At 43.7% G+C, this 144,179-nt stretch overlaps 3 protein-coding genes across 11 annotated transcripts in view; all 3 read left to right on the top strand.

The window, feature by feature from the left end:
• The window catches only part of SUOX (sulfite oxidase), a 28,874-nt gene extending 9,487 nt beyond the window's left edge, over window positions 1-19,387 (top strand). The window contains exons 2-4 of the mRNA XM_044287219.1: window positions 10,521-10,585; window positions 14,328-14,502; window positions 15,557-19,387. Of these exons, the coding sequence (XP_044143154.1) occupies window positions 10,527-10,585; window positions 14,328-14,502; window positions 15,557-17,020 (1,698 nt within the window). The 5' untranslated portion in view covers window positions 10,521-10,526 and the 3' untranslated portion in view covers window positions 17,021-19,387. The remainder of the gene's footprint in view (window positions 1-10,520; window positions 10,586-14,327; window positions 14,503-15,556) is intronic.
• Window positions 19,388-69,061: 49,674 nt separating this feature from the next.
• IKZF4 (IKAROS family zinc finger 4) lies at window positions 69,062-106,979 on the top strand. 9 transcript variants are annotated; one of them, XM_044288466.1, is made up of 9 exons: window positions 69,062-70,484; window positions 74,847-74,969; window positions 82,111-82,165; window positions 94,495-94,596; window positions 97,795-98,055; window positions 98,475-98,642; window positions 99,730-99,864; window positions 102,737-102,868; window positions 105,244-106,979. In XM_044288466.1, the coding sequence occupies exons 1-9, from the start codon at window positions 70,452-70,454 to the stop codon at window positions 105,945-105,947; spliced, it is 1,713 nt and encodes a 570-aa protein (XP_044144401.1). In that variant the 5' UTR covers window positions 69,062-70,451; the 3' UTR covers window positions 105,948-106,979. The 9 variants fall into 9 exon arrangements, with proteins under 9 accessions (XP_044144401.1, XP_044144400.1, XP_044144399.1 ...); XM_044288465.1 differs by having other exon boundaries at window positions 99,715-99,864; XM_044288464.1 differs by having other exon boundaries at window positions 98,439-98,642.
• A 21,194-nt stretch (window positions 106,980-128,173) lies between these two features.
• Window positions 128,174-133,276, top strand: RPS26 (ribosomal protein S26). Its single transcript, XM_044285727.1, has 4 exons — window positions 128,174-128,284; window positions 128,933-129,110; window positions 129,919-130,049; window positions 133,195-133,276. The coding sequence occupies exons 1-4, from the start codon at window positions 128,282-128,284 to the stop codon at window positions 133,228-133,230; spliced, it is 348 nt and encodes a 115-aa protein (XP_044141662.1). The 5' UTR covers window positions 128,174-128,281; the 3' UTR covers window positions 133,231-133,276.
• Window positions 133,277-144,179: the final 10,903 nt, after the last annotated feature.

Here is a 144,179-nt window from a genome sequence, read left to right as displayed (position 1 = left end):
ATTCTGCGTTTTTCACGTAACGCAGGCCCCATAGAAATGAATGCGATTTTCACGCACGGTTGCTAGGAGACAATCAGGATGGAGACCCGATAATTATTATTTTCCCTTATAACATGGTTATAGGGGAAAATAATAGCATTCTAAATACAGAATGCATAGTACAATAGCGCTGGAGGGGTTAAAAAAATAAAATAAAAATTTAACTCCCCTTAGTTCACTTGCTCGCGTAGCCCGGCATCTCCTTCTGTCTTCATCTTAGCTTTGTGTAGCAACAAGGACCTTTGGTGACATCACAGTCATCACATGATCAGTCACATGATCTTTTACCATGGTGATGGATCATGTGATGACTGTGACGTCACCAAAGGTCCTTGTTGCTACACAAAGCTAAGATAAAGACAGAAGGAGAATGCCGGCTACGCGAGCAAGTGGACTAAGGTGAGTTAAATTATTTTTTTTAACCCCTCCAGCGCTATTTTACTATGCATTCTGTATTCAGAATGTATTATTTTCCCTTATAACCATGTTATAAGGGAACATAATACAATCTACAGAATACCGATCCCAAGCTTGAACTTCTGTGAAGAAGTTCAGGTTTGGGTACCAAACATGTGCGATTTTTCTCACGCAAGTGCAAAACGCATGACAATGTTTTGCACTCGCGCAGAAAAATCGCGGGTGTTCCCGCAACGCACCCGCACATGTTTCAGCAACGGCCGTGTGAAAGAGGCCTTAGGTGTTCCACAAGAATTAAAGGAAAATGGAGATGAAATTTCAGAACTTCATTTTTTGGGGGGGGCAGATTTTCCAATTTAATAAAAAAAATTTCCCAGTAACAAAGCAAGGGTTAACAGCCAAACAAAACTCAATATTTATTACCCTGATTCTGTAGATTACAGAAACACCCCATTTGTGATTGTAAACTGCTGTACGGGCACACGACAGGGCGCAGAAGTAAAGGAATGCCATATGGTTTTTTTGGAGGGCCATGTCACATTTGAAGACCCCCAGATAAGGTGGCAGTTTTGTTGGTACTATTTTGGGGTACATGTCATTTTTCGTTGCTCTATATTAAACTTTTTGTGAGGCAAGGTAACAAAAAATAGCTGTTTTGGTACCATTTTTTATTTTTGTTATTTACAATGTTCATCTGACAGGTTAGATCATGTGATATTTTTATAGAGCAGATTGTTACGGATGCAACAATACCAAATGACCTACTTTTTTTTTTTTTGGGGGGGTTGGTTGTTTCAGTTTTAGATAATAAAGCAGTTTTGAAAAAAATAATTTTTTTGTGTCTCCATATTCTGAAAGCCATAGTTTTTTATTTTTATTTTTTTGGGTGACTGTCTTATGTAGGGACTCATTTTTTTGCGGGATGAGATGACTGTTTTATTGGTACAATCTTGAAGTGTGTGTGATTTTTATTTATTATTATTATTTTTTTTTTTTTTTTATTTTTTTTTTTATCGCTTAGTATTACACTTTTTGTGATGCAAGGTGACAAGGCTTTTTTGACACTCTCTCGTTTTTTTTTTTTTTTTTCATTACGGCGTTCACCTGAGGGGTTAGGTCATTTTTATACAGCAAGTGATTACGGATGCGGCGATACCTAATATGTATACTTTTATTTATTAAAGTTTTGCACAATAACAGCATTTTTGAAACAAAGAAAATCGTGTTTTAGCGACTCCATATTATGAGAGCCATATATATATATTTTTTTTTTGGGGGGGCTATTGTCTTAGGTAGGGTCTCATTTTTTGCGGGATGAGATGACTGTTTTATTGTTTTTGATTTTGGGTGCGTAAGACTTTGATCACTTGGTATTACACTTTTTGTGATGTAAGGTGACAAAAAATGGCTTTTTTTACAGTTTTTATTAAAGCATTTTACGGTGTTCACCTGAGGGGTTAAATCATGTGATATTTTTATATAGAGGAGGTCGTTACGGACGTGGCAATACCTAATATGTAAAATTTTTTTTTTGTTTTTTTTTAGCACAGTTTTTATTTTACTTTTTTGACAGTGTTCACCTGTTGGGTTAGGTCATGTGATATTTTTAATAGGTCTTCTTATCTTTTTTTAGTTTATTTTATTTTTTTATACCGCCGCACGTGAAAGAAGCATTAACCTGCCGGCATCAGTGCACACACCGATGCCGGCGGATGCAGCCGGGCCCGTGCTGTGGATCTGGCGGGTGCAGCTCCTGCACTCGCCCGATCCCATCACGTACATGCACGTGAGGATGCGGCAAGGAGCTGCATTTGCTCACGTACATGTACGTGATATAGCGGGACAGGGTTCATGATTTTGTGATTTATACTAAAACGAGCACACTGATTCCAAATATGAACTTGGAATTTGCCTGCCACGTCTAGATTTTAACCACTTAAGACCCTGGGATTTTCCAATTTTGCATCTTTGTTTTTCACGCCTCGCCTTCCCATGACTTTTGTATTTTTCCATTCACATAGACTTATGAGGGCTTATTTTTTGCGGGACAAGTTGTACTTTCTAATGGCACCATTTACGTCTATATTGCTTCCTTTGCTGGCTGGATTCATTATTTCCATCACGTTATACACTGCTCATATCCTTGGTTACAGACCACCCTGCAATCCATCAGTGGTGGTCGTGCTTGCACAATATAGGAAAAAACACAAGCCTATGTGAGCTCCCATGGTCCTGGCTAACAGAGCGGCTGACGCTTTTTCCTATAGTGTGCAAGCACGGTCACTGCTGATGGATTGCAGGGTGGTCTGTAACCATGGAGACGAGCAGTGTATAATGTGATGGAAAAATGAATCCAGCCAAGAAAGGAAGCAAAATGGATAGTAACAGTACATTAGTAAGTGCCTTGTATTAACTTCCTCTACATAATAAATGCCACTTATTGAAGTGAGACAACCCCTTTAAGATGGATAAACACAAATGTGTTAACGATCCAGACAATTTCTGTTACATACAGTCGCAAGAAAAAGTACGTGAACCCTTTGGAATGATATGGATTTCTGCACAAATTGGTCATAAAATGTGATCTGATCTTTATCTAAGTCACAACAATAGACAATCACAGTCTGCTTAAACTAATAACACACAAAGAATTAAATGTTACCATGTTTTTATGGAACACACCATGTAAACATTCACAGTGCAGGTGGAAAAAGTATGTGAACCCTTGGATTTAATAACTGGTTGAACCTCCTTTGGCAGCAATAACTTCAACCAAACGTTTCCTGTAGTTGGAGATCAGACGTGCACAATGGTCAGGAGTAATTCTTGACCATTCCTCTTTACAGAACTGTTTCAGTTCAGCAATATTCTTGGGAACAGACGAGCTGCAAACTATGCTGAATTAGTAGACAACATGCTTACAGCACATGAACAACTTGGCTGCCGAACGTCATTGAAAGTGCATTTCTTACATTCCCATCTTTACTTTTTTCCCACCCAATTTGGGACACGTAAGTGACGAACATGGAGAGCGGTTCCATAAAGATATTTCTACACTGGAGAAAAGGTATCAAGGCCGCTGGAATCCCAACATGATGGGGGACTACTGCCTCGTTTTTGCAATGGGAAAATATGACCATTCGCAAAAGCAGATGCCTGAAGCACTTTTAACAGTACTGGGCCTTGCTCAAGTAAGACTTTTAAACTGAAAAACTAGACTTTTTGAAATTTTGTAATTCCATTACATTTTCATACACTGTTTACTACGCAAACTTAGATGTAGATCAGGTAATTGTTGGAGTAAAACTCGTTCTGTTCAAAATTATTCAATGTTTTTCAAGTGCTTAAATGGATTCTGTCATCAGAAATTAGTCCTATAAGCTAAACATATGGCGATGTCCCTTGTAAAACACTGAATCCTAAAGTGAGTTTATCTAATGCCCCTGTGGCTCTATATTCATAAAAAAGAGGTTTATATCACCTGTCAATCACTTCAAAATGTGTCCAAGGGGACGTCTCATGGTGAAAGGTGCCCGGCTGCAGCCATCTCGTTTAGGTGCCCAGTGCTGCCTTCTGTAGTGAAATTGCCGCCCTCCCTTTCATTCGATCCGCCTACCTCACGTTATCACTGCCTCTCTAACCACAGCTCGCTTCATCCAGATCCCGCGCGGTATAACCTGATGCGCCCGTGCGGACTACTGGCAGCGGCCTCATTTAGCGAAGTGCGTGTGCGCCGGCCGGCGCTCTTCGCTCGAACCTCCACTGACTGCCCTATTATACAGCCCATCCCAGCCATCCAACCTCCTACAGCCGGGTTCAAAGCTAGTACCTAGTGGGCACGCGCGGGATCTGGATGAAGCGAGCGGTGGTTAGAGAGGCAGTGATGACGTGAGGTAGGCGGATCGAATGAAAGGGAGGGCGGCGATTTCACTACAGAAGGCGGCGCTGGGCACCTAAACGAGATGGCTGCAGCCGGGCACCTTTCACCATGAGACGTCCCCTTGGACACATTTTGAAGTGATTGACAGGTGATATAAACCTCTTTTTTATGAATATAGAGCCACAGGGGCATTTGATAAACTCACTTTAGGATTCAGTGTTTTACAAGGGACATCGCCATATGTTTAGCTTATAGGACTAATTTCTGATGACAGAATCCCTTTAATTCATTTAGGCATACTTATACATAGCAAAATTATGTGACGATTTAGTATAGGACAAATGGTTTTTGCCCAGTAACAGATGAAAAATTTTATTTTTATTTTTTTGCATTTATAGGATGTTTTCGGTAGTTATCAGCTAACTTTTACGTCTACTGATAAATTGTATTGGTCATTTTGGAATGATCGTCACTCTGGATCTACGTCTCGGCTCTGCGGATATTCCCATTTACGTTGCTTGGATAGGAACAGGAATACAGCTAGGACTGTAGCAGTTACGTTACCTTGTGGCCGCTGTTGTATTGGTCCTAATTGCGTCAGATTTTATTTGAATCTGTTAATTTTTGATGATATCTTATACGACTTAACTTTTTCCCATTTACAACCAGTTTACAGCAGTGTGGCATGCCAAGTTTTTCCCTGGCTTGTGCACACCCCAGGCTCCTGAGCTGGAAATGTTATCATAGGGCGTGCCCACATGGGGCCTGTATTATTAGAAAATAAACAGATAAGAAAAGAATATATCAGTATCTGGTTTAATTATTAAAACTACTAGTGGATACATCCCTTTTTAAAGTGTAGGATCCTCTTACAGATTTTTGCCAATGGCTACTATAAACCCAAGTTGGCTGTAAGCTGTTTTTATTAAAGGGGTTGTCCAAGTTGCCTCAAAATTTCCTCCATGCCAGTAAACACAAAATAGATAAAAAGATCATATACTCACCTGTTCCTCTGGTCCTCCTCCTGGTGTTTCGTATACAAAGACTGCAGCAGTGACTTGGAGGTATATGACTTGTGACTGCTGCAGCCAATCATCATTCTCAGCAGTCTTGTGGCGTATATACTAGTGAGAACTGTGATTGGCTGCAGTGGTCATGTGCTGTAAACCTGCATGTCAGTATTGCAGCCTTTGTATACAAACACCAGGCGGACCGACACAGAGAATGATGGGAGATAGAGGTATTTAGTGGTTTAGGGGAATATTTTTAGGCAAATTGGAGACAAACCCTTTAAGTTCAAATTTTCCCCTCACCTCCATGACTGCACCTTACTTTGAGATTATCCTCCTCCTACCAGGCAGGGACAGGAAGCTTCAAAAAGGGCCCACCTCCTTGCCATCCTCAGTGTCTTCCTGTCCCTGCCAGGCAGAGGAGAAGGAGTCGTCCGTGTGTCTCAGTTCGGGGGCCATAAAGATGACTTCTGAAGTTTTGTTACTTCCGGTGATGGGCTTTAAGTTCTGGATCTCCTGCAGTCCTCAAGCCATCTACTCCTGGAGACATGGAACCGGAGGAGTGTGCGGAGCAACCTGTTATCATGACAGTGAGTGTTCAGAACGACAGAGGTTGTGAGTACTGGACTGCAGAGTTTTTTTTTTTTTCTTTAATGTGCCTTTTCTCCAAATCCTTTGGTTGATAAATATTCTTTGTCAGGGTTACAGGATTTCCTTTCTCAATGTCCCTCCCACAACCTTTGTGATGACTCCAGTCCAAAGCTCAGGGTCTCTTCAACTTTCTCTGGAGCAGGGGATTCTAGACTCAGTCCAGATGGAAGTTTTGGTACCAGTACCGATAAACCAAATCGGTCTGGGTTACTACTCAATGGTATTCATGGTATCCAAACACAGCGGGAAAATGCGTTTTAATCATAAATAATTGTATTTTTATTTTTAAAGTCAATAAAATACGAAAAGTTCAAAATGGAGTCTATCAAATCCACAGTCAATGTTTTGCAGGAAGGTGTCTTTTTAGCATCACTAGACCTAAATAATGCATATTTCCATGTACCCATTCATCAGAATTCCCAACAATAGCTAAGAATAGTGGTGTGGAGTCAAGGTCAGTTAAAACTCTTCCAATTTCAACCTCTTCCCTTCGGTATAACAACAGCGCCCAGATTCTTTAGAAAAATTGTGTTGGAGATGATAACGCCTCATGGAAAGAGAACGTCCTAGTAATAACATATTTGGACGATCTTTTAATAGTCGATTCAAAAAAGACCTCAATCTATTAAAAACCAGAGACAGATTGAGGGACCTGGGGTGGATCATAAATTAGGAGAAATCTCAGATTCTTCCCACACAAAAGATTGTATTCCTGGGCAAATTTATAGATTCGGTCAATCGGATGTGTTTTCTGCCAGAGGACAAGATGCAAAAGATTCAATCCGATACTATGGCCCTCCTCGGATCCCTAACAGCGTGTATCCCAGCAGTAAATTGGAACCAACTACACTCCCATCCCCTTCAGAGACCCATGTTACAATATTGGGATCGAACTCAAGAATCATTAGACAAGCTGATTCTAATCCCAGAGGATATCTTATCATCCCTAAAATGGTGGGAAATAAGACACCAATTTACAGACAGGAGTTCCTTGGGTTGTGAGGAATCCGTTAATTCTCACTACCGATGCCAGTCTCTGGGGTTGGGGGGCTCATCTACTGAGTATGTCAGCCCAAGGGGAATGGTCTCAGACCCAGAGGACAGTCATCAAATTACCAGGAGCTACAAGCAGTTTGGGAAGCTGTGTCTTATTTCTTGGTGGAGTGGAAAAGAATGTTTTCTCTCTGTCAGCAGTTTTTCTAAAAGGGACACAAAATACCAGGGCGGATTTTCTAAGTTGCAACAAATTGGATCCAGGAAAGGGGGGGGGGGGTGTCTAAAAAAGTAGATATTCAACTCTCTTGTCCAGAGATGGGGTCCTCCACTAATAGATTTACTTGCAAACAAAAACAATGCAAAGTTTCCAATTTACTTCTCTCAGGATCCAAGGGACAAATGGTGCAGGAACAGATGCTCTTGCGATCCGGTGGAATTTTCATTTAGCTTATTGCTTCCCATCACTGCCTCTAATTCCGAAAGTCCTAAGAAAAATAAGAGAGGACAGAGCGAATGTAATTCTGATAGTACCAAACTGGCCAAGGAGGTCTTGGTATCCGCTTCTGTCAAAAATGACTAAGGAAAAACCCTAGGTTCTACCGTGGTCCCAGGACCTTCTAACGCAAGGCCTGGTTTTCCATCCCAAAGCAGAAAGTTTACACCTGTCAGCCTGGATCCTGAGAGGTTAATTTTAAAATCTAAGGGCCTATCTGACTCTGCAGTCAATGCCATGTTAGCCAGCAAGAAAAGAGTGACTAGTAGGATATACCAGAAAATCTGGAAAAAATACAGTATTTTTCGCCAATAAGACGCACATAGGTTTTGTGAGGAGGAAAATAAGAAAAAAAATATTTTGAACAAAAGTTATGACTTTTGGTGGGTTTTGAACTAATGGTGGTCTGTGGATGACACTGTTATGGGGGGCATCTGGAGATGGGGATCTGTGGATAACCATGCTATGGGGGGATCTGTGAATGACACTATATAGCATCTTATGCTATATGTGTCATCCACAGACACCCCGTCCCCCCAATAAGTGTCCCCCCAATACACCGGGCCCCGCTGCTAACAGCAGTATTCATATCTAAACAGTAATCCTCAACCTCAAGTAACTTTAAAGCAGCGCTATCCTGTTTACTACCTTACAATCAAGCTCCAGTAACAGGCAGAGCAGGCGGCGGCGTAACATCACTGCGAATTGACCATCACTGCCTGCTAATACATTGCTGCGCTGTGCAGCATCACAGCAGCCGGCGATGTAAAAATTGCAGCATTCGCCCCATAAGACGCATTGCCATTCCCCCCCACTTTTTTTTTTGGGGGGGGGGGGGGTGGGTTGCGTCTTATGGGGCAAAAAATACAGTACATTTCTTGGTGCTCTGAGAATCCTTCAGTTAGTGGGCAACATTCCCTCAATTTTAGATTTAAAGGGGTTGTCCAGGTTCAGAGCTGAACCCGGGCATCCCTCCATTTTCACCCCGGCAGCCCCCCTGACATGAGCATCGGAGCAGTTCATGCTCCGATGCTCTCCTTTGCCCTGCGCTAAATCGCACAGGGCAAAGGCATTTTTAGGAGTTCCGGTGACGTACCGGGGCTCTCCATGGGGCTGACAGGAACCCTGGTGACGTCACCGGCACTGAAGGGCTTAATTTAGCTCTGCCCTAGCCATTAAAATGTGCCCTAGCCAGTGTGTTATTGAAAACAAAAGAGCCCGTGCCCTGTGCGGTTTAGCGCAGGGCACGGGAGCACATCGGAGCATGAGATGCTCCGATGCTAGGCTCAAGGGGGCTGCCGGGGTGAAAATAAGGGTATGTCCGGGTTCAGCTCTGAACCCGGACAACCCCTTTAACAAAGGGTTATAACCCAGCACCCTCGGAGTGCAGATTTCTGCCTTGAGCCTTTGGACTAAAGGTTGTCCTCTAACCCATAGATCATACGATTCATGAAAGGCGCTGACAGACTTGGACCTAGAATAAGACTGCTAGTTGCTCCTTGGGACTTGAACTTGGTTCTTTCAGGGCTTACTAATCCCCCATTTGAACCTTTTTGGAGGTAGCGAACATTAAACACTTGACACTCAAGACGGTATTTCTTGTTGCAATTTCTTCAGCTCGCAGGGTTAACGTGCGATACAAGCTTTTTCTGTTGGAGAACCCTTCTTAACTGTTAGAGATGACAGAATTATCTTGAGGTTTGATAACTCTTTCTTACTCAAAGTGGTCTCTGATTTTCACAGGATGGAGGAAGTTAACCTTCCCTCATTTTGTGAAAACCCCAAGTCTGAAGCTGAAAAAGCTTTCCACAGTTTGGACCTCAAAGGATGTGTCTTGAAATATTTATCGAATACTAAGTCTTGGAGAAAATTCAATAACCTCTTCTTCTTTCAGGGGGAGAAAAGGTTTAAAGGCTTCTAAAGCGAGCATTGCGCGTTGGCTAAAGTCGGCCATTTGTGAAGCCTAAAGAGTAATGGGGAAGGACCCTCCCTCTAATCTGAAAGCCCATTGTACCAGGGCAGTATCGACATCCTGGGCACAAAAGGCATCCGCCTCGTTAGATCAAATATGTAAAGCTGCAACCTGATCCAATCCCCATACTTTATTCACCCTGTAGTGTTTGACAATTGATGCTAGGAGGGACCTCTCAAACGGGAGAAGGGGTGGGGCAACCGCTTGAAGAACTTAAGTTATTTATCTGTTAGTTCTCAAAGCAAGATGCCGTCATGGAGGTAAGGGGAAAAACTGAATTAGTGTTACCGGTAAATCCTTTTTCATGAAGCCTCCATAACGGCACCGCTTATATTCCCCCCCCCAAAAAAAAAAAAAAAAGAAACCTAATTATGAAATACAATAAGGCTCTGTGTGTGTGTATTAGGCCTGCACAATAAATCGCCATATCGCAATCGCCAATTGGCCGACCTAAAAATGCTGCAATTGTATTGCCATATGTTTGGGGGGAAATGGCAGTGCGTCTTATAAATCGATGGTTGACTTTTTACGTGGCTGACACTGATGTATCGCCGGCCGCTTACAGTTCGGGGAGGGAGGAGGGGCTGGAGGCAAGTCATTATTTTAATGAACAAATGTTCTTCTATTTATCTGTTCTGTGCAGTGCTATTAAGAAAATGGCAAGTTTTGTATTTTGTACTTTTGCAGTAATGCAAATGTTATTTAATTTAGTAAAATATGTTTTATTTTGAAAAACACTGTGCGTTTCAGTTCTTGAGTTAAGCATAACTACATTCCTGCAATATCAGTAATTTGTGTGTGCTTTTGCCTTTGAAAATCCAAGCAAATAGACCTCTAGCACAATTCCCTTAAAATATCGCATCGCATATCGTTATGCACAAAATTCCCATATCGTGCAGCCCTAATGCCTATCTACTAATCCACTACAGAACTAGAAAGTGCTTGAAATGGTCTTCTATCTGTCGGAGTATATTGGGGTATATGGCATCTGGTTGTAAGGTTTGTTTGTTTGTTTGTTTTTCCCTCTGGAACTTACATTTCTCTTCTGTTTTTGATTTACAGTAAAATATGACACTGCTCCATAGGGTTTCATCAGTGGCACTATGCAGCCTGACCAGACCACAGAGGTAAGTTATCTATCAATTTGAAATGGTACAATTTTGGGGTACATATGAGTTGGTGGTAGGTTTCCTGTTTTTTGAGTTTTACAATATATTTTTTGAGTTTTACAATATATTGCACAGTGGCGGTAATAAAATTGCTTAAGGGGGAAAATTCTATTTAAAGGGAACCTGTCACTGGGATTTTGTGTATAGAGCTGAGGACATGGGTTGCTAGATGGCCGCTAGCACATCTGCAATATTCATTCCCTATAGCTCTGTGTGCTTTTATTGTGTCAAAAAAACTATTTGATACATATGCAAATTAACCTGAGATTAGTCCTGTCCCTGACTCATTTTAGGGACAGGACTCCTCTCAGGTTAATTTGCATATGTATCAAATCGTTTATTTTTTTTTTTTTTACACGATAAAAGCACATAGGGCTATGGGGACTGGGTATTGCGGATGTGCTAGCGGCCATTTAGCAGTCCATATTTTTAACTGTTCCCTTTAAAAATAAAAAGTTGCTCATCTGATAAAGAGGCTTTCTGCGATGCTGACCTGCTATAAGTTTTCAGTTTCTGTATTTTCACAGTAATGTATTGGGATACAAATGTGTGCCAGTATATTGTTGCTTGAGCAGGAAACTAGCATAGTCACAGGACTGGCAGCCCCAGATATCACAATACCTGGGCTGACAGAGCAAACAGAGGCCACTGTAAAGGTGCTACAGTCGGTACTGAGCATGGCGTTTAAGGTGTTAAATGGTCAGGATCTTAGTTTTCTCCAATTCTAGCTGGTACAGGAGGTGTACGGTGGACAGTCACAGCCGTACCATGATGCAACTGTACAACGCGACGCTTTAACGCAATGCAGACAATAATGTAAAATGCATTAAATGCTTAAACTAAGACATGCATAAAGCGAATATTTGATTTGCTGGTCGCTGGCATTTTTAGCACTAATTGCTCCACGCTGTTGTTGGATTTGTCTCTGCTCTTGACATTGCTGTTGTTTTGTTTAATAAGTAACACTAGAAATGTAGACTTTAGCTGACTTGTATGTTGGACTTGTGCTCCTTTAGTGCCGTGACCCTCTCGGGTCAGTGTTGCCCAATAACATACCTCCCAACTTTTTGGACGTTCAAAGAGGGACACTTATGGTTCATTGCGTGAAAGATCAAATTTTCCTACATATATATACACTTCAATAGTTTTTCTCTTATGAAATGCCGCAAAAATTATCTGAATATAGAAATTTCTAAAATCCAGATTGCTTCAAGCAATGAAATAATATACAAGGCAGGCTATAATATACAGAGAGGAACCAGACAAACACGTTTCTGCATCAATATTGTGAGTGCAATAATGAAAATCTATCCTTCAGATCAAAAAGAGGGACAGATGGACTTGGGTCAAAAAGAGGGACACTTGGGAGCTCTGCAATAAGCAGTGTTGTGCCTCATATGTACCAAATCTGCACGTAAAGAAAATGTAATAAAAATGTGCTAGTAAAGACATTTACAAATTGTATACATTACAACATTTTTACTAGCCTGAAATGTGTTAACGACGATTCACTTTAATCTTTCAAAACAACATTGACAAAAACAAAGTTACGGTTCCTTTTTGTGGAATCGCCCATTAACCAAAGAAAAAAGTTCAGACCATATCCTCTTCATTATGAACATGTCCTAAGATCCTCCCTGCAGGGACGTTCTCTTATCTATTTTTTTACAGTATTACTAGTGAATTACTTTTATTGTCTTTATCTTATCTTGTACAGCCTGCAGCTGATATGCACTTCAGTGTGTGACCAGGGCTGTATTCAGAGTTCAGGCACTGAGGATGAATACTCCCTTATTAAGACACCTTTAGGGTCCATTCACACGTCCGCAATGTGTGTTCCGCATTTTGCTGACCGCACATTGCCGGCACTAATAGAAGATGCCTATTCTTGTCCGCAATTGCGGACAAGAATAGGACATGTTCTATTTTTGGGAAGAAAGGAATTGCGGACCTGGAAGTGTGGGTCTGCAATTCCGTGTCCGGGCAGCACGTTTCCGGCATTTATTGGAAAACATATAAACAGGCAAGAGGTGTGCAAGATACAAAATAACACCAGATAAACAAAATCTGCTTGCCCAAGCACTGACCAAAGCCTCATTTACACGTCGGTGATTTCCATCAGTAAGGCCTCATGCACACGACCGTGCCGTTTTTTGCGGTCCACAAACCGCGGATCCGCAAAAAAACAGAAGCCGCCCATGTGCCTTCCGCAATTTGCGGAACAGACGGCCAATTGTAGAAATGCCTATTCTTGTCCGCAAAACGGACAAGAATAGGACATGCTATATTTTTTTTTTTTGCGGGGCCACGGAACGGTGCAACAGATGCGAACAGCACACGGAGTGCTGTTCGCCTCTTTTGCGGCCCCATTGAAGTGAATGGGTCCGCACCCGAGCTGCAAGAAATGCGGTTTGGATGCGGACCACGAAAACTGTTGTGTGCATGAGGCCTAATTGTGAGCCAAAACCAGGATTGGAGCCTCCACAGACATGAGGTATAAGGGAAAGATCTGCACCTGTTCAGTGTTTAGATCCGCACCTGGTTTTGGCTCACAGTGACTGATGGAAATCACTGACCAAACACTGACGTGTGGATGAGGCATAAACCATATACATTCCCTCTCTGTCTTACAAACGATAGTAGCAACCTGTACCTGTGAGCAGCCTCCATGCTCTGTCCAGCGAGAGAGCACCCATTGTAGCCATGGTTTTTATACCAGACTCCTATTCTAATGGGGCCTTTGCAAAGAAACCTAGGAATTGGAGATGGTGTGGACTCTGGAGATTTCATTCTACCCAGAACATTGGGTGCTCCAACTCTTTGGCGCCACCCATCTTGTGGCCGTCTCTCTAGACAAGTGACCAGAAGTGCCTAATTTGAAATATGGCCCTTTTTGTGACTGCAATATAGGAGACATGTTAGGTTGACCAAATGCAGTTTATGGAATTAGTTTTGCACTTTTTAATCTTCACAGGATAGGTCATTCAAAGTGCAGTGATCTGAGCTTCCCCTTTATGGGAAAAACACTCCAACTGATAGCCAAAGAGGAAGGAGGATTGGTTGTTCCCACGTCTCCTGCTCTTACACGGTCTTCCTTTCCTCTATATGTTTGGCTTGCAGGAAGCTTCAGTCACAGGCCTAGAACAGGCTGCTCACATGAAACCTCCTATTGTGTACAGAACATAGACTGGCATGTGGTACTCAGTCTGCACTAAGTACTTGCACAAGATCTCTACTGTCTTGTCCATACAAAGCCGCTGACTTTACTGTGCAGTGGTGTTGAGTGCGGAATAGTCTCAAGTCTCCTTCCCACTGTCTCCTTTCTCCTTGGCTCCTTTTCACTGTCCAGCCTGCTTCCTGTAATGTGACTAGATTACAAAAATACACAGAGACTGCACTAAAGTGAATGTCCACACGGGACAGAAATTGACCAGAAAAAAAACCTGTGCGAGCTACCTGTGTGTTTTGTTGTGCTGTGAAATCCATGATGGACACTCACTATGTACTGCGGACATGTATCTGCTCGGCTTGTGTCCCGTTTGGACGTGTCCTAAGGGTTCCTGAACATGGCGGTATTACTGGTCTGTGCGGTACTCTTATATAATATGGTGCCCATAGACTATTTGTAAGGGGAAAACAAAGAGTTTGTGTACACACTATCTCTGTATATGTATTCTATCTTCTATATATTGTCTTCTAGGTTGCAGAAACAGATGTTCATGTTGGTACGAATGTGTACATCTAAGAATGAATCAAGGCGGAAACGGAGCACAGGCACTGGGTCCGGAGAAAATGGCTGGAAATGGGGTGCTGCCACAGCGGGAACATTGTTCGGAATGGGCTCCTTCCTGATTTTTGATTCTCAGAGGCGAAAAGTAAGGTCTTACTGGCATGATTTATAAAAGTATGACCATATGTACTCAGTTCTATACAGGGGTGTGGGCAAGAAATTCTTCCATCGCAGGAGACCAAATGCCTGGTGCACAGCTAAGGGCTCTTTCACACCTGCGTTCTTTTCTTCCGGCATAGAGTTCCGTCGTCGGGGCTCTATGCCGGAAGAATCCTGATCAGGATTATCCCACTGCATTCTGAATGGAGAGAAATCCATTCAGGATGCATCAGGATGTCTTCAGTTCAGGACCGGAACGTTTTTTGGCCGGAGAAAATATCGCAGAATGCTGCGCTTTTTGCTCCGGCCAAAAATCCTGAACACTTGCCGCAAGGCTGGATCCGGAATTAATGCCCATTGAAAGGCATTGATCCGGATCCGGCCTTAAGCTAAACGTCGTTTCGGCGCATTGCCGAAACATTTAGCATTTAGCTTTTTCTGAATGGTTACCATGGCTGCCGGGACGCTAAAGTCCTGGCAGCCATGGTAAAGTGTAGTGGGGAGCGGGGGAGCAGTATACTTACCGTCCGTGTGGCTCCCGGGGCGCTTCCGAGTGACGTCAGGGCGCCCCACGCGCATGGATGACGTGATGCATAGCACGTCATCCATGCGCATGGGGCGCTCTGACGTCATTCTGGAGCGCCCCGGGAGCCGCACGGACTGTAAGTATACTGCTCCCCCGCTCCCCACTACTACTATGGCAACCAGGACTTTAATAGCGTCCTGGGTGCCGTAGTAACACTGAACGCATTTTGAAGACGGATCCGTCTTCAAATGCTTTCAGTTCATTTGCGTTTTTCCGGATCCGGCGTGTAATTCCGGCAAATGGAGTACACGACGGATCCGGACAACGCAAGTGTGAAAGAGCCCTAACACATGTACACCAGACACTTATAGATACTGACCCTGCTCACCAAGTAGGTCATTATGATTCTTGTTTTATGTACACCTCTTTGTAGACATGTCTTGTGTGTATGTAATATCTACAGTATTACTTGTACAAAGCCTTAAATGGTAAAATAATGTTCTCTTTCTTTAAGGTTGCTCAAGCAGAGTCTAAAGAAGAACATGTCCCTTCGAATTCTCTCCCTCAGTATACAAGAGAGGACATCAAGAAGCACAAAAATCCTACTGACAGGATATGGGTTACATATGCAGGAGAAGTATTCGATATCACAGATTTTGTGGATCTGCATCCTGGAGGAAAAAGGATCTTGCTGGCTGCAGGGGAAGCGTTAGAGCCTTTCTGGGCCCTCTATGGTGTTCACAAGAGTGAGCATGTGATGGAAATGTTGCAAGAGTACAAGGTTGGAGTGCTCAGCCCTGAAGACAAGGAGGAGCCATGTGATGTGTCTGATCCTTACTCTGGTGATCCTTCTCGACATCCTATTCTAAAGGTCAATAGTCAAAAGCCTTTTAATGCTGAGCCACCTCCTGAATTGCTAACAGACAGCTTCATCACTCCAAATGAGCTGTTCTTCAAGAGGAACCATTTGCCAGTGCCAAATATTAAACCTGATGAGTTCCAGCTTGTTGTAGAGAGACCCCCTGGAGCAAAGCAGGGTAAACCATTAAAACTGTCCCTAAAAGACCTCAAGACGAAGTTTTCACCACATGAAGTTACTGCCACTTTGCAATGTGCAGGAAATAGGCGCTCTGAGATGAATGCTATAAAGCAAGTTAAGGGTCTAGACTGGGGTACAGCAGCCATTAGTACAGCTCGTTGGGCAGGAGTACGACTAAGGGATGTTTTACTAGATGCTGGCTATACAGAGGACACGCCCAATTTGCTACATGTCCAGTTTGAAGGCTTGGATCAAGACATAACTGGAACAAAGTATGGAGCATCAATCTCTTTTAAGCGTGCAATGAGCAAGGACCATGAAGTCCTACTTGCGTATGAAATGAATGGTGAGGAATTGCCTAAAGACCATGGCTTTCCTCTGCGGGTTATTGTGCCAGGTGTGGTAGGTGCCCGGAATGTGAAGTGGTTGGGACGAATCATTGTAAGTGCAGAGGAAAGTTCTAGTCACTGGCAACAGAATGATTACAAGGGCTTCAATCCAAATGTAGATTGGGATACTGTAGACTTTTCTTCTTCTCCAGCCATACAAGACCTACCTGTACAATCTGCCATTACAGAACCGCGGCCTGGGGAAAAGATCACCCCAAATCATGATGGAAACGTGACCATCAAAGGATATGCATGGAGTGGAGGCGGGAGAGAAATTGTTCGAGTGGATGTGTCTCTGGATGGGGGAAAAACCTGGAAAGTGGCTGAACTTACTGGAGAGGAGAAAGAGGGTCTGGCCTGGGCATGGAAAGTCTGGATACTGGAGGCAGCTATTCCTGTAGAATGCAACGAAATGACTATCATCTGTAAAGCCGTAGATGACAATTACAATGTGCAGCCTGATTCTGTGGCCCCAATATGGAACTTGCGTGGGGTATTGAATAATGCTTGGCACCGTATAAGCATCACAGTAGACAGAGATGAACACTGATGTGAAAAGAGGCAGTTCTCTTATGGATAGAGAAATGGGATGTTACAATAAGTGGTACATAAAGGTGTGAGATACAGTATATTGTAGCTCTTAATGATGCTTCCTAGTCACGGAGTTGTTTTGCTGACCCCTTTTTTATGCTTCTACGAACTTGAGCTTATATTTCATATTGAGTGTGACTCGGCCAGAGGTCAGTCAGATTGTAATTGTAGGATCCTCTCTCACGTAGAGTTGGTGCTATGTGGTTCCTAATAAAAAGAAGTCCTGTCTGCACTTAAAGAGCATATAATAAATATATGTGCATGTGTTTTGTATCATATACATTAACTACATGGGGGTAGTTATAAAGTGCCTCTTTCCACAGGGAAGTAAAATAATTCAGGGAAAGTTTCATGTTTGAATGAGAGCTCTACAGATAGAGAAAATGATGTTGCTCTGTCCATGGTCATCTTCAAAGATCCGGCTAATTCTACGGTTGCTGTACAGTCATCCGCAATGCCACATGCATGCTAGGCTCTGCCCAGCCCTTCTTACTGGGAGGCCTTCCAATACATATGAGTCAGTCACCTGGTCCCACTGAAATTGGCTGACAAAGGGGTTGGTTTATTTTTTATTTTTATTTTATTTTTTTCCCCCCTACCCTCTTCTCAACACTTACCAGGTCTGCTGGTCATTGGATGAGATGGATATTTCCTGAGTGTCAAGACAGAACCCGTGAAGCAGGGACCTAGTAAGCTTGTAAACAGCGGCATAGGACTGGTGATGTAATTTTATTTTTAAAAAATATTCTTGTTTTACCCCACCGGACAACACCTTTAACTCCTTGATGACATGCACAGTACATGTATGGCTGATGTAATCTCCGAGTGGCTGCCCTTGTTGTGGGGCTAATTTGTGCAGTCAGCAATAACGCCAGTTGCAGACATTTAGACCCACAGATTCCTCGGTAAATTGTGACCCTAGTATCTGAGACGGCCTGAACGTTTTCTCCATGCGGAAATAGGGGAAGCTGTTTGTTGGTGAATGTACGCCTGAAATGGAAGTACTAAATTTCCCATATACTGCTGTATTAAATCACATTAATGTATGGAAGAAGCAGTCTAATGACTGCACGTTCAGGTCCCCTAGGGGAGCTTAAAAAAGGTTAGAAAACAAAAAAAAGAGTTGTAAAATATACATAAGTTCAAAGCATTTCCTTTTCCCATAATAAAAATAACAAAATAAATAAACAAAAATAAAGCTCATATGCACCACTGTGTCTTCAAAATGCCAGAACTATTAAAATATAAACGTATTTATCCCACTCGGTGCACACCCTATTGGAAAAAATCAAAATGGCAAATTCACAGTTTTTTCGAATAAAAAGTGATCAAAAAGTCATACACACTCCATAGTATCACAAAAAACTACAGAGGAGTTCTCACACAGCTCTGGAAATGGAAATGTGGGGGAAAAAAGTGGGTTAGAATACAAGAAAAAAATAAAAATAAAGTTTTTGATAAAAAAAAAAAAATTCAGTATTAAAACACAAGTAAATGTGGCATTGTTGTAATGTTACTGACTCGGAAATGAAGGGAACAGGTCTGTTTTTTACTGCATAGGGAACCCAGTAAAAATTAAACTGTTAAAACTATGGGCTTCCGATCCATGCCTCTGCACAGAAAAAGATAGGACATGTCCTATCTTTTACTGTAACTTGCAGATCGCGGACCCATTCAAGTCAATGGGTCCGCACCGTAGCATGGAGTTCACGCGGCGGAGCCTGTGTATTGCGGACCGCTATTTGCTGTCTTCAACATGGGCACGGCGGCCATGCATTTGAATGAGCCCTAAGAATAACACTAGTGGCTATAGCAAAATTAGGCGAGTCTACCAGTGTAGCTGCTTTTGAATGTATGAAGCACTGGGTCTGCCTTGTTTGGAGTATTCCAGCTCATTCATGTGTCTGTGGACCAATGAGTAGTACGCAGTCCCTTCCCCCACCCAAAGTGATTCTGGTAACCAAGGCAGTGGGAAAAGACTTCGGGACTGAAAGCTGAAGAAATGCAGGGAGGTTGGCATTCATTGAATGTGGGTAGTTGTAGCCTCTGATGTGCAACGCACAATCCTTGGCTGAGAAGCTTCCAGTAGAAGTCTACTTGTCTAACTGAAGAAGTGACAAAGGAGCTAAGTAGTAACTGGGAATCCTTCATATGTTAACCAAAATGTGCTGTGATTATACTGATGTGTTTGGTAATATTCATAACGGGTAGACATGGATGATTTGTATCGAATATATACATATGGAATACTCCTAGATGCTTTATACATTGTGCTTTATTATGCTTAATAATGTACTATTTTAATAAAATCGAATGCTAAATTATAGTCCATGTTTTCCTCTGTAATATATTATGAACATGTGCCCATCAAAATTACATGGAGGTGTTGGGTAAAGCTGCAAAGAAAAAAGGGGGTCAGTCAGCACATCCCAAAGCAAAGGGGCACGTTGCTATGGCTGAGAACAAGACTGTTAAACAAAACATGCAATGCAACAGTTCACTGCAAACCAAATAAAGTACAAAATTGCGTCACAATTGCAAATGCTATACTAATAAGTTAAAGATGCTTGGCAAATCATTTTGTACAAAATTATTTGAGCCCGTCTGCCGGACGTCAAGGCGATCTCTAGTTAGACGGGTTCCTAACACAAAATTCTGTTATGTGCCATGACGGCTACCATATAATTCAGCAAGTGTAGGTTCCACATGCATGCTGGGCCCGCTTTAATTTCTGTCATTTTTTGGTGCCAAAATTGCCTCCATTATATCCTAGGAAAGCAGGTACCAGCATGCATGCCGAGCCCACTCCACACCACTCCTGGCGCCAAATGGCCACCAAGGACTGCAATGAGAGTCCACAACCTCTCTCTCCTAGTGGCAGATGGCTTCAGTGAGTGAGGGGGAGCAGGCCAAGCTATATACTAACACTACGGTAATTAAAATCAGCCTATGGGGCAGACGAGCTGGTCAGGAGTGCACGGCTGGGGAGGCAGCCACACCTCCAGTACAAACTGCAAAGAAAAAAGGGGGTCAGTCAGCACATCCCAAAGTGCAGGAGCACGTTGCTATGGCTGAGAACAAGACTGTTAAACAAAACATTGCAACAGCTCTCTGCAAACCAAATAAAGTACAAAATTGCGTCACAATTGCAAATGCTATACTAATATGTTGGGTAAAGCTAGGCGGGTAACTTTCGTACTACATTATTTATGTTACAAATTAAGTTTTTGCCCTATTTAATACTGTTAAATATTAAAGACAGCTATTTTGGTACGCAAGTTTATAGAAAACATGTCTATTGGGAAGGTTTTTGAGTAGTGGTCAGTGTCTGCCTCAAAGTACACCACATTCTTACATATTTACAGCCTGAAAGCCTCCAGAAAAAGTGTACATAATATACTTGAATGATAACGGCTCTTATTCGAAGGGCTCCTTTACATGGGCAATGATTGGAGGTTATTTACAATACTGATTGAAATACACCTCCCGTTGAGCCGCCATCCTCTACTTCTGCCAGTGGGCAAGGGCGCGGCTGGCAGCCCCATCTCGTCATGGCAACCTTCCAACATCATATTTGCTCACTGTCCATAGAGTATTGGACACTTTTTGAAGATCTTCTTCAAAGAATGTGTACTAGATAATGGCTTGCAAAGCATTTAGAACATCTGCATCTGCAGACCAAGGGGGTCATTTACGAAGCTGAAATATGCCTAAATTAGACTTATTTCAGGCACAGATGGTGGCGCATTTAGTTGCGCCGCTATCTGCGACTTCACCCCGCTCATGCTAGGTCTAACGTTCGGGACAGGCCAGGAGGCCCGTCTCATTCATCATTTTCTAAGCCGGTTTTAGGCGAAGAAAATGGTCTAAATGTAAGACAGCTCGGAAGTTATGGAGAGGCGTTCGCGCTTCTTCATAACTCTGGCAGATCCACCGCCAGAGCAGGGGCTTTATTAAGACTGGCATCTAAAACGGCAGTCTTAATACAGTAGAGGAAATAATTATTTGACCCCTCACTGATTTTGTAAGTTTGTCCAATGACAAAGAAATGAAAAGTCTCAGAACAGTATCATTTCAATGGTAGGTTTATTGTAACAGTGGCAGATAGCACATCAAAAGGAAAATCGAAAAAATAACTTTAAATAAAAGATAGCAACTGATTTGCATTTCATTGAGTGAAATAAGTATTTGAACCCCTACCAACCATTAAGAGTTCTGGCTCCCACAGAGTGGTTAGACACTTCTACTCAATTAGTCACCCTCATTAAGGACACCTGTCTTAACTAGTCACCTGTATAAAAGACACCTGTCCACAGAATCAATCAATCAAGCAGACTCCAAACTCTCCAACATGGGAAAGACCAAAGAGCTGTCCAAGGATGTCAGAGACAAAATTGTAGACCTGCACAAGGCTGGAATGGGCTACAAAACCATTAGCAAGAAGCTGGGAGAGAAGGTGACAACTGTTGGTGCGATTGTTCGAAAATGGAAGGAGCACAAAATGACCATCAATCGACCTCGCTCTGGGGCTCCACGCAAGATCTCACCTCGTGGGGTGTCAATGGTTCTGAGAAAGGTGAAAAAGCATCCTAGAACTACACGGGAGGAGTTAGTTAATGACCTCAAATTAGCAGGGACCACAGTCACCAAGAAAACCATTGGAAACACATTACACCGCAATGGATTAAAATCCTGCAGGGCTCGCAAGGTCCCCCTGCTCAGGAAGGCACATGTGCAGGCCCGTCTGAAGTTTGCCAATGAACACCTGAATGATTCAGAGAGTGACTGGGAGAAGGTGCTGTGGTCTGATGAGACCAAAATAGAGCTCTTTGGCATTAACTCAACTCGCTGTGTTTGGAGGAAGAAAAATGCTGCCTATGACCCCCAAAACACCGTCCCCACCGTCAAGCATGGGGGTGGAAACATTTTGCTTTGGGGGTGTTTTTCTGCTAAGGGCACAGGACAACTTATTCGCATAAACGGGAAAATGGACGGAGCCATGTATCGTGAAATCCTGAGCGACAACCTCCTTCCCTCTGCCAGGAAACTGAAAATGGGTCGTGGATGGGTGTTCCAGCACGACAATGACCCAAAACATACAGCAAAGGCAACAAAGGAGTGGCTCAAGAAGAAGCACATTAAGGTCATGGAGTGGCCTAGTCAGTCTCCGGACCTTAATCCAATCGAAAACCTATGGAGGGAGCTCAAGCTCAGAGTTGCACAGAGACAGCCTCGAAACCTTAGGGATTTAGAGATGATCTGCAAAGAGGAGTGGACCAACATTCCTCCTAAAATGTGCGCAAACTTGATCATCAATTACAAGAAACGTTTGACCTCTGTGCTTGCAAACAAGGGTTTTTCCACCAAGTATTAAGTCTTTTTTTGTTAGAGGGTTCAAATACTTATTTCACTCAATGAAATGCAAATCAGTTGCTATCTTTTATTTAAAGTTATTTTTTCGATTTTCCTTTTGATGTGCTATCTGCCACTGTTACAATAAACCTACCATTGAAATGATAATGTTCTGAGACTTTTCATTTCTTTGTCATTGGACAAACTTACAAAATCAGTGAGGGGTCAAATAATTATTTCCTCCACTGTAAATGTGCCCCCACGTCTTTTTATTGTGAATTATTATCTAGCCCTCTAAATGATGCGGCAGGCTGGGTAGCTGTTCTCTTTTTCACATTTCTCAGTATCTGAAATGCCAGGAAAACTGCAACAGAGATCAGAGCATACCCCTCCGTACAATGCACAATATGCCTACTTCCAGTCTGAAGAACAATCCCCTGTAACACACGCAGACAGAAGGGTTTGCTGAGGCAGTCTTACCTTGAAATCTGCACAGGGACAATCCACAAGTGGCAGTCCCCAATTACCAGGGCAGATGTCGGAGATGCCACCCGTGTAGACAGGTTTGTTATAGCAGTTCCCCTTCGTAGATTACTACAGCTCGCCTTTCTCTGGTGTTCAGAATTTGTTAAAATAATCACTGCTGTGAAAGAGTAGGGACCCAAACAGTTATGTTTTGGGTCCAAGATCAATATTTTCTCTGGTCAAGTAACTCGTGACCCGTATTTTTATGAAAACATTATTCAAAACATAGCCAATCATCATTTTGTGCGTCACATTACAGCAGATTTTTTCCAATCACTATTACAGAGTCAATTTTATATGCTCATAATTTAGCTACGTATAAATGTTACTGATGCGAATGGACAAAATAAATAAAAAATAGGCCTTTGTGTGCTATATATTTTGCTCATGCCCCCACCGCTGGATAACAACATGAACTGGTATTTTCTAGCCAGAGCTATCCTTTTTTAGGAAAAAATGTATCCATGAATAGTTCAGAATACTATCACAACAACTTTTCATTGGAATTCTTTTTATTGTCCATTTGCTTCCTAAATGCAATATTAAGCATCCCTTTAAAAAGTCTTAATCAAAATGTTGCTGTTGCAGTCAGGGCCGGTGCTACCATAGAGTCAAGGGGGGCAATTGCTCCCGGGCCCCCGACTCCTTAGGGGCCCCCAGCACCGGTCACAACTACTACTGTATATATATAATTCTATTGTGTGCCATGTGGGGGGGGGGGGGCCCCCTTATTGTTTTCCACCCTAGGGCCCCATTTCACCTAGAACCGGCCCTGGTTGCAGTGTCTGTGTAATTCCTTTGCATAGCAGGCTGTCCTGCTTGTTCTGACATACAGGCGAAACTCCCAAAATTAGAATATGGTGCAAAAGTCTTTTTTTTTCAGTAATGCAAATTAAAGGGAATTGCATTAATGCAGCTTAAAATTTGAATTGACAAGGTTCAATATTCTAGGCTCAAAGTGTCACACTCTAGTCGGCTAATTAATCCATATCCCCTGAGCAAAGGGTACCTCAAAATTGAGATTTTGGGGTTTCATAAACTGTAAGCCATAATCAGCCAAATTACAACAAATAAAGGCTTGAGATATCTCTCTTTGTAGGTAATGAGTCTATATTAGTTTCACCTTTTAAGTTGCATTACTGAAATAAATGAACTTATGCACGATGCACTGCTCTTGGCTCTGTCCACTCTCTTCTTTCCCTTTCTGTGTTGGCAGTAGTAGCACGGAGAGGCAGGAGAATGTGCAGGGCAGATTGGGGAGGTGGGAAAACATTCAAATCTTCAGGGAAGACTGATAACACAGGCTGTAATGCATCACAGTGTAAACAGAAGGGAAAGTGCACATATTGCAGGGGAAAGTACACATCCTGTCTAATACTGTAGGAAAAAAAAAAAAGCGCATTAGGTAGATTTATTAGCACAACTGAATTTGAGCATATTCCACAGCATTAACCCCTCAGTTTCTGCCACAGTTTTTCAATTTAAATGATGTGGACCTGATCACTGTTCTTGGCATAGTCGTGGTATTAAACCGCAGTCGAAGTGCAATGTAATACTATACTGTAAACAAAAGGAGGCAGATTAAGGGTGGCTGCCACTCACATTTTGGCATGGAATCCGTGCCAAATTCTGCCTACAAAAGTTTGTGTGGACAGGGCCTTACTGCTGCTCTACTTCTATGCATTCAAATTATAAGGAAATGACACACTCCCTGAGCTGCAAGCTTGAAATAAATCTAGCAGAGCAATTGGAGCAATGAGTGGGCAGATCTCCGGATCCATGTTAGGTACAGGGCTGGTTCTAATTTTGTAAAAATTGATTGACTGGAATAGAAAAGAGGCACTCTTGCAATAAACATAAGGAATAAAAAAAAGAAAAAGTCAATAAAAAGAAGATGCAGTGCACACTGGGGAAAGCCCCTGTATGTTAGGCATAAAGCGAGATTGCATTTCCCCTATAAATCACTGAAGATAAAAGATGGGAAGGGTGATAATAGTTGAAAGGAATCACATTACACTTTTGGAGGGTTTTGTTAAATACTCGGAAGACAGCCAGGGAGAACAGATTTGCAAGAAGACAGCCCTAGTTTTATTTTTCCCATCCTGCTAGTTCCTCCATTCTACAAATCTGTTGCACTCTCTCAATCCACATATTCAAGGTGGGAGGATCCAGGCTCCTCCACTTAAACGGAATCAAAAGTTTAGCTGCCGTAAGGAGATGGGTGGTCAGATCCTTGGCCCCTGGGGCAAAACATCCCTTCGGTAGCCAAAGGAAGATATGCTTAGGATTGGGGCGTTCTATACCACCTTGTTAAAAGTTTATAGTAATGTTCCTTTATGCGAACTCAGCAGAAAAAAACCTAATGAACTGGATAATACATGGTCAATATCCTCTCTAGTAAGAGACATATCCAGTTCCCTCTTCAAAGTCAAAAGGTATGTAGTTTTAGCCTCCGAATGATCCAAAAGAAGACCCTGATGCAGTTTTAAAATAAGTTTCTTGGGTAAAGAAGGCAGAGAGAGGAAATTCTCCACAGAGCTCAGGTTCTTGCGTTTTTCATTTGCTAAGTGTTTTAGAGAGATTCTATTTCTGATATGAGGAAAGAAGTCCCAAGTCCAGCAATCCTAAGAAAGTCTGGGTAAGAAATGGTATTAAGGACGAAGGCCTACAGAAATTTAATTTTAAGGTAAGCAATGGTAGAGGAACCCAAAAGGTTTATTCTCCAAAATAGAAAGTGCTATGCTAAGCTGCGTTAAAGAGGTAACTGAGTCAGAGGAGTTATGTCGATTAATGAGGTCATAATAAGTCTAGGTAAGGTGGAAGGAAGCAACTGGTGCCATAGTAAAGATATGTTCTCTTCGCCAAAAAGATATTTCTCCAAGGCTGTAGTGATATAAACTTCCCCAGGCCTGGTAGAAGGTAAAAATATCTGGTAGACCAAAACTGCCCTGCCTCCTCCGATGAATAAGCAGCTTATTCAATACAGGATTTGGAATGATTCCATAGGAATTTAGAAAAAATACCTGTAAGATCTAGATTATATGGGTGAGGGATGTCTAGAGGTAAGACCTGGCTAGTGTATAACATTTTTGGAAGAATATAGGTCGATAGTAAATCCTTCCTCCCCACCCAGGAAATATAAGGTATTTTAATAGTGGCTATGTGAGATTTTATACGGTTTTGAGAGCATTCACACAACCGTAAGTGTTTTGAGGTCTGCAAATTGCGGATCCGCAAAACACGGATACTGGTCGTGTGCGTTCCGCATTTTGTGGACTGCACATGGCCAGCGATATATAGAGTGCCTATTCTTGTCTGCAATTGCAGACAAGAATAGGACATGCGCTATCTTTTTTGCGGGGCCACGGAACGGAACAACGGATGCGGACAGCACAGCAGCCCCGTTGAAATTAATAGGTCCGCTGCGGATCCATTTATACGGTCCTGTGAATGCTCCCTTAACAATAGGAAAAAATTAAGAGAAAAGAGTAGGCTAGGATCTGTAGACAGTTGAATCCCCAGATACTTCAAGGAGGTAGAAGGCCATTTAAAGGTAGAATTAGCTTGAAGGCCTCTCTGGCGAGTTGGAGGGACATTGATATTGAGAGCTTCGGACTTATCATAATTAAAAATTGAAGATATGGCCATGGGAGCAAAAAATCCGCATAACACAAGGAATAGGCTCCTCTGAATTCAGAAGCTGTAGAAGCAGTGGCTGACCCCCCCCCCCCCCCCCCCCCCCCCCCACACACACACACACACTTCTTTACATGGAAGTGAGACCCCTAGTGGCAATGAGTCTTTTTTTTTCTGGTGGATCCAGGCATATTTCTTAAATAAAGTATTTTAGAAATGTGCTATTTACACCATTCTCCCTAAAATGAAATTGTTTGAAAGTACAGCGACTCTTCTTTTATACAGTATTGTTAATTAGACTACCTGCAATAATTACTTTGTAACCTGTTTACTTTGTTCTAAAATCCATTTATAATTTCTCACTAGAGCCTGAAGAAGGTCCATATTATAGGGTGGAATATCACCAGTGGAGTACATAGAGAAGTAAGGGCCCCATAGCAAGGATCAAACCAGACCCCCCACACAAGACAGAAGGGTTTCTGCCTAAACCCTTTTCAATGACCCTTGGGCTATTTTTTCCACTGCCTCATTTGCTAAGTTGTTCCTTTTAGAGGGAGGAGTCCTGACCAAGTTTTTACCTCCAGTAGAAGAGGAGATAATCCCAACTAAGACTGGGTCCCCTCCTGCCCTGGGCCCCATAGTAGTCGCATGGTCTGCCGCTATGGTAGTTATGCCCCTGAATATCACGTATAGATCTACTTCTGTGGATTGTCATGGAACAAACTCGTAGCACAACTTATTTGCATTAATGAGCATCACGTTTATTTACATTACTGTATAATTCTAAGCTTTAGACAGTTTGCCTGTTTACGCCATCTACAGGATTAGTAAATCTGCCACATTTGTATTTATATATACGAGTGTGATTCACTTAAATTTCAACATATTTAGTGATGGTGTGACATGACTAAATATTTGTGGGTAAAGAAAAGAGTTCCTTTCGGAAATATTAGTATTTCTCTTTGCAAAGACTTAATAAGCGGACTTCAGGTCAGGGGGAACCAAGAGAAGACCATAGCAGACCCTGATAAACTAATATCATATTCCAGAAATCCACTCCCAACCTTGGGCTGCAAATAATTTACAGTTGTTTAACAGACTGTCAGAAGATATAATTATTTTAGTACAGTACATGGGTCAAATTCCCAGTCCCAAATATTGCATAAATGTAGATTATTAACTAAAGTACAGTATCTAGTAGTAAAAGCTTATGGAATAGGCTGAACAGCCAGTAAAATATAATTACCGGTCCTAGATCATCTATTCTCACAGCAGATGGCAGAGAGAAAAGGGGAAATGCATAAACTTGGCTAGAACACACACAAGTTGACAGTTTTGATATTGGCAGGATAACTAATAGCCAGTATAAAAAGTAATAACTGTTACATTTTTAACAAAGTGTTAGTTACATTAAAGTTAACCCTTCTCCCTGGAAAAAATGTCTTGGTTGTGTTCCTCATTGCTGAATATTACATTTATTTTAACCAATTAACTCTGGGATTATTTCATTTTTCAGTTATCTCCCTTGGCATGTATGACCTAATAGAAAGGATGCTTTAGATTTGAAAAAAGGTACAAAGGAGAGCAACTAAACTGATGAGGGGCATGGAGGGTCTTAGTTATGAAGAAAGATTAAAAGAATTACATTCCTTTAGTCTTGAGAAGAGACGTCTAGGGAGGGGGGGGGGGGGGCGGCATGATTAACCTATACAAATATATAAATGGGTTATACAAAAAAAAAGGTGAAAAACTGTTCCATGTAAAATGCCCTCAAAAGACAAGGGGGCACTGCCTCCGACTGGAGAAGAAAATGTTCAGTCTCCAGAAGCGTCAAAGCTTCTTTACTGTAAGAACTGTGAATCTGTGGAATAGACACCTCCGGACGTGGTCACAGCAGGAACAATGGACAGTTTTTGCCCTTCTGCCCAGGCCATTTTTTGCAAATCTGACGTGTCACTTTATGTGGTAATAGCTTTGGAACAGTTTTATTTATCCAAACCATTGTGAGATTGTTTTCTAGTGACACATTGTACTTCATGATAGTCATAAATTTGAGTCAGTATATTGCACCTTTTATTTATGAAAAAAAAATCCAAAATTTACCCAAAATTAAAAAAATTAGCAATTTTCTAAATTTCTATTTCTTTGCTTTTAAAACAGAAGGGGGCGTGGCTTGCTGCCGAGCATGGAGGACGTCTTCCTGGGGAGCTCCTGACTCCCGGAATCCATCAAGCGCCATCAGTCTAGGTACGGGCGCCTTCCCTACACCCCAAGCCTCTCACCTGACTCGGTGCACGCATCACCCGCTATCGGTGTGGACTTTTCTGGACCCCAACAGACCTCCGGCACAGGAGATGGGGCTGAGGCCTAAGACCTAGAAATCCCCGGCCTTGATCTCTGGAAGTCGCGGGCGCCACGAGCGGACGCTCACAATCGGAGCACCTCACAAGTAAGCAGCAACCCCATCACACCATACAGACTGGCGTATAGTCAGCACCACTCATCGGATCTCCCAGACTAGCTGCTACTGGTCAGGATGCCCTGGCGTGGATTCTCCATCCTGGAGGCCCCATCTCCAATCCCAGGACTTAAGTGTGCAGTATACCCCATCCATACCTGGTGTTCTCCCGAATAGTCTGATATTTAAATGACGAGCGACCCAGTGTCGCCACTTATAGGAAGATTATGTTTCTGTGAGCCACACACCACCCGCCGGATTAATCCCGCTTTAGCGCCGACCTAAAGGCTCCACTAGAAATGTATATCTATGCTAGGGTCCCCAAAAATTACCGCACCAAGAGCAAGACAAAAGTTGCCAGTACGCCTAATCCGTCACAGACGCTTCCGGAACTATTCAGACTCTCTTCACAATCCATCATAGCAAACCCGGTAGTGTCTCCTGCCAGGCCTGCCTCGTCCACTGATAGTGGACCACCAATTGTCCATGCGACCCAAGGCCAGGGGGACCTCTACAGGAATATTGCCTCACTGTTCCGCTCCCAACTCTCGCAGGCGGTAGCTGAGTTTTCTCACCAAGTTCAAGACATTGTAAACAGAGTGTTGGCTCTTGAAACCTGTGCTGATGAGATATCTGCTGCCCTAGGAGCAGACAGGGAAGATATAAACTCCCAAGCTGCCCAGTTGGCTGCACTTGAGCTCAAGATTGAGGACTTAGAAAACAGGTCACGGAGGGGAAACCTGAGAATTCGGGGTCTGCCAGAATCATTTTCTGATTTACCATCAACCCTGCTCTCTTTATTCAAGGCCTTGCTCCCTCAGGCAGCAGTGGATCAGTTGCGAATGGACCGGGTCCACAGGGCCCTAGGTAAACCCCGCACTCCAGACCTACCTAGGGATGTGGTCCTCAAGTTTCATTACCCGGAGGTGGATCCCGCTAGATAAACAGCCACCACCTTCTGCGCCGCCTAGGCCTCAATGCCCAGCCAGGGTTTGGACCAAAGTTCCAGCTAACACATCATCATCCCCGAGCTCCCCAGCTTCCTGAGAACAGCCTTCTGAAGTTCATCATTCTTTAGAGAAGCAGAACGGATTATATCTAAAGATGAACAACGCAAGTTTGCTCTTTTGTCTATTACCTCTTGGGCTCTAGCCTCTCTTTCGTTGTTTATATATGCCGCTAAACTTTCTTCCCACAGGGATTCGGCGGGTTGGACTATCATGTTGCCCTTGTATTTGAGACCCTTTGGAGGAGTGCGATTGGCTATGTTAAGCCATTGCCTCTATCCATTTGGTTTACCTTTTTGTGCCAACCTTAAACGGCACGACTGTTTTACCCAGTTTCTTAATGTTTTTGTTCTCTATGTTTTTCTTTTACTGTAGGATTGTACTTATGGGGATCAATCTGCTCTCTCTTTTAAATAATTGCAGGTCATGGCCTGGTTAGGAGGTGCGGGTGGGCTCCTTCCAGTGGAGTAATCGGGCGTTTCCTCATACATTAGCTTTATTACCTTCCATTTTGTTATGTGTAAAATCATAACCCACAATGTGAGGGGTTTCAATTCCCCACAAAAAAAAATGCTTTTCTTAATTATAAGAGGCATGCGCCCGACGTTCTCTGCCTGCAGGAGTCGCACTTTACTGCTTCCTCACACCCAAAATATTTCCTCTACATACTGCTCTAAAAGTATAGGAGTAATTACTTAAAAACTGATTTTCATTCTCTGTAACACAATCTATCATAGACCCCGAGGGTCGTTATGTGATCTTGGTAAGCGCCTATTGGGACGAAACATTGCGTATAGCTAATGTATATCCCCCGATGGAAGACCCCATAGCCTTCATCTATTAAGAGGATTATCAAACCCCTCACTTATCATAAACTTTTATGGTGCAGGGACTCCAGACATAATATATACACTCGCATTGATATGATTCTTGCCTCTGCGAACGTTCTGCCCTATTTACTTTACTGCTCCCTATACGTGGAGACTCAACTAATCATTTTTAACCCGCCTGGCCATTCATGACCAGCTCCACATTGATCTGCAGAACTTTTTTGCTGATAATACCAATCCGGAGACTAACCCTATGTTAGTATGGCTTACCCACAAAGCTTTTATTAGGGGCAAGTTGGTGGGAGTAGCGTCCCGGCTAAAAAAGGAGAGGGACTCCACGCAACTTGCACTAGAAGCTAAGCCAGGTATATTAATTAGAGCTCATCAACAACGCACCCTCCCTGTATCTGCTTAAAGATGTGAAAGACACTAAGCTACAACTGAATATGCTATTGTCTAACAACACAGAGAAAGCTCTCCGCTGGACTGCCTCCTATTATAATAAATATGCTAATAAACCTGATAGGATGGTAGCCTGTCAACTGAAGGCCAGGCAGAAGATTAACCAGGTTTACCAGATCGGCACCCGAAATGGCTGTACTACTTCCAATCCCGATACTATTTACGATACCTTCCAGTCGTACTATCAGCACTTGTATTCCAGACCTCAATCGGGTCCTGGAGCCGCGGAGAATGAGTTCCTGACAGAAACCCCTCTCCCTAGGATTTCTAATGAGGCATTGACTAACCTATGTGGTGCCATCACCCCGGAAGAGGTGGAGTACACCATCAAAACATTAAAAATAGGAAAGGCCCCAGGACCAGATGGGTTCTCAGCACTTTATTAAGAAAAATTTGCCTCCCTGTTGGTTCCACGTATTACTCAGTATTGTAATTATTTATTACACGGGGCCACACCCCCTCCAGAGTTCCTCTCTGCCAGAATCACTGTCATTCCTAAATCGAACAAAGACCCTTTACTGCCCTCTAATTACAGGCCTATCTCCCTACTCAATTTAAACAATAAAATCTTCACTTCTATCCTAGCTCGTCATCTTAATAGGTTGCTACCTGACATCATACACAAGGACCAGGTGGGATTTATACTGGGTAGGGAAGCCCTGGACAATATTCAAAAAATATTGAATATAATACAAGAGGCTAACAAGACTCATACGCCTCTAGCTATTTTAGCCCTTGATATCGAAAAAGCTTTTGATACCCTAGATTGGGGTTATCTCTCCAAAGTTATGACTACTATGGGTATTGGGGGCTCATTTCTGCGGGCCATTGTATTATACCCCTGAGACATATCTAAAACTTCCGGCATCCCATTTTTCACCCATTAAGATTCAGAGGGGAACACGTCAGGGGTGTCCGTTGTCAATGGCGTTATTTGCTTTCGCCATGGAACCCCTAACTATCTGCATCAGATCGCATCCTGATATAACAGGACTCCCTATAGGTGGCCACGAACATAAACTAAGCCTTTTTGCCGATGACCTTATTCTTACCATTTACCAATCCTGTAATTTCCTTCCCATCATTGTTGAAGGTGTTGGGCTCTTTTTCTGCAGCCTCGGGACTCTCCATCAACCATTCTAAATCTGAACTTCTCCCTTGTAATTTAACACCCCAGATCTGGTCCCTTTTATTACAAAACTTCCCATTCCAAATTAAACCTAACTTTATCCCCTACCTAGCAATATCCCTAACAGGATTGACAAGGTCTACAAAACCAATTATCCCCCTCTCTACCGTAAAATTAGAGAGGACCTTAGAGGCTGGCGTTCCCTTCCAGTTTCTTGGGTGGGTAGAAACCATATCATCGGGATGGTGGTCCTACCCGGACCTTTGTACTTGTTTAGAAACCTCCCTGTGCCGGTGCCCACTTCAGATTTAAAACAACTGCAAACTGATATTCAAAAATTTCTATGGGCGGATAAACGCCCACATATAGCTATGCGCACGATGTGTCGCCATAAATCCCAGGGAGGCCTTTCTGTTCCTTATCTTCACAAATATTATAAAGCTCCTAGGCTACCACAATTGTTTCTGACACATACTAACCCTAGGGAGCAACCGTTGTGGATTGTGTTGGAGCAAACCCTATTTGCCCCATATTCGTGGAAGGCTTTGATTTGGTCAACCCATCTATTACTGTCTAATGTCCGGCACACCTCTTTACTATCCCACTACTTGTTATTGCTCTGGAGGTCAGTCAGGTTTAAGTCTTCCTTACAGTCCTCTATATCACCATTGGTGCATGTTTTGGGAAATTCCGCATTTCTGCCTGGCCTTCAAGATCATGCATTTGTTTGGTGGAAATCCAATAAATTATGCACCCTACACAGATTCTTAGTAAGAGGTAAGCTTATATCTTTGGCTGACTTCAGGGAGAGGTTTACCCATCCAATGAGCGAACTATACAATGCCAACCAGATTTTGTCATTCTTATCTTCTATTCAAACACCTACTGGCACCTTTTGACTATACTCCCTTTGAACGCTCTATAGCCTACTCGTTACTAGGGTTGTTGCGGGTATCGAAATTTTGATACCCAATCGATACTTTTGTCCCGGTATCTCTGAACATGAGCGCGCTGTTATCGGCGCGCTCATGTTCTCTCAGCAGCACGGGGAGAAGGAAGCTGTCCTCCCTCCCCCCTGTGCTGCTGCCGCTGCCACCAATGAGAAGAGAGGGGCGGAGTAGGGGCGGGCGCACTGCGCCACCAATGAGAAGAGAGGGGCGGAGGAGGGGCGGGCGCGCTGCGCCACCAATGAGAAGAGAGGGGCGGGCGCACTGAGCCACCAATGATAGGACTGATACCATTTCCCACACAGAGCGGCACCCAGCGATGTCCCAGCACTCACCATTAGTCCTGGGCGCCGCTCCGTTCGCCCGCAGTGCCCCATTACTGTCTCCTCTCCTGCTCCACATGCTGCAGATTACTATTGGAGCGATGGGAGGAGACATCAGCTTCACTAGTGGGCGTTCCTTCTCCCTGCGCTGCGATTGGACAGCGCTACAGCCAGGAAGAAGGAACGCCCACTAGTGAAGCTGATGTCTCCTCCCATCGCTCCGATAGTAATCAGCAGCATGTGGAGCAGGAGAGGAGACAGTAATGGGTCACTACAGGCGAATGGAGCGGCGCCCAGGACTAATCGTGAGTGCTGGGACATCGCTGGGCGCCGCTCTGTGTGGACTGATAGTGAAAGTCTGGAGTCCCATATAGTAGTCAGTCTTTAACACAATACAGGAGGCGGGTGCTGGCAGCAGAATCGCATTGCCGGCACCCTGCCCCTGACAGGGAGATGCGATCAGAGGCATTTAACCCCTCAGGTGCGGCACCTAAGGGGTTAACTGCCGCTGATCTGCCAGTACCCGCCTCCTGTATAAAGGGGTAATTTATCATTGGAGGTGCAGTGTGCCCCCCCCCCGCCCCCTCAACCCATTAAAATCATTGGTGGCACAGTGCGCCGGCCCCTCTCAACCCCCCAGTATTAAAATCATTGGTGGCAGTGGCCACAGGGACCTCTCCCCTCCCCCTCATTGGTGGGGGACCTCTCCCCTCCCCCTCATTGGTGGTGCAGTGGCAGCTTCTGATCGGAGCCCCAGCTGTGTAATCCTGGGGCTCTGATCGGTTACCATGGCAGCCAGGACGCTACAGAAGCCCTGGTTGCCATGGTAACATCCCTGATGCTGTGTGCACAAAGCACAGGGCAGCAGGGACAGTGTGAAGTCCTATTCACCCTGATAGAGCTATATCAGGCTGAATAGGACAAGGGATGAAAGATCCCAGGTTCTAGCCCCTAAGGGGGAAATAGTTATTAAATAAAAAGTGTAAAAAAAAAGGGAAAAAAACCCCCACCAAAATATGAAGTATAAATCACTCCCTTTTCCCAATTTCACATATCAAATATATAAATAATAAACATATTACATATCGCCACGTCTGAAAAGTCCAAACTATTAAAATATAAAAAAAAAATCTAGGTGGTGAATGCCGAAACCTAGATTTTTTTTGTGCGTGGTATCGAATGGTATCAAGTATCGCAATACTTTTTCATGGTATCGAAACCGAATCAAAAATTTGGTATCGCAACAACTCTATTCAAGGTCTACTGTCCAGGATATATGGATTACTTAATTGTGTAGCCGAGGGTTCCAAGTTACCTTACTTGAAGGCTTCGGAGGAGGACTTGGGGGTGGAATACCCAACTTCTCAATGGTTCCATCGCTCCCAGACACTCACTAAAGGCTCTTGGCAAACCACCTTAGCTGAAACATCTATAAAAAATACTTCATAGGACCTACATGGTTCCAGCTAGATTACACCTCATATACCCTGATGTTTCCTCCAGATGCTTCCGCGATTGCAATACTGAGGGTACTATGTTACACATATGGTGGACTTGCCCACTAGTTAAAAACGTATGGGGAAGAATCTGCTCTCTTGCGTCGGCTGTGTTGGGTTGCCAATATCCTAGGGGACAAACCATCCTGGTTGACATTCGCCAAATTTAAGCTGACCCAATTTATTATTTTAGCTGCCAGAATTCATATAGCTTGTAAATGGCGCCTGGCCTCACTTAGTTTTCAGGGAGTACTAGATAGAATCAATGAAATACTTTTATTTGAACGATTAACCGCCATACGTACCGACACTTATGTGGCTTTTGAGAAGCTCTGGGAGCCCTGGATGTCCTCCCCTCATTCTACTGATCTCCGCTACTGTATTACTTTATAGCGCACCCTCAATGTCATAATGTTATTTTATTAACTGATGATTTACAATCCCCACTGTACTCCAATGTTTATTTCTTTGTTTCATTCTTGAAATGTTACTAGATTTTCCCCTTTACTTACTTATGTTTTTAATCATGATTTTTTTTTCTTACCTTGTTTTTGTTACCCTTTATAATGCAAAATGTATTATGATTCTTTTTGCTTAGTCATTTACTTTCTGATGCTAAAACCCAAATAAATGACTTTTGAAATTAAAACAGAAACTGATGCCTTATAATATACTATTTTATGTTGGCATCATTTAGTAAATTTCCAAAACCCACTTTTTAAGGCCAGTTCAGGTCTGAAGTCACTTTGTGGGGCTTACATAGTAGAACACCGCCCCCCCCCCCCCCCACACACACACACACAAATAACCCTATTGTAGAAACTACACCCCTTAAGTTACTCAAAACTGATTTTACAAACCTTTTGGTGTTCCACAAGAATTAAAGGAAAATGTGAGATGAAATGTAAAAATTTCACTTTTTTGGCAGATTTTTTCTTTAAATTTTTTTTTTCTTTAACACATCGAGGGTTAACAGTCAAATAAAACTCAATAATTATTACCCTGATTCTGCGGTTTACAGAAACGCCCCACATGTAGTCGTAAACTGATGTAAGGGCACACGGCAGGGCGCAGAAGAAAAAGAGCGCCATATGGTTTTTAGAAGGCAGATTTTGCTGGACTGGTTTTTAGATACCATGTCCCATTTGAAGCCCCCTGATGCCCCCTTACAGTAGAAGCTCCCAAAAAGTGACCCCATTTTGGAAACTACGGGATAAGGTGCCAGTTTTGTTGCTACTATTTTGGGGTACATATGATTTTTTTTATTGTTCTATATTACATTTTTTGTGAGGCAAGGTAACCCAAAAATGTCTGTTTTGGCAACGTTTTTATTTTTTACAACATTCATTTGACAGGTTAGATCATGTGCTATTTTTATAGAGCAGGTTGTTACGGACGCAATGATTTCAAATATGTCTACTTTACTTTGTTTCAGTTTTACATAATAAAGCATTTTTGAAAAATACATTGTTTTTATGTCTCCATTTTCTGAACGCCCTATTTTTATTTTTTTTCTGCCGATCATCTTATGCAGGGGCTTGTATTTTTTTTGCAGGAAGTGTTGACGTTTTTATTGGTACCACTTTTGGGTACATATCATTTTTTGATCATTCATTATTACCCTTTATGGGGCAAGGTGACCAAAAAATTGGTAATTTTGGTACAGTTTTTATTTATTATTACAGAGTTCACCTGAGGGGTTAGATCATGTGACATTTTTATAGAGCAGATTGTTATGGATGTGGCAATACCTAATATGTATACTTTTTCTTATTTATTTATTTAGGTTTTATACAATAATAGCATTTTTGAAACAAAAAAAATAGTCTCAATAGTCTGAGAGCCATAGCTTTTTTGACCGATTGTCTTAGGTAGGGGCTCATTTTTTGCAGGATGAGGTGACTGTTTGATTGATACTACAGGGTGGGCCATTTATATGGATACACCTTAATAAAATAGGAATGGTTGGTGATATTAACTTCCTGTTTGTGGCACATTAGTGTATGTGAGGGGGAAAACTTTTCAAGATGGGTGGTGACCATGGCGGCCATTTTGAAGTCGGCCATTTTGAATCCAACTTTTGTTTTTTCAATAGGAAGAGGGTCATGTGACACATCAAACTTATTGGGAATTTCACAAGAAAAACAATGGTCTGCTTGGTTTTAACGTAACTTTATTCTTTCATGAGTTATTTACAAGTTTCTGACCACTTATAAAATGTGTTCAATGTGCTGCCCATTGTGTTGGATTGTCAATGCAACCCTCTTCTCCCACTCTTCACACACTGATAGCAACACCGCAGGACAAATGCTAGCACAGGCTTCCAGTATCCGTAGTTTCAGGTGCTGCACATCTCGTATCTTCACAATGCTGTAAAGATACGAGAAGAAAAAGACAGTTTTATTGGTACATTACATTTTTTTTTTTAATGGTGTGTTTATCAGACGGGTAGATCATGTAATATATTTATAGAGCCGGTCGTTACGGGCGCAAATGTTTTTTTTTTTTTTTAAATTATAAAATCTGGGGAAAGGGGCATTTTTTAAATCTTTTTTTTTTTACTCCAAACTTTTTTTTTTTAACTTTATTTCTGTCCCACTCTGGGACTTCAACTTTTGAGAGTCTGATCCCCTCTGCAATGCCTTGTCACCCATTTGGTTCCTGCCACAGCAGCACAGGGATCCAATGGCCTCCCTCAACCGCAGCAAACCCCTTCTATGTCGCGGTCATAGAAGGGGTTAATCCACCAGCATCAATAGAAGGGGTTAATCCACCGGCATCAGATTTTACAGCGATGCCAGCGGATACAGCAGGAGCCCAGCTATCTTTGACTGCCAGGCCCCTGCAGTGATTGGGTGCACACCACTCAGGTGCCCGCCCGATCACTATGACGTACTATGACGTCAAGATGCAGGAAGTCACTGACTTCCATGATGTAATAGTACGTCATATGTCAGGAAGGGGTTAAAAAGGGTTTAGATGAATTCTTAAAAGTAAATGACATTAATACTTATAAAAATGTGTAAAAATCTGAGTCTCACTTCCTTCTGTGATTCACGTCCCCACTCATCCCTTTGGTTGAACTTGATGGACTTATGTCTTTTTTCAGCCATATTAGCTTTATAAAGATTTATACTTACATACTTCCCAACACTCCGGTTCTGTGGCCTGCTCAGCTGTGTTCCGGTCCATAAATTGTTTACTTCTGGCTGGGTATGGACATGTCCACTGCTGAAACCCTTTATTTTTTTAAGCTTTTTTTTTATAAAGTAATAGCCTTTATTAGGTATAAACTGGAATACCCTTTAAGGGTCCATGCAGATAGAAACATTTGTTGTGTATCTACTGGACTTCCGCAGAAGCGAAATCTGTATGTAGGTCAAGTTATATGCGGATTTCATTGTGTAAATGTTTCGTAGCCGGTGGATGACATTTAAAAAAAATCTCATACTTAATTAACCCTTGAGGACCTCCGCCTTAGGCCTCCTGCACACGATGGTTTTTTTTTCCGTTTACGGGCCGTTTTTTTGCGTTCCGTATACGGTTCGTATATGGAACTATTCATTTCAATGGTTCCGCAAAAAAACTGAATTTACTCCGTATGCATTCCGTTTCTGTTTTTCCGTTCCTTTGAAAGATAGAACATGTCCTATTATTGCCCGCAAATCACGTTCCGTGGCTCCATTCAAGTCAATGGGTCCGCAAAAAAACGGAACACATACGGAAATGCATCCGTATGTCTTCCGTATCCGTTCTGTTTTTTGTGGAACCATCTATTGAAAATGTTATGCCCAGCCCAATTTTTTCTATGTAATTACTGTATACTGTATATGGCATATGGAAAAACGGAACGGAAACTGAGACACAACGGAAACAAAAAAAAAACCAGAACAATGGATCCGTGAAAAACGGACCGCAAAACACTGAAAAAGCCATATGGTCGTGTGCAGGAGGCCTTACGTGTACGGCGGAAGTCCGGTCTTTAAACATGGCGCCTGCTTGCACGTGCCACGGGCGCCATAGCCGCCGCTCTACCGATCCGGTAACAGTGTGGGGAACCTGTTATGCTGTACTAATAGACGGAAGCTTCAAGCAGACTTCAGAGTCTATTAGCTGAATATACCAATACAGGCCACTAGGTAGCAGCATTGTATTGTGATATTGAAAATTAAGTGTTCAATGATGGCTATAAAGGCATCAATGGACAATGTAATAATTGTCAGTTATAGTCATCCAGGGGGACTTGAAAAAGTAAAAAAATAAAATACAAATATAAAAAAATCACCCCCCTTTCCTTAAAATAAAAATACTTAACCAATAAAAATAAAAAATCTCATGGGCATCGCCACGTGTGTAAATGCCCATAAAGAATAATATTAATGGCGCAACGGAAACAAAATAAAAACAGACAATTTGCCATTTTTTGTCACTTCAACTCCCCAATAATTTTTTTATAAAAAGTGATCAAAAAGTCGCACACACTTCAAATTGGTATCACTGAAAAGTACAGATTGCCCTGCAAAAAATATGCACTGACACAGCCCCATACACATAACTACAAAAAAGTTATAGGGGGTCAGAATATGGTGGTGATAATTGTTATTTTATTTTTCTCTCAAAGGTTTTAAAGGAAATCTGTCACCAGGATCATCGCTATTGAAGTAAAGCCATGGCCTAATAGCACTTAGTACCTTATTCCCAGATGTGCCTTTGTTTCAACAATAGATGTTTTCTATCTTCTGAAAATCCAGTTTATTTGGTATGCAAATGAGGCAGTAAGGTGCCAAGAGCGGCGTCATTCTTGCAGGGCGGAGCCCAGGCACGCCTCCTTCCACAATGTGTCCACCCACCCCTCCTACATCACATTCAAGCCATAACTCTGCCCCCCTTTTCCTTGCTCCCAGCATGATGGCGGGCTTGGGCACTAGCAGGAGGCGTGCCTGGGCTCCTTCCTGCAAGAATGATTAGTGATAAGTGGCAGGGGCAATATTTGAATTAGCAATATTTCGCGAATATTCGTCATTAATTCGAGAATTTGTGATTATTTTCTTGATTGTGCAAATCAGCAATGTAATTATCAGATTACTGATTGGTGCACTAAGTTGTCACGGTGGGGTAAACCCCCACTGTACGATGTAAAAGAATAGCTGCTAGGCTAAGACACCAGGATCAGGTCACCTCCTATTGCATCCCTATACCTCGCCCTAACTCCTCACTGTATGAGCGGACCTGGATGGTAGGACGGCTCATACCCTGGATCCCTGAGGCCCTGAGAATCCCTCACAAAGGAGCTAAGGAGAGGCGCCCTGTTCTTCCAGGACACGGAAGAACAGGAGTCTCAAAAGGCCTAGAAGCAGGGAAAGGAAAAGACCATATGCAGCAAAAGGATCGGCAGGTAAGAACACCGGAAAACACACCTGCTGCTGCCACCACGACTGGAACCCATGCATATGTACAGGAGTCCTAACACCAAACAGGATGCCGTACCAGCAACTCACACAGGTATCCAGCACACCAGACTCCTCCAGGACCCCCATGCCGCAAGGTGCATGGCAGCCCCAAGCAGCGCTGCATACAGGCTTGTGGTTCACCCCTCCGGGAAACCAACCCCCTTCCAGAGGACACAACAAACAGGGGCAATGTTAAGCAACCATGCTGGAAGAAATCACCAAACATACCAGAAATGGAACAGCAAGCTAGACATAACAACACACCAATTCATAACCCCACACCAAACATACAACACATGTAAGGGAGGGAAGACATTGCTGGTGACCTCGATGTCCCACTAGGAGGCCCTCACTCTGGGAGATGAAATATGAAGAGCAAGAGCTAGTGTTAAGCAAACTTGTGTTTTAAGTTCAGCGTCTAAAGTTTGGGTTATCGAAGAATCCCGCTATGGATTCTAAATTCCGTTATGGTCAGTCATAGCAAAATCCATAACTGGATTCTTTGATAACCCGAACTCTAGATGCCATGTTTGTCATGAGGAAGGACCCACATATCTAAGAGTTCTGAAACGCGTAGATTTACACTTGTATACAGATTTTATAACGCTGGAATAAAGTTACAATACTTCACCTGAACTGAGCTGGATATTTCTTCACTATTTTCTGGACTTCAACGCATCCAGGTGCGGCATCCGTGCACAGCAGGTGAGAGCTGCCTTACAATTTTACTATTTCGAACTTAAAACACAAGTTGGCTCAACACTACCAGGAGCATAACTCCAGCACACACCATTGCTGGAGTACCACTGACTCCTGCCCTCTAGCCACAGGTAAGTTGAAGCACCTAGTGACCACACCCAACAAGGTGGTTAACCCCTCCAACACCGGACAGAGGAGGAAACAACTTAAAAGGGAAGTGCACACACCAGCATAAAAAGCTACACATTGCCGCAGGCAACAACATGCAAGGCAACCATGTCACGGCACACACCACAAAGGCAGTGTTTTTTACTGACACTGGACGTCTGCGATTCCTACAGCTAGAGTGCTAGCTGTCACACTTAGAAGAAGGTGAAGCAAGACCACTAGACTCACCATAGGAGAAGCTTGGGTCATTTTTTGCAATACTCTATATAAAACTCACAGAAGTACGAAAATGGAGAAAAGGAGACTTGAAATTCCTTTTCGTACCCTGACCGGAGTGTATTCCACTTTTCTTTCTTTTTTTTTTATACTGTATGGCAGCTTGGAAACCATTAGGTTTACCTCACAAGCAGTGTCTGGGTAAATGAGGCCCATCCAAATTTATAGAAAAGTGGGGCAACACAAGTCATCTGGTGGGGTCAGCCATGCCATCTGCAGTGCAGGCCACAGGTATTGTCCATCCTAAGGCCTGAGATGCCTGCATCCCTGTGTCATCTGTATGGGCTTCATACCTAATGTACTGTTTCCTATGAGGTCGAACAGTGGGGCAATGGTCTCCTGTGCCTGCTGTAGTATTTCACTGTATAACTGTCTTGGTAATGGTGATACAGTAGAATTGAAGGGTTTTCTGTCATACTCAGCCAGGTACTTAAGTACCTGATGCTACCATTGTTAATAATATATCTGTAAAGAATAAATCAAGGCAACTGGACGTACTGTAGATTTCTTTAAAACGTTTCACTCGTTCTTCCAACGAGCTTTCTCAATTCTGAGTGATTGTACAAAAATTCCTGGAATAAATATGTAACTGATTAAATATTTATTCCCAGAATTTTTGTACAATCACTCAGAATTGAGAAAGCTCATTAGAAGAAGGAGTGAAACGTTTTAAAGAAATCTACAGTACGTCCAGTTGCCTTGATTTATTCTTTACAGATATATATACCATGACCTGGATAAATGAGAACCTTCACAGACACATTGTTAATAATACTGAGAGTGTCAGATCATTATATACTGTGCAGCTTCAGGAGGTGAGGATGGTGTTAGATCGCATTATACCATGTACATTACAAACTGAGACAAGAAACTGCTGGCCGAGTAGTGCAGATCATATTGTTTGTGGTGTTTTGGCTAAGGCTACTTTCACACTTGCGGCAGGACGGATCCGACAGGCTGTTCACCCTGTCGGATCCGTCCTTCCGCTGTTTCGCCGTGCCGCAGGACCGCCGCTCCGTCCCCATTGACTATAATGGAGACGGGAGTGGTGCTCCGGCGCAGCACGGCGAAAGGCCGCCGGACTTAAAGTCCTGCATGTCTGACTTTTTAGTCCGGCGGCCTCTGACCGCGAACTGCCGTACTGCGCCGGAGCGCCGCCCGTCCCCATTATAGTCAATGGGGACGGAGCGGCGGCACGGCGAAACAGCGGAAGGACGGATCCGACAGGGTGAACAGCCTGTCGGATCCATCCTGCCGCAAGTGTGAAAGTACCTTAAGAGGCATAGAAGCATTTGGAGCTGCATAGACATTCAACCCAAAAGCTGGTTTAAAGTCATAGGTCAAGCCGCACATGGAACTGGATGTATGAGATTTCTAGGGATTTAGTGACTTGCTGGCATATTGACTTGCACCCGGGCATCAGTGTGTTTTGCTTGCTGATGTGAGGGGCATTGATGCACTGCAGTGTGTGATAAACAGTCAAGATGACAAATTAGTAATGCATCGCATTGACCTTGGATGTTAGATGTTGCTGAATCTGAGCCCTGTTGCTCCTGAGAAATGTCTAAACCAGGGATCAGCAACCTCCAGTCCTCCAGCTGTTCTGAAACTACAACTCTCAGAATCCTCCTTATACTTCTAAGGGGTTTACAAGAACAGCCGGGTAATTGTAGTTTCACAGCAGATGGAGTGCTGAAGGTTGCCAATCGATGGTCTACACTGTCGGAATCATTTGTAGCAATCAGGGATTCACTGTTTTGGCTTAGCACATAGTATGTCTTAGGACTCATGCACACAAACGTATATGTTAAGTCCTTCATTTCAATGGAGCCGCAAAAGATGCGGACTGCACACTGTGTGCTGTCCACATCCGTATGTCCATTCCAAGGCCCCACATAAAACACAGAACATGTCCTATTCTTGTCCGTTTTGTGCCCTTATAACACCTGGAGGACTCAGAAATGCAAGATTACATTTCCTGTAATCAAGGGGGAACCTAGCCTTTCTGCTGCGAAAACTGAAATGTGCCCCCCCCCCATGCCAATTTCTTAACCTAACCCCTTTGCCACAATGAAAGCACTCATTCCCCATGGCCCTTCCGCTGCCCCCCTCTTGCCCTTACCTGTTGCTGCCTGAGGCAATCGCCTCACCTGGCCTCATTGGTGGTGCACCCCTGACTGTAATTGTGTAAAACTGCGAGAGGCTGCTTTGGACTTCGTTTCATACACAAAGCTGTCTCATTCAGAATTAAGTCAGTATAACAGGCGATGTTTCTCTATAAAAAACAAAATAGGCGCACCATAGGGTAATAAAGTCAGATGAAATGTACATGAATCACTCCAAAAGGAGGCTCACCTTGTCATGTTGTGCCTATAATAGGCACAAAGCTACTGTGGGCTTGAAGAAGGGTATTGCAAACCCCAGAGATGGGTGGTCATGCAGCCAGGGATACGAGCACTTCCACGTAGGGATGCCTGGAGTCCCCAAGAAGGCAAATGGATCCAAAGGAAAAAAAAGAGATAATCCGACGGCGCAAAGAACCAGCCTTTGATGTTGAACCAGCCTTTCGGTTTATTATTTTAGCATATAGTACAACGCGTTTCGGGGGACAAGAACCCCTTCATCAGGTACAGACTGCTGAATTCATTCAGAATTAAGATGTTGAAAGCTTTGCAATTCTTCTAGAGAATCTTGAGTATTATGTTTCTTCGGAATACTAACATTCCTAGCTTTTCATTGAATAAAGTTTATGTGCTGCACAAAGTTGTGTTAAAGCTCTCTCTATGAGTGACATGTCAAAAGCAGGCCGAGAAACGGTGGAGATTTGACTCAATAGTTTTTGCCATGAGGTGGAGATTTCAGAAGAAAGTTTATCTTTCATACATTCAAAGTTTTCTCTGATCTTCCAAGTAGGACTAGCAGCGTATATATATCTCCTTAGAATGCAGATTGAGAGCGATATTAGGGGTGAGCGAATCAATTTGTACAAATCAATTTGCAAGTTTGTTAAATCAATTCGTAGCCACATCATCGTGCATGCGCTGATACTCACAGTAAAGGCACAAGCACGAGATTACTAAGGGCGCGTGAAAAGTGCGGCTGTATTAATATGCCAGTAGAGGGAGCTGTGAGGATATTCCTTAAAGGGAACCTGTCATGTGGATATTTGATTATAATCTAACTAATTATATACAGTCATTAACTACTAAAAAGTACCTTAGATGTATTCACTTACTGGTGTGACAGATGGTTACCTCATGATATACACACAAAGATGCCGCATGCCACATGCTAATGAGCTGATTTGAGTCCAGCGTGATGTCATTGAGTCCAGCGTATATTTAATTCAGAGCTATAGCCACTCCCCTGCCCAACTGCTGCTGATTCATATGGAAACAAACTGTCATTCAGCAGCAGGTGGGCGGGGAGAGTCAGGAGCTCATGAATATTTAGGACTCATCATTATCAGCTGGAGCTTTTCAATACAAGATGTTGGCAGATTGACTGGGTCAATTAAAGAAAGTGACCCAGCATTTTGCTAAGAGAATCAGTCACTTATTTATGTTGCCCTTAGTTAGAACACCATAAAACTGGTAACAGGTTCCCTTTAAAGGGGTAGTCTCACTTCAGCAAATGGCTTTTATCATGTAGAGAAAGTTAATACAAGGCACTTACTAATGTATTGCTATTATCCATATTGCTTACTTTGCTGGCTTGATTCATTTTCCCATCACATTATACACTGCACGTTTCCAGGGGGTCACAACCACCCTGCAATCCAGCAGCGGTGGCCGTGTTTGCACAATATAGGAAAAAGCGCCACCAGAGAGGTTGGCGCTTTTTCCTGTAGTGTGCAAGCATGGCTAAGTGGGATTTCTTGCCTTATAAATGGGGTTGGGACCATCAGTTGCGTTGTGGAGAAGTCAGGTGGATACACAGCTGATAGTCCTTCTGAATAGACTGTTAGAATTTGTATTATGGCAAGAAAAAAGCAGCTAAGTAAAGAAAAACGAGTGGCCATCATTACTTTAAGAAATGAAGGTCAGTCAGTCCGAAAAATTGGGAAGACTTTGAAAGTGTCCCCAAGTGCAGTCACAAAAAACATCAAGCGCTACAAAGAAACTGGCTCACATGCGGACCGCCCCAGGAAAGGAAGACCAAGAGTCACCTCTGCTGCAGAGGATAAGTCCATCCGAGTCACCAGCCTCAGAAAGCAAAAGAGACTTGTTTGGGCTAAAGAACACAAGGAATGGACATTAGACCAGTGGAAATCTGTGCTTTGGTCTGATGAGTCCAATTTTGAGATCTTTGGTTCCAACCACTGTGTCTTTGTGCGACGCAGAAAAGGTGAACAAATGGACTCTACATGCCTGGTTCCCACCGTGAAGCATGGAGGAGGAGGTGTTATGGTGTGGGAGTGCTTTGCTGGTGACACTGTTGGGGATCTATTCAAAATTGAAGGCATACTGAACCAGCATGGCTACCACAGCATCTTGCAGCGGCATGCTATTCCATCCGGTTTGCGTTTAGTTGGACCATCATTTATTTTTCAACATGACAATGACCCCAAACACACCTCCAGGCTGTGTAAGGGCTATTTGACCATGAAGGAGAGTGATGGGGTGCTGCGCCAGATGACCTGGCCTCCACAGTCACCGGACCTGAACCCAATTGAGATGGTTTGGGGTGAGCTGGACTGCAGAGTGAAGGCAAAAGGGCCAACAAGTGCTAAGCATCTCTGGGAACTCCTTCAAGACTGTTGAAAGACCATTTCAGGTGACTACCTCTTGAAGCTCATCAAGAGAATGCCAAGAGTGTGCAAAGCAGTAATCAAAGCAAAAGGTGGCTACTTTGAAGAACCTAGAACAGGGGTAGGCAACCTCTGGCTCCCAGCTGTTGTGAAACTACAATTCCCAGCATGCTCCATTCATTTCTATGAGAGTTCTTAGAAGAGCAGAGCAAGTATGCATACTGGGAGTTGTAGTTTCACAACAGCTGGGAGCCGGAGGTTGCCTACCCCTGACCTAGAATATGATATATTTTCAGTTGTTTCACACTTTTTTGTTATGTATATAATTCCACATGTGTTAATTCATAGTTTTGATGCCTTCAGTGTGAATCTACAATTTTCATAGTCATGAAAATAAAGTAATCTCTTTGAATGAGAAGGTGTGTCCAAACCTTTGGTCTGTACTGTGTATATATGTGTAATTGTGCATATTGGAGCTAACTTACCTGTATTTAGTGGTAGAGGGGGTTGTTTTTTATACTGTATGCGCTGTTAGGAGCGCTGATCACGTGATCGGAGCATCACGTGACGTGGGTGGCGGACGTATGCATTCGTCACGTGACCCTGGAAATCGCTTTATGCGTTCCAAGGGCGATGTGGCTGCTATTAAAAGGGGAAATACTGAGATTAGATAAATAGAGATGTTGTTTGGAAGATAAAGTGTTGATGGATGATAGTGGTCTAGTGGAATGCTTATAATGAATCATGTGGAGACAGGAATATGTGGATGTGAGACGAGATGGAAGGAGTAAAAAAAAAAAAAATTACATCCAAGACAGGAATATACCATAGGTAATATCTATGAGAAAGATTATAGGAAGTTAACAAACAATATATAAATACAAAATATGGTACACAAATGTTCGCACCTGAATGTTAGTACAGAATACATTACAGTACATGAATGTTAACATCTGGTTATTAAGAGGGGGAGAGGGAAGTATAGGGGAAGGGAACATATCTCACCCTCACTAGATGTGACTAGAATTTCAGCGGGTCTATAAAAGAAATAAAAGTTACATTAAAGTCCCTGCGGGTTAGACATGAAAACAATTCATACATTTATAAAGAAATTACATTCACTGTTCAGGCCATTTGGTGACAATGTCCCCAGTTTGTGAATCCAATAGGCCTCTCTCTGTTTTAGAAGTAGTGTCTGTTCCAATATTTGGAAACGTAATAGCGACACTTGGTGTTTCATCTGGGCAAAATGGTGTGGAATTGGTAGCATGGTATGTCTTAGTCTGATGGTGGATTTATGTTTACTAACACGGTCTCGGATATGTTGTGTGGTCTCTCCAACATATGTGAGGCCGCATGGGCACTTCAATAGATAAACCACTAAACTTGAGTCACAAGAAAAAAATCCTTTAATGGAAGAAGATTGTCCCGTTCGCGGTTGGGTTACGTATTCACCTTTAATAACTCTTGAGCATTGCGCACAGCTCAGATAGAGGAATATCCCCTGTCTCTGGCTCAGTAGGAACAGTTGCTTAGTTAGTTTGGTAAAGCTTCCCACATCGGCTTTGACTAGTTTGTCTCTAATATTGTGTGGTCTTTTGTAACATGTCAATGGAGGTTGGTGGAATTCTTCTATGTTTGGATAAGCCTTCGCAAGTAGTGGCCAATTTTTTCTTAGGGTTTGATGGATTTTAGACACTAGGGGGTGGTAGGTGGTGACACAGGCTATTCTATTTTTGTTGTTAGGTCGCGGTGTGGTAGTTTTTCCTAGGTTAGTCAATGCGGTCTAGGAGTTATTGTGGATAACCTCTTGTCAGAAGTTTTTGTGTCATGTCGTTTAGTCTTTCCTTCTTGGCATCGTTGTTAGACACAATACGTTTTTTCTCGCGTATATTGTGATAGGGGTAGGGATTTCTTTGTGGCTTTAGGATGGCAACTGTTAAAATGGAGAAGGCTATTGTGATCGGTAGGTTTGTTAAAGAAGTTTACGATAATATTTCCCATTGGGTCAATTTTAATCATGGTGTCCAAGAAGCTTATTTTTTCTTGGCTAGTGTGGATAGTAAAACCGAGTTCAGTATGTATCTGGACAAATTCGTGGATAGAGGACTCTGGGCCCCTCCATATGCAAAAAATGTTGTAAATGAAGCGGAGCCAAATAATGGCGTATTGGCAAAACAAAGGATGTGTATACACATGATCTTCTTCAAATGCTGTCATGTAAAAATTAGCATATGGAGGGGACACATTAGACCCCATAGTGGTCCCCCTCTTCTGGCCATAGTATGTGTCCCCAAACAGAATTTTTTTGTCAGTATGATGTTCAGTAACTCAAGGCAGAATTTTTGTCGTGTGTCCTGCAAGTTAGAGTGAGTATGCAGTAATCTTGCTGTTGCCTGTAACCCTTTCTCATATTCGATCGATGTATACAAACTATTTACATCGAATGTCATTAATATGCAGCTAGGTGCCTTATCAAGTCCTTGCAATTTCGAGAGAAAATCCTTAGTATCTGACAAAAATGATTTAGATAACTTAGTTAAGGGTGTGAGGATCTTTTCCATGTAAATTGCAAGGGGGGGAAAAAACTGATTCTGTAGATGCTAGTATTGGACGTCCATTATTGAGTCTCTTGTGTACTTTGGGTAACATGTAAAAGATCGGTGTGATGGGGTCCTGTTTGGTGAGGAATGTGGCCATTTTGGAATCAATGACACCTTGGTGTATATAGGTCATTAATGTCTGAGATATTTGTCCCCTGTATGTTTTTTAGTGAGGTTGCTGGGTCTTTGTTCCTCTGTAATGAATCTAGGGCCATCCTTTCTTCCACAGATAAATTGTTGGTTTGTTTGAATTGGCCTTGTGTTTTCTATCAAAATATTTTGTATTGTATCCTGGGAGAGAGAAATATAAGTCTCAATTGGATGTTTGTTCCATGGAGGCATAAAGGAGTTTTTATTTTATTCCTGAGCCGTAGATGTTCTATCGATAATGTACCTGGAGAATCAGTTGTGGTTTGTCGGTTTTGACCCACTTCACTGAAATGTGCTTTAAGTCTTAAATTTCGGTAGAATTTCTGTCGTTCTTGTTGTAATAAAAATGTGTTCAGATTAGGTGTAGGGCAAAATGACAGGCCCTTCTGTAATAGGCTAGTCTGTGCTGAAGACAGGTTAAATGAGGAGATATTAACTACTACATTGTCCTTCTTACATGGGATCGTGTCTGGATTTGATCTCCTTTTTTATTTCTTTTTATTAAACAATAATATTTCCATACAAAATAAAACATCAAAACTATAATTTCCATTTCCTTAAACTCCCACCTCTTTGCGATGCGTCTTCCATTCCCCCGGACAAAAAGACGGGACGGAGATAGTGAGAAGGTTGAGGCAGGGAAAATTAATCCCATACTCCCCATACCTTTAAACCATTTATCCTCAGAGTTTTTCTTTATGTAAGATGTTTTCATACCTTTTAGTCTTATTAAGGAGATTTAATGATGTATTCATACTTGGAGCATTAAAAGAGAACTAAGCCTGTGCAAACAAAAGCCTTGCCAAAAATATTATTTTAACCAGAAGAATCCGTTTGTACTTATGGCACCCTACCTTAGAAAGATCACTCAGCATCCAAGACTCTACCGTGAATCGGATCACTACTTTTAAATTGTGGGCAGTATAATTATATATTGCCCCCCTCCCCTGGATTCGATCTCATTGATTGCTTTCTGCCACCCCTCCTGGTGCGCCGTGTCGGCCTCTTCTCCTCGGGTAACCTAACAAAACGTTGTGGACGTCTGTAGCCAGTTGATCTGTCGCTGTCAGAGGTGGAAGATCCAGGACCAGAGTAGTAGGGGTATTTAGCTCTATGACTTAAATGGCCCAGATGTGCAATACTAACCACATCCAATGGATAGGTCTTGTGCCTTTTCTGGAAAAAGCAAAAAAAATAATTATAATCCTTTAAGATCTCTTTAAGGTATATCCACACAAGATTAGCAGTGCAAAAATCCACATCAATTGTGGATTCTGCTACATATTTCACTCTGTGTATTGCAGGGTGAAATCTGTGAGAGAAATCCACAGCATAGATGACGGATCCATTTATGCTGCAGATTTTTATTTATTTTTTGCAACGTGTGGATATGATTTCTTAAACTCTCATCCTTTTTGCTGGTGCTGCACCCCTTATGCCACGTGTGAACATACCCTAACACTTTCCCCTGAACAAACAAAGGATGTTGAATAATTTTATAGCATGATAGGCATTATACCTGCAAATTTCTTTTTATCTTCTGGGATGTATACCATATAAAGACAAGTTCATTCTTGGACAGCCATAATTTTTGCAGATGACACTAAACTGTGTAAAGTAATTGACACGGAAGAGGACAGTATACTGCTACAGAGGGATCTGGATAGATTGGAGGCTTGGGCAGAGAAGTGGCAGATGAGATTTAACACTGACAAATGTAAAGTTATGCACATGGGAAGGAATAATGCAAGTCACCCGTACATACTAAATGGTAAAACACTCAGTAACCCTGACATGGAAAAGTACCTAGGAATTTTAATAAACATCAAACTAAGCTGCAAAAACCAGTGTCAGACAGCTGCTGCCGAGGCCAATAGGATAATGGGTTGCACAAAAGGGGCATAGATGCCCGTGATAAGAACATAGTCCTACCACTTTACAAATTGTTAGTCAGACCACACAGAGTACTGTGTACAGTTCTGGGCTTCTGTGAACAAGGCAGACATAGCAGAGCTGGAGAGGGTTCAGAGGAGGGCAACTAAAGTAATAACTGGAATGGGACAACTACAGTACCCTGAAAGATTATCAAAATTAGGGTTATTCACTTTAGAAAAAAGTTGATTGAGGGGAGATCTAATTAATATGTATAAATATATCAGGGGTCAGTACAGAGATCTATCCCATCATCTATTTATCCTGAGGACTGTGACGAGGGGACATCCTCTGCGTCTGGAGGAAAGAAGGTTTGTACACAAACATAGAAAAGGATTCTTTACAGTAAGAGCAGTGAGACTATGGAACTCTCTGCCTGAGGAGGTGGTGATGGTGAGTACAATAAAAGAATTCAAGAGGGGCCTGGATGTATTTCTGGAGTGTAATAATATTACAGGCTATAGCTACTAGAGAGGGGTCGTTGATCCAGGGAGTTAGTCTGATTGCCTGATTGGAGTCGGCAAGGAATTTTTTATTCCCCTAAAGTGGGGAAAATTGGCTTCTACCTCACAGTTTTTTTTTTTGCCTTCCTCTGCATCAACTTGCAGGATAACAGGCCGAACTGGATGGACAAATGTATTTTTTCGGCCTTATGTACTATGTTACTTCAAGCCTGACTAGAGAAGCGCGCCGGCAGGGGATTAAAGAACGTTTTTACAGCTTTTGCTTCAACTACCTACAGGAAGAAAATGATCGTTACAAACACGCTCCTGGCTACTCTCAGGTACTGCTGCTGGCTTGCGATGTTTGTTGGAGGTGACAGGTTCCCCTTAATTAAAACATACTACATATGCTCAAAATGATAGTTTTAATCAATACACATTCATTTTGAAAATAACATCATGGTTATCTTAATTCATAATATTTACAATTAACTGCACATGAGTAAACATCAAAAAGATAGCGGCTGAGTGAAAGATTAATAAGGATGAAAGAGAACTAATATGAAGGTCCTTTATAAATAACCGATATAGAATAGTGGTCAGTATGATCACTATTCATATGGAAGAAGAAGACTGTCATGCCCTGCTCAGGTTATGTGCAGAGGTCTGCCAGGTTAGCAGCACGTGTGTAGCCTTTTGTTTTTATTTTGGAGTTGAGCTGTAGCCGCATCCCTTCAGGTGCACTGGGTGGGGTCGTTGGTATGAGTTTAAATTACGCCCACTCCAAGTGTCCTGTGCGGGTTATAGCTTCTGTCTTGCTGGAAGGAAGGAAGGATTTGCTGTTCCTGCTCACTAAGAAGACAAGTTGGTTTTGTTTTTCTTGTGATTGTCTGTCTAGGCTGTTAGAGAGACGCCTGTCCACTCCAGGTCCTGAGGGAGCAGGCTGCCTCTTTCCCCCTTTCACCATCTTAGGGATTTTAGGGTATCTTCAGCCTAGGCACGGGGACACGTTCATTCCCATCTTCAGGGTCTGAACATGGGCATAGAAGTCTAGGGAGAGCTGGTAGGGATTTGTCAGGAGGTGACCTTTATACCCAGCCTTATGCTTAGACACTTGTTTGGTTGTATTCTGTGTATCTTGTATCCTGTCTGGCACCCTCAGGATGTCATTCCACATGCGCACTGCAGATCGGAGGAGAAAGTGAGAGACCCGGGGTGAGTATGGTGACGCGCAGCTAGCTGGCGCGCAGGTTGACAGGAGGGACCAGTGGTGGAGCGTGTTTGTGAGACACAGGAGTACGATGGGAGTAAGAACCAGCATGGTATGCTGGAATATCATGACATCATACACCTAGCTTTTAAAAGCTGGTCCTCGCCCCCAACACACCTGCACTATCCCCTGAAGACGCTGGTTTTCCAGCGAAACATGTCGGGAAGCAGGGTGTCTGTGTGTATTTTTAAGTTCAGTAGTGAGCAGGAAATAGAATCAGAAGCAGAAAGGATTTAGAATGTGAACGGAACAAAATGTAGCCAGCCAAAGCGCTTTAAGGCTCAACAGCTACAGTGCTTCAAAAGATTAAGCGCTGCTGTGAAAGACAATAACAGCAGTAACATATCAATTCAATCAGCTATAAGCCTTATGCACACGACCGTTGTTGTGGTCTGCATCCATCAGTATTTGCGGCTTGGATGCGGACGCATTAACTTTAATGGGGCTGCAAAAGATGCGGACAGCACTCTGTGTGCTGTCCGCATCCGTTGCTCTGTTTCGTGGTCCGCAAAAAAAATATAACCTGTCCTATTCTTGTCTGTTTTGCGGACAAGAATAGGCAGTTATATTAATGGCTGTCTGCGCCGTTCCACAAATTGCGGAAAGCACACAGACGCCGTCCATGTTTTGTGGATCCGCAATTTGCTGACCGCAAAACACACAACAGTCGTGTGCATAAAGCCATAAACTGATCTATTTTCCTGCTCAAAAAATGAGATAAAAAAAAAAAGGTCACAGCATATTAGAAGTAGTAGGTTTGTAAAGGCAGTTTTTAAAGGAGAGTTAATAAAAGTTGTGAAAGTTGTGTTTTAATTAGCAGCACATGAAAACGATGAAATATGGTCAAAAGACCAATTGTTTAATAGGGACTGCGGAAGCGTACGTCTTACATGTGCTGAGAGGGCCTATTGTTTCTTGCAATTGTAAAAAGTTATGTGAAGGCATAGGCCTCTAAATAACGTTGGCGCTTCCTCCAGCAGGCCGTGCGACAGACTTAAATGTGATGTAGAAAATGGCCCGCCCTCTTTTCTCGATCCTTCGCAAAGTCATAGATTTTGCCGCAAAATGGTGTGTGACAAAATCTGTGACTGATTTATGCCATAAGAGTTCATAAATGAGCAAGTGGCGTATATCAGTTCATAAATGAGCCCCTAAAACTTAAAGGGGTTGTCCGAGTTATGAAAAAAAAATAATATAGCACTGAAAATCTGATATATAACTGAGCTAAACAAGTTTTATGCAAAAAAAGAAATTATATATTTTTTTTTTCCTCATTTCCCTGGTTATTTTCTGGCCCTTTGTTTACATGCAATAAAAACAATCTCTGCCCCTCTCCCACTCTGCTAAGGGAGTGAATACAAGAGCTACCCTGAGTGACATGTCTGCCTGCTGGGAGACTCTGCAGCATGTTGTATGTGTAGGACTACAAGTCCCAGCTGTATAATGACACTGCTAAGGGAGTGGATACAAAAGCTGCCCTGAGTGACATGTCTGCCTGCTGGGAGACTCCCAAGCATGTTGTATGCGTAGGACTACAAGTCCCAGCTGTATAATGACACTGCTAAGGGAGTGAATACAAGTGCTGCCCTGAGTGACATGTCTGCCTGCTGGGAGACTCACCAGCATGTTGTATGTGTAGGACTACAAGTCCCAGCTGTATAATGACACTGCTAAGGGAGTGAATACAAGAGCTGGCCTGAGTGACATGTCTGCCTGCTGGGAGACTCTGCAGCATGTTGTATGTGTAGGACTACAAGTCCCAGCTGTATAATGACACTGCTAAGGGAGTAAATACAAGTGCTGCCCTGAGTGACATGTCTGCCTGCTGGGAGACTCACCAGCATGTTGTATGTGTAGGACTACAAGTCCCAGCTGTATAATGATACTGCTAAGGGAGTGAATACAAGAGCTGCCCTGAGTGACATGTCTGCCTGCTGGGAGACTCTGCAGCATGTTGTATGTGTAGGACTACAAGTCCCAGCTGTATAATGACACTGCTAAGGGAGTGGATACACGAGCTGCCCTGAGTGACATGTCTGCCTGCTGGGAGACTCACCAGCATGTTGTATGTGTAAGACTACAAGTCCCAGCTGTATAATGATACTGCTAAGGGAGTGAATACAAGAGCTGCCCTGAGTGACATGTCTGCCTGCTGGGAGACTCTGCAGCATGTTGTATGTGTAGGACTATAAGTCCCAGCTGTATAATGATACTGCTAAGGGAGTGGATACAAGAGCTGCCCTGAGTGACATGTCTGCCTGCTGGGAGACTCTGCAGCATGTTGTATGTGTAAGACTACAAGTCCCAGCTGTATAATGATACTGCTAAGGGAGTGAATACAAGAGCTGCCCTGAGTGCTGGGAGACTCTGCAGCATGTTGTAAGTGTAGAACTACATGTCCCAGCTGTATAATGACACTGCTAATACACACAGGATCTTCCCCCTACCTTCTTGTGCAATGCTCTCTCTAGTATGTATTATCTCCTCACTGCCTGCAGAGCTGTGGAGCTGAAGGGGTTAAGAATCCTAGCAGAGAGTAGACGGCAGTGAAGGGGGGCGTGGCCAGCACAGTGACTCTTTACAGGCTTGTAAATGACCTTTATCAGAGATGGGAGAGAAACTGACATCACAGGTCATGTGACCCTCAGTGAAATCTGAGAAACCAGCCACCGGAGATAAAGTGAGTGAATTGGAAAGCTGTTACATTTGCTTAGTTAGGAACATAGAAAAAAAAATAATAACTCGGATAACCCCTTTAACCGCTCCAGGACTGCATAATGCACGGATGCGTCCTGGAGGCGGTCGATTCATTCTTCCTGGACGCATCCGTGCAGGGAACTGTGAGAATATTCATTAACTACTACAGACTTCGCATGAAGAAATCCGAGGTCCGATTTATGGGCACAGGAATCTTCCCCAATTTTCTCCTGGGGACAAAGGCTTTCCTCCAAATATCACAGAGTTTAAGTATCCTCATACAACTTGGTGCCCCATTTCATTGGTCGTTTTTGAGGTTGTGAGACTGCTGAATCTGGTCTAAGTTGTATCTACCTTTATCTTTTCATATGTCTTTATTCTTTTCATGTTTTCCTCCTCAAGCCAGTTGTATTTAACCCCTTAGTTCTGTATTTTACTTACTGTCTGAACAGATCTATGCCTTTAGCACAGATCTGTTCAGCACCATGGACAGCAGGACGCCTGAGAAGGCGTCCTGTTGCCATGGGAACCTTCCCCCGTCTGCTCAGTTGTGGCCACAACTGCGCAGACGGGGAAGGGTAAGGAGGGGGGCTCCCTCCCTCTGTCACCGCATCCTGTCCGGGGGCTGCAAAGGCACAGTAGCCCCCTGATGGGAGAGGGAGGGAGCCCCCTCTTACTGTTAACCTTTTCCATACCGCGGTCCGTACGGACTGCGGTATGGAAAGGGTTAAACGGCTGACATCGCATCACAGATGTCAGCCGTTTATACCAGGGTGGCAGCAATGTGCTGACACCCTGGTATACCCACTGGCCACCAACGATTATTCAAAGGGAGGCGGGCGGGGGATCGCGATCCCGCCTGCCACCGACATGAAATCATTCAGGGGTGGGGGGGAGGGGGAAAACATATATTTTAGGCATAAAAAGTTTCTGATCCCTGCGGTCAGGGACCGTGGGGATCAGAAACTGCAAAAAGCGCAGCAAACCGCAAGTCTGAATTGACCTGCGGTTTGTTGCGATCACCGACATGGGGGGTCACGGGACCCCCCCGCGCATTTAGCCGAGGTGCCTGCTCAATGATTTGAGCAGGCACCTTGTTCCGATCACCGCCGGCCGGGAGGCAGTGATCGGAACAACACATGACGTACCGGTACGTCATGTGTCCTAAAGAGGTTAAAGGATAACTGTCATATTATATATTTATTTGCTAAAGTGTAGGGCAAGTGATAGGTAACAATTTTGCAATAGACTTTAGCCAAAACGTTTATTTTTGGCAGAAAACTGCGGCTGAAATGGCCCTTAGCAGCATTCTTCAAAAGAGCGTTGCTAAGGGCCATCCGTATCCGATTAGAAAAGACGGGCTGTGCAGCCAGACGCTGTGCTTCTGATTCGTGCTTCCCTGGGAGACAGAAGGCTGGGCACAGGAGTCTTAGAGTTAAAATCAGGTGATTTTCCTATTTCATGACGTAAAGTCATGGTTTTATTAAAGACACGGAGGCGAGTATTGCTATTCTCCTTCTTTACTCTGACCAATAGCAGCAAAGAAAAAAGAAAATATTGAAACATGTGATCAGCCCCTCCCCATAGTCCCCCTATAACAGGCCACACCGCCTGCAAAACCTCCTCTTTCTTTGTAAGTCCAAACCCAAAAAGTCCAACCGAACCGCCAACCAGGAACCGGAACAGCCTGGGAACAAAAGCGCCATCCATCCGGAAGCGAACTGGAACAACAGGAACAACGCTGAAGAATCTCCTGAAGCTGTCCACATCACACAATCGGCTGGAACCAAACTGCCGACCCTCCGAACCAGGACGTAGACCAAAGGATACCACTGAATAGGCCGATCTCAACCTGAAAAAAGGCGAAAAACAGAGCCATGATAGAAGCAAATTGGTGCATTGTATTCACAAACATTGGTTGCGACAAACCTACTCAGGAAAAAACTCAGAGTGAAAGCAATATGCAAATGACACACAATCAAAATCATTCCTATTTTAAAACCCACATAGGGAGGGAAAAACATAGGGTGGGCAATACTCGCCTCCGTGTCTTTAATAAAATCATGACTTTACGTCATGAAATAGGAAAATCACCTGATTTTATTACAAGACCCGGAGGCTCGTATTGCAAGTTCAAAGTTAAGATAAATTCTCAATAATTGACGAGAAAACGTGAGGACCTGGACGGAAGTAAAATTCCCTGAACGTGGAGACTCTGGACCAGTCCGCCAGTTTCAAAATGTCCTCCAGTCTGGCGCCGGAAACCGCCAAAGAGGTAGCAGATGCCCCCCTAGCGGAATGCGCCGAAAATATAGAAGTATCTACGCCCGCAAGTCCCATGATCCACTTCATCCACCTAGCCAGCGTGGGAGTGGTCACTGGGGCAAAGGGACGAATAGTCGAAAGGAAAAGCTGCAGGAACTCACGTGACCGATGAAGAGAAGTGCGAGCCTCATACTCCTTGAGGCACGCCACTGGGCAAAGTGAAGGTGCAGCCGGGAAAGCAGGATAAGCGACCGAACGTATGTGGGTCTTAGTCCTCCTAGAGATGTGTACGGGGTGTACGAGCGTGCATCATAGTCCAAAGCCCGGACGTCTGAAACCCGCTTGCAGGAAATCAGACAAAAGAGAGTGACGAGCTTCGCCGACAGTTGCCGAAGGGAAAGGTCCGCATTCTGAGGCCAAGAAGATAAAAAGGAAAGGACACAAGACACATCCCAAGTGGCAGAAAATCTAGGCCTAGGAGGACGAGACATCCGAGAACCGCGCAGGAGACGACATACTAAAGGATGTTGTCCCGCAGGGGTACCATCAAACCCTTGATGAGAGGCAGAAATAGCCGATCTGAACAGGCTGATTGTGCGATAAGCCTTGCCCTGGTCAAACAAAGAAGATAGGAAATCTAAGATCACCGTCACATGTGCCGATACGGGATCCAAGTCCCTAGCCACGCACCAGCGAGCCCAAGATCCCCAGGCTGATCTGTAAGATCTTCTGGTGCCTGGGGCCCATGCATTTTCCAAAAGGACTCTAGCTGTTCCCGAAACTCCTGGGACCTCCCAGGGTCCCCTGAAATCCGACATGCCAGCAGGCGCAGGGATCAGTCTAGGAGAAGAGTATGTAGTTGGTGATTCGGTCCTCGGAGGAGAGTCTAAGATGTCGGGAGCAGGTACGGGATCTCTATCATCATCTCCAGAAGGTGGGGAAACCATGACTGGGAGTTCCAAAATGGGACCAGCAGCACCAGATCCGCCGAATAACGTCGCACTTGAATCAGGGTCCTGGGGATCAGCTGGAATGGAGGAAACGCGTAAAGCAGATCTCTGGACCAATCCTGCAGAAACGCGTCCACCGCTTCGGCTTCCGGGTCCGGGCGCCAGCTGTAAAAACGTTGTAGTTGCGAGTTGAGACGGGAAGCAAACAGGTCGATGCAGCAAGGACCCCAAACTGACATTAAGGAACGGAACACCGTTGGATCTGCCAGTCGCTGGAATCGGAAAGATACCGAGAACTCCAATCCGCATGAATGTTCTGGACGCCAGGGAGATATTCCGCCAAAACAATCAACTCCTTGTCTAGACAGTAGTCCCAGAAATCCTTTGCCAAACGAGACAAGATGGTGGAGCGGGTTCCGCCCATGCCGTTGATGTACCTCACCGCTGACACATTGTCCATGCGTAGTTGGATGCAGGATCTGGCCGTGTCTCTCGTGAAGCTCTTGATCGCAAATGATCCAGCCAACAGTTCCAGTACATTGATATGGAATACTGCCTCGGCCTCTGACCAACCGCCTCCAGTCGTGATCCCCTCGCAGTGAGCTCCCCAGCCCGACAGGCTGGCATCCGAATCCACCACGAAATCCGGACGATGGCCGAAGATCGCCTTGCCGTTCCAAGCTTGCAGATTGTGGATCCACCAGGATAGTTCCTCCTTGGTCTCCTCGTCCAGCGAGATCCAATCCGCATAGGAAGCTCCCGCCCGTAGGTGGGAGATCTTCAGGCGCTGCAGAGCCCGGTAGTGGAGCGGGGCTGGGAAAACCGCCTGGATAGATGAGGCCAGCAGACCTATGATCCTGGCTAGTTGGCGTAAAGGGATCTGGGAAGACGACCTGGCTTTGCACAACTCCTTCCGTATGGACCGAACCTTGGCCGGAGGTAGGCTGAGCGTCCCTGCCGTGGAATCCACCAGAAACCCCAAGAACTCCATCTCGTGAGACGGGGTGAGGCAAGATTTATCCTGATTGAGGAGGAAACCCAGATCCGACAGAAGATCCATGGTCCAGCGAAGATGATTCAGCAATACTGACCGATTCTGGGCCATGACCAGAATGTCGTCCAGATATACGATGAGACGAACTCAACGACTGCATAGCCACGCCATAGCCGGGCGCATCAGCTTGGTGAAACACCAGGGAGCTGAAGATAGACCGAATGGGAGGCACGTGAACCGCTAAATCCTGTCCTGCCAAGAGAAACAGAGAAGGTTCCTGGACGCGTCCTCTACTGGGACAGTAAGATAAGCGTCCTTCAAGTCCAGCTTGACCATCCAATCGCCCATCTGTAGGAGGTCCCGAAGGAGATGGATGCCCTCCATTTTGAAATGGCGGTATCTGACAAACGCGTTGAGGGCGCGTAAATTGATAACAGGCCGAAGTTGGCCCCCCTTTTTTGCCACTAGAAAAATATTGCTGATTATCAGGCCAGGGGACATTGGAGCCGGTTCTATGGCTCCTTTGCGGACAAGATCCGACAGTTCTGAGTCGACCAGTATGCGGTTTTCCGCTGAGAGTATTGCCGGGTGTGGAGGTGGGATGGATAGTGGGGAGGACATCAGCTCGATATGGAAACCCCTGACCGTGGACAGGACCCATTGGTCTGAGGTGATACGGGACCAAGCTGGAGAAAAAAGACGTAGTCTGCCCCCTACACAAACCTTTAAAGAATTGAAACGAGTTGGTAGACTCACCGTAGGGACATCTAGAAGAAGGATTTCCTCTATATCCTCTTGGACGCCAGGAGCTTCCTCGTGAAGGGAAGAACGATGACTGTTCTCGTCTGTGCTCCTGGAAGGAAGACCTCTGGGAGAAGGAGCCTCGGCCCGAACCACGGGACTGAAACTGGGCATGGCCGGACAGGCGGCCCCTGAAGCTGCCGGCCCTAGTAGAGACCCTACCGTGAAAAACTCTCTTCATAGAGGTTTGGGCCTTGTCTAGAGCCGTGAAAGCCCCCACAAACCTCCCTAGGTCCTTAATGAAAGGTTCTCCAAAAGAAAAGGCCCTGGGCCTCCTTTCCAGCCTCCGTAAGAGCTAGGTTTGACAATTTTGGCTCAATTTTGAAGAGGATGGCCTTTCGCCTCTCTATAGCTAAGGACGTATTCACGTTCCCTGCTATGCAAATGGCCCTTTGTACCCATTCGCGTAACTCTAGCGGATCAACCTGTTAGTTTAGCTAGCGGATCAATAGTTTAGCTAGCGGGCCAAATATGTCCAGGAGTTTATCCTGGCAGGACCTTAGCGCCGACTCCAGACCCCTACGCGGGTTCCAACCGGATTTGGCGAGGAACTGCGTCATTTTGGGATCGACCGCCGGAGTCTCGCATACCCTGTTAGGGATGACGGGTCTGGGGCATTCCGCCCTAAGCTTATTGCGAGCCTCTTTGGAAAGAGGACATCGCACTCTAGCCTCCAAATATTTTGGAAACGTGCTCCAACGGTAACCACTCAGCCGAGCGGGGGTGGTGGAGCGAGTCTGGGTCGAACAAAGGTTCCCCAATGGGGTCTGTCAAAGATGCAGGCATACCTTCTGCAGCAGACATTAGGGAGCTACACCCGGGTAGGGGGTTATCATCCATGACCCCTGATGGGTCCTCCTCTGCCTCCTCAAAGGCGTCATCAATAGCCTCCTCCTCGGATCCGATTTCAGAGTCGGAATCCAATTCCTGTAGTGCTCTAGCACTTTTCCAGTTGCGCGTGCGTTCTGCCCGACGCGTACAGGCTCTCTTGCGCAGACCAGGCGCGCCAACATTGGTGGAAACATCATCACCCTTATTTCTCTTTCTGGAGGCAGATGGCCCTGGCCCGGTGGGTGAGGACACCATGACGGGCTGCGGGGTTTGGGAGGTAGCGGGATGGGCAGCAAGGGCCTGGGCAATCGTCTGGGAAATGACCGAAGTCATAGACCCCATGGCAGCAGCAATGGCGTTAGACAGTGACGCCTGAAAATCAATGGATTGATCACAAGGGGCCAGAGCATGACCATCCTCCCCCGAAGGGGTTAATTGAACTAGAGGAACATCCTCTTCTGCAGGGCCCTGGCCACTATGCACATTCTTTGGCATGTTGACCTGCTGGTAAGATATGGCTGAAAACTGCTGACTAATATATAGAATATATAACACTGAACCAGCTCTAAGTTAATATGCTGGCGCTGTGGGAGTGAGGGGTAATGTGCTGGCAATGGGGATTTGCCCCAGGCCAGACAGAGGGAAGAAAACCTAAAAGAACCTAGGAAAGAAACAAGCCGAGGGACGGACCGAGGCGCAGGCAGCTCCGATCTGAGAAGACGCCAAGCGGAAGCCCCAAAGATAGCCCCAAAGGGGAAAACAAGTACAGATAAAAAACTGAAAACCCCAAAACAGAAACAATATCTATATGTGGGTCACAATGACAGAAGCAATAAATCACACTACTTATCTGCGGTCAGCAGCAGAGAAAGAGGAGGTTTTGCAGGCGGTGTGGCCTGTTATAGGGGGACTATGGGGAGGGGCTGATCACATGTTTCAATATTTTCTTTTTCTTTGCTGCTATTGGTCAGAGTAAAGAAGGAGAATAGCAATACGAGCCTCCGGGTCTTGTAATAAAATTCTGGATTTTCCTAAGTCATGACGTAAAGTCATGATTTTATGAAAGACACGGAGGCGAGTATTTGCTTAACTCTTTCTTTACTGGAAATTTAGCAGCAAAGACAATTGAAGAAAAAACCATCAGCGTAACTATGGTAACAGCTCCACCCCTTCAGCCTCTATATAAGGAGCATCACTGGCTGAATCCTTCCTCTTTCTTTGCAGTAATCAACGGGCGAACTGGACCTGGAACGGACAACAGCGGCCTGAACCTTAGCCGTGGAACAACCAAACGGAACCTCTGGAAGGTGAGTATCTGAAGATAATCGACCAAGGGACATCAACCTGTAGGGAAGAGAGACAACAGATCATGGTAGTACAATACCCCACAGGCTCGTTTTAACGACCAATCCCACCAAGACAAACAGATAAAAATATCATACATATGAGAAACAAGAACACCACAGACCATACGGGAGGGCGAAGAAATGCAAAGGGTGGGAAATACTCGCCTCCGTGTCTTTCATAAAATCATGACTTTACGTCATGACTTAGGAAAATCCTGAATTTTATATCAAGACACGGAGGCTCATATTTGCAAGTTTAAAGCTGAGCAATGACTGAGGTAAAAACGTGAGGATCAGGTCTGAAATAAAATTCCCGAAAGGTAGAGACTCGGGACCAATCTGCCAACTTCATGACATCCTCCAAACGGGCCCCGGCTACCGATAATGAAGTAGCCGCCGCCCCACGCACCGAATGCGCGGTGAATATGGAAGTGTCAACACCGGAGAGAGAAAGGATCCACTTAACCCAGCGGGACAGCGTAACACTGGTTACCGGAGAAAAAGGACGACGGAAAGAAATGAATAATTGAGGAGAATCCCCAGAACGAAAGGACAGGGTGCGAGACTCGTACTCCTTCAAGCAAGCCACCGGACACAGTTGCAGAGAAGAAGGAAAAGACGGATAAGTAACTGACTTAATCCCAGTCTTCGTGCGACGAGAGATGTTGGAACATAACCCCTTGCGGTGTAAAATAACGCGCGTCAATGTCCAAAGCCCGGACGTCCGAGACGCGTTTACAAGACACCAAACAAAGAAGGGTCACCAACTTGGCCGAGAGTTGTCGAAGCGACAACAAGGAATTGAGAGGCCAACCTTCCAGGAATTGGAGGACCGTCGCGACGTCCCAAGTGGTAGAGAAACGAGGTCTAGGAGGACGCGACAAACGAGACCCACGTAACAATCTACAAACCAAAGGATGCTGGCCAGCGGGGCAACCGTCGAAACCGGAATGTCTAGAAGAAATAGCAGATCGGTACACGTTCAAGGTACGATAAGCTTTACCCGCCTCAAACAGTGAAGTAAGGAACTGAAGAATAGCCGCTACAGGGGCCTGCAAGGAATCCAAGTCCCGTGAACCGCACCAACGAACCCAGACGTCCCAAGCAGCCTGATAGGCTCGTCTAGTGCCTGGAGCCCAAGCTGACTCCAACAACTGCCTGGTTGCTGCCGAAAAATCCGAGGGATCCCAGGGACCCCTGAAACTCGGCATGCTAGAAGCTGCAGAGATCCGTCTAGTAGAAGCGGGTGTCGGCGGCCATAAGGGTCGAGCAAAAGCCGCGGGAAAGACGGTAGAAGCCGAGGTTCCTCCGTGAGAAGATTCAGCAACTGAGGAAACCAAGATTGTGTTTGCCAGAAGGGTACTAGTAGTACTAACTGTGCCTGCTGGCGACGAACCTGAGCGAGAACCCGAGGAATGAGGGCGAATGGAGGAAAGGCATAGTGTAGAGAGTCGCCCCAGTCCTGGAGGAACGCATCCACTGCCTCTGCTTGTGGGTCCGGACGCCAACTGAAGAACCTGGGCAGTTGCGCGTTCAGGCGTGAAGCGAACAGATCGATGCAACACGGGCCCCAAAGAGATAGAATATCTCGGAAGACCCTCGGATCCAATCTCCAGTCGCTGGAGTCTGAAATGTAACGAGAACTCCAGTCGGCCAACGTGTTGTGGAGGCCCGGAATGTACTCCGCTACTACCGAGATTCCCTTGGAAAGACAAAACTCCCAAAAGTCTTTGGCCAGACAAGACAAGACCCTGGACCGAGTCCCCCCTAGGCAGTTCACGTACCGGACAGCAGAGATATTGTCCATACGTAGGCGAATACACGCCCGAACCGAACCCTGTGCAAAGCTGCGGATCGCGAAGGACCCCGCTAAAAGCTCGAGGGCATTGATGTGTAGATGAGACTCCTCTGGGGACCATGCCCCACCCGTGGATATGCCCTGACAGTGCGCTCCCCATCCCATCAGACTGGCATCGGACTCGATAACCAGATCCGGATGAGGGCCGAATATAGCCCGGCCGTTCCACACCGATAAATTGTGAATCCACCAAACCAATTCGTCCCTGGTCTCCGAATCCAAGACCAGAGTGTCGGAGTAAGAAGCTCCTGCTCTGAGGTGAGCAATTTTCAGTCTCTGCAGAGCACGATAATGGAGGGGAGCTGGGAATATCGCCTGAATAGAAGAGGTGAGAAGACCGATCAGGCGAGCAAGGTGACGGAGAGACAACTGAGGAAGCAAGAGTGCATGACGAATCTCCTTGCGGATTGCCTTGACCTTGGCAACGGGGAGACTGAGTGACTGATCTAAAGAGTTTATGGCAAAACCCAGAAACTCTACGGTGGTGTCTGGAACAAGACAGGACTTCTCCAAATTCAGAACAAATCCTAACCCCTGAAGAAGGGATTTGGCCATCTCCAAGTGAACTAACAGCAGGGAAGGACTCTGGGCCATAATCAGGATGTCGTCTAAATAAATGATTAGACGCACCCCTCTCGCTCTGAGCCAAGCTACCACCGGTTTCATGAGCTTTGTAAAGCACCACGGTGCGGAGGATAGGCCAAATGGGAGGCACGTGAACCGCCATGTCTGGCCTTTCCATAGGAACTGAAGGAGACTTCGAGATGAAGGAGCTACCGGAACCGTAAGGTACGCATCCTTCAGATCTAACTTGACGAACCAGTCTCTTGGAAGTAGCATATCTCTTAGAAGATGAATGCCCTCCATTTTGAAATGTCTGTAGCGAACGAAGACATTCAGATGTTTGAGATTTATGACTGGTCGGTATTGGCCACCTTTCTTCTGTACCAGGAAGATACTGCTCAGTACTCCTGTATGCGGATCGGGAGATAATTCTATGGCCCCTTTGAATAGGAGGGATGAAAGCTCTGAATTTAAGAGCGTCTGGTCGGAGACCGGACCCCATAGAAGGGTGGGCATGCCCTTTGGGATGGATACCAGTTCGATGGTAAAGCCCCGGACCGTAGAAAGGACCCATTGGTCTGAGGTGATCTTTGACCACACATGGGAAAAGAGACGGAGTCTTCCCCCAACCTGCTGGGGAATCAAAGACGACACACGAAGGCGACTTACCATATGGGCGTCTTGATCCTGGAGCGCCTCGGAAACCTCTGGAACGGGAAGGACCTCCGCGGGACGGGAAGAAGGTTGGCTGGTACCTTGAGTCCTGAAGCGACTGGCGGTAATTGAAGGAGCCACGGCCCGTACCTCTGGGCTGAAAACTGGATCGGCCGGACAGTCGGCCCCTAAGAGTGCCGGCCCTGGAGGAAAAACGCGTCTGGAAAACGCGGCGCATGGAGGTTTGCGCCTTATCAAGAGCCGTAAAGGCGCCAACGTACCTCCCCAACTCTTTTATGAATGGGTCACCAAAGAGGAGGCCTTGAGCCTCTTTACCAGATTCTGACAGGGATAAATTGGCTAACTTGGGCTCAATTTTCATAAGTATGGCTTTCCTCCTTTCAATGGCAATCGATGTGTTAACATTGCCCGCCATACAAATAGCCCTTTGGGCCCAACCGCTAAGATCCTCCGGGTCAACCTGCGTGCCCGCTGCTTTCGCTGATTCAGCGAGATCAAAGATTTTGGCTAGTGGCCCGGTCATATCGAGCAGCTTATCTTGACAAGCTTTCAAAGCTGAATCCAACCCCTTGCGCGGGTTGAATCCGGTTTTAGCTAGAAACTGAACCACCTTAGGGTCCACACTAGGGGTCTCACATATCCTGTTGGAAATCAGGGGTCGAGGGCATTCCGCCCGAAGCTTGCTGCGAGCTTCTTTGGAGAGGGGCGTACGGATCCTCGCTTCCAGATACTGAGCCACGTGAGTGGCGGGAAGCCATTCAGAGGATCTTGGGTGGTGTAAATGATCTGGATTAAACAGGGGGTCACCCATTGGATCTAGGATAGCGTCCTTTTCGGACTCCTGAGGGTCTAAATCAGTCCCCGCCAGTTTAGACGGGTCACTCTCAATAGCAGGATCAACTGCCACGTCAATTAAATCGTCCTCCCCAGCATTATGGGGGTAATCATCATAAGCCTCCTCAACAGACTCTGCGTCTGAATCAGAAACCGGCTCCGGACGGGACCGGGCGGTTTTCCATGATCGCGCCCTTTCTGCCGGGCGCGGATTAGCTCTCTTACGCGACTCGACCGCGCATTCATTAGATGGGCCAGAGCCCACATTCACATGTGTTCTGGAGGCAGGAGGGGGCATGTCAGAATTAGATTGAGCTCTGAGGGCCTGGGAAATAGTTTGCGACAAGGATGCAGAAACAGAGCCCATAGCAGCAGTAATTGCGTCAGCAATGGACTGCTGTAAGTTAGCAGCTTGCAAATCCTGAACAGGGGCATCATTAACCCTATGAGGAGGGGATGGAGACACATGATCAGAGCGTCTCACCTGAGAGCTGGCTGGGGACACAGGGACATTAGACATAGCGATAGTTGTATCTGTAGGAGTAAGTCACCCCAACAGAAGAAGATAATGGTGCCGAGAGCGGTAGTAAAGACTGCGCAGTCGGATCCGAAGAACGCACTGAGGGACGGAGTGAAGCGAGGAGAGCGCAGGGACAAGGCTCCTCCCCTTCACCCAAAGCCTCCAATAAGGTAACGAGGAGGAGAAAGATGGCGCCCGAGAATCTCACCCAGTAGCGCGAGATCTCGGCGCCTGAAGCAGAAATCCAAGATGGCGCCCGAGAATCTCGTCTGGCGCGATCCGAGCCGCAGAAGCCCGGGAAAAACGGAGCGGGAAGACAGGTAACAAGGAAGGAGGGGTTGGGGGGGGAGAGGGGAAAACAAAGCAAAATGGCCGAAAGGCCACACAGGGAGACCAACGATACTGGGCACCAGAAGCGAGGGTAACTAAAATGCGCCGACAGGCGCGATAGGGAGCAGAAAAAATTAGAATAAGATCAGCGATTAACCCCCGCAAGCGGGAGCGAATAAGAGAAAGAAAGGAAAGGGAAAAATCCCTCAGAAAACCAAGAAAAAACCCCAAAGTAAGGAACAGAGATGGAAAATTGCCACAATTAAAGAAAAATCAATAGAGTTCCCCTCAGAAATGATAAACGGTATAAAACTGAGCAGATACACAGCATGTAAAATATCAACTACTTATCTGAGCTGGAGCAGCAAAGAAAGAGGAAGGATTCAGCCAGTGATGCTCCTTATATAGAGGCTGAAGGGGTGGAGCTGTTACCATAGTTACGCTGATGGTTTTTTTTCTTCAATTGTCTTTGCTGCTAAATTTCCAGTAAAGAAAGAGTTAAGCAAATATGAGCCTCCGTGTCTTGATATAAAATTACATTTATATTCCCCCTTTCTATGCAATCTAATGCTCCGTTACATTCACTGACCTGCGATCCCGGTGATAATAATTCATGTAGCAGCCGGCTGACTGCGCACAGTGCTTCTACTTCAGGCGGCTGCTACATGAATTATCACCGGGATCGCAGGTCAGTGAATGTAACGGAGCATTAGATTGCAGAGAAAGGGGGAATATAAATGTAATTTTAACTCTAAGACTCCTGTGCCCAGCCTTCTGTCTCCCAGGGAAGCACGAATCAGAAGCACAGCGTCTGGCTGCACAGCCCGTCTTTTCTAATCGGAGACGGATGGCCCTTAGCAACGCTCTTTTGAAGAGTGCTGCTAAGGGCCATTTCAGCCGCAGTTTTCTACCAAAAATAAACGTTTTGGCTAAATAAAGTCTATTGCAAAATTGTTACCTATCACTTGCCCTACACTTTAGCAAAAAAAAATAAAAAATATGAGTTATCCTTTAAAGGGGTTCTGCACTTTGTTTTAACTGATGATCTATCCTCAGGATAGATCATCAGCATCTGATCGGTGGGGGTCCGACACCCGGGACCCCCGCCGATCAGCTGTTTGAGAAGGCAGCGGCGCGGCCTTCTCACTGTTTACCGCTGGCTGAGTGACGTCACGACTAGTATAAACTAGTGTGGGCGAGGCTAAACTCCATTCAAGTGAACAGAGCTTAGCCCCGCCCACACTAGTTGTGACATCACTGGGCAGGCGGTAAACAGTGAGAAGGCCGTGGCGCTACTTGAGTGTTGCTGCCTTCTCAAACAGCTGATCGGCAGGGGTCGCGGGTGTCGGACCCCCGCCGATCAGATGCTGATGATCTATTCAGAGGATAGATCATCAGTTAAAACAAAGTGCAGAACCCCTTTAACTGCTACTCCAGCGCTGAGAAGAGATCCAGCAGAGAACATTCATGCACCTGCCCTTCTAATAGAATTTCTGCACTAGTCCAGAACCAAAGAAGAGAGGACGTAAGGGGGGTACTGTCATGTTTACAGTCCATGTTCTCCTGGTGGGCACGGCCACCACATCCCCAATCCTTTCCAGTGCTCCTCTGTCCCAACAGGACAACTAATCTAACATGGACCCTGGTAAGGGCTTACCTGTGCCTCGCCGGACTTGTGAAAAAAGATGGCAGCCCGCATATGTATGCGGGCAAACAATGCAAACTGGCCATTACTAATCAGATGATTCAGATGATTGCATGTAAAGTCCCCCCTTGATAAAAAAAATACAGTGGAAAAAAGTAAAAACAAAATGTAAAAATATTAAAATTCTAATCATCCCTTTCTCTATAATAAAAAAAATAATCGTTATAGGCATCACTATGTCCCAAAATATATTGTATATAACCCATGCAGTGAAAAAATCAACATGGCTGATTGCCATTTTTTTTTGCCACTTTGCCTACCCCCCCCCCCCCCCCCAAAAAAAAAGAGATTGATTAAAAGTTACACACTCCACAACGGTATTAATAAAAACCACAGATCACCTCACACAGCTCTCAACATAAATATAAAAAGGTTATGGGGTTTGACATACAGATAGGGGGCTTAGATTGTGAGCCCCATTGGGGACAGCCTGATGCAAATGTCTGTAAAGCGCTGCGGAATATGTCAGCGCTATAGAAGTGCGTCAAATGAATGGAGGTGACGGGTCAGTTTTACTGCACAGGGGACGCCGTATAAACAAAACCCCAAAAACTATAGTGGAATCGTATTTTTTTCCCAATTACATCCTGTTTGGAATTTTTCCCCAGTTTCCCAATACATCCTATGCAATATGAGATGGTGCCGTTAGGAAGTACTATTTGTACTATAAAACAAGCCCTCATATGGCGGTGAACAAAACATTTAAAAAAGTTATGGCGGCACGGAGTGAAAAATGAAAACGCCAGAAGTGCTTGTAAAGCCATAATATTCGGCCACTTGCCATGTGCACATGTGACCAGCTGTGCCTGCACGCCGCCCTAGCACCAGAGCACATCTGGCAGCGCTTCTCCTTCCTCAGGATCCGGTGCTGTTTTGGGCAGAATAAATACGGAGCAGTCTGTAGTTCGATGTGTTCTGCGCTCATCTGCTCCTGACTGATTTTGTTCGTGGATTGCTCTGCGTTCCTCCGTCTTCCCTGTCGCCTGGCAGCTGCCCCGGAAGTTGTCGCCGGGGCCGGTTCAGCTCCGGTAAAGTCGCCGCCGGACACCGCGGGCCCCGCAGCGGGCGGGACTAAGACTCCACGGGTGAGCGTTAGTAGAGCAGCCGGGCGTGAATGAAGCTCCTGGACGAGGGGGAGCCCAGAAAGGTGAGTGCAGCATACCGGGCAGACTAGACATTGCTAGCTGTATCGATTAACCCGTTCGCTGCACGACACGCTGTCTGACCGCTCGGGCCCGGCCCTCTGTAGGAGCAGAGTTTGGGATCGGTCGGTGCAGTGCGGTTTCCTGGAAGTGGCTGTGACTGATGCTGCAGTGATGTGTCTGTGGCAGCAACCGGTGGCACGGTGCCCGGCTGGAGGAGTCGTCCTCTGGATGGCGCTGTCCGCCTTTCTCCGGGGCCTGTCCTCACATGACTCCGTACACACAGGGCAGCAGAGCCTGGTGCTGGTCGGGCACTGAGCCCCCACTGTCTGTTCTCTGTAGGCTCTGTTCACACTTCCACTAGTTCTGCAGCTTTCTGGTGAGAATATTCTATCCTTTTGCCCCAAGCTATCCCTGTCTGTGAAAAGAAAAGCGTCCGTGTTTCATCTGTAAAGGTTCCGTGTTTGGTCCGTTTTTACCCTCCGAGTGTCGTCCGTTATCCACAGACGTTGCTCAAAATACCACCGGTTAGTAATGAGGATTAGAGCAAAAATAACAGTTTTGGCTGTTTCCAACCATGAGAAAAGGAGCGGATTCTGGAGATGTTCTTGAGGTGCAGGTGACATGAACGTGCCAGTGATTGGATATAGGATAGAAAGGGTCTAGAAAGATCTGAGTAAGGGCTCATGCACACTACAGTATTCTGCGTTCAGTATGCGGTACATATACTGAACCATTCATTTCAATGGTTCAGCCAAAAAAAACTGAAGTGTCTCCGTGTGCATTCCGCTTCAGTATTTCCATACTGTGAAAAGATAGAACATGTCCTATTCTTGTCCGCAAATCATGGTACTTGGCTCCATTCAAGTCAATGGGTCCGCAAAAAAAAAACTGAACACATTCAGAAATGCATCTGTATGTCTTGCGTATTTGTTCAGTTTTTGCTGAACCATCTATTGAAAATGTTATGCCCAGCCCAATTTTTTTCTATGTAATTACTGTATATGGCATACGGAAAAACGGAAAGGAAACGGAACAACGGATCTGTAAAAAACGGACCGCAAAACACTGAAAAAGCCATACTGTCGTGTGCATGAGCCCTCAAACATAACCCGAAGCCTGCCAGCGTGCTGCCTAGGAGTTATGTTAGTACCACAGACTTACGTTACAATATCGGGTTTAGTTAGATCAGTTTCAGAAGAGGACATGATGTGAGAGACAGTGATGACACAAGATGAGGTATATAGTAGTCTGTCGTCTGCATAGAGATGGTACTGAAAGCCAGATCTGCTGATAGTGTGCCTGATAGGGGCTGTGTAGAAAGAAAAGAAGAGACGACCTAGGACTGAACCTGAGGAACCCCAACAGCAAGAACAGAAAATGAAAAAAAAATATGGGTCTTGGAAGGTGAAGAAGGAAAAACGAAAAACAAATTAAAACAGGCTGTGTCCTGAAAGAATTAAAGGGGCTCCGCTATTTTAGGAAGTGAAGTTTAAGCCAATGGAGAGAGTCACGCATGCACAGTCACTGTGAAGATAGGAGCGTGGTCCCAGAAGTGGGACTTGCACCTATTGGACATTTATGGCATATCCTGTGAGTATGTCATAAATGTCTCAAATGGGAGTACCTCTTTAAAGGGGTTGTCTCATCATAGACAATGGGGGGCATATCACATAAGTGGGGATCACATTTTTTTTATTTTGCCGAAAATGACTAAAAAGCGATCATAAAAAAAATTGCCTCTGAAGGTGTACATAGCCTTGAAGATTGAGGCCCTACATTAATAGCTTCATATGACACTTGGAGAGACAGATCTAAATCGCTATTCATATGAGAGCGTTCCAGATGTGTTCCACCCCTGGAAATAAAGGTTTAAATGGTTGTTTTAAGATATTCTTCTGGTGGTCAGATGTTTGGTGACTCTCCGTGGCACAGTGTTCGGTTCTTCGGCATCTCTACACCCTCTGATACCACTGAGCCTCCTTGCAGTTCTGCAGATCCCTACAAAGCTCACAGCAGAGGTCGCAATAACGTCTGTACAAGTGTCATAGACGCCTGAACAGGCAATTTTACTCTTTGAAAAAAGTCCCATGTGTATCTCTACACAGGAGCGCTGTATTTGTGAAGCCTGTCTAGTCTGTTCAATCCGTGCTGCCCGTTCCATTAATCCTAAAGTGGGCATCAGGAACTTAACAGGCTGCGCTGATGTAGAGCTTCATACCACAGTGGAAGCCTGGTACTGAAAGAGGCTAGGCTTCCACTGTAAAGTTATGGCAATAAGGCTATGTGGACACGACCGTTGTGTGTTTTGCAGTCCGCAAATTTCGCATACGCAAAACAAGGATGGCGTCCGTGTGCGTTCCGCAATTTGCGGAACGGCACGGACAGTCATTGATATAACTGCCTATTCTTGTCCGCAAAACGCGGACAAGAATCGGACAGGTCATATATCTTTTGCGGACCACGTAACGGAGCAACGGATGCGGACAGCACACGGAGTGCTGTCTGCATCTATTGTGGCACCATTTAAGTGAATGGGTCATCATCCGAGCCGCAGTGTGCATGAGGCCTAACTCTGATGCTGCCTCTTATCTCCCTAGGTCCTGCAGTCAATAACGACTGTGACATCTAGGCAGTTAGAGGCACAAGGCTTTCTCTGCCACCAATGGCCATGGCAGCAGGGCCTAATGAAGCCCCCCAGGACTCACTGTATGTCTTTTAGACTGTGCAGCAGACACAGCCTAATGGACTGCCTGGTACAGGGATAGGCTATAATGCATTGGTGCAAGGTATAGCAATAGTGTATACAGGGAGTGCAGAATTTGTATTGTATTTTTGAGGATTCATTTTATTATTGAACAACAACCATGTTCTCAATGAACCCAAAAAACTCATTAATATCAAAGCTGAATATTTTTGGAAGTAGTTTTTAGTTTGTTTTTAGTTTTAGCTATTTTAGGGGGATATCTGTGTGTGCAGGGTGACTATTACTGTGCATAATTATTAGGCAACTTAACAAAAAACAAATATATACCCATTTCAATATTTATTTTTACCAGTGAAACCAATATAACATCTCAACATTCACAAATATACATTTCTGACATTCAAAAACAAAACAAAAACAAATCAGTGACCAATATAGCCACCTTTCTTTGCAAGGACACTCAAAAGCCTGCCATCCACGGATTCTGTCAGTGTTTTGATCTGTTCACCACCAACATTGCGTGCAGCAGCAACCACAGCCTCCCAGACACTGTTCAGAGAGGTGGACTGTTTTCCCTCCTTGTAAATCTCACATTTGATGATGGACCACAGGTTCTCAATGGGGTTCAGATCAGGTGAACAAGGAGGCCATGTCATTAGATTTTCTTCTTTTATACCCTTTCTTGCCAGCCACGCTGTGGAGTACTTGGACGTGTGTGATGGAGCATTGTCCTGCATGAAAATCATGTTTTTCTTGAAGGATGCAGACTTCTTCCTGTACCACTGCTTGAAGAAGGTGTCTTCCAGAAACTGGCAGTAGGACTGGGAGTTGAGCTTGACTCCATCCTCAACCCGAAAAGGCCCCACAAGCTCATCTTTGATGATACCAGCCCAAACCAGTACTCCACCTCCACCTTGCTGGCGTCTGAGTCGGACTGGAACTCTCTGCCCTTTACCAATTCAGCCACGGGCCCATCCATCTGGCCCATCAAGACTCACTCTCATTTCATCAGTCCATAAAACCTTAGAAAAATCAGTCTTGAGATTTTTCTTGGCCCAGTCTTGACGTTTCAGCTTGTGTGTCTTGTTCAGTGGTGGTCGTCTTTCAGCCTTTCTTACCTTGGCCATGTCTCTGAGTATTGCACACCTTGTGCTTTTGGGCACTTCAGTGATGTTGCAGCTCTGAAATATGGCCAAACTGGTGGCAAGTGGCATCTTAGCAGCTGCACGCTTGACTTTTCTCAGTTCATGGGCAGTTATTTTGCGCCTTGGTTTTTCCACACGCTTCTTGCGACCCTGTTGACTATTTTGAATGAAACGCTTGATTGTTCGATGATCACGCTTCAGAAGCTTTGCAATTTTAAGAGTGCTGCATCCCTCTGCAAGATATCTCACTATTTTTGCCTTTTCTGAGCCTGTCAAGTCCTTCTTTTGACCCATTTTGCCAAAGGAAAGGAAGTTGCCTAATAATTATGCACACCTGATATAGGGTGCTGATGTCATTAGACCACACCCCTTCTCATTACAGAGATGCACATCACCTAATATGCTTAATTGGTAGTAGGCTTTCGAGCCTATACAGCTTGGAGTAAGACAACATGCATAAAGAGGATGATGTGGTCAAAATACTCATTTGCCTAATAATTCTGCACTCCTTGTAGTGTGCAAGCACAGCCACCACTGCTGGATTACAGGGTGGTAGTAACCCCTGGAAAGAAGCTGTGAATAATGTGATGAAAAAAGGGATCCAGCCAGCAGACAATATGGACAATCACACTACATTAGTAAGTGCCTTGTATTTACTTTCTCTACATGATAAATGCCACTTGCTGAAGTGAGACAACCCCTTTAATCTCTGCTAATAGAGCACATAGAGCTGTCATCAGCTGACAGCCCATTTGTGCTCCCTTTCCTGCAGCAGTGACCTGTGACAACCTCTGCTGGGAGAAACCTGCTGCTGTCAGTGATGGCACTGTATAGAGGAAGCTGCATGCCATCTATTTAGTAGCTGTGGTGCAGGGTATTGCAGCTTCATCCCATTCAAATATCTCTGATTCTGGATAATAGGCAGTTCTGCAGTCAAGAAGTTATGGCTTAAGGTCATTTTCTGCGGACTGATGATCTTTCGGATTCTCAGGGATGAGTGTCTAGAGAAACACTTGTTCCCAATCTGCCTGTGTCAAGGGTGCCAGCAGTAACCTGGGCAGACTCGTTCATCAGGTGATCATGTCCGTGTGCTGGCAGGAAGATTCTTTGTTCCTTTTCAGCAGATCATTCTGTCTAAATAACAATCTGCTGTGCAGGAACAAGGATTTTCTATGGGCCCATACAGCGTAGGTCAGGGATGTCAAACTCGTGGCCCTCCAGCTGTTGCAAAACTACAACTCCCATCATGCCTGGGCATACTACAGCTATCAGGGAATGATGGGAGTTGTAGTTTTGCAACAGCTGGAGGGCCATGAGTTTGACATCCATGGCGTAGGTGATCTCGGTGTCTGCTTCTTTCCCAATAATCACCACACAACAAAAAAAACTTTTCGTCTGCTACTGGGCAAAAACCATTTGTCCTATACTAAGTCGAGCGTGTGGCTTACAAATCTAAAGTCAGAATTGTTGTAACACATCACATAATTTTGCTATGCATAAGGCCCCTTGCAGACGAGCGTGTCCGGATAAGGTCCGGGTGTAATGTGTTTTGCACGTGCGTGATAAAAAAAACTGAATGTGGTACCCAGACCTGAACTTTTTCACAGAAGTTCAGGTTTGGGTTCAAGGTTGTGTAGATGTAATTATTTTCCCTTTATAACATGGATATAGGGCAAAAAAATAGCATTCTGAATACATAATGCATAGTACAATAGGGCTGGAGGGGTTGAAAAAAAATATATATATATTTAACTCACCTCAATCCACTTGTTCGCGCAGCTGGCATCTCTTCTGTCTTCTTCTTTGAGGAATAGGACCTTTGATGACATCACTGCGCTCATCACATGATCTTTTACCATGGTGATGGATCATGTGACCAAGGTCCTTTTCCTGTGCACAGCAAAGAAGACAGAAGAGAAGCCGGGCTGCGCGATCAAGTGGATTAAGGTGAGTTCTAATTATTATTATTTGTTTTTTTTAACCCCTCCAGCCCTATTGTACTAAGCATTCTGTATTAAGAATGCTGATATTTTCCCTTATAACCATGTTATAAGGGAAAATAATAATGATCGGGTCCCCATCCCGATCATCTCCTAGCAACCGTGTGTAAAAATCGCACCGGAAAACTCGCTCGTGTGAAAGGGGCCTAAGTATGCCTAAATTAAGTCAGAATTGTTGTAACGCGTCAGAATAATTTTGCTATGTGTAAGGCCTCACGCACACGACAGTATTTTTTCACTGTCCGCAAAACGGGGTTCCGTTGGTCCGTGATCCGTGACCGGTTTTTCGTCCGTGGGTCTTCCTTGATTTTTGGAGGATCCACGGACATGAAAAAAAAAGTCGTTTTGGTGTCCGCCAAACGGATCCGTCCTGAATTACAATGCAAGTCAATGGGGACGGATCCGTTTGACGTTGACACAATATGGTGCAATTGCAAACGGATCCGTCCCCATTGACTTTCAATGTAAAGTCTGGAGTCCCTTTTATACCATCGGATCGGAGTTTTCTCCAATCCGATGGTATATTTTAACTTGAAGCGTCCCCATCACCATGGTAACGCCTCTGTTAGAATATACTGTTGGCTATGGGTTACATCGTGAAAACTCATATCCGACAGTATATTCTAACACAGAGGCGTTCCCATGGTGATGGGGACGCTTCTAGTTAGAATATACTACAAACTGTGTACATGACTGCTGCCTGGCAGCACCCGATCTCTTACAGGGGGCTGTGATCAGCACAATTAACCCCTTAGGTGCCGCACCTGAAGGGGTTAATTGTGCGTATCATAGCCCCCTGAAAGAGATCAGGGCAGACCCCCCCCCCCCCCCCCTCCCCAGTTTGAATATCATTGGTGGCCAGTGTGCGGCCTCCCCCGGCCCCCCTCCCTCCCTCTATTGCATTAATAACATTGGTGGCAGTGATTTTGTGTATAGAGCTGAGGACATGGGCTGCTAGATATGCAAATTAACCTGAGATGAGTCCTGTATCTGACTCATCTCAGGGACAGGACTCATCTCAGGTTAATTTGCATATGTATCAAATATGTTTTTTTACACAATAAAAGCACACAGAGCTATGGGGACTGGGTATTGCGGATGTGCTAGAGGCAATCTAGCAGCCCATGTCCTCAGCTCTATACCCAAAATCCCGGTGACAGGTTCCCTTTAAGCACTTGGAAAACATAATTTTTAACAGAAGGAGTTTTACTCCAACAATTACCTCATCTACATCTAAGTTTGCGTAGTAAACAGTGTATGAAAATGTAATGGAATTACAAAATTTCTAAAAGTCTCGTTTTTCAGTTTAAAAGTCTTATATGAGCAAGGCCCGGTACTGTTAGAGGTGCTTCAGGCATCTGCTTTTGCGTTTGTGAACGGTCATATTTTCCCACTGCAAAAAACAGCAGTAGAGTCCCCCCCCCCCCCCCTACTTCCCCCATCATGTTGGGATTCCAGTGGCCTTGATACCTGTTCTCCGGTGTAGAAATATCTTTATGGAACCGCTCTCCATGTTCGTCACTTACATGTCCCAAATTGGGTAGGAAAAAGTCAAGATGGGAATGTAAGGCTACTTCCACACCTGCGTTTAGGTCCGGATCCGTCTGGTATCTGCACAGACGGATCCGCCCCTATAATGCAAACACTTAGATCCTTTCAGAACAGATCCGTTTGCATTACCATGAACAAAAAAAAAATATATATATATTTTTTTTTTTCATGATAATGCAAACGGATCCGTTTTGACTTTACATTGAAATTCGGAGGACATAGGCGGTGCTGGGCTCCTTCACGGGGGGGCGTGGCTGGGCACCAGGAAGTTTCGTACAGCCCCTTGGGCTCCTTACAAGGCTCATTTACATATCTCTAAAATCCCTTTTTAAAGAAAATAAAGCACACAGCCCTATAGGACAGGTATATTGCGGACATGCTAGCGGCGATCTAGCCGTGCATGTCCGCATCTCTATAGCCCAAAACTTGGTGACAGAATCCCTTTAAAAACTATAACAGATCACTTTATCAAAATCTGTCCAACTTGCCTTATATACTTACTGCTGACATCAGCCTGAGTGCGTCCGGACAGGTCTGGACATGTCCATTGGAATATCTCCAATATAATGCATTAATATTATAACTGAATAGGCTTTGCATGTATAACTTAACCCTATAAGGACTTCTGCCGTATGTACGGCGGAAGTCCGGTCCCCAAACATGGTGCCCACTAGCACGTGCAGCGGGCGCCATAGCCGCCGGGTTTCTGCCATTTTAAATAGCAGAGATCCGCGGCACATGTATGCGATCAGCCATAAGGCTGCTCACATACATTTTCCCTTTCAGATGCCATGGTCAAATGTGACCACGGCATCTGCGCAGTCCGGAAGCAGAAGTCGCGCACTTCCGCTCCGGTAACAGTGTTCCCGGCTGAGATCAGGGAACATGTTACATTGATTTAATAGGCTGAAGCCTCAAGCAGGCTTGATGCCTATTTCAGGAATATACCAATACAGGCCACTAGGTGGCAGCATTGCATTGGTATAGTGCAAATTAAGTGTTAAATGGTGTCTTAATAGAAATCAATGAACAGAATAGGCAATCTAATGATTGCCAGTTATTGTCACCCAAGGTGACTTAAAAAAAAAAAGTTTAAAAAAGTTTTTGCAAATATAAAAAAAAATAAACATCACGAGCATCACTGCATGCAAAATTGCCCATACTTTTAAAATATAACAATATAAATGGCGTAACTGGGGGGAAAAAAAATAAAAAACGACCTATTTCCCATTTCCCTTTTTTTTGTCACTTCAACTACCCAATAATATATATATATTTTTTTTTTTTTTATAAAAAGTGATCAAAAAGTCGCACAAACTTCAAATTGGTATCACTGAAAAGAACAGATCATCCCGCAAAAAATCAGCCCTCACACAGCCCTGTACACATGACTACAAAAAAGTTAGAATATGGTTATAAAAACGCAAGAACAATTATACAAGTGTGGTATCATAACCGTACTGACCTGATGAATGAAGATAACAGGTACATTTTACCGTATAGTGTACAGTGTAAAAAATAAAAACCTTTATCAGAATTGTGTTTTTTGTTTTTTTTTCAATTCTACCCCATTTGATATTTTTTCGCTTCCTACTACATGGTATGCAACCATAAATGGTGCCATTAGAAAGTACAAATTGCCCCGCAAAAAAAAAGCCCTTATAAGGCTATGTGAATGGAAAAATAAAAAAGTTAGAACTATGGGAAGGTGGGGAGTGAAAAACGAAAACGCAAAAATGGAAAATCCCAGGGTCCCTAAGGGGTTAAAATCTAGACGTGTCAGGCAAATTCTGAGTCTGTATTTGGAATCGGCGCGCTCATTTTAGTATAAATCACATGTTTTTCTCTCAGTAGCAAAATCCTTGTTTTGCGGTGATCTGCCAGATCATCTCCACGTGTAAAAGGAACTTTATTCTGTCAAAGGCAAATCACAGAGAATGCTGCAATGGTGACCAAGACCTTGACCATGGCTCCATATACAATTGATTAAATATACAAGTAACTTCAAGAAAACCAAATTAGTTTGAAAGTGCGTGAACACTGGAAGATGTACTGACAAACACCATAGTGGACCATAGGCCTTGGACCCCACGGCATCTGCACCCTTCCTTCTTTACCTTTCGTCCCCCCCCGTCCCCCCCCCCCCCTCATTCTCGTGTTAGGACCAGCATTGATCTGATTTGCTATGCCCTTATAATACAGTGCCCATGATATTGTATGATTTAGTTCCGACACACTTCTTTCAATCAATAAAAGAACTAAAAAATTATTTGCTGTAAAAACTGAAGGGAAATGTGGATAAATGGAGTCCCCAGATTTCAATATGACAATGTGTTTCGGAGCTGCAACACTCATTTTTCAAGTCTAAAAAAATGATCAAATTAAATTCCACAAAATAAAAAGTTATGATAATATAATCAAACCCATAAGGGATAATTAATAATATTAGGTAGTCCTCAAGTTGATAATATAATAAAAAAAAATCTATAAATTGATAATTAATGACATTGATCGTGAGTAAAGGTAATAAATGATTATGGTATCGGCACTGCTGCCTCTTTATGGGTTCATGCGCCTGTCGTGTGATTCATAGGCGGTGCTCAACATTATAGACCAAGTTCACATGTAGTATGTAGAAGAAATAAACTTGCGGCACTCAACAAGTTCCTTTTGCACTTTGTTTATTCAGATTTAAAACATGGTTGCTGGTGTGGGCACTCGCTCAGCTACAGGCGACGGCCGTTTCTCGCTGACCGCCCTCCCAGGGCATAGAGTATGTATTTTACATTACTCGTGGGATAAACGCCACGTACATTAACATAATGTTAATCTGCCATATTATTACTTGGAGCTAGTGTTGAGCAAGGTGTGCTCCCGATCATAGATCCGAAGTCGTCTCAGTCAAAACTTTGAATGCTGTACGGGGATCCGTCTCTGTACAGTATTCAAATGTATGGGCTCTGGCGAGGTGAAATTCGTTATCACTGAAGTCAAATAACGGTGAAGTCCTTCAGGCTTTCATTTTTAAACTTGAACACCATTTTAATACTCGAATCCGAAGTTTTGCCCGAAGCGACTGCAGATTTATGATCCAAAGCTTGCTTCGCTCAACCCTACCTGGGGCCTTTGGTTTTAACACATCTTGGCCACGGCTCGGCCATGTGGTGACCTTTTCCTGAGACCCACCCTTATGACAAGATTTTGTATGGAATTAAGACAGATGAGCATCTGGTGATGCAATAGGCCCAGACAGGAATATCCTACCAGTCTGATCTGTTACCAGCCTGGTTGAGCCATCTGGGTGAATTGTGGGTAGAGTTCAGCTTTGATTTTTGCTATATGACCCTGGCATGTCCGGTGTCATTTCATTCCTGTAACCTGGCAGTAAGTTTATATTGAAGCAAAGTCTGATCTGGTAATGTAACAGTTGTTAAGAGTTCATGGCTCAGTAATAATGACAAGTACGGGTGTGAGAAGTATGTGTGCCCTGGCAGCACACTCAGCCGTCTACACCACTCTGCCAAGCGGCTTACAGATGTGCAATTTACAGTCATGTTGATAAGCTGAAACTAGTTTTTAAATTACCTTCTTGGCACTAAATTAAAGGGTACTTATTTCCCACCGTGTCTTACACCAAAAGTAACAGTGGAAAACACTTGAACCTGACCACCCACTTTCACAACAGCGTATTCCACCATCACTTTTAAACTTTTGGCATGAGACGTGGTCGGCGACATTATTTTAAGTTTCCTTTAACCAAATGGAAATTTAAATCGTCCCTTCATTTTATTGTTACTGGAATCAGCATGTGGAATATAGTGTAATACCATAAGAGGTAATGCAAGTGATTTGTTAAATGGCTTTTCTACTTAAAAGGGCTGTCTGACCACTGGCAATCTGCAGTCACATGCCCCATGAGGACATGTCACTGCTGAGGCCTGTGAGTGGCTGCAGTGGGGGGTAGGTTATTTTTATTTTTTGGGGGGCTCTCCTTAAATGTTTATTTATTTTTTGCTTCTGATCTTGCTATCAGTCTTGGCTACAGTGACACACTACAGGCTTCTGTAAAGTGCATGTTGGCAGTTATGATACAATGTGGCAGTGATCTGGTGTTCTCACGTTATCACTAGTGAGCACCTCCCAGTAAGGGGGGGTCATTCAGCTCAAAGCGCCATATGTGGATTCAGGCTGTACAAACGAGCTAAAATGTCTCCTTTCCTTGTTTTAGAGATACCAGTCAAAAATGGAAATTGAAGACTATAATGGGCGATCCTATATGTCAGGTATGTATACGGAGGTCAGTAGGTTCAATCTGCATATCAATGCAGAGTGTACAGTCACTTAAATTAAAAGTGGCTGTCTGACATAATTTAAGAGAATTTGTAATCAGAAAATGACCTGTTGTGTTTAATATAAAAAAGTGACCTTTTGGTGATTTTATGTTATTATTTTTTATTTTATTTTTTTCCATGCAACTATCCCTAAATAAAAAACAAAATGAAAATCCTGCAATTCTTACACTGGCCACTAGGCCTACAATATATTAACTGGGAACTAATGGCAGAATCCTAACTCAAAACCTGCCAACACAACATAACATAATGGAAAATAGAAGAGGCGGCACTCGCCAGTGCTGATAAAAAAAAATCCTTTATTCATCCAACTCGGTATTCGGGCAGGAGCATATGGTGTCAGGGTATACGGAAAGGTTTGCGGCGACCGCCGTTTCGCGCTAATTTGCCGCGATCCTTTCTGTATACCCTGACACAGTATCCTCCTGCCTGAATACTGAGTTGGATGAATAAAGGATCTTTTTTATCAGCACTGGTGAGTGCCGCCTCTTCTATTTTTTCATTTTGAATTGTCACCATCTCTGAAGCTTGGGGCTGTTCACCACCGTATGTGTCCTAAAGGGACAGGTGTTTGAGGACCTGGTGCACTTATCTTGGACACTCGGCAATGCCGCTTCCATTTACTTTTTTTTACTATTATCAAACAACATAACATTGTGTTTGGTATTTGCTCTGGTTTCGTTAGATATCATAATTGCCGACCATGAAAAATACAATAGAAAAACAATGCATTACTCTCTCAGGCTTCAGCCATGACTTCTTCCCCAACCCCTCCTCACTTCGATACAAGTAGCCAGAAAGTGTAGGAGGAGGGGGCTGGGTTTAGTCTGGATACTTCTTGTCTACACCATGAGAGTGGCCATTTTGTTGTAAGGAATCTCCTAGTTTGTAATAGTGCTAAATAGATTTGGTTATAACCATGTGGAACTGTAATAGACTACAGAATACTAAATCTATCAAGATAAATCCCACTCGCCATTCCTAAATGGTGCCACCGCTAGGCAGATTTACCTTTCAGGGTCCTGGGAAAGCTAGATTGCAATCATGTGGAGCTGTAATAGACTGCCGAATAATAAATCTACCAGGTTAAGGCTACTTTCACACTTGCGTTCGGAGCGGATCCGCCTGGTATCTGTACAGACGGATCCACTCCTATAATGCAAATGATGGTATCCGTTCAGACGGAACCGTCTGCATTATATTTCAGAAAAAAGTCTAAGTACAATTTGTATTCAGACGGATCCATCCAGACTTTACATTGAAAGTCAATGGGGAGGTGGATCCGTTTGAAAATTGCACTATATTGTGTATAGCAGCGTTCGGGTGTCCGCCTGCTGAGTGGAGCGGAGGACAGACGGTGCCAGACTGATGCATTCTGAGCGGATCTGCATCCACTCAGAATGCATTAGGGCTGGACGGATCCGTTCGGGGCCGCTTGTGAGAGCCTTCAAACGGAACTCGCAAGCAGAGCCCCGAACGCTAGTGTGAAAGTAGCCTAAGTCCCCCTCCCCACTCAAATATGTACAAATATAACCCAGACAACAGTTTGTAACGACAGTCAGTGAGAGAAAATGCCTGTTCTGATGTAAACTTTTTACCATCTGTAAGAAATGTATCAGATCTTCCTCTCTAAGATAGTCATTATTACTGTAAGGCTTCGTTCACATTCATGAAAGGATGGTTTTGGCACATAACTGAGCCGAATGGAACCTAAGAACCCCATAGACTATAATAGGGTCAGTTAGGTTTCCACTCAGAGTCCTGCATGCCCTACTTTTGTCTCTGCTCCAAAATCTTCTTCTGAGCAGAAATCTAACGGACCCCATTATAGTCTATGGGGTCCTTAGGTTCCGTTCGGCTTGGTTATGAACGGAAAGGCTGAACGGTGATGTGAACGAAGCCTAAGGCTGTAATAGGGTATCAGAGGACATTATAGGGAGAGGGGTATAAGCGGCGAGAACTACAACTCACAGCATGTTCAGACTGTTATGGGGCATCAGTGGACATTACATGGAGTGGGATATAAGAGGAAAGAACTACAAATCCCAGCATTTCTAGGATGTTATTATGGACTTTTTGTATTTCAAACGTACAAATGGAAACACTATAAGCTCTCTGACACACAGCACAGGAGCTCCTCACGCATTGTGACATCACTCAGGTCCTTAGACTAGGTCCTTCACCTCTTCTCTGCACTACTGAGCTCTGTCTCAGTGGGTAAATGGAGGGAAATGAAATTGGCTGAAGTAGAATGAGCAAGTTGCGAAATGCATGGGAGGCAGATGATAGATCTCAGGAGAGTGGAAGACAAGGTGTCTGTGAGGACCAAGCACAGGGGCTCCTATAGCAGTGCAAGCAGATCTGCCAGAATTTGTGTGGCTGGTTATGCCCCGCCCCTTTCCTGAACTTCCTATTCAGTGTGTGATGCCAGGCTCCTTCATTTAGTGGCTCTGTAGGCAAATGTAGAGCAAAGTGGTGGAAAGAAAAAGCTTTGTCTTTTGAGCTATCCTCTAAACTTCTTAAAATAAAAAAAAAGGGATTAAATGTATTTGTGTGTTTTTTTTTTTATTTATTTTTTTTTTATTTCAGGGTTTAGTTCATCTTTAACCACTTCTTCAGCCCCCCTAGCTTAAACACCCTTAATGACCAGACCACTTTTTACAATTCTGCACTACACTACTTTCACCGTTTTTTTGCTCTGTCATGCAACTTACCACCCAAATGAATTTTACCTCCTTTTCTTCTCACTAATAGAGCTTTCATTTGGTGGTATTTCATTGCTGCTGACATTTTCACTTTTTTTTGTTATTAATCGAAATTTACAGAAATTTTTGCAAAAAAAAAAAAATGACATCTATATATAAATTTTTCTCTAAATTTATTGTTCTACATGTCTTTGATAAAAAAAAATGTTTGGGCAAAAAAAAAATGGTTTGGGTAAAAGTTATAGCATTTACACACTATTGTACAAAAATGTGAATTTCCGCTTTTTGAAGCAGCTCTGACTTTCTGAGCACCTGTCATGATTCCTGAGGTTCTGCAATGCCCAAACAGTAGAAAAACCACACAAATGACCCCATTTCGGAAAGTAGACACCCTAAGGTATTCGCTGATGGGCATAGTGAGTTCATAGAACTTTTTATTTTTTGTCACAAATTAGCGGAAAATTATTATTATTATTATAATAATAATAATAATAATTTTTTTTTTTCCTTACAAAGTCTCATATTCCACTAACTTGCGACAAAAAATTAAAAATTCTAGGAACTCGCCATGCCCCTCATGGAATACCTTTGGGGTGTCTTCTTTCCAAAATGGGGTCACTTGTGGCGTAGTTATACTGCCCTGGCAATTTAGGGGCATATATGTGTGAGAAGTACTTTGCAATCAAAATCTGTAAAAAATGACCGGTGAAATCCGAAAGGTGCACTTTGGAATGTGGGTCCCTTTGCCCACCTAGGCTGCAAAAAAGTGTCACACATCTGGTATCGCCGTACTCAGGAGAAGTTGGGGAATGTGTTTTGGGGTGTCATTTTACATATACCCATGCTGGGTGAGATAAATATCTCGGTCAAATGCCAACTTTGTATAAAAAGAAAATGGGAAAAGTTGTCTTTTGCCGAGATATTTATCTCACCCAGCATGGGTATATGTAAAATGACACCCCAAAACACATTCCCCAACTTCTCCTGAGTACGGCGATACCACGTGTGTGACACTTTTTTGCAGCCTAGGTGGGCAAAGGGGCCCACATTCTCCCCCCCCCCCCCCCCAAAAAAAAAAAAATCTTTTTCTGCTAACGTGACAAAACATTCTAGGAACTCGCCATGCCCCTCACGGAGTACCTTGGGGTGTCGTCTTTCCAAAATGGGGTCACTTGTGGAGTAGTTATACTGCCCTGGCATTTTAGGGGCCCTAATGCGTGAGAAGTCTGGAATATAAATGTCTAAAAAATTTTACGCATTTGGATTCCGTGAGGGGTATAGTGAGTTCATGTGAGATTTAATTTTTGACACAAGTTAGTGGAATATGAGACTTTGTAAGGAAAAAAAAAAATTATAATAATTTCCGCTAACTTGTGCCAAAAAATGTCTGAATGGAGCCTTACAGGGGGGTGATCAAGGAGTCTATATGGGGTGATCACCACCCCGTCAGTGATCACCCCCCTGTAAGGATCCACGGACGGACGTCTGAATGGAGCCTTACAGGGGGGTGATCACCCCATATAGACTCCCTGATCACCCCCCCTGTCATTGATCACCCCCCTGTAAGGCTCCGTTCAGACGTCCGTATGTGTTTTGCGGATCCGATCCATGGATCTGCAAAACACATACGGACCTCTGAATGGAGCCTTACAGGGGGTGATCATCCCATATAGACTCCCTGATCACCCCCCTGTAAGGCTCCATTCAGACGTCCGTATGTGTTTTGCAGATCCGATCCATGGATGCGTGGATCCGTAAAAAACACATACGGACGTCTGAATGGAGCCTTAAAGGGGGGTGATCAATGACAGGGGGTGATCAAGGGTTAATAAGTGACCGGGGGGGGGGGGTGTAGTGTAGTGTGGTGCTTGGTGATACTTATTACAGAGCTGCCTGTGTCCTCTGGTGGTCGATCCGAGCAAAAGGGACCACCAGAGGACCAGGTAGCAGGTATATTAGACGCTGTTATCAAAACGCCGGCGCGTCCACTCTGAATAACAGGGCCGCCGCCTGGACGCAATCCTGCGTACAGCGGTCCTGGGGTGGTTAAGGCCCCTTTCACACGGGCGAGTTTTCCGCGCGGGTGCAATGCGTGAGGTGAGCGGTGATTTTCACACATCACTTGTGCTCTATTTTGTGCGTTTTTCATGCAACGCAGGCCCCATAAAAGTGAATGGGACTGCGTGAAAATCGCAAGCAAGTGCGGATGCGGTGCAATTTTCACGCACGGTTACTAGGAGACTATCGGGATGGAGACCCAATCATTATTATTTTCCCTTATAACATGGTTATAAGGGAAAATAATAGCATTCTTAATACAGAATGCATAGTACATAGTAATTATTTTTACTCACCTTAATCCACTTGTTCGTGCAGTCCGGCTTCAGTTCTGTCTTCTTTCTTCAGGAACTGGGTAAAGGACCTCTGGTGACGTCACTGTGCTCATCACATGGTCCATCACATGATCCATTGCCATAGTAAAAGATCATGTGATGGACCATGTGATGAGCGCAGTGACGTTACCACAGGTCCTTTACCCAGGTCCTGAAGACCTCTCGTTTTGTGCAGATCTGTCTTGTATCTGCACAGACGGATCCACGCGAATAATGCAAACGCTTGTATCCGTTAATAATAGATCCGTTTGCATTATTCATTCTAAAAAAAAAAAAAGGATCCGTCTTGACTTACATTGAAAGTCAACAGGAGATGGATCAGTTTTCAATTGCACCATATTGTGTCAGTGAAAAACTGTTCCGTCCCCATTGACTTACATTGTAAGTATAGACGGATCTATTAGTCTCTGCATAGTCAGGTGGACACCAAAATGCTGCAAGCCGCGTTTTAGTGACCGTCTAAAAAAAAATAATAAAATGAGACGAAACGCAGCCAAATTGATCCTTATCCATTCAGTATGCATAGGGGCTAAACTGATCTGTTTTGGGCCGCTTGTGAGAGCCCTGAAACGGATCTCACAAGTGGACCCAGAAACGCCAGCGTGAAAGTAGCCTAAGTTGTGATTTCACCTATTGTGTATGATGGATCGTGTGTTATCTGTACAGAGGTATTACTTGTCATTGTAATTCTGTTTGGGGTTATAATGATAATAACTTCTGAAAAGTTACCTGTACAGTATAGAAAATCATGCGATATTATTAGACCTAGTAGCCAGGGTCAAAATTATAGAATTTTTTTAAATATAGATAGTGACAAAAAAAATTACACTTAACACAAAAAGGTGACTTAAACGATAGGTAATTTTCTTGTAAAAATCTTTTTATTGAGTTTCTTTCATTTTAAAAGCATCACAATTACAACATGAAAAAAGGAAAACATTTTCCCAACATTAAGTATATAATGTGCAAAAAGAAGTTATTCATACATTTTCAGCATTATTGATGAGTCGTGTATATATATAGCATGGGTTCTAGCTAAAAATGTATGCTTTATTAACATTGTGTAACCCTAATAACTATGCTGAAAGTAGCAACATCATTGTTTAGCTATATGATATCAAATATTATAACATTAATTCAATCTGTGGTTTGGCTTTATTAGAAGTGATTTTTTTTTTTTATTAACATAGTGTATTAGATGACAACGTTTCACAGTATAGTAGTAGTTCTCAGATTGTCTATATCAAATAATCAATTGTATTGATAATCTTACTCTTAGTCATGTATGAAACATATATTTTTAATATTGCCACTATAGTTAATACTGTAAAGTTGGTAAATTGTGATTGTAATAGAATAACAGAAAAAAATAGTAGTAACAGTAAAATAACCCATAACAGTGCAGGTTGTAAGAGCAATAGTAAGGGGGCACACTCAAGAGGGAAACACAATGGTAAATATTAATATACTACTTTAATACTGTCATCCATGGACTAAGGCCTCATGCACACGCCGTGTTCCGCGGCTGGGTTTCCACGGTCCGCTCTCGGCCGCGGAACACGGCCGTGTGCATGAGGCCTAATACAGCTAATGATTATTTTACTAGGTTCCTTTCACATTTCAGTTTTCATTTTTATGCTAATATAAAATGAAGGTGCACACAGACATTTAGATCTCTGCAAGTCATGTTCTGATTAATGGGTTGCAGAAAGTCTGTATCAAATGTGCTGTGTGTTATAGGGGCTTTCTTAGAGTACAGTATTGATCACATATCCTCAGGATAGGTCATCCATATCTGATCGGTGGGGGTCCAACTCCAGGCACCCCAGACGATACGCTGTTTGAAGGGGCTATGGCACTCCAGTGAGACTTTCAGCTAACACCTGGATTTTTATTTTATTTTTTACCACAAAAGCAATACCAAAATATACAGGTGAACAAAAAAAAAGCCCCAAAAACCAAGAAAGTGCACAATACCACTAAAACCTGTGTGAACCCACCCTAAAGGGAGTATGTCAGCAATATAGTCGATGCAAAACTGCTGACAAATACCATGGGCACCGGGCCCGCAGGCTGCAACGCTTCAGGCTCAGTGTATGAGCTGCTTCAGTACTGCAGTGATAAAACATCTAGCTGTCATTGCTTTTTATCTGTCAGTCCTTTTGCATAATAATAATCTTTACTTAGATAGATATATCGCCATCCTATTCCGCAGCAGGGCTCATGTGCAAATAAAATTATACATTACATGGCACAATCAGGTCAACAATTAAAAATGAGGATTGAGGGCCATGCTTACCGGCACTTACAATCTGTGACGATATAGGGGGAGAGACAAACGTGTGCTTGTTTTGTACAGTGTTCCGGCCAGCTTAACAAAAATAGGGGAGTAGATCTAAAGCTGCATCAGCCTGTCGCCAGCCAATGTCTGAGTGCATGGGGTGCAGTGTATTTAGTTGTCAAACTTGCTTGCAGAGTGCCTTTAAGGGCTCTTTCACACTTGCGTTGTCCGGATCCGGCGTGTACTCCACTTGCCGGAATTACACGCCGCATCCGGAAAAACGCAAGTGAACTGAAAGCATTTGAAGACTGATCCGTTTTCAAAATGCGTTCAGTGTTACTATGGCAACCAGGACGCTATTAAAGTCCTGGTTGCCATAGTAGTAGTGGGGAGCGGTATACTAACTTACAGTCCGTGCGGCTCCCGGGGCGCTCCAGAATGACGTCAGAGTGCCCCATGCGCGTAGGGCGCCCTGACATCACTCTGGAGCGCCCCGGGAGCCGCACGGACGGTAAGTATGCTGCTCCCCTGCTCCCCACTACACTTTACCATGGCTGCCAGGACTTCAGCGTCCCGGCAGCCATGGTAACCATTCAGAAAAAGCTAAACATCGGATACGGCAATGCGCCGAAACGACATTTAGCTTAAGGCCGGATCCGGATCAATGCCTTTCAGTGGGCATTAATTCCGGATCCGGCCTTGCGGCAAGTGTTCAGGATTTTTGGCCGGAGCAAAAAGCGCAGCATGCTGCGGTATTTTCTCCGGCCAAAAAACCGTTCCGGTCCGGAACTGAAGACATCCTGATGCATCCTGAACGGATTTCTCTCCATTCAGAATGCATTAGGATAAAACTAATCAGGATTCTTCCGGCATAGAGCCCCGACGACGGAACTCTATGCCGGAAGACAAGAACGCAAGTGTGAAAGAGCCCTAACACGCACTTATACAAATTAACATGTGGTTATTATTTTATGTTTTATTTTAAAGTCCGCTACAGAAGAAATGCTGAGAATTTATAGAAGGGCATATTGGTAGAGTACAACACCCGAAGAGTATGTTCACATGGAGGATTTTGAGAGACAATAATTTTTATTTAATTTTGAGTTTCAAACCGGTAAACTCGGGTACATAATAGCAATGGTAGTACATGGGTATTACATAATATAGGTATTACATAAGAATTATGTAGGTGTGTGTATATATAAATCAACAGTAAATCTTGCTCCTTAACTGAAGTCATCTATAGTTATTAGGCCATAAGAATACGCATTGTACAGTCCATGTACTGAAGTTTTTATGTGACAGCGCAGTTTGGGAATGAAGATGAGTAAATGGAGGATTTGGGGCGGTGGTTTCAGCGCAGAGTCGGTGTCGAAAACTGGGCTGAATCTGCACTGAAACCGCATCCGTGAGGACCCCTTGCAAAGCTGCAGCGGGAGCTTGTTTTTGGTTTGGCTCCATTTAATGTAGCAAAACCTAGAGTGGGGGACACATGAATACCCACGGCAGAACCCACAGCAGTTTCTGCCTCGGATACATGGTCGAATTTGTCACGGACAAAATCCTCCATCTGAACATACCCTTAGGATGGAACAGTTCATCAGGATAACTTTACAAATTGTGAACACTAAATGAACATTACTTCAGAAGGAAGCGTCACCATGGGAACAATCCCAGGAGAGGAAATGCAACATCCACACACCTTTCATTTTGGCAATGTTCTTGCTTTGTTCCTCTTCTGAGATTTGCTCCAATTTTTGGTTAAGAAAATCTGTAATGTGAGCGTTAACTGTAAAAATGTCTACAAAGCAATAATAATATTACATTTATCTAGTGATTCGGTCCCAATCATTTGAAAGCACTTGAAGTCTCTTAATTTTTTTTAATTTTCTTTCATTTAGATCTTTTGTTTTTTATTTCTTTATAGAAAAACTGATGGTTTTAATGTATGAACTCCCGTGGTTTATGGATTTGATATAGCGTTTAATAAAAGGGGCTTTATGTAAAGAATTCATGAAGCGGCCCACACATCAAGAATTTATAGACTATGCCACAAATGCCCAAGATGGCAATACCCCTTCAGTCACAGTACAAACTAGAAGAAATACAACTCTGTAATATTCTTTGTGCTTTACTTCTTTGTCTTTTTCATGGTCTTGTTTTTCTGTCAGTGAATGAAAACACTTGCTTTCATTCAGAGGCAGTAAATAGTAGATAACTAGCCCCTCTCTGTTGATACTATTATATTTAGGAAAAACTATGTTCTGGATACAAAATATATACCGGTAAGTGCCTGTTCACATCTACGTAACAAAAATGCAGGGTAAGATAGGACCTCATTCGGTGCTATATTGTCTGATAAAATGACAGCAGCAAACCAACTGATCCCAATATAGTTAATGGGTGCCATTAAGGTCCATCATGTGACAGATCAGTTTTCATTTTAGGCTTGCATTCAGTTTGTTTGTTCCTGTGATGAGATGGAATAAAGGAATATCTGATGTAAATGTGAACAAAGCCTAAGCAGAAGCTGCACAGACCTCTCTGGTAATTTGTTACAATTAGGCTACATGCACACGACTGTGTTTTGCGGTCCGCAAATTGGAGATCCGCCCCGAAAAAGAAAAAAACATCCGTATGCCATCCCTGTGTTTTATTTTTATTTTTTTGCAGATCAACAAACTGGCAAGAATAGGACATGTTCTATTTTTTTTTTTTGCGGGGCTATGGAATGGACATGCTGATGAGGACAGCACACGGTGTGCTGTCTGCATCTTTTCCGGACCCATTGAAATGAATGGGTCCGCATCCTATCCGCATAAAAAAAAAAAAACTGGCGTCTCCTCCTGTACTGATGCTGAGGGTTAACATACTGGGGGCGAAAACTACAGTGAGGCGTACCAGCAATATTAAAAAAAACAACAACCAGGGTGTCAGCAGCAGCAAGGAAAGGTGTTTAATTAAACTAGAAAATTCCCATGAAAGGTCTTCTTTAAACAGTAAAAAGGAATGTAATTATCTAATAGATTTTTTTATTTATTTTTTTGGGCACAAGTTAGAGGAAATTGATTTTTTATTTTTATTTTTTCTTACAAAGTCTCACATTCCACTAACTTGTGACAAAAAATAAAATCTTACATGAACTCGCCATACCCCTCACGGAATACCTTGGGGTGTCTTCTTTCTAAAATGGGGTCACTTGTGGGGTATTTATACTGCCCTGGCATTTTAGGGGTCCTAATGCGTGAGAAGTAGTTTGGAATCCAAATGCGTAAAAATGCCCTGTGAAATCCTAAAAGTACTCATTGGAACTTGGGCCCCTTTGCGCACCTAGGCTGCAAAAAAGTGTCACACATGTGGTATCGCCATACTCAGGAGAAGTAGGGAAAGAAAAAAAATAAATAATTTTGATACAAAGTTGTCAATTTACAGAGATATTTCTCTCACCCAGCATGGGTATATGTAAAAATACACCCCAAAACACATTGCCCTACTTCTTCTGAGTACGGCGATACCACATGTGACACTTTTTTGCAGCCTAGGTGCGCAAAGGGGCCGAAAGTCCAACGAGTACCTTTAGGCTTTACAGGGTTGCTCACAATTTAGCCCCGCCCAAAATGCCAGAACAGTAAACACACCCCACAAATGACCCCATTTCAGAAAGTAGACACCCCAAGGTATTCACTGAGGGGCATAGTGAGTCCGTAGGAGATTTTTTTTTTTTTTGCCAGAAGTTAACAGAAATGGAAACATTATTATTATTATTATTATTTTTTTTTTCCTCAGAAAGTGTCATTTTCCGCTAACTTGTGAAAAAAAATTAAATCGTACATGAACTCACCATGCCCCTCCGCGAATACTTTGGAGTGTCTTCTTTCTAAAATGGGGTAATTTGGGGGGGTATTTATGCATTCTAGCACCTCAAGAAACATGACGGGTGCTCAGAAAGACAGAGCTGCTACACTTTTTTTTTTTTTTTTTTTTTAGAAAATTGCGGTCTATTTTGATATCAGAAAAACGAAAAATGTCTAATTTTTTTAAGGTTTTAAAAATACATGAATTGTATAGTGTTTTTGTATAGAAATTTTTAGAATTCATAGACTGCTTTTTGTATGTATAAGGGGGATCTAATAAAAGTCGCAAATAAATTAGTGAGCCATCTCTCCCAATATCCCCATACACATACATGTTCTGTTCAGCCAAAAGTGTATGTGTATTCAATCGGTTGGTTTGACTGGAGAAAACCGCTATCGGACACCGCTGGCGGCTGCGTATCTCCCAGTAGAACAGAAGGATCAGACAAATATACTCACTTTGCCCAATGCTTCCCTCCACTGACGATACACTAATGCGCGTGGGGGTCTTTAGATAGAGCAGCATAAAACTGCTGACAGATGCCCTTTATTATTCGTACAGGACAAGGATTCTAAGACAATAATACAATATACAAATGTTATTGTAGTCACAGTACAAAGAAGCGCTATTGAAGCAATTGAGCACTGTACCTCACTGCCACATAATACCGCAAGCTCCTACCATCTTCTCTGCCCAGAAAAGGGTGAATGAAAAGGTTAAGATGTGTATGCCCATATATTATATTAAGATACAAAGCCAATTAGAACTGCAATATCCTAAGGGTATGTTCACATACAGCATATCTCCGACTGTCCCATTCATCTCAATAAGGCCTGCAGAACTCCATGCACTTACTCCAGATGCCCCCGTTCAGACAATGTCCGCTTTGTGCAGATGCCCCTTATTGGTCATTATGTTGAAGACTGACAGTGTGGTGCCCAGGGTTTGTTTAAGGAGACTGGTGCTCTGCCAGGCCGCACTCCTCCCATTACCTGTCTGAATACACTGTTTTCCTTGGCACTGCAGCTGGCGACTCCTCTCTGGACAAGGATTTCTCCGAAGCCTTGATTGGACCTACTGTAAGCACGCCAAACAGCAGACACTCATCCCCAAGACGTTCGCTTAGTGGTAAGTGTACTGTAGTTATTTGATCTTTTAGCTATGAAACAAGTGTTGACACAAGAATATCCTCTATGAGTAACTGCCTGAATACTTCCCAGCCCTGGAAACTGGAGTATACTGGGAGATGAATGCGCGTTCTCCAGGTAACAGCTGACATGATCTAACCCCATAAACTGGATTTCAGATGAGCTATTTTATATTGATTATCATCAGCACCTTTTTTAGAGATTATTTCCTTATCGGATGATTTATCAAATGAAAAATGCTGAATATGTGGACGGTTTTCCTACTCCAACCGGATCCAAGCCTCCTGCATTTCTCCAGATGCTCTTGTTTGCAGTCACTCTAGAGCAGGGATCCGCAACATTTGGCACTCCAGCTGTGGTGAGACTACGACTCCCATCATGTACACTTGCATGGCTGTTCACAGAACTCCCATAGAAGTGAATGGAACATGCTGGGAGTTGTAGTTCTGCGCGTGCTGGAGATTTCTGACCCCTGATCTAGAGTTTGACACTTTAATGTACTGGATGAAAACCGTCACTGTGTGCAGCTGTACTCTATATACAGACAAACGGTGACCGTTGTGGAGCACGTAATTATTATTTTTTTTTTTATATTTTCAGGACCGCATACTATTATCAAAGGTTTGGCACTTTGCGTTTCAGGGGTGCCATGGGAAATTTAAGGCTATAGACTACACTTAAATTCCCTGTGGCTGCTCCAGCTATGTCATCTCCAAAATGGGATACAACCTTCAACTATTCGTATACATTTGCCTACCTTTGAAGACAGAGAATGTGATTTTTCTCTTACAGACAATGTGTTTCTGCATAGTGTGATTACATTGCTATTTTTTTAATTATTTTTTTAAAGGGAATGGGTCATCAGAAAATGATCTATTGTTTAAATTATGGGGCACATTTTTTTTTTTAAGGGGTTATCCAGGCCTGTAAATACCCTCTTATATGCCCAGGCCCATCACACTGATTTTACTTACCTGGCTCCCTGCGCTGCTCCTGGTCCCCGCACGGCCGCCACTGCCTCTCTCCATGCACGGAAGAAAACATCCAGGCGGTGACGGGGACAAGCCTCCCTAGCATCACCTGCTATGCTAGAGAGGCTCGTCCCCATCGCCGCCTGCCATTAGCTGCCATTGTAAGTTGAAACAATTGTTACTAAAGTCCATAACTATGGAAAACTGGTAATTGGCTTCAAAGACCAAAAATATCATCCCAGGATAAGAAAAAGTGAAGGACTAATAAAGCAAGTTTTTACATATAACAGTCCGGAATAGATGCTGGAAGCTGCAAATAATTTTCTATGGTGATGGTAGGAGATACTTCAGGGTACTTCATAGATGTACTAGAAAATAAAGTGGAGTCGCAGCTCACCTGGTGTCCAAAGGAGCATCTCATCCCGGAACAGATGGGGGATAGTACAGAACATGTAGTAACACAGGGACGCTACTACACAACCAGTAAAGGTGGTTAACCAGAGAATTGACAATGTAGATTGGTTGGGTCTGGGTCTGAGACATTGTATATCGAGTCCAGTTTCAACTTACGATGGCCCAGGAAAGACCATTGTATGTTTAAAATATCATATCCTGAGGCCATTGTATCTTTGGGGCTCACTGGTGGGTGATATCACAGTTTATCTACTCCCTCCTGACCTCTACACAGGTCACTGAGCATGCCTAGAAGACAATGAGGTCCCATTGTGCCCATTATGGTCTGCTGATGTGGTGTTCATTATGTGGTTGGCAGGTTGAGTTGGACTGTAGATCAGGGATTCCCAACCTCACTCCTGTGGAAAAACCCCTAAAAAAAACTGTTTCACATCCGTGAGGTCCTATTCTCATCCTTACCACAAGGGAGCTTGCTGAATTGAAGGGTAAAACCAGGCTATAACTGTAGATCTTGGCCCATTAGTTGTTGACTGTTTTTCCATCTCAGCTCTTGTCTTCTGGGAATCTCTGAAGAATTCCATGAAACCCTTGCTGGCAACCACCGCTGTATATGTATTGTACTTCTCTATATGTGTGTTCACTTATTATTGTACTGTTAAAGCCTCATGCACACAACTGTGTTTGTTTGTTTTTTTGTTTTTTTATCCATCTGCATTTTTTGTGGATAGCACATAGCATTCATTTTTATGGGGCCATGCACACATGCATATTTTTTGCAGATCTGTTTGGTCGTTCTATTTTGGTCTATACTGCAGACAAGAATAGCCCTTTCTATTAATGGGTCAAAAAATGATGGAATTCACATGGAAGCTGTCTGTATTTTGTGGATCTGTTTTTGCAGAGCAAAATACACGTGCATGGAGCCTAAAGCCTAATTCACACATTAGTGTTTTGGTCAGTGATTTCCAAAAGTTATTGGGAGTCAAAACGATGATTGGAGCCTCCACAGACATAAGGTACAAGGGAAAGATCTGCGCCTGTTCTGTGTCTAGAGCCGCACCTGGTTTTGGCTAAAAATCACTGATGGAAATCACTGACGTATGAATGAGGGTGTTTTACAGTTTTCTAAAAAATATAGCTTAAAGAGGTGTTCTAACCATGTAAATGTATGATATTTCCATGGGGGGTCTCATTTCAGGCATTTTTGACAAAATGCAAAGGGTTATATCCACTGTGAAAATTCTAAAACACCATCCACAGCAAAGTCAGAGCGCTGCAGATTTTCGCAGGCACTGAACGCTACTTTTTTGACTGGATGAGAACTGGAGTTTAGAAACCCAGTTCACTTGCATTGTACTGTACCAAACTGCGAATCTGCACACGTAAGTTAAGATGGAAAAACTACATCTATATCTTCGTCTAGTTTCACACCTGCGCTAAAGCTATCCAGCAGGCTGTTCTAGCAGGGGAACATCCTGCCAGAGTTCATTGTATCCAGCCTTGCCGGATACTGGCGTGCACCACCAGACCCCACTGATTTAGAATGGGCTCCAGGCGGGTTTCAGACGGACAAAAACCAGTGCATTCACCAGTTTTTGTCCGGACAAAAACTGTTTGGATCCCGTTCTAGTCAGTGGGGCCTGGTGGTGCACGGCAGTTTTTGGCTAGGCTGGATATGGTGAACTCTGGTAGGCTGTTCTTTGCTGGAACACCCTACCAGATAGCTTTAGCACAGCTTTGGAACTAGCCTTAGAGAAAATCTAAAAATATAATTTCTGGTTTTGCTTTTGTAGCAAACTCTATAAAGGTAGAAATGTACAGTGATGATGAGTCTGGGCGTCATCTCAACCATGAAGACCGGCTAAGCGAGAAAGAAGATGGGGCCATGCCTGACGACTCGCTGGTCGAGCCTCTTGGGTACTGTGATGGCCCTGGACAAGATCCCCATTCTCCAGGAGGCATCCGCCTACCCAATGGCAAGCTGAAGTGTGACATTTGTGGGATGGTCTGCATTGGTCCTAATGTGCTGATGGTGCATAAACGAAGCCACACGGGTGAGCCCGATTTAGATGGAATTACTGTAGCTGCCAGATGGTTGTCAGCTTTTTCCTGTATGTATTTGATGATAATATTTTATTGGAATCGCAAATCAGGCTTGTGTTGACACTAGATACATGACCATGAGAGAACTTATAGAATAATACATTATGCCAGTTTTTGCATTGGCTAGCATACCATAAAAAGCAGATTGTTAGGGTAAAACTTGCCATGGCGTCACACAGCATTGACCTAAATTCACCAAGTGATAGAATATCAGTGTGCGCCATGCGCCAGGCACCTCTTTGCAGCTTTCTAGAGAAGTAGAAGTAGGCAGGGACTGATGGGCCTTAGCTCCATGTGTCGATGAGATACTAACCAGCTTGCTGTTGTGTTGCAGCACTCAGCGGGGACTTTATGTTTGATGCTGTTTCAGGTGAGCGGCCATTTCACTGTAACCAGTGTGGTGCCTCCTTTACCCAGAAGGGGAACCTCTTACGTCACATCAAACTGCACTCGGGTGAGAAGCCTTTCAAGTGCCCCTTCTGTAACTACGCTTGCCGTCGGCGGGATGCATTAACAGGTCACCTGCGCACGCACGCTGGTGAGTGTGCCTGAAGTACTGTGTACACAATCCTATTCTTCTCGACACTCCGCTATCGCACTCGTTCTAGTATCCAGTGGTAGTCGCAGTGCATGCTGATAGATGCAGATATGTTGCTTACTGTTACTGCACATCACTTTTTAGGTTCAAGAATAATTTTGGTTTACATGGCCGATGTCAAATAGGTCAAGTCTCATTTTTTCCTCTAGAGGGAATTATACAAAAAAAGCATGATTTTGTCTAATTTATTATATTTAATATTTATGGCTTCCAGACATTAGCTTTCTTTTGCCCTATAAGTGATTGCACTATATCATGTTGATTATGACAGCACTGTGCTACCTCTGCATACTAAGAACGGTCGGCTTCTTATATTTGTGTATTCTTGATGCATGTCAATGGGAATCTTTCATTATCTGTCACATCATCATGTTAATATCTTAATATTTGTCACTATATGGCCTCATGCACACGACCGTTGGGCGGCCGTGGCCATATTGCGGCCTGCAAACAGCAGGTCTGCAATCCATGGCCGCCGGCCATGAGGCCTATGGAATATGAAAATACAGCACCACACGAGAGGCTCCCCTATAACCAGTGGCTAAGTGGACCTTCCACCAGATATGTACACTCCTGATTGATTCTCAAGATTGTACACGATTCTCCTACAACTGAGAAATGTTTCTCTTCATATTGCCACTTATCCCCTTTCCACAGGACCGGCTTTGAGTGAGTTTGATCGCTAGGGGTCTGACTGCTGGGACCCTAAGCAATCACGAGAATGGAAGTCCACAAGTTCTGCTGAACTTCCTCATGAGAATGGAGCATGCAAGCACTGTGGTCCATGGGGCAGTCCAGTGGCACTTGCAGACCCTCTTTCTCATGATTGCTAGGGGTCCCAATGGTCAGACTCCCAGCGATCAAACGTTTATAACCTGTCCTGTCGATGGGGGATGTGTTATTAGTGGAACAACCCCCACCCCTTCTAATTTACTCTGTCCCCTTTCTACATAAAGTTTGTAGGGCACATATCTCTGTTTTATGGGCAGGCTCTATTTTTCATTTTTTCCAGTCTCCTCCCCCACAGTCGGCAAGCCCTACAAGTGCAACTACTGCGGCCGCAGCTACAAGCAGCAGAACACACTGGAGGAGCACAAGGAGCGCTGCCACAACTACTTGCAGAGCCTCAGCAATGAAGGCCAGCACCTCTCTGCACAATCAGGTGAGTGAGTCCTTCTCTGTAACTGGACAGGTCCGACCTTTCTTTTTCTTTTAATTATTATATTTTAATGGCATAATACTGCTGTAAAGTGGATACAAAGCCGTCCATGTCTACACTGGCAACATTTTCTGTGCAGTCAATTTAGGCTACATTCACACGACTGTGAAAAAGGGCAGTGTAATGGCCGTAAAAAAACGATTTGATACATATGCAAATTAACCTGAGATGAGTCCTGTCCCTGACTCATCTCACATACAGGACTCATCTCAGGTTAATTTACATATGTATCAAATCGGTTTTTTTACACAATAAAAGCACACAGAGCTATGGGGACTGGATATTGCAGATGTGCTAGCGGCCATCTAGCAACCCATGTCCTCAGCTCTATACACAAAATCCCGGTGACAGGTTCCCTTTAAAGGATTATTCCATTCTCAGTCATTCATTGCTGAAATCGGAATACCCAATTGTATGGCGCCTAGAGGTGGCCAGAGTTATGGAAGCAGTTGACTGGGCTATCCTACTACTCCCTATCTAGGACTCCTGTAGATGTGAATAGGATTTGGAATCTGTCATTGGGTTTATGCTGGCGTATCTGGGGTCAGAATAAAGTAGTGAAAGTTGCACTGATTCCAGCACTGGGTCACTTGTTATAAAATCAGCATTTATAAGCTGCAAGCCGAGCTCTGGAGTCTCGTCGGTGATGTGCAGGGACTCTGGAGTCCTCAGTATTCAGCAGCTCTAGTGCCTCCCTATGCAAAGAGTCATAAAGTTGGCTGCTGAATGCACCAGTGAATATCGCAGACATTGAGACCTGTTCATGTTCTAATCCTACTAGCACAGAGTTTAATTTTGAGAGGGGAATAACAAATTGCAATGCTGGGGATGGTATCAAGTCATGTGTATCCCTGGCTTTAAAGGGGTTGGCCACATCCTGGCTACTGTAAGATGACTTGTTACACCTGATAAGTCACATGACCCTTCATCAGCCGCCATTTTATGGACAGGACCTTTGTGTGGACAGCATAAAATACTTTGCCAACAAGGGGGGCATACTTTATGAAATATAAAAAATGGTGCAGAATATCAACAAAGGCTGTGTTAGTAAGTGCCGTATAATCATCTTACACACACATTGAGCCAGTAGCCAGAAAGTGGCCAACCCTTTAAAGAGTTGCTGTCACCACTCCTACATGCCTGGTTTAATCGATCCATGCATTTCCCCATGTAATAACAATTCTGGAGCTTCTATTCTAAAGGCATGGCACAACATAGAGCCATAAGAAGTTATGAATGAATTGCTATTAGCCTTCAGTGAGTGAGTGTACAGAGGGGAGGTAACCAATTAGGGGGGGGGGTCCCTTCACAGACTCGCTCTATCCAATCGGTGCAGGGACACCCCCAACTGGTTACCACCCCCTGTACCCTTACTGCAGACTGCTAGCAATTCATTCATAACTCTGAGTTGAAATTATACAGGAATGGTACAACATAAAATCATAAGAACAGAGGCTCCAGAATTGTTATTACATGGGGAATGCATGAAGCTATTAAAACAGGCATGTCAGCAGTGGTGAGAGGTCCTCTTTAAGCCAGGATTTCCTTCAAACCTTCTGTAGCGTAACCTTCGCAGTCCATAGGAATATTTCTGGTGACAGTGTAAAACAGTATAGTCCACAGAAGGATGGCCCACTGTGGTGGTGATGAGGTGCCAATCAGCTGTATAAACGTGCACATTGTGAGCTATGTCTCCTCATACAGCTGATCGGCATATGGGTTGGACTCGCACCAACCTGATATCGATAACCTATCCTAAGGATAGTACATCAATCAGGAGTCGCACTCACCAGATCTTGCGGTCAACTGGAATGCAACAGCCCACCTGGAGCCCTAGATCCACACAGGCTCCTGAGTATACAGTCCAATGAGCAATAACAGAGGCAGCATATCCGGTGAAAAAAATCCCTTTATTGGGAACTGCTTACATGTAAAAACGTGGTTACAAGAAAATTGCTACTTTTCGGCTATGACATAGCATATCCGGTGTTGACAAAGGCTGCCTCCGCTATTGCTCATTGGACACTATCCTGAGGATGGGTCATTGATATTAAAAGCCTGGACAACCTTTTCAATCACTACACGCTGATGTTTTGTTGCAATCAGGTAATTGGTTTATTACGTATCCTCTGCAAGGACAGGAGAACAAGCGGATCAATAACCTAATAACGTGACGAGGTTGACGTTTTGAAGCACTGTGTCATTGTTCAGTCTATTATAGAAAATGATATCGAATAACCCCACATAAATCACTGTAGAGGTCAGATGATCCTGGTGCTTGGTCTGAGGGAACCATATATAGTTGTTCTTGGGATGCTGAGTGTATGGAATTTCAGGGCCCCATGCAGGAAAACTGTAGGCCCTTCATACATTCTTAACCTTCTTTTTTTTTAAATTTTATTTTTTTATATAACTTTGCAGAATTTTTACTTTTACTATAAATTAAAAATGCTGGAAAATAAGTTACTTTTGCTACCATAACTTTTTATTGGGAACTGAACCCCAGGCCCTTCGTATGGTAGGCATTATATTTACCACTAGACTACAGCTTATAAAGACAGCATTTTTTGTGCTTCAAAGGCTACCAAATAGTACCAATTCCAAATGCAATTGCATTATAGAAGAAAATTACCAGTGGTGTTCCCTGATAGTCGGTCTGCAGTACTTTTGTGAAGTGCTATGACTGATACAATATTGCTTGCGTGTCCCAAGGTTTATGGAAGTCATTGCCTGTACAGAGGCAATTGATACTTACTGTATAGCTTACTAGATAGCACCAACAATTGGCCCATTCTCTTTTCTCCTTTCCCTTCAGGTGAGGAGATACGAGACCTGGATCTGGGACCAGATGCCCTGATGCACCATTCCTCTGACCTGCCGTCTTTTATGGATCGGCTGGCGAGCAACCTCACAAAGCGCAAACGCTGCACACCTCAAAAATTCCCGGGTAAGAGCACATGTAAATGTGTGCAAGAGAGGACGTTGCTGACTGTGTCTGACTCAGTATTGCCATCTAGTGGCGGGTCTTTTAGATGCAGTTTTCCTCTATTTTTCTGCTGTATGCTTTTAGAAGCAGAATATTATTTTGGCTTAATGTAGATAAAATTATTAGTATGTTTTTAGTAAATTACAGTGCATCGTACACAGTGACTTTGTTCTAGCTCATAAAGGGAGGTCCTGAGCGAGGGAACCCTTTGACATTTGTGTGCTTTAATCAAGCATACGGTGAGGTTTTGTCTCATGAAGGCAATAAAATCTAAAATTAGGTAAAGTAGGAATTTATTCTATACTGTTCACATGCATCACCCAGTGACCAATGTGAAAATGTAAATTCCTGCTTAAAGTGTCACTGAGTTTTTGTCAAACTTTTGATGCATCATAGACATATCAAAAGTTTAGATCGGAGGGGGTTTGAGTGCTGAGACCCCCTCTGATTGTTAGAACGAGGCGAAAGAAATGCTCACTTCAGGAGAGGAAGCGAGATGGACTCAATAGAAAGTCTGTCTGCCTGTCTCGATTCCATCCTGCAGTGAGGAGAGAGAGTGCACTCTCCTTGTTTCAGCGGTCTGTTGGGGGTCTCTGCACTCAGATCCCCACCAATCAAAACTTTTGATATGTCTCTGACATATCAAAAGTTATAGGAAAATTTTAGCACCAAGAACTGCCAACTGGACACTTTCTACAATGTGATACCCGTGATATCCCTGACTAACTTTAGCTTTACAGAACTCGCACTGCTATGTTACTGCCTGGTTCAGATCTGGATGTTGGCTCGGCTGATCCATCATTTTATTTTTTCACTTGAACACAGGTGTGCTTCAATTGTTGTCCAGATCATCTCCTTAAAGGGTTTGTCTCATGAAGTCAACCCCTGTCCATATGCCCTGTTAGGGCATTTGGACTTAATAGAGGGAGGGTCTTCCACTCAGGACTTTCACCCTGCCCCTCTATGGGCCGGAGTTGAGAGACATTCTATAAGCAGCTCCGGCTCTAGTAGACTTAAGTCGTTTTGGTAGTACATGGACAACAATTCATCTGAATGGCGGCTATGTTATCCAACATTTCCCCTTCAGTGACCTCTGAGGGAGAAATGCCTGGCTCGGCGGTGTCACTAGAGTAGAATATGTATACAGGGTGGGCCATTTATTTGGATACACCTTAATAAAATGGGAATGGTTGGTGATATTAACTTCCTGTTTGTGGCACATTAGTATATGTGAAGGGAGAAACTTTTCAAGATGGGTGGTGACCATGGTGGCCATGGTTTTGAAGTCGGACATTTTGAATCCAACTTTTGTTTTTTCAATAGGAAGAGGGTCATGTGACACATCAAACTTATGGGGAATTTCACAAGAAAAACAATGGTGTGCTTGGTTTTAACATGACTTTATTCTTTCAAGAGTTATTTACAAGTTTCTGACCACTTATAAAATGTGTTCAATGTGCTTCCCATTGTGTTGGATGGTCAATGCAACCCTCTTCTCCCACTCTTCACACACTGATAGCAACCCCACAGGATGATAGCACAGGTTTCCAGTATCTTCACATCATATGCAGCACCTGAAACTACGGATACTGGAAGCCTGTGCTAGCATTTTTCCTGTGGTGTTGCTATCAGTGTGTGAAGAGTGGGAGAAGAGGGTTGCATTGACCATCCAACACAATGGGCAGCACATTGAACACATTTTATAAGTGGTCAGAAACTTGTAAATAACTCTTGAAAGAATACAGTTATGGTGAATTTCTTGTGAAATTCCCCATAAGTTTGATGTGTCACATGACCCTCTTCCTATTGAAAAAACAAAAGTTGGATTCAAAATGGCCAACTTCAAAATGGCCGCCATGGTCACCACCCATCTTGAAAAGTTTCCCCCCTCACATGTACTAATGTGCCACAAACAGGAAGTTAATATCACCAACCATTCCCATTTTATTAAGGTGTATCCATATAAATGGCCCACCCTGTATTATTGTACCTGTATCCAACTGCAAAGGGGCATTTGGGATTAGCAGTGTGGACTGAGCTGAAAGCCAGATTGGCTGTCAGTTTTCCTTCCCGGCAAAAACAGCAATATGCCGTAAAAGCCAAAAGCATAATAAAGCTCAATGTGTAACTGTCTGTTTTAGTGCACCAGCATTTCATCTCCTGCACCCCATTTGTTGTTGATATGCAATAGAGAATTCTATTACATTTTTTGTTGGTTTCCACCTTATTTCACCGATCTACACTTAATTTGTTGTCTTTGATTCAATATTTTTTCAACTTGGTGAGACATAGAAATGAGACTTATTTTATCTTAGTATGGTCTTATGTCTTTTCAGGGGAGAAGCAGATGCGACTTAGCCTTGCTGAACTTCCATATGACATGAACTCGAGTTTTGAGAAGGACATAGAGATGGTTCCTCACCACCCTCTAGACCCTTCATATGGAAATCCATTAGCCTTTGTTGGAGGTCCAATGCGATTGCCACCTACAAACTGCATCTCCGAAATAACCCCAGTCATTAGCTCAGTGTACACCCAACTGCAGCCTATGTCAGGAAGGCCAGACATGCCAGGCAACCGTGAAGCAGCAGAGGGCCACGAAGACATACCAGACGGGACACAGAGTCATTACAGAGGACGGACTGAGCACGGAGCTTCTCCTACTAATGGCTGCCAGGACTCAACCACTGACACCGAAAGCAACCATGATGAGAGAGGCTCTCAAGCCACCAGCAGCCGGCAGAGTCCGGCATATGCCAAAGAGGATCAAAGGCCACCTGAATCAGGTGTGGTAAATTCTTCCCGCTCTGGGCCTGGAACTGCCAAGGAAACCCTGCGGGTACTGGGAGAGGATGGTGAGCAAGTGAAGGTATTCAAGTGTGAGCACTGCCGTGTACTTTTCCTAGACCATGTAATGTTCACAATCCACATGGGATGCCATGGCTTTAGAGACCCTTTTGAGTGCAATATATGTGGCTATCACAGTCAGGACCGGTACGAGTTCTCATCCCACATTGTGAGAGGGGAACACAAGGTTTAACAGAAGGGTAGGGGGAAACTGAACTCTACCTCCCCTCTCCAAAAATGGCTCAGAGACGCAGTCAGACCTTAAGGCTGGTGGATATTTACCACCAAATTTTTCAAGATTTTTGTGAGGTTTTTTTTTTTTTTGTGAGAATGGGCGGAACATGGAAATTTTAAGCACTTTTTAATTGTTCCTTTTTTTTTTGTCTTGTTCATGTCATAATTTAATTTAGCACTACTGTAACTTGTTATAGGAGAAGAAAAAAATATTTGTTCTCGGTGACCTACAAATGCAAATCTAGTGCTGGATGTGTCACTGTGGGAAGCATTAAATGTGTAGGAGGAGGTTACAGTTACTGATGGGGAAAGAACAAGGCACTACTGGAGCTTTGGGGAACACAAATAACTGTTTGGCAAATGCACTTAATGCGCCTTGTTGCCTTTTGGGGGTACACTTAGCATTGCCAGTGATCAACACAAGAGTTAATAGAACCAGCCAACACCCGGTACCCCCAACTTGTTACAGGTATTGAGCGTTGTTGTTAAGTTCGCCCTTTTTTATAATGCTTGGTGTTTGTTTTGTTTTTATCACTTTATGGTCTTCTATTTTCAGAACTTGGTAAACTATGAACAGCTTTGTAGACATAGTGCTTCTCATAGTAATGGGCAAGTATAGCACCTTAATAAGAAGATAAGAGAACTCGCCCTCAAACCTCATTACAGAAGGAAGTCCTTTTTTTTTTTCTCTACTCTTTGCACTGACGGACTATTTATAGGTTGTTTTGAACAGATAGAAAGAAAAATATTTCAGTTTTGTGGCTCCGTCATGGATCAGCGAAAACGCTTCCTTTACGGATAATACAACTGGCTGCATCCATTATGAACAGATCCAGTTGTATTATCTCTAAAATAGCCATGATGGATTCGGCACAAAAACCATTTGTAAGTCTGAGAAAATGGATCCGGCACCATTGACCTAAATTGTGTTTCATGTCGGATCCGTCTTGCTCCGCGTCCCGTGCCGGACAGAAAAATGCTGCTTGCGATGAGAACGCAACCAAATGGAACGGAGTGCATTCCGTTCCATTCAGTTTTGTCCCCGCTGACAATGAATACGGACAAAACTGAAGCGTTTCCCTCTGGTACTGAGATCCTATGACGGAAATCAATAGCAGAAAGGAAAGCGCTAATGTGAAAGTAGCCTAAGTTGTCCGATCTTTTCCATTTGAGTTGTACATTAGCCTTCTAGTTTATCTACCTGTATGCTTCCCCTGCTGTATTTATTTTGTTCCTTTCCTGTGTCTAGCTGAGAAGGTTTATGACCCGTATTCACTTCTTCTGGTTTATTTTCTTGACCACCATGTTTGTAGGTAATGTAAGTGTCATGCACTTTCCTACTTTATGAACCTTTTCTGCACATTATTACTCACATGTATATTAAATTAATAACCCCAAATATACTCACTTTAAGAATATAGAATCCAGTAAGGAAATTTGAATTTCATGACCCTAAAATATTTTATATTTAAAGGGGTTTTCACCCAGGCAGCCCCCCTGACAAGAGCATTGGAGCATTTTCAGGAGTTCCGGTGATGAGACGGGCTCTCCTTAGGGCTGCCAGGCGGGGGCTTCTGCCCAGCAGTGAGCCCTGTGACCTCACCAGCACTGATTGGCGGGCTTTAGTGATGCCCTAGCCTGTAAAACGGTTTAGGACAGCGCTAAAGCCGGTCCATCAAAGCTGGTGACTTCACAGAATGGTTCCAGTAGTTCAGGAGTTCCGGTGACAAAACGGGCTCTCCTTAGGGCTGCCAGGCGGAAGCTTTTGCCCAGCAGTGTATTATTGTAAATAAATAAAAAGCCCTTGCCCTGCACGATCCAGCGCAGGGCAAAGGGAGCACTTTGGAGCATGACATGCTAACATCAGAGGGGCTGCCTGGGTGAAAATATGGGTATGTCTGGGTCCAGATCTGAACCTGGACAACCCCTTTAAAGGGGTTTGGGTTACAGGTATTGATGACCTATCCAGATCAGATCGGTGGAGCTGTTTCAGGCAGCCGTGGTATACAAAACGGACGCCGAAGGCTTTGTACAGTCTATGCAGTTTCTGGCAGTTGTATACTGCAGTGCAGCTTCCATTCACTTGAATGAGAGTTGAAGTACAAGCACAGCCACAACACCTTTTACAGAGCTGTCCTGTGTACACAGTATAGTTTTTGGTGTCCAAAACAGCTGATTGTGGGGAATTGGGCCCCCATTGGTCTGATATTGATGACCTTTTTTGAGGATAGGTCATCAATATCTGTAGCCTGGAGAACCCCTTTAATGTCACAATAGTGCACAAACACTGTTTGCAGCTGCCTGTGTCTGAGAGTAAGGTCCTATTCAGGTGGCCAATGACCGTTTGGTGTAGGCCATTTATATTTGGTGCCAAGATCGGGGGCATATCATTGGGACAACCTTTCCCAAACAAAACCGTGGGGGAAAGTTTCTGTGCTTTGACCTGGCAAGATCTTGGCACTAAATATACAACTCCCATATGGAACCATATTAAGGAAGCTCAGTGGGGAAGTTACAGGTGCTTAATTTTAAGCCTCACCTTTGGAGACACTTTAAGGCCTCTTTCACACGGGCGTCTTATTTTTGACCCGGATAAGAGGCGGGTGCGTTGCGAAAAAATGCACCATTTTTCCGCGCGAGTGTAAAACATTGTAATGCGTTTTGCACTCGCGTGAGAAAAATCGCGCATGTTTGGTACCCAAACCCGAACTTCTTCACAGAAGTTCGGGCTTGGGATTGATGTTCTGAAGATTGTATTATTTTCCCTTATAACATGGTTAGAAGGGAAAATAATAGCATTCTGAATACAGAATGCAAAGTATAATAGGGCTGGAAGGGTTAAAAAAAAAAGAAAGTTAACTCGCCTTCTCCTCTTGATCGCGTAGTTCCCGGTCTCTTTACTTCTTGAATGAGCTGTGGGCTAAAGGACCTGTGGTGACGTCAGATCACATGGTCCATCACCATGGTGATGGACCATGTGATGTCAGATCACATGCTCCAATCACATGGTCCATCACCGTGGTGATGGAGCATGTGATCTGACGTCACCACAGGTCCTTTAGCCCACAGCGTCAGATCACATGCTCCATCACCACGGTGATGGACCATGTGATTGGAGCATGTGATCTGACCTCACATGGTCCATCACCATGGTGATGGACCATGTGATCTGACGTCACCACAGGTCCTTTAGCCCACAGCTCATTCAAGAAGTAAAGAGACCGGGAACTACGCGATCAAGAGGAGAAGGCGAGTTAACTTTCTTTTTTTTTTAACCCTTCCAGCCCTATTATACTTTGCATTCTGTATTCAGAATGCTATTATTTTCCCTTCTAACCATGTTATAAGGAAAAATAATACAGTGAATAGACTGTCACCTAGCAACCATGCGTGAAAATCGCATAGCATCCGCACTTGCTTGCGGTTGCTATGCGATTTTCACGCACCCCATTCACTTCTCTGGGGCCTGCGTCGCGTGAAAATCACACAATATAGAGCATGCTGCGATTTTCACTCAACGCACAAGTGATGCGTGAAAATCACCGCTCCTGTGCACAGCCCCATAGAAATGAATGGGTCAGGATTCAGTGCGGGTGCAATACGTTCACCGCACGCATCGCACCCGCACGGAAAACTCGCCCGTGTGAAAGGGGCCTAAGAGTACCTGCCGGCGCAGCGGAATACACACTGCACAGTACTAGCAAAGTGTATGAGATTAAACTAATCTCATCTACACTTTAGGTGAGACCCACACTTATCAGACATTGGGGGCATATCCTAGCAATATGCCCCCAATGTCTGAGATGGTACAACCCCTTTAAGTACATTTTGATTATTTGCCCTGCAGAATCCTCAGCTGACACAGGCTGGTTTACAACAAATGGAAGCCTGCATTCTGTTAACTGAGTTAGGGCGAGTGCTCAGAGTTTCAGATTTCCAAAATGCTTTACTAGGCCCAAGGGAGCTATTTGTGTGGATCCCTTTTTATGTACCGTATATTTATTTCTTTTTTTATGGCTCCAAATGTGGACTTTTTCTGTATCCAATGAGCCTACAGACTCTTCGTGGCCGAATCAGCCTGTGCTGGAATTATTTAATGCTTTTTGGCAGGACACCCTCTTCAGTTTTGTATATCTAGCTAGGCGTATCAGGTGCCATTGACAAGGGATCTGCTGCATAAGTGTCTGTTAGCTTGTATGACAAGGTGTGCAAATACACGGCAAGCACACAACTATTTCATAGACTGCTAGTTTACCATTACCAATTTCTGAACATATCATGCAAGTGCCTTCAGACACACAGCACTGGCCAGTTCTAAGTAGCCGAGTTTTCTACAGTACTGATACCTCTGTATGCGGGAACTCCCTAAAAGCAAGACAGCTCAGTATTCTATGTGGGGAGTTTTTAGCCACTGTTATTTCTAAATTTTATGCCCTTTAAGCGATCCATCATTGAGAATTGGTGATCATTGTAATGTTATTTATTCTATGTAGGTCCAGTTGTAGTCAAGTGTACGTCTGATTTTACATGACATGTATTTTAATGTTTTTTTTTTTTTTTTTTTGTGTGTGTGTATAATGCGGTAGTATCTCAAGCCTGGTGCCTGAAATCAAAGTGAAGCCCTTAGATTAAATTTGCACTACAAATTTTAAGAAATTTTCCATTTATTTCCAGACACTTCCTACCTTATAGCTTCCCTTTACAGCAGTACAGTGTCCGCTACTTGTGGAAGGAGCTTGGGTCGACCTCTCAGTAAGTTAGCTCGCGATCCGGTACGTGTGTCCTGATAGCTTTAAAGCCTGCACAGATAACATGCTTTATACATTAATGAGTAAAACTGTTGTGAAATATATTATAACTGTTATTAAACTTTTTGGTTTCCCTAATAAATATATATTTTGTAGTGACATCCTTCACTGTATTTATCACGGCCATGGCCTAGCCGAGGCGAAAGGTTTCTATGGTTTGTCTTGCCTTTTGCCCTTCTTTTAGTATTTTGTATCTTGCATAATGTTGCCTGTATCCTGTGTATTTTATACTTTATGATGATACATGCTGTTTCCTAAACTCCAGCAGCTAAGTGATCTCTATGGTGCAAACAACAAATCCCTGTCGAGGAGAAATCTATTCCTTTCTTTGGGTTCATTCCCAGACTTAAAACCAAAGGCTGTTTTTTACCATTTTTTTTAATAAACGAAGCAACACAGAACACCTCTGAAATGATTGTTTTAATCTAATCTTATCTGTTAGTGGAAGTAGGTTGCTCTGTATATTTCTTCTGTTACGTAGCTAAACTAATGCAATGTGAAGTATATGATTATTTTAAGGGGAAGGTTTTCAATGAGAAACTTATTGGATTGCACTTAGTTATTCTAACCTGAAAAAACCCCCGACCATGGCCGGGCCCCTCATACAGAGATTACTTACTTGGTCCCCGATGCCTGTGTCCTTCCGCATCTCTCCGCGGCTGGCGCTGCATCTCCCCGGTGTGCAGATCACAGCATCTGTTGATGGTGGGGTGCAGCCAAAAGCAGGAAGGACACAGGCGTTGGGGTCCAGGTAAGTATTCTCTGTATGAGGGGCCCTGGCATTTTGGGTGGGTTTTCCAGATTTTGATAACCCCTTTTAGCGGATAAGGCATAAATTTCACTACAAAAAAAGCAGGCTGCTCGGTGGTAAGATACGCTATAAGTCCATGTGCCATTTTACTTTTGGAGAACATTTTCCAATTTAACGTTACATAGTTGAGACATTTTGCAGATACTCTACTTGACAATTTGTTGGGGTTTTTCTTCTATTTCTGTACAAAATTTGCTCTTTAAAACATTTGTTTAAGCTCCACCTCTCATATTTGATATGGCAGGTTAACGCATTAACTGTGGTGTATTTATTGCTGATTTTCTGTGCATATTCCAGCTGTGGATCGTAATTTAATACTAGGCTGTCTAGTAACAGGAAACCTACTACATTCTTAGTTTACATTTAAAGAGATTATATCATCAGGAATGGTTTAAATCATATTTTTAAAACATTTTGGTGATTATTTTTAATTTTCCATGTCAATATCTATATTAAAAAAAAAAAACAACATAAAATCCTTTAGTTTTTGCACTGGTCATTAAGCATAATAATATATGCCACTTTTTGGTCCATACAGATCACTTTAATGCAGTTATCTGCCTATCATTACAGGCAGAATAAGAATGACAGATATCGTTCCTATATAGCAGGACTTTTGTCTCCACTGCAACTTCAAAAAAAACTTCCTCTGAGTGGAAACCTAACGGACCCAATTATGGCAGGGATGCCCGACCCGTGGCCCTCCAGCTGTTGTAAAACTACAACTCCCAGCATGCTTAAACAGCCTACAGCTATTGGGGCATGCTGGTAGTTGTAGTTTTGCAACAGCTGGAGGGCCACAGGTTGAGTATTCCTGGTCTATGGGGTCCGTAGGCTCCGTTCGGCTCAGATATGTGCCGTATCCGTCCTTTCCCTTCTCCTGCTCTTATAATGGAGCAGGAGAACGGGAAGGCTGAATGCTGGTGTGAACTCAGCCTAACACATGATCTAGCATTCACAATAGGTGATATCACAGCTTACCTACTCCCTGCTGACCTCTGCACAATTTAAAGGCTATATACATCTTTGGGGGCGTTTTTTATGATTGCATTTTATTTACTTTGAGCTATATATCATTTTTTTTCAATGTTTTTTTTTTTTTTTTTTATAAAAAATGATCAGCCATTTCTGAGATACAAGAGTTTTAAAAAAAATCAGTCTGTGTCTCCAGGCTGCTCCTCCATTTACTTACCGCAGTGAAATGCCTTATAGCGCTTTTTGGGAAAAGAACTGCTTCTCCATTCAAGGAAGATTATTACTCCCATATTCAAGACATACGCTTTTTAGAATACTACACAGCTTTGTCACAAGGGAATGTAGATGGGTTCTTGAAGATGTGGTCCCTTTGGGATCTTCACCATACTGATATTCACTTATAGAGCGAAAGAGAGAATAGTGTTTTTTTTTTCTTTTCCTTCCACCCTTTTTTTTTTATTATGTTCCTTTCCTCATAGTCTTAGATATTTACATGCAATGTATACCAGTTTTTGTTATATAAGCTGATGCAATATTATTTTTGCTTGTTTTTCTATGTAATCTATGTCTACCTTGGAGACATTGTAATGTAGACAGTTATTCATATATGTCAGAAAGAAATTAATTAATACAAAGTTGGAAAAAAAAATCAGTCTGTGTGTAAGCTGTCACTTAGTGTTTTCTTTGAATCCCTTTATCTGACAGCTCATGTGCAGTTCTTAACTTTGATCCCCTGACCTCATAAACACTCATTATAGCTGATAAAAATCTGACGGGATTCAAAGAAAACACAGTGACAACTTGCAAGTGACTCTTGTATCTCAAAAACGTCTTAAGATAATTTTTTCAATTGGTCCTTATTGAAAAAAATATTTGTAGCTCATAATGAGTAAAATGCAATCCCAAAAAAAGGCTTTTAAAGGAATACATACCCTTTAAAGTGACCACCCGGCTCAAAATAAAATTTCACATTTAAAGGGTTTGTCTACGTTAATTTTATTGATGACCTATCCTCAGGACAGGTAATCAATATCAGATCGGCGGGGGCCGACACCAGCGCAGCCTTCCATTTATTGTTTACCTGCTCGCCGTTACAACAGCAGCGGTGAGTAGGTGTAATTACACCTAACCCGTCCTATTCATTTCAATGGGATGACTCGTTCCATTCAAATATATAGGAAGTATCTTAGGCTACCGATGCACAGTGTGAGAAGCAGTGCTGCCATCTTGGATGGCAGAAGAGGAGCCTGAGAGATAATGGATCTGAAAAGATGAAACGGAGGTCATCATGTGAATGTTCTGTTAGTTCCCCAGTTAATGTGAATTTTTTTTCTTAACCTGGTGGGTCTCTAACTATAAGGGCTGTTTCACACGAGCGGATCCTGCACGTGTCGCCCACAGCGTGAATGATAGCCAAGCCGCGCTGTGGACAGCAGAGACACGGAGCATTAACATGAATGATAATGCTCCGTGCCTGTCTGTGATCTTTTTACTACATAATCACAGTGAGATAAAGTTGTCACTGTGATTTTGTAGTAAAAAGATCACAGAGAGGCACGGAGCATTATCATTCATGTTAATGCTCCGTATCTGTGCGGTCCGCAGCGGGTCTTGGCTCGCATTCACACTGCGGATGATACGCACGGCATCCGCTCGTGTGAAACAGCCCTAAATGTACAAGGGGATAAGTAAAGCAGCTTCCCAAACTTTTCTGTAGCGTTTAATAGCAGTACATTATAAAGTACATTGGGGCAGATTTACTAAACCTATAGATGGCCTAAACGTAGATGTGCACAGTGGCTCAGGCTGGATGATAAATTTGGTGCAGGACCTGACACTTTTCTGTACCAACTAACTATTGGTGGGCTAAATGTCCTTTTTACACAGACGATATATCGGGCAGTTATCGGGAATGAACTAAACGTTCCCGATAATTGCCCGATCGCCTTTGCAGATTTACATGCACCAATTACCTCCACTGTATGAAGACGAGCAAGTGATACAGTGATTGCTTGTCCCCATAGAAAACCATTGTTTCTGGACAGCAGATCGCTCATTGCAGTCACTATATTTGCAAAATATGAGGTTAGTGAAACTGCCTATAAGTGTGTGCTTTAAGGGGTTTCCTACTTTGTTGCTCTATTGCTACAGCAGGGCTTTGATCAAGCACTGTGTGACCGCTCCTATACATTATAGGAGAGTAAGCTAGTGTGTAATGTCAATATTATAGGGGAACTGTAACCTCTCCTGACGCGTTTAATTCTGGAGCGTCTATTCTTATAACTCCATGTTGTGCCATCCCTTTATTATTCCTTGTAGACCATATGAATACATTGCTAGCAGTTTCCAGTGGAAAGCCTGATGGATGTTACCAGTTGCTGATAGATGCCCTTTAATGTACTGTGATTGTCCATATTGCCTCCTTTGCTGGCTTTGTTAGTTTTTTTTCCATCAGCTTATATACTGCTCATATCCAGGGGTTATGGCCACCCTGTAATCCAGGGCGGGATGACCATGTCTCCCAGACTAAACCCACAGCATCGTAAGGGCTTATGATGCTGTAAATTCCTGCCTAACTGCAGGTCTAGTGCAGTGTTTCCCAACCAGTGTGCCTCCAGCTGTTGCAAAACTACAACTCCCAGCATGCCTGGACAGCCTTTGGCTGTGCGGGCATGCTGGGAGTTGTAGTTTTGCAACAGCTGGAGGCACACTGGTCTAGTGTACTGTAAACTCGTAATGCCATGAGTACTGTAAGCAGGAACTTATGATGCTATGAGTTTGGACAGAGCAGCAGGTTTAGGTCCAGGAAAGGTGGTCAGCCCAAGGAGCATGTTCCTGAGACACAACACGCTTGTGTGTACCTGACCTTAGTATCCAAATTCTAATACAGAGTAAGGTGAAAAAAAAAAAAAAAAAAGGCTTGAACCGATTTTCAACTTGGGGTACTTTCACACTTGCGGCAGCACGGATCCGACAGGCTGTTCACCCTGTCAGATCCGTCCTTCCGCTATTTTGCCATTGAGTATAATGGGGATGGGGGCGGAGCACGGCGAAATAGCAGAAGGACAGATCCAACAGGTTGAACAGCCTGTCGGATCCGTCCTGCCGCAAGTGTGAAAGTACCCTTAAAAGTTGGGGGGAAAAAAAATATATATAATTTTTTTTTATTATAATTTTTATTTTTAAGTAGTTATCAGTTACCATTGTGACCATCTCCTGTGGTGACTATTCAAGATTCACAGCTCTTATGGTAAAGGATGCCACATGATTGGTAGTTGTTGGCTGTTGTGTAGTCTAACAGGAATTCAAATCTGAAATTTCAGGTGTGTGATAATCGGCCCACAATGACATACTTGTGACACAGACGTGTTGCGTATAACGGATAACAAAGGATGTTGTCAGCAAACATGTCTGTGTGGTGCTGAAACTTGTCTTCCATAGACTGCAGTAGGTTAGATTGTTACTTCTATTAGTTTCCGTTTAGCGGCTGTTCACATCACATTTTTGTCCTATGGTTAACATGTACGTTGGAAAGAAAAGAATACAATAGCGTAGTACACTATGCTTTTTCCATCCCGCAAATTCCAGTAAAAAATCTAAACATTAACTTTTTTAGTTTTTTTTTAAACAATGAAATCATATGATGACAGATGCCACTGTGTGGCTTCTGTCGGAGGCATCTGTTTAACATATATGTCATATGTATACGTTAAACGTGGGACAAAAACCTGATGTGAACACAGCCTTAAACGGGTTATCCAGGAAATGATAATGATGACCTATCCTCAGGTGAGCGCAGCCGACTCCCGGCAGCTTATCAAGCACAGCGCCGTACATTGTATAGTGGCAGTGCTTGGTATTGCAGCTCAGCCTCATTGACTTGAATAGGGTTGAACGGCAACTAGGCTATGTGACCGATGTATGGTTACATCATATGGCCTAGAAACAGGCCACAGCTCTCCCGAAGCGCAGACCTCTTCCAACAGCTGATTGGCAAGGGTCCTGGCTGTCGGACCCCCGCTGATCTGATATTGATGACCTATCCAGAGGGTAGGTCATCAATAGGCTTGAGCGATTCAGGGTTCGGACTGCTCGATCTAAACCCAATTCATTTGAAAACTTTTTTTTTTACAATATGCTCTCCATACCACAATAAAATGTATTGGCTCCACAGAGGCATTGTTCTTCTCACCACAAGTAACGCAAGACTTGCTTAGTCTCGTGCCTGTGACGTTACAGTTGGTTCTGCGCATAAATCACAGTTTAAATATCCGATAACAAACTCGGGTTTGTGCCTCAGTTCGGATTTTGAAACGGTCATCTATGCACAGAACCAAGCTGTAAGGTTCCCTTCACACGTCCGCAACTGTTTTGCAGTCCGCAAAATGCTGACGCCGGCCATTGTGGACCGCACATGGCCGGCACCATAATAGAAATGCCTTTTCTTGTCTGTGGATGCAGACAAGAATAGGAAATGTTCTATTTGTTTGCAGGGCCGCATCTTTTGTGGCCTCATTGAAAATGAATGGGTCCACACCCGTTCCGCAAAATTGCTGAACGGATGCAGACCCATTTTGCGGACGTGTGAATGGACCCGAATGTGACATCACAGGCAGGAGACTAGGCAAGTCTCATGATACTTGTGGCGAGAAGAATAAGGCCTCAGCGGAGCCAATACATTGGTACAGAGCGCACATTCTAAACTTAAGTTTTCAAACGAATTGGGTTCAGATAAAGTAGTCCGATTCGCACAAGCCTAGTCATTAATATAAATTCCCGGATAGCCTCTTTAGGCCGCTTTCAGACTAGCGTATTTGCAATGCGTATATAGTCCGGATTTAATGTAATGGAATACGCTGTTAATGAATGGAGCTATTCACACAGGCGATTAATTTCTGTCAGTATTTGAAATCCGCAGCATTGTCCGAGTTTTGTGTGGATTTATTTCCAAATACGTACATTACAGTCTGTGCAGTGCATATATAATGAAGGAAGAAATACGCATGGTATATCATCAGGATCCTGAGAATGCTGACGGATTTCAATACGCTCGTCTGAAAGCGGCCTTAAACACATTTTATCTTTGAGCTCCTGTTTTTTTTATTACATTTTTATAACTAGAAAAAAAAATAACCCAGCAGGAAGAAGAAGAACATAAGAATCTCATTGCTCCAAGGCTTTCCTTCTTCCACCTGCAAGAAACCATTTCTGTGTTTTGGGGGGTTTATATCTAGGGAATTCATAGACCAACTACACCATGGATGTCAAACTCATGGCCCTCCAGCTGTTGCAAAACTACAACTCCCATCATTCCCTGATATCTGTAGTATGCCCGGGCAGCATGATGGGAGTTGTAGTTTTGCAACAGCTGGAGGGCCACGAGTTTGACATCCCTGAACTACACTGATGTAAGTGACCACTCTAAAATTCTAAAAATGCTTTAGTTTAAGAAGAAAAATAACATTTACATTTTTTGTAATGTCCAAGAAGCAAGATGAGAGGATTAAAGGAGTCATCTGGTCCATTAGAATTAAAAAATGTAATCACACTTTTGGCTAAATAAATATTTGTGCGGTAGCTGCTCAGTTGAGCATGGTTTAAGGACACTACCGTCAAAACTAATTTTTATCACGTTAACAGCCTATATGTGGATATTAATTTTTTCCCTTTAAAAAAAAAAAAAAATTGGATGGTTTTCTGCATATCATTCTTCAGAAGTCACTCCAGGTATTCTACTTCCTGTCCTGGCTCTTTAAGGGCTCTTTTTTTTTTTTACGTGTCCGTTCCGTTTTTTTTGGGGGGGGGGCGGGGGGGGGCCATATGCTGAACCATTCACTTCGATGGGGCCGCAAAAAAACTGAGATGAATGTGTGCATTCTGTTTCTATAGGTCCGTTCCGCAAAAAAATAGAATGTGTCCTATCATTGTCCGCATTACAGACAAGGATAGTACCGTTCTATTAGGGGCTAGCTGTTCCATTACTGAATGCACACAGACGTCATCCATATTTTTGTCTTGATCCGTGTTTTGTGGACCGCAAATTACATACGGTCATGTGCATGAGCTCTAGTTTATAGCAAAGACCCTTAGCATAGCAAATGGCCTCCCTTGACTTTCTCACTCAGTGACTCCTTTAAAACATCACACATTACAATATACTGTACATGCAGTGATCTTCTGTGGACATCTTTATATGGGCCTATCTGGAAAACAATAGCGCTGTCATCCCAATTCTACACCTACTATTACACTGACAAATAACCTCTTTCCCTCACAGCAGCAGTAAACTAACAATGAATTTCCTATCTATATAGCAGTCACATCTCTCTGTGCAGACTGCTACGGAAGGACACAATTTTGTATTTTATTTTCAATGGTATATCACTGCTGAGAAAAAAGAGCCAAATAAGAATTGAAAAATGTTCTATGAATATTGAGTTTAAAAAATTATCCCTTTCTGATGGAAGTGTCCATCTAATAGTTCACATTCTAAGTGTGGTTTTTATATAGTAGGCCAGGTGCCTTAACCAATACCTTATTATTATTATTATCTTTTAAACATAACTAGAGGGGGGGGGGGGCAAATAAAATGCATCTTGATGTAGAAGGGCTTTTAAAAGGGCAACTGCTGAGCTCAAACCATCACGGACTACAAATTGTTTTACTTAAAACACTAATTTCCTAAATTGTTTGTTCCTTGTTCCAACCATTTCAGCAGCAAGTGCAATATTTCCAGTTTTAATTCTTATTCTAACCACTGGGTTCTCTTTGATCTTCTTTTTTACCTTTTTGTCTGTGACGTTAAATTTGCTCTTCAAAATAAAATAAAAGGTTGCTGCAAAGCATTTTTGTATCTGTAAGATAGTGTAAGTAAACCTTTGTGTAATGGAGATACTGTATGTTTTGTATTGTTCTGGCTGAAGATCTGTTATAAATAAAACATAAGTAATTTATTATGTTCTATTTCTCTTCTTCTTCCTATATTTTACTACACAAAGTAAATAATTTGTATAAAGCTGGCCATATATGTAATGTGTATGGGGGCTCTCTGACTTCCCCAACAGCAGATGGAAGGGTAGGTAAGGATCAGGCAGTGGGATTTCGACTGCCCAATCCTTTTCTTCTCAGGAGGATAAGCCGCTGTGGCTCCCCCCTTTCAATAGGAACACATGCATACTTGGCCGAGTCAAGCAAGCATGTGTCTGAAGGGATCGGAAGTGATTGCTATTGGCCTGCAGCTATATTATGAGTATGACCCCCCCCCCTTAGCACTTTTCAACCAAATAAATCTCGTTCCAGGTGACTGACTGGTAGGTTGCCATTTTGGCATACAACAGTTCAATATGAACCATGAACCCATAGATAGGTTCAGCATATGCACCGGATGGATAAACGTATGATCGGTGGAGGTCTAATTACTGGGGACCCCTAAACACAATCACCAGAAAGGGGTCCCCCTCTTCCAGAGGCATTTACATGGAACAGTGCCTGGTCACTCCTTTCCATGGTGCAGATTTACTAATCCTGTAGACTATGTAAACTTAGGCTGTCTACACCAAATTTATCACAGTGGCTCGGGCTGGATACTGGTTGGCTTAATTCGATAACCGATTTGGCACAAATTGTTGCACCTTAAGTTTTTTCCACCTTTCTAAAAAGCCACACACCCTTGTCCTATGTAAGCACAGTATATGTGTCTCACGCTAAGGCTACTTTCACACTTGCGCTTGATCGGATCCGTACTGAACGGATCCGATCATATTAATGCCGACGGAGGCTCTGTTCAGTACGGATCCGTCTGCATTAATAACTTAGAAAAATTTCTAAGTGCGCAAGATGCCTGAGCGGATCCGTTCAGACTTTCAATGTAAAGTCAATGGGGGACGGATCCGCTTGAAGATTGAGCCATATGGTGACCTCTTCAAGCGGATCCGTTCCCATTGACTTACATTGTAAGTCTGAACGGATCCGCACGGCCAGGCGGACAGCTGAACGCTGCAAGCAGCGTTCAGCTGTCCGCCTGGCCGTGCGGAGCGGAGGCTGAACGCCGCCAGACTGATGCAGTCTGAGCGGATCCGCTCCATCCAGACTGCATCAGGGCTGGACGGAGGCGTTCGGGTCCGCTCGTGAGCTCCTTCAAACGGAGCTCACGAACGGACCGACGAACGCAAGTGTGAAAGTAGCCTTAATTGTGCCAACTTTGAGCAAATTTACAAAAATGTCTAGGTGCACGCACATTAGTTTTTAAAAGGTATGCATTAGATTTTAAAGCAACGAATGACGGCAACATACTGCCAATGCATCCCACGCAGGGGGTATACACAAAAGATGGAAATAATTAACCACAAAGATCAGTACCGATGATCTAATATCTAGTCAACTATACAGACCGATATGGAGTCAGACAAAGCAGATACAGTATCTCACAGAAGTGAGTACACCCCTCACATTTTTGTAAATATTTTATTATATCGTTTCACGGGACAACACTGAAGATATGGCACTTTGATACAATGTAAAGTAGTCAGTGTACGGCTTGTATAACAGTGTAAGGTACACTTGCGTTGTGAGGATCAGGCAGCCAGTTCAGTCGCCGGAGCTGCCTGCCAGATTCGGAAATCCGTATGCAAACTAATATCATTTGTAGACAGATCCAGATGCGGATCCATCTGACAAATGCATTGAAATTCCGGATCCGGCTCTCCGGTGTCAACCGTAAAAACGGATCTGGTCTAAAAAATTTTTTTTAGCATTTTTAAAGGTCTGCACATGCGCAGATCGGGAAACCGGATCCGGCATTAATGCCAGCATTCCGGCAAGTGTTTCGGAATTTTGGCCAGAGAAAATACCCTAAAGGGACTGAACTGAAGACATCCTGATGCATACTGAACAGAATGCTTTCCATTCAGAATGCATTAGGATAAAACTGATCAGTTTTTTTCCGGTATTGAGCCCCTGTGACGGAACTCAATACCGGAAAAGAATAACGCTAGTGTGAAAGTACCCTAAATTTGGTGTGCCCTCAAAATAAATCAACACATGGCCAATAATGTCTAAACCGCTGGCAACAAAAGTGAGTACACCCCTAAGTAAAAAAGGCCAAATTGTGTCCAAATAGTCATTTTCCCTCCCTGGTGTCATGTGACTCGTTAGCGTTACAAGGTCTCAGGTGTGAATAAGGAGCAGGTGTGTTATTGGGGGCGTGGCCTGCTACCGCGCGTGATGGCCGCTTAGGAGAGTAGCTCCGCAAATACAGCAGCGACAATACAGCACCTGGCCCAGTAAAAGCACTCCAGAACGAATACCTCCCCACCACATCAATGTCTCAGCCATGGAGGATGACAAGAGGCAAAATATCCATCAAAGCCCAGGGGAAGTTAAGCTTTTTCTTTGAGAAGGAGCGCTCACAAGATGGCGGAAGCAGCGCTCCCTTCTCACCGACGAGGCGCGTTGTGCACGCACCCGACACAGAAGAGCAGGGAGAAGGTAAAGTCCCTCACCCACGATCCCTGCAGCTCGCAATAAATGCCTTGAACAACAAAGATGTCTCTCCAGCTCCCTCGCCCTAAAACAGCCCTGGGGGAAGCCTCAGCTCTGGAGACCATGCACATAAGCTGTGCGCTGGAGCTAATGGGAATTGCCATAACCCACAGCAACCCATGCAAGAGCCACATCATGCTCCTACCAGCTCTCCTCCCTCATCTGTACTCGCCAATATAGCAGTCTTACATTGTAGGATTTTTCTACCTCAGATGTGCCAGTATCAGGGTCCCTCTTAAAGGATATGCTGTTGGCACTCAGCAGATCGATGCAAGATAACATAGCCTTGCTCATTAACCCTCTGCAGACCTCTATATCAGATTTAGAGGGAAGAATGTCACATGCTGAAATAAAAATGGGTGAATTCGCATCTTCACATAACCAACTTATTGATGCCCACAATGACCTCCCAGATGAAATCGAGATAATTAAACGCAAGCTTGTTGACCTAAAGACGGATCACGCCGTAACAGCGTTAAAATTGGAGGAATCCCTGAGGAAATCCAGCTGCAAGAACTGCGATCCTACTTACAGGGACTGATGCGAGTTTTGATCCCTTCAATTTCTGAGCGTGACCTCCTTATCGATAGAATACATAGAGTGGCACGCCCCAAGCACCTCTCTCCTACCATTCCTAGGGATGTTATAGCTTGGATCCATTTTTTTCAGATAAAACAAGCATTACTTCAAGCAATCGGGAATAGAAATACCCTGCCTTCCCCCTACGAGGAGATTAAGCTATTCGCTGACCTATCTGCAGCCACCTTGCAGCAAACTTACTAAGTCCATGAAAACCCTGTATAAGCATAACTATATACCACTGCTAGGCACATTCAAATCTGACCTGTCATCAATGGCCATGAAAGAAATCTCCTGGCTAGGCAGAATAGCCGCTTTCAAAATGTTGGTATTGCCAAAACTTTTTTGTACATTTTTAAAATTCTCCCGATCATAGTTACCAAATCCTTCTTTACTAAAGCAACCCAAATGAACACCTACATATGGGCAGGAGGAAGGCCAAAGGTATCCGCCTCCTTGTTATACAAACAGAAAGCATATGGGGGTTTAGGCCTACCCAACATACACGATTACTTCTTGGCAACTCAGATACAACAGATGCAAGATCGGTGGCAGGGAGACCTTAGTAAACAATGGGTACATATATAAGCGTCTGCTGTCCCCCAGTCATCTTTGAGGTCTATGCTATTGACATCTCTCCTCCCTTCTTTCTCCTACAACCAACTTCCTTACCTGGTGAGCGCAACAATTAAACACTGGAAAAAGTTCCATGCTGCAACAGGATCTGATTCCATGTCTATTCTAGAGCTCCTGCCCCTTGAAGCTACTCGTCTTCTTGTTCCTAGCTTGGATTTGAGCACCTGGGCGAACCTGAGCATAACAAATATGGCCCAGGTAGTTTCTAGATCTAAGCTGCACCCTTTTCAACATCTATGTGACAAATACAAAATTCAGCCTAAAGAATTATACAACTAGTTGAGATTAAGACATCTTGTTCATGCAGACCTCCACATTTCTGTTAACCTTAATCTCTCCATTTTCAATCCCCAAAGCGAAAAAATTACCTTTCAGGCCTATATATGCCAAATCCTTCTCCAATGCTCAATGGACAACAGCCTCACGTCTATCCGTCAGATTTCTTAAATGCACTACAAATTATGAATCAATAATGAAGACCACATTAAGGTGGTACTACACCCTAGACAAATTATGTCATATGTTCCCTGGAACCTCAAACCAATGTTGATGGGGATGTGGCAGCAAGGGTACTTTATTGCATATTTTATGGTCTTGTCCCAAACTTGACAAACTTTGCAAGGAGCTGGCGGACTGCTCATTGTCCCCCTCTCCTTCCTTAGCTCTACCGTATCTAGACCTAGGTGACATCCCTTGCAGAGGAACCCTAGCCCACCTATTTTTAGCTATAAAGTTAGCGATCACCTCAAATTGGAAGAGTGATTCTATTCCCTCATTGTCCAACATAACACATAGACTTAATTCCACGTATACATATGAGAAAACGCTCTCCTTCTTATGTAAGCAACACACGGGATCTCTTACTATATGGGATCACTGGTCTAAATCTAAATACCGCTTTTCTAGCTGAAGACTGTATGGAAATAGATATAAAATGACATACAACCATTGTACGTGTGGATTTGGAACTGTACCTTCAATGTAATTTCATATGTTTATTAGTTCAATTGAAATACTGTATGAACATATGTCGATACTGCGTTACCGATACTGGAACTTTTCTGAAAAACTCAATAAAAACTAATGTTGAAAAAATTAAATAAATAAATTTAGTGTTATCGCTCTAAGGGTACTTTCACACTTGCGGCAGAGGATTCTGGCAGGCAGTTCCGTCACCATAGCTTCCTGCCGGATCTGGCAATCCGGACGCAAACGGATGGCATTTATCAGACGGATCCGGATGCGGATCCGTCTGACAAATGCATTGAAATACTGGATCCGTCTCTCCGGTGTCATCCGGAAAAACGGATCCGGTATTAAATTTTTTCCCCCCAGATTTAAAGCTCTGCGCATGCGCGGACCAGAAGAACGGATCCGGCACTAATGTATTTCAATGGAAATTAATGCCGGATCCGGAATTCTGGCAAGTGTTCAGGAATTTTGTCCGGAGAGAAAAATACAGCATGCTCCGGTATTTTTTCCGGCCAAAAAACGTAAGCGGGACTGAACTGAAGACATCCTGATGCATCCTGAACGGAATGCTCTCCATTCAGAATGCATTCGGATAAAACTGATCAGTTTTTTTTTCCGGTATAGAGCCCCTAGGACGGAACTCTAGAACGGAAAAGTAAAATGCTAGTGTGAAAGTACCCTAACACTGGTCATATGCAGAGGTTGTCTTTTCAAAATAGATATATAAGTGCTGCCAACATTGCTGCAGAGGTTAAAGGGATGGGGGGGTCAACCTGTCGGTGCTAGACCATACGCTGCATCAAATTGGTCTGCATGACTGTCGTCCCAGAAGGAAGCCTTTTCTAAAGATGATGCACCAGAAAGCCTGCAAACAGTTTGCTAAAGACACACAGACTAAGGACATGGATTACTAGAACCATGTCCTGTGGTCTGATGAGACCAAGATAAACTGTTTTGGTTCAGATGGTGTTTAGCGTGTGTGTCAGCAAGAAGGTGAGGAGTATAAAGACAAGTGTGTCCTGCCTACAGTCAAGCATGGTGGTGGGAGTATCTTGGTTTGGGGCTGCATGAGTGCTCCTGGCTGTGGGGAGCTACAGTTCATTGAGGGAACCATGAATGCCAACATGTACTGTGACATACTGAAGCAGGGCATGGTCCACTAACTTTGAAAACTGGGCCGCAGGGCAGTATTCCAACGTGACGACCCCAAACACAACTCCAAGACTGACCAAGCATGTCTCCCGACATAAACCCTATTGAGCATCTGTGGGGCATCCTCAAATGGAAGATGGAGGAGCGCAAGGTCTGTAACAGCCATTAGCTCAGTGATGTTGTCATGGAGAAGTGGAAGTGGACTCCAGTGGCAACCTGTGAAGCTCTAGTGAACTCCATGCCCAAGAGAGTTAAGGCAGTGCTGGAAAATAATGGTGGCCAAACAAAATATTGACACATTGGGCACAATTTGGCCATTTTCCCTTAGGGGTGTACTTATTTTGAGGGCACACCAAATTTACACTGCTATACAGGCTGTACACTGACCACTTTACATGGCATCAAACTGTCATATCTTTAGTGTTGTCCCATGAAAAGATATGATAAAATATTTACAAAAATGTGAGGGGTGTACTCACTTTTGTGAGATACTGTATATTCCAATGACTTTGTACGATTTCAACACTTATTACAGCTGAACATAATAATGTAGATCTGGAACAGCATAGTACGATATCCAGGGAGACCATATTTTTTCAAAGTGCATTACCCCATCCATACGAATGGCTGTAAGTTCTTCATAGAGCATTATTTTATTTTTTCGCTTAAAGGGAGTCTGTCACCACATTTCAGCATATTAGACCGATCAAATAGGGTTATATGATCCACCCAGAACTTAAAAACGGTACCTTTGTTGTAGAAAACAGACTTTTCTTTTAGCCGAAAATGAACTTATAAGTGTCCTTTTCCACTGCGGCTGTGCGGTCCAAATCGTAGCGGGCGCATGCGCAGTAGGTATTGCGATGCCCTGCCAGGAGCGGGCATCGCATTGCGCATGCGCCCGCTACGATTTGGACTGCACAGCCGCAGTGGAAAAGGACAGGGGAGGGGAGTAAACGGGCGGGCAGAGGCGCACGGAGGGAGGGTTTATGAGCCGTTTAGGAGGTGCTGCCTGGGGCTCCGAGGATTGAGACACCGCCCTGGGCACTTGAGAGGGCTCATAACATAATCTTATAAGTTCATTTTCGGCTAAAAGAAAAGTCTGTTTTCTACAACAAAGGTACAGTTTTTAAGTTCTGGGTGGATCATATAACCCTATTTGATCGGTCTAATATGCTGAAATGTGGTGACAGACTCCCTTTAATGACTGCTTCGAATCAGAGGGTTGATTGTCTCCACTGTTGTGCTATACGGATACGGGCTGCCATAATAATGTGTTGTAGAAGTTTAAAAGAAGCATTATTGAGTTATAAGAGGAAGGGGGTATTTTGTTGTGTAAAAATTACATAACAGGTGATAACTATGAGGTTGCGGGAGGCAGAGCTCAGTGGTGCACTAACATACACACTACCTCTACATTCAAAGAGGGGACTTGGGAACCTCTTGTTATCAGGCATGCTGGGGTTCACCACTCCCTACACGCAGTCCGAAAAGCCTCTTCTATCCTGGGGATAGGTGATAAAATTGGATTTTTGTACTCGCCTGTAAAATCCTTTTCTTGCTACATTCCTTGGTATAGCTTCTGCCACTAGGAGGTGACACTAAGTGAAACGTGTTAGCTCCTCCCACCAGCTATACCCCTCCTGTAGTTTGTACCCAAGCAGTAGAAGGCGTCTGGAGAAGCCAACTGAAGATAAACCATAGAACCAGAGAAAAATTCTAGATGGTTCAGAACCACCAATAGTGGGGCCCCATCATAAAAAAAAACTGCAAAACAAGCTGTGTCCCTCAATGAACGTAGCGAGAAAAGTATTTTACAAGTGAGTACAAAAATCCTTTTTTCTTGCTCCTATCATTGGGGAACACCGATGACTATGCGACATTCCAAAGCAGTCCCCTAGAGAGTTAACAAAATGACTATGATGACGCATTAAAACCATTTTAGCGCTTGTCCAAGATTTTCAATTATCTCAGGCAACTCCTTTGAATCTTCTTAATGATCAGGCTCCATAGGGAACCTAATCAGAAAATGTATCTTCTCTGTAGTTGATCCGATGACTAGTGTTTCTAGGCGCGCTCCAGAGGGATGATTTTATCCTGAATCGCAGGTGACTCCCTGTCGCCCTACACAGGACAGCCAAGTAGTGGTCACTAGGGGTTACAACTGCTGGACCCCAGTAACCTGGCCAGGGCCTGTCATGTGTCCCCCAGTAAACCCAGCATGCATGTGGATCCAACACTCCCTTAACTTTATGGCGGCCATTATGGCGCATAACCGGTAGTATTTAGTGTTAGGACCCGTCTTACAGAGATCGCCTTGACGTTGCGTTGTCTCTTTTTTTTCTCTCTCTGTTTTTAGCCATGGCAGCGTGCACCTCTGCACTGGGAGGTGCTGACTAACCCCCTTTTCTTTGCAGATCCCCCAGTAAATGTGATGGGGAATACAAATAAACACAAAGGGTCATCTTTACTAAAGAGTACCAAGTATCTCTAATGGTTTCTGCAGTTGTGTCACCGCTCATCTACACAACGTGCGGGAAACATTTCCTCACTCTCATCCTGCGGTCACCAATACGCATGCGCGGTCTACCAATCGAATCTCTACGACGCTGACTAGCCTGAGCCATTGATCCATCCGCCACGCATGGAACATAGTACGATCTGCCAGAACTTGATTCTCGAACTTTAGTGGGTGGAGATTACCACATCTGGCAAATTACAACACTTCCTAGCACCGTACGTCATGTCCGCCGCGGAGGGATCGCCTTTATAAGGAATGCACCGCGGTTTCCGGTCCTCTTTTCAGCCTTGCAGCCCAAGATGGTGAGCAGCGCTGCGGTGCACGGCATGGCTGGTCCCCGCCTGTTTCTTAGTTTAGTTGTCGGTTGCTCGCATCCTGGTTTATTCGTTCTCCGTTGTATTCTCCCCTGCGCTCTTCACTCAGAGCGGCTGCTCGTTTCATACATGCCTGCATGGGAGACATGTCATAAAGGCCGCGACCACGTTCACACCCGTCCGGCTTAATATTTCCGGCTGTGCTAATACATATCCCTGCGCCGATATACTATGTATCCGCTATGACCCATAGAGCTTGTTCTACTGCAGAGGGCGGCCTCCCAGCAGTGTCCACTATGGTCACATCCACCTGCCTTGACTGGACGCTCAGTGGTTTGTCCGTGTGTCCTCCGTGTTCCAAAGACACAGCTCAGCTGAAAACGTCTTGTGCATGTCCTGGCAACCATCTGTGACAACCACAGACCCTACAGAGATTGCATATGTGCTGTTGATGGACCCATAGGCTATTATGTGCATGAGGGATCTGTTCTGTGCTGTCACTGATATGTGAATAGACTCCCTGAAGTCTGTGTGGTGCCTGATTCACTGACATGTAACTGAGGCCTTACGGAAAACTTGTTTACTGCTTCCCCCGTCTATGATGGCTTAACCTATGTTTTTTTCTTCTTAAATCAGACCAAGAAAAGGAGGAATAACGGACGCGCCAAGAAGGGCCGTGGCCATGTCCAGCCAATCCGCTGCACCAACTGTGCCCGCTGCGTGCCCAAAGACAAAGCCATCAAGAAATTTGTGATCAGGAACATTGTGGAGGCTGCGGCTGTCAGGGACATCTCTGACGCCAGTGTCTTTGATTGTAAGTTGCTGGCAGGTTATACAGAAGTCTTAAAGGGATATTCCCATCTCAGACAATGGGGGCATATCGCTAGGATATGCCCCCATTGTCTGATGGGTGCAGGTTCCACCACTGGGACCCGCACCTAGAACGAAGCCAGAGCGCTGTGGCTGGAGGACTCTAGATTTCCCGGGGTCCGTCCACCTCCAAGCGTTGCTCCCATAGAAGTGAATTGGAGCGCACCTCGCATGCGCGGTCCATGCTACCATTAATTTCTATGGGCAGACGGCAATAGCGGAGTCAGCGCATTGTGCCCTCCATTTATTTCCTGGCTCAGTTCTCATTGTAGGTGTGGGTCCTACCGTTATCAGACAATGAGGGCATATCCTAGCGATAAGCCCCCATTGTCTGAGCTGGGAAAATTCCTTTAAAGGGGTATTCCGGATGTTAGAACTATTAGATCGGTGGGGGCGGTCCTACCACTGGGATCCCTACTGATCATGAGAACACGGGCCACGTACCCCCTGCAGCCCCCCTGAAAAGAATACTCATGCATGAGGCTTAGTTCAGCACTTGGCTATATCCAGAACTTCTTAGAAATAAATGGAACGGCCGCACGCTTGTTTGGCCGCTCCGTTCTTTTCAGGGGTGCTGCAGAGGGTACGTGACCCTTATTCTCGTGATTGGTGGGGTCACAGAGGATACCCACTAATTTAAGTTATCCCCTATCTTGTGAATGGTGGATAACTTCATCTAACTGGGATGCCCCTTTAAGTGTTTTTTTGCAATATGTGAGAATCAAATCTGAATGGTGTTTTCTCTTTTCTAGCCTATGCTCTGCCCAAATTGTACGTGAAGCTGCACTACTGCGTGAGCTGCGCTATTCACAGCAAGGTGGTCAGAAACCGTTCCCGTGAAGCTCGTAAGGATCGTACACCACCTCCAAGGTTCAGGCCTGCGGTATGTATCTCTAGTAGTCAAGTCTTTTTGCCAGTAGGTCACATTTAAGTATCCAATGGGTATCTATTAAGGGTTAAAGGAGTGTGTCCCCTAAGCACCTGCCGGGAGCAGTTTGGGGGTTCTCTGCACTTTGTAAGAGACTTGGGGTCCATTTACACGTCCCAAAAATGGGTCCGCATCCGTTCCGCAATTTTGCGCAACAGTTGTGGACCCATTTATTTTCAATGGGGCCGGAATGTGCTGTCCGGATCCGCACTTCCGTTCCGCAAAAAAATCAAACGTGTCCTATTCTTGTCCGCAATTGCGGACAAGAAAAGGCATTTTTTATGAGAGTGCCAGCGATGTGTGGTCCGCAAAATGTGGAACGCACATTGCTGGTGTCAGAGTTTTGCGGATCCGCAAAACACATACGGATGTGTTAATGGACCCTTAAAGTGGTTTTTCCAAATTGAATAAAAACGTAAGGCCTCATTCACACGACCGTTGTTTGGGTCTGCATCCGATCCGCATTTTGTGCCTGTGTGGACACATTCACTTCAATGGTGCCGGAGTGCAGTCCACATCTTTTCACTCAGTTTTGTTGCTCCGCAAAAAAAGTCCTATTGTCTGTTTTTTTTCGGACCGCAAAACAGTCCTAAATGTGATAAAATAGGTCAGTCACTGTTTTTCTCAGCCAGTGCTGCCCTCTGGTCCTCCCTACCAATGTTTGCTTTCCTGGCTGCAGTGTTGACATCCTCTCGTGGCTGAAGCCAATCACTGGCCTGAGCAGTCATGTCCCCTACACGGTTGAAGCCAGTGATTAGCTGCATGGTGACTAGGTGTGCAGTCCATCAGCACTGCAGGACCTTTGTATACATGTAAAACATAATGGCCAAGCTTATAACTGAGTGAAAACCAAGTCGGGGGTCTGGAACCTTAATTGGCTTTTTGTGACATTTTTGTGTTCACCCTGCCTCCAGCTGAACTTATTCTGATTGAGATTTTTTTTCTGAATTGACAACTGAGTGAAGGCTCTGTTCACACTGCGCTTGGGCTATGTTTGTTTATACCTCCTATGTATCTCATGGTATATAATGCAATACACTATACTTTTTGAGATGACCCATGGTGTACTCCCCGCGCTTTACTGAACAGTTATATAGAGGTATACTGGCACATACCTTGCCCAAGTAGACTAAATGGACACTTATTGGTCTCTGTGTGGTCTTTCCATTATAAATACAGAAGTCAGTCATCTGAAGTGTCTGAAAATGAGCCTTAAGGCCAGTTTACATGCACTGACTGAGCAGGTAGTGATGGGCACAGTTCCTTCCCAATAACTGCTCTAATGGATGTAAGAGCTGGATGCCTCTACTATATGGGGAAGTAATGGCTTCTGTAACCACTCATCCACATACAGATTCATTTTTTTCTGGGCAGCAGATCGCAGTTTACACAGCACAATCTGCTGCCCATAAATGCTGCATAAATTATGAATTAAACCAATAAAACAATAATTTGCTCGTTTATCACGTACTCGGCAGCACACCGCCAAATAGTCCCGTGTAAATGCTCTTTTAGTTAGCATGTCTAGAATAGCGCAGCCTGATGCAGTTTTCTGTTCAGAAAAGTCGATGAGAATTTGCTTCAGATAAAGTCCTAACAAATCATTAAGGGTCTGTTAAGCAATGAAGGAAATCGTGCCAGTGTGAACAGAGCCTTATTTTGTGTGGGTGATTGTAAGTAATGTAGTGACCACATGAAACTTTTGCATGTAATGTATACAACCCATTCTGAATGTGGGACAGTCCTATAGCAGTAATGGTGACCGTTCAGGTTGTACAGTTAGTTCATTTATAATGCCTGATATCTGGGCTGCATCAGATGTAAAATACTGGGCAAATTGATGTACGGACATGAATTTATGTGGAAAAACTTTGCGATTTAAGTAAGGTCTCCTTCACACGTCTGTTTTGGTCAGTGGTTTTTGAGCCAAAACCAGGTGCAGATCTTTCCCTCATCTCTTTGGACGCTTCATTCCTGGTTTTGAACTATTCACACAACCATAGGAAACAATGGTCAATTGTGGTTACTAACAAAATGGGTCCCCAATATTTGGAAAATAGAACAAAAATGCTGGCTGACCTTGCACCTAAACTAGCCATTATAGAACACGAACACCATGATCTGCATTAAATTCCCCATATTGGAATGCTACTTACCGTGTAGCTGTCCGTCGCTTATTTTCGCTAAACACTTTTAAATGTTAATTAGCTCTGAAGGTGCCCAGGGGTGGTGTTCAAGCGTGCCGGTGCCCAGGCCCCTCGTCTCTTTTCATATGAAACCCCTCTGGTCCTCCCTAGGTTCTTCAGAAATCCAGCGCCATTCACAAGAACTGAACGCAGGCAGGCTATTTTAGCTAAATGATAAGTACATGGAAGATATACTATACTTGACTGGCATTCAGGTTACATTGCTGTGTTGGCACTTTGCGATAAAGTGGGTTTTGGGTTGCAGTTTGGGAACTCGGTCTGTAAAAGGTTCGCCATTACTGGTATATCCAGTCATCAGTTGAATACGAAGGCCACCCCATCATTTTGAGGGCTAAGCTGCTGCAGAGTTGTGGCCTCCAGACCTGAATCATACTATATATTAGTGGCCACAATTTCTGTTTCAGCTCTGATTTAATCCAGCAAAATGTTAAAGGGAACCCGTCACCAGTATTTTGTGTATAGAGCTGAGGACATGGGTTGCTAGATGGTCGCTAGCACATCCGCAATACCCAGTCCCCATAGCTCTGTGTGCTTTTATTGTGTAAAAAAAACGACTTGATACATATGCAAATTAACCTGAGATGAGTTCTGTATGTGAGGAGTTAGGGACAGGATTCATCTCAGGTTAATTTGCATATGGATCAAATTTGTTTTTTTACACAATAAAAGCACACAGAGCTATGGGGACTGGGTATTGCGGATGTGCTAGCGGCGATCTAGCAGTCCATGTCGTCAGCTCTATGCACAAAATACCGGTGACAGGTTCCCTTTAATACATTTTTGCATTGTACTAGTCCATCCCAAGTGTACAAAGGTTTGTTCTTTTTATTGATGCATTGTAAATATATGCTTAAGTACATTTTCTCAACTTTTTTTTTTTTTTTTTTTTTTAGGGTGCACCTCCAAGAGCTCCCCCTAAACCGATGTAGGAAGACTGGCTAAGATGTATCTTGTCCAATAAACTGTCCAAAAGATGATGGTCTTGTGTCAGTTTCATAATCTTCTAACTATAACCCTGTGTGCAGTAGAGGTGGTGCTGTGAATTTGGCCTTTCCAGTAAGCCAGTTACCATAATCGGATCAATAAATGAGCTGACAGAAAACACAAGCTTTCATTTGTTTTGGCCTCATATTACATGGCCTCCTGTTAATAAGGGACTAACACAATCTAAGTAATGGTAACATACAGTTAGCAAGGGACGCTTGTTTTGCTTAACTTTATCAAATATTTCCATATACAATAGTAAATGAGACCGAATATTCATATCAATCTATTAGATGTTGCATAAAATCCTTTGGTCCATTCATGGCAGCAGCAGGCCTTGCATAACAGCTTGGCTCACCACGGATGGGCTGTTAACCCCTTATATAGGGCTACACATTATGGAATACACATAATCATGATACAATTAAGGCCTCTTTCACACGGGCGTCATGTTTTTTTGCCTGGATAAGATGCGGGTGCATTGCGGGGAAAATGCGTGATTTTTCCGCACGAGTGCAAAACGGATGTTTGTTACCAAAACTTCTTCACACAAGTTTGGGTTTGGTGTTCTGTAGATTGTATTAGCCTAGTAAAATAGGGCTGGAGGGGTTAAAGAAAATATAATAATAATTTAACTCCTTAATCCAATTGATCGCGCAGCCTGGCTTCTTTCTAAAGGACCTGTGGTGATGTCACTGCGCTCATCACATGGTCCATCACATGATCTTTTTTTACCATGGTGATGGATCATGAGATGGGCCATGTGATGAGCGCAGTGACGTCATCACAGGTCCTTTACACAGCTCCTGAAGACAGAAGAGAAGCTGGGCTACATGATCAATTGGATTAAGGTAAGTTAAAATTTATATTTTTTTTTTAACCCCTCCAGCCCTGTTGTACTCTGTATTAAGAATGCTATTTATTTTCCCTTATAACCATGTTAAAAGGGAAAATAGTAATAATCTGGTCTCCATCCCGATCGTCTCCTAGCAACAGTGTGAAAATCGCACCGCATCTGCACTTGCTTGCGATTTTCACACAGTCCCATTCACTTCTAAGGGGCCAGCGTTGCGTGAAAAACGCACAAAATAAACCTTGCTGCGATTTTCACGCAACTCACAAGTGATGTGAAAATCACCGCTCATGTGCACAGCCCCATAGAAATAAATGGGTCTGGATTCAGTGCGGGTGCAATATGTGCACCTCAGCATTGCACCCGTGCGGGAAAACTTGCCTGTGTGAAAGGGGCCTAAAGGGGTTTTGCAGTTTTTTTTTTTACTGTTCTATCCTCCTGGATAGACCATCTGATTGGCGATTGTCCGGGACCCCTGCTGATCAGCTGTTTGAGAAGGCACTGGCAGTAGCGCTGCGACCTTCTTGCGGTTTACCGCAGGCCTAGTGATGTCACGACTAGTATCAATGGCCTGGGCAGGGCTGAGCTCTGTTCACAAGAATGCCGCGGCGCTACTGCCAGCACCGCTGCCTTCCAAACAGCTGATCGGCAGGGGTCCCGGGTGTTGGGTCCCTGCCGATCAGATGCTGATCTATCCAGAGGATAATCAGTTTTAAAAAAAACTGCAGAACACCTTTAACATTAAGTCTTTTGCATACTTGAGAAAGGGCTCTTGCCCCTGAACTGGTGCAGGTGGTGTGCACCACGCCATGTCCATCTGTTGTGAGCCAAGCTATACATGTCCTGCTGCTGCGATGAATGGACTAAAGGATTTGATGGAACATCTAATGTACTGGTATGAATATACTGTCATTTACTTTTGTATATAAAAAAGTACACAATAGGAAGTTTTGCAGTATAAGCATCCCTTGCTGTTTCTAGAGGCGATTCATGTAAAGGGTCAGCAGGTCCTAAGTGCAAGAAGTTACAGCAGATGGCGGTTGGGAGGTGCCTGGGTAGTAAAGCTTAATTTACATGGCCCAAGTGCTCATTCTTTGTAATCTGCCCTTCTAAAGGTGCCGCAGATCACCCAATGAACAAGCAAAGCACTCAGGTGAAATATCGGAGGTGCAGATTCCTCAATCATTATTCCCGGGCAGCAGATCATTCTGAGTAAACAGCTTTCTGCTGCTCAGGAACAATGATTTTGTATGTGGACTAGTTATAGTAGCAGCTAGTGCTCATACTGTGGAGGTGATCACTGCATGCAAATCTGTAAGTTCAAGTCCACTTAATGGGGTGGTCTGCTTTTTTACTTTCCATGACCAATCCTCAGGATAGACCATCAATGTTGGGGGTTCTGACTCCCAGCACCTCCAGGTATATGAGCACTGCCTTCTCTGCTCTGTGTACCTGTCTATCTCATTGGGAATTATCACCATTTAGCAAAACAACAACAGGGGGAGTGACAGGAGAGGAAGGAGGGGGGTAGAAGGAAAGTGGTGGGGGGAGAAACATAATTAAAAGATGCTAATATAGATATAAATGTAAAAGGTAAGTGGACCTGACCTAAAAGAACTAAGATAGGTCTTGAGTACTACAAGTACTCATTACTCTCCTATCAAGTCATTAAACTCCGGTGAGTCCAAAAACTGAAGTAAGGGGTCTCAACTACGCGCTAAAGATTCAGCCCTTTCTTACTCAATTGCAATCAACTCTTCCATACGCAGTATAAATCTTAGCTCTCTTGCCCATTCAAGCAAAGTGGGTGGAGAACTGGACTTCCAATGTCTGGGGATAACCATCCTGGCAGCTGACCGGAAATGTCGCAGAACCCCTTTTTTGACCTGTGCAAGAGAGCCAGGAATCAGGGATAGAAGGGTAAGTGGTGGAGTGTTAGGAATTGTCCTGCTTGAGTACTTGGCATAGATCTGTAGGATAAGTTCCCAGAACGAATGGATTTTTGGACAGCTCCACCAAATATGCAACAAGGAACCCCTATCATTCTCGCATCTCCAGCACTTATCTGACACCGTAGGGAACATCTGATGTATTTTAGTAGGACAGTAGTACCATTGTGAGAGAATTTTGTAATTCTTTTCCTTGACATGTGACTCCAGTGAAATTCCATGGGAGAACGTACACATCTTCTCCACCTCCTCCCCTGTGAACCTGACCTGCAAATCTGTTTCCCAGCTATCGAAAAATGATGCCCTTTCTCCACTATGTATATCCAGGAGCACTCTGTTTAGTGTGGACAAGGTACCTTCAATAATGCCTTGTAGATATAGTCTATCAAAATCTGTCATTGGTTTCACCATTCCTCCAGAGAATGTGGTTCCAAAAAAGGAAGTTAATTGAGCATATCCCAGCTAGGAAGCCATGCTAATTGCTGTGTTCTGGCGTAAATTTTCAAAGGAGGATAATGACCCACCTGACAGGACATCCCTAATTCTCATTAAATTGCTATGTGTGGCTTTGATGAGAAAGGATGATGGAATCATGCCCGGGATAAACGCTGTATTCCCATGGAGTGGGGTCATAGGACCTGGTCTGAAGGTGATTTGAGACTTGGAAATCCATTCCTCCCAGATCACAAGAGCATGTCGTACAAGGAACTGGAATTCCTCTTGAGGGGGGTCTGTCATTTATATTTAGCCAGGGTATGCCTTGAAGAGAGAGAGGCGATAAAGATTGTTCCAGAGTGACCCAAAGTTTCTTTAACCTCTTCAGGACACATGACGTACCGGTACGTCATGATGCCCTGGTACTTAAGGACACATGACGTACCGGTACGTCATGTGTTGTTTCGATCACTGCCGCCCGGCTGGCAGTGATCGGAACAAGGTGCCTGCACAAATCATTGAGCAGGCACCTAGGCTAAATGCGCGGGGGGGTCCCGTGACCCCCCCATGTAGGCGATCGCAACAAACCGCAGGTCAATTCAGACCTGCGGTTTGATGCGCTTTTTGCCGTTTCTGATCCCCGCGGTCCCTGACCGCGGGGATCAGAAACTTTACAATGCCCAGAATTCATATGTTCTTCCTCCCCCTGCACCCCTGAATGATATTTAGTGGGCGGGTGGTGCAGGGGGAGGGTTGCGGGCGGTGCGGGAGGCGGGCGGTGCGGCAGGCGGGATCGCGATCCCCCGCCCGCCTCCCATTGCATAATCGTTGGCTTCTAGTGGGTTATACCAGGGTGCCAGCACATTGCTGGCACCCTGGTATAAACGGCTGACATCGTTGATGCGATGTCAGCCGTTTAACCCTTTCCATACAGCGGTCCGTACGGACCGCTGTATGGAAAAGGTTAACAGCACAGGGAGCTCCCTCCCTCTCCGATCGGGGGGCTGCTGTGCCTTTGCAGCCCCCCGATGGAGAGGGAGAGAGCCCCCAGAGAGCCCCCCTCAGCCCTGTGCTTACCCTTCCCCGTCTGCGAAGTTGTGGCAGACGGGGAAGGTTCCCATGGCAACAGGACGCCTGCTCAGGCGTCCTGCTGTCCATGGTGCTGAACAGATCTGTGCTGAAAGCATAGATCTGTTCAGTGTAAGTAAAATACAGTGCAGTACCCTATATAGAGTACAGTACTGTATTATATAGACATCAGACCCACTGGATCTTCAAGAACCAAGTGGGTCTGGGTAAAAAAAAAAGTGAAAAAAAAGTAAAAATCAAAAAACACATTTATCACTGATTAAAAATGAAAAAATTTTAATTCCCTACACATGTTTGGTATCGCCGCGTCCGTAACGACCTGATCTATAAAACGGTAATGTTACTTTACCCGAACGGTGAACGCCATAAAAATTAAAAATTAAAAACTATGATAAAATAGAAATTTTGCCCACCTTACTTCCCAAAAAAAGGTAATAAAAGTGATCAAAAAAGTCGCATGTACGCCAAAATTGTAACAATCAAACCGTCATCTCATCCCGCAAAAAATGAGACCCTACTTAAGATAATCGCCCAAAAACTGAAAAAACTATGGCTCTTAGACTATGAAAACACTAAAACATCATTTTTTTTGTTTCAAAAATGAAATCATTGTGTAAAACTTACATAAATAAAAAAAAGTATACATATTGGGTATTGTCGCGTCCGTATGGACCGGCTCTATAAAAATATCACATGACCTAACCCCTCAGGTGACCACCGTAAAAAAATAAAAATAAAAACGGTGTAAAAAAAGCAATTTTTTGTCATCTTACATCACAAAAAGTGCAATAGCAAGCGATCAAAAAGTCATATGCACCCCAAAATAGTGCAAATCAAACCGTCATCTCATCCCGCAAAAAATGAGACCCTACTCAAGATAATCGCCCAAAAACTGAAACAACTATGGCTCTTAGACTATGTAGACACTAAAACTTTTTTTGTTTTAAAAATGAAATCATTGTGTAAAACTTACATAAATAAAAAAAATAGTATACATATTATGTATCGCCACGTCCGTGACAACCTGCTCTATAAAATTACCACATGATCTACCCTGTCAGATGAATGTTGTAAATAACAAAAAAAAAAAACTGTGCCAAAAAGGTATTTCTTGTTACCTTGCCGCACAAAAAGTGTAATATAGAGCAACCAAAAATCATATGTACCCTAAACTAGTACCAACAAAACTGCCACCCTATCCCGTAGTTTCTAAAATGGGGTCACTTTTTTTGAGTTTCTACTCTAGGGGTGCATCAGGGGGGCTTCAAATGGGACATGGTGTCAAAAAACCAGTCCAGCAAAATCTGACTTCCAAAAACCGTATGGCATTCCTTTCCTTCTGCGCCCTGCCGTGTGCCCATACAGCGGTTTACGACCACATATGGGGTGTTTCTGTAAACTACAGAATTAGGGCCATGAATAATGAGTTTTGTTTGGCTGTTAACCCTTTCTTTGTAACTGGAAAAAAAATATTAAAATGGAAAATCTGCCAAAAAAGTGAAATTTGGAAATTGTATCTCTATTTTCCATTAAATCTTGTGCAACACCTAAAGGGTTAAAAATGTATGTAAAATCAGTTTTGAATACCTTGAGGGGTGTAGTTTCTTAGATGGGGTCACTTTTATGGAGTTTCTACTCTAGGGGTCCATCAGGGGGCTTCAAGTGGGACATGGTGTAAATAAACCAGTCCATAAAAATCAGCCTTTCAAAAACCAAACGGCGCACCTTTCACTGTACGCCCCGCTGTGTGGCCGTACAGTAGTTTATGGCCACATATTGGGTGTTTCTGTAAACGGCAGAGTCAGGGCAATAAAGATACAGTCTTGTTTGGCTGTTAACCCTTGCTTTGTTAGTGGAAAAAATGGGTGAAAATGGAAAAATAGACAAAAAAATGAAATTCTCAAATTTCATCCCCATTTGCCAATAACTCTTGTGCAACACCTAAAGGGTTAACGACGTATGTAAAATCAGTTTTGAATACCTTGAGGGGTGTAGTTTCTTAGATGGGGTCATTTTTGGGAGTTTTCTATTATCTAAGCCTCACAATATGACTTCAAACCTGAACTGGTCCATAAAAAGTGGGATTTTGACGATTTCTGAAAATTTTCAAAATTTGCTTCTAAACTTCTAAGCCTTGTAACATCCCCAAAAAATAAAATATCATTCCCAAAATGCTACAAACATGAAGTAGACATATGGGGAATGTAAAATCATCACAATTTTTGGGGGTATTACTATGTATTACAGAAGTAGAGAAACTGAAACTTTGAAATTTGCAAATTTTTGAAATTTTTTGGTAAATTAGGTATTATTTTGTGCAAAAAAAATATTTTTTTTTACTTCATTTTACCAGTGTCATGAAGTACAATATGTGACGAAAAAACAATCTCAGAACGGCCTGGATAAGTCAAAGCGTTTTAAAGTTATCAGCACTTAAAGTGACACTGGTCAGATTTGCAAAAAATGGCCTGGTCCTAAGGTGTAAAAAGGCTGTGTCCCTAAGGGGTTAAGCCTTTATGTCTCCAATCTAAAAGTCTAGCAAGTACCGCCGCTTCATGATAAAGGCGAATATCTGGTAATCCAAACCCCCCAAGGGATTTATGCTTGATCAGGTTTTTATTATTCAGTCTAGGTTTACTAGTGTGCCAAATAAACCTATTGAGGGCCCTTTGAATCTCTAAAGTATTTTTTAGGTACATGAATAGGTATAGTTTGGAAAAGGTATAAAAACCTTGGCAAAATGTCCATTTTGACAGTGTTCATACGACCAAACCAGGAAAGGTGTTTAAGTTTGTATGTCTGTAATTCCTCAAGGGTTCTTTTCTGTAACTGTAAGTAATTTAAGGGGAATAGCTGGTGTAGCTGCGCTGGAACCTGAATGCCTAAGTATGATAGGCTACTAGTTTTCCACTTAAAAGGGAAGTTGTGCTTAAGAGATTCTGTCGCCTCTTGAGAGAGAGATATTTAATATTTCAGTCTTATCCATGTTCACCTTAAAGTTGCTAAGATGGCTAAATCTATTGAACTCCTTGAGCAGGGATGGAATGGAAGTATGAGGAGAGATTACATACAGAAGGAAGTCATCTGCAAAGACTGCAAGTTTATGATGCAACTTGGGAGTCTATATTCCCCTGATGTTTGGGTTGTTCCTGATTGCCTCTGCCAGATGTTCCATTGACAGGACATATAGGAGAGGAGACGAGGGGCATCCCTGATGTGTTCCATTATGTATGTCAAACGGAGGGGCTAGAATACCATTAGTTCGGACTCGTCCTGTTGGATGTGAATACAAAGCCGCTACCATCTCTACATATCTTTCCCCAATGCCTACTTGTTTTAGGGAAGCCAACATAAATTGCCAATGTACCCTGTCGAACGCTTTTTCGGCATCTACCGACATCAGGCACATGGGAACCTTTTGTTTCTGAGCTTGCGAAATTAGGGTAATGGTGCGTATTGTCCCTAGCCTCTCCCTAAGATGAATCCTACCTGGTCTTTGTTAATAATTTCAAGTAATATGTTATTGAGTCTGCTAGGATTTTCGAATATATCTTAATGTCGCAGTTTATTAAGGATATTGGCCTATAGTTACTGCATATAGTTCCATCTTTGTTTGGTTTAGGTAAAACCACTATTTGAGCTTCTAAGGATTGCTTAGGAAAGGGACATGTAGGGGATATACTGTTATATATCTTAGTAAGAAAGGGGAGCAGTGATTCCTGGTATCTTTTAAAAATAAAATGGCTGTAAAACCATCTGGGCCATGACTTTTCTTCCCTTTAAGAGATGAGATTCCTGTTTTAACTTCTGATTCTGTGAAAGGCTGGTCCAAATCTGTACACTGCTCAGCCGAAATCTCTGGTAGAGCTGTTTCAGACATGTAAGTAGATATACGTCTGTCTGTCAAGATCTTGTTGGGACATATCTGCAAACTGGCCTCTAATATTATACAAGGATTCATAGTATGTCCTAAAGGTATTGGCAATGTGAGAGGGGTGATGTACTGATTGACCCCTATGGTGTTTAATCATAGAGATTATATGTTTGCGACGACCCAGGGTGTAACAGCTTGGCAAGCGCGCTTCCACATTTGTTGGCCTTGTCATATAGGAAACTCTGAAACCTTTCCCTATAGAAGGTGGAGCGTTTATCTATAGCTATTTTAAGATTATCTCTTATTGTTGTTAGTTCCACTAGGAGAGCAGGGGTAAGGAGTCGCTTGTGCAGTGATTCTAAATCCTGTAAGCGTTCTGTTAACCTCTTAATATGAGCCTCACCTTCCTTTTTCAGTCTAGATCCGTGTTGTATGATTGTGCCTCGTATTACACTTTTAAGTGCTTCCCACTGCAAAGGGAGAGCTGTGGTGTCAGAAGCATGATTCACCCAAAAATCTTGAATCGTATCCTCAATCGCCTTATTGCACACCGCATCTCTCAACAGGGTTTCATTAAGTCGCCATGTCCACTCCCTGGCTACCAAGTCAGGGAGCTCCAGAGTAAGGAATATGGGTGCATGATCTGACCACAAAGCTGTGCCAATGTTAGCTTTAGGTTGGAACATTAAGGCATGGTGAGAGATGGCGAATAAATCAATCCTGCTGTAAGTGCGCTGAGCTGGAGAGAAGTATGTGTAGTCTCTGTCATTTGGGTGTAGAGTTCTCCATACATCTACTAGTCTTCTATTGTGTAGAATTGTGCGTATCCTGGATATTGCCGAGTATGGCACTAAGGACCTGCCCAGGGATGTGTCTATCTTAAGGTTTAGCGTCAGATTGAAGTCGCCCCCAAGGAGGAGAACCCCCTCAATGAAGAAGTCCAATCCAGACATTATCGAGGCAAAGGCCTTACCCTGTCCCGAGTTTGGCAGATAGATGTTACCAATTGTGTACGTTCTCCCATGGATTGATAGCTTGACGAATACGAATGTTCCTTTGTCACAAGATCTGAAATCCAAAACGGAGCAAGAAAAGGATTTATGCAAAGTAATGGAGACACCTCTAGCTTTAGTCTATGGATTAGTGCTGTGATACCAAATATTATAGGACTTCGAGCGTAAACATGGGATATTTGTTTTGAAATGGGTTTCCTGCAACAGAACAATATGAGCTTTTTCTTTCTGCAAATCTGACAATATCTTTGTTCTTTTTTCTGGGATGTTGAGCCCTCGAACATTTAAGGAGACAAGTTTGATCGAGCCTGGAGTAGACATCTTAGTGTCAGGCCTATCACTCTAGCTTAGAAAAAGGGGGGGAGTAGGAAAGAAACAAAGGGGAAAAACACAAGGGTAGGACAGGGAAGACAAACAAGGAGGGGATAGTGTGCAGTCCCTGGGAGGGATATACACACGTATAACCTAAATAAACCTCGGAAAAGAGGCAAATAACATAAACGCTATTCTATATGTGGACGGTCTTCCAGTAACAGGTGAAGAGACCGCTACGAGACTATACATAACTTCCTTAAATTGGTACATACTCCTCATTTTAACTTCTAACAAGAGGTTTAAGGTACATAGGTCAGCGCATATCAAGCTCTAATGCTTGAAGAGTTATCAAAGAATTGCATAACATAACATACTTAAGGATCCCTCACAAGGTGTGATCGGTTATCATTTCTGACAGTAGTCTAACTAGCCCATAGTATAACTCTCAACTCCCTTCTATAGTAACAAACAGAAGTATATTGACGCAGAATATTACTAGGGACCTCAAACTGAACTGCAGGTCACTGGCAAATAAGTGGTCATACTTGGATGCCGTACGTCCTGCAGACTATATACCAGACCTGATTTGGAACTAATAGCCTGACATATAACTAACAACTGCCCTTTTATAAGAACAAACAGGCACATATTGAGAACATGTGTTATCAAAGGGTCCCCCGTCCCATTGCGGAGCATTAACTAATAAGAGATCCCAGCATTAGGAGACCCTACTCACTATAGATTGTACAATCATCTCTAAGGTAAAAAAGATCAGGTTGGATGACCCTGCGAATTGGCCACCCTTCTTAATCCAGACTGTTTCGCTTTCCAGACCGAAAAGTGTGCCAGTAGTGGCGGAATGGCATGCCAGTCCGGGAGATTAACATCTGGTAGGCCCAAAGCAGCTAGGAAATCAGGTAATTCGGCAGGGTCTCTTAGCTCATAGCGCTTGCCTCCACGTCGGACCACCAACTGAAAGGGGTACCCCCACATATATGGAATCTCCCTTTCCCTTAGGCACTCCAACAGCGGGCGCAGAGCTCTACGTTGTTGCAGAGTCAAGCGAGACAAGTCCTGCAGTAGAGAGATGTGAGCGTCTCTGAATTCAATGGTTGGTTGATTCTGCGTCTTCCGCATTATTTCCTCTTTGACCGTGTAGTAGTGCAATCGACATATAATGTCCCTAGGCTTAGAAGGGTCAGGGTTAGGAGGTGTCAGAGCCCCGTGCACCCTATCAATTTCGAGGTCATCAGTAACAGACCTGTCCTGTAAAGTGTGAATCAAATCTGCTGTAGGTATAGACTCAGGGAGCCCTCTGATCCTTATGTTGTTTCTTCTGCTCCTGTTTTCCGTATCTTCTTGGAGC

This window comes from Bufo gargarizans, chromosome 3 (genome assembly GCF_014858855.1).
Source record: "Bufo gargarizans isolate SCDJY-AF-19 chromosome 3, ASM1485885v1, whole genome shotgun sequence".
Lineage (NCBI taxonomy): Eukaryota > Metazoa > Chordata > Amphibia > Anura > Bufonidae > Bufo > Bufo gargarizans.
The sequence above is the reverse complement of the archived record's forward strand: the minus strand, read 5'-3'. Positions and strand labels throughout refer to the sequence as shown.

Excerpts from the sequence above, each read along its gene's own strand:
- RPS26 (XM_044285727.1), top strand. Across the intron at positions 129,111-129,918 it reads TGACGCCAGTGTCTTTGATT|CCTATGCTCTGCCCAAATTG; the intron begins GTAAGTTGCTGG and ends TCTCTTTTCTAG. Across the intron at positions 130,050-133,194 it reads CTCCAAGGTTCAGGCCTGCG|GGTGCACCTCCAAGAGCTCC; the intron begins GTATGTATCTCT and ends TTTTTTTTTTAG.
- IKZF4 (XM_044288462.1), top strand. The coding sequence starts at position 70,452 with ATGAAGCTCCTGGACGAGGGGGAGCCCAGAAAG. Across the intron at positions 70,485-74,846 it reads ACGAGGGGGAGCCCAGAAAG|TGTGCAAGCACAGCCACCAC; the intron begins GTGAGTGCAGCA and ends CACTCCTTGTAG. Across the intron at positions 98,643-99,714 it reads TCACCTGCGCACGCACGCTG|TCTCCTCCCCCACAGTCGGC; the intron begins GTGAGTGTGCCT and ends CATTTTTTCCAG.